The sequence below is a fragment of the Cyprinodon tularosa genome, unplaced genomic scaffold (genome assembly GCF_016077235.1).
Source record: "Cyprinodon tularosa strain WSP-4 unplaced genomic scaffold, ASM1607723v1 ctg319, whole genome shotgun sequence".
Classification (NCBI taxonomy): domain Eukaryota; kingdom Metazoa; phylum Chordata; class Actinopteri; order Cyprinodontiformes; family Cyprinodontidae; genus Cyprinodon; species Cyprinodon tularosa.
The window spans coordinates 60312-182207 of record NW_024039029.1 but is presented as its reverse complement, the minus strand read 5'-3'; the positions used below and the strand labels follow the sequence as shown (position 1 = coordinate 182207).

Genomic DNA, 121896 nt, shown 5'->3' with positions numbered 1-121896 from the left:
AGCTTTGACTATCACTTACACAAGGCGCCACTGAGACACATTTATATCACGTCAACTCCCCACGTCTTAAAAAAATCATACCACGGCCCCTTCCTTTCTGAGTTAAGGAAGGAGGAATATCTCTTTGATTTTTTTACTTATTGGTTATGTGAGGATGGATGAGCAGTCGCCATTCTTATTCAAATTTTCACTCAAGGACACTTTGGCACACGGCCAGTCCACCTCTTCTGCTTATGGAAAAAAGGAACATCGGGCCCTGCAGGCGGCCATTAACCAAATGTGACATGGGCTGTGAAAACTATTCGGCGTACTGTTTAGATGTAATCTCAAATGTGGACACTCTCTTTCTATGCGGTAATTGCAAAACACTGGAGGCCCTTGTTCATGTTTCCATGACAACAAGCATCTGCACCGGTGAAGTGTCCTTGAGCCCCTAGAAGAAATTAAAATGAAAAAAACCAGCAGAACTTCAATTTCTCTTATGGCAGCTACCGGTGACCTCTGACCCTCTTCGTGGAGGATCGCTTGCAGAGATCAGAAAAAAAGACAAGACCACCGTGCAGAAGGACCGTCAGCTGTCAGTGCAGCCTGTTGCTATTTAAACCTTCAGGACTGTACCACTAGGCTGCAGAGATACGGGGAAGTTAGTCCGGGGGAGTTTCCAGGGAGGGGGGGTGAGCCCTGCGTGGGAGGGATGGTGTGTTTGCTGTGTGTGAGTGAGTGGGGGGGGGGGTGGGGGGGTTGAGAGCTGGCATACTAATCCCTCAGGTTTGGCTGCAGCCCGGCCTCGGGATAAACTGTCATGAATGCTCTGGACGTTGAAAAATGCTACGTGGACGTGTACATTTTTTGAAACATTAATGTGTTCCTCATTCAGAAATTGTTTTTCAAGGGAAACTGCAAACTATGGTAAGATTATATTTGTAATTTTGCTCTTTTATATAGTTTTTTTTTTGTATTGTCCCATAAGTTAGTGAAGAAGGGATAAAGCTGATGCAGAAACAGAAAGTACAGCTACATGATTTATGTTCCGATCCTCATCAACTAAAGGTCTTTTATTGGAAGCTTGCATCTCAAAGAATAAGTGGAGGACAAATTTAGTTAATTGAGGACTCTCCTTGTTGCAACGTCTTTGATAAAAAGGTCTCCAAGGCCTCCTGAGTGTTTTACAAACAATAATCTGGTTACTACCAGAACATCTCCTTTAACTATCCTCAGAAGGTGAAAAGAATGAACTATGTTCCTTTACTGTTGTCATTTTATCTTCAGATCCATCTGATGTATATAAATTAAGAGATCAGTGAATGGATCTGCAGCGGAAAGGATTTCTTTTCTTTTTCATTTGCCTCTGGTTGCCAACTTTGGGTTTTATCTCAACTTCCTTCTCAGAGGGACCCTGAAGCTTTCACAGAGAAAAAACAAAAACAATATAGTTCCAAAAGACAAACAGAGTTCAACCTGCAAGAGGGAAATATTAAAGCTAAAACAACTAAAAGACAGAACACACAAAAAAAGAAATATCTTCCAGAGTTTATGCCCTAAAACTCCACATTTGGTCACATTTCATCCAGAAACCTCTTTGTATTTTATCAAGGTGTTATATCTACTACAGAACCTTGCTAAATAGTGAAGCAAAAATAAGATATAATATGTTGATTTTTATTATTTGTTTAACAAATAACAATCTGTTGTGTGTAATCCAGCCCTCTGAACAACCCCTCTTTTTAAGCATGTCTGAGTTAGCTTTTTTATGCAAAACAGCCCACAGCCAGTCAGACTGGATCTGTGAACATTTGTACATTTGGTCTCCGCTTCTGAATTGAGTTCAGTCTGTTCCAATTCGTTTTTAATTAGTGCTGAAACAATTAATCAGATTAATCATGATTAATCGATTATTAAAATAATTATCAACTAATTTAGTAATAGATGAATCATTAACTGGAGCATAGAGACTCTAAAACGTGACTTTAGCTGAAAGAGCGACACACATAGAGCAGGAATCATACCAAAATTGTAAAATAAATATGTAAACATTTAGAATTTAAAATAAAAACAATTTCTGTCTGTCAATCGGCTCTATCCAGAACTCCTCAAGTAGAAAAGTTTTAGTTTCACCTGCTTTCATTTTGTAAAAGGTCTTCTATAAGGAACCTTTGGTTATTCGATTATAATCCATTAATCAAAAATAATAATTGTCAGATCAAATGATTTGCAAAATAATTGTTAATGCAGCCCTAGTTTTAATCTAAACTACTCTATTGTAGGTCTGGCCATGTGCTAGAGGTCATTTTCCTGCTGAAGGTGAAATCCAAGTCTTCTAGAAGCTCTGATACCTTTTCTTTCAGGAAGTGATTGCATCTGGTTCTGCATAAGCAAGGCACCATCAGAGCACGATGGTTCCACCACCAGATCTCACTGCGGCTGTTTCACATGGATTTTTTTTTTTTAGTCTTATTGAAACAAAAAAACCTTTTCCCAGATGTTATTTATTTGTAAATAAAACTTGTTATTGTCTTGTTGACATATTCTTCCACCTAAGCTGTGGATATTTGCAGCTCCTTTAGAGTTATCACACGTCTCTTGGCTGCTTCTCTGATCAATGCTGTCTTTGACCTACCTGTTAGGATCCAAATCTAAACATAAGGCTGCTGTTTCACTACGTTTAGATTGAATATGAGAATTTCAGCTGGATGAAGCGTGTGCGTACATGTCTGAGTATGTAATGTTTCCAAAGAGCAGCATAGCATGCCGTAAAACGAGAGTTCCTCCCATTCTTCGCTTGCACAGACTCGAGCCGCTGATGAAGTGGAGACAGTAAAGTTCACCGCATTCAAACTAACAGAAGATCAAAACACAAAAAGGTCACTTGTGAAATTGAAATTGCTTTCAGCAAATGAAGTTGCGACCTCTCTGCTTCCTGTTAAAGCTTGTACGCCATTGATTTTCATGATTTCAAAGGGACTTGCTGACTTTTCAGCACTCTCATCGGAAAAAAGGTCACGACCCATCCAAAATCTGAGCACGTATTAAAAACTATTTGACATCTGAATAAATGTATCTGTTTTGGGTGTGAATGCAAATACAGATCGATAGGACAGCGATGGAGGGGGGGGGGGGGGTGGATTATGGGTGGGACTGAGGGTTATGTAAGTAACAGCTGCAGCATGATGATGAAAGCAACATCATTTCCCAGCTCCAGACCGAGCATCGATCCTCCTGTAATTCTCCGCTGAGTTGTTCATGTTTTATTCAGGGAAAAAAATGGATGTTGGTGATCATATCCTGCTGCTGCAGACATTTGTGCCCACAAAACTGGTCTATTCACATCAAAACACAGACTTCACATCCCCAAGGCCTCAGTCGACACTCTGTAATCCACTGTGGCTCTCAACGACGGATGATTTCAACAAAAATGTTCGGAAGGGAGGGGAATATGAAAATAAAAGTAGAGTTTTAATCTGGATTAGATAAAACAACATTCTTCATCAAATAGCATCAAACAAAGCCAAGGTTTCTGTGTTTAATGTCACATGATGCAGGTGACACTTTTAGCGAGATAAAGCCTTAAAATGATCATAGTTTGAAGGAAAGTCTAATTCTATTGATCTATTCAAGCTTGTGAGGGGGCTGGAATGAGAAAGTTTGTAAAAAAAAAAATATGAGTAGCAATAAGTCTACCAAGTATAGGTCCTGTAAATAATTGATATTGGATGAAGCAGCCATACCAGTGCTTTAAAACTGTTAGAAAAATTTTAAAAACAAGAAAGTTTATATCTTAGTCTTGGTTGTTATGCTTTATATCTTCAGAGTTTAGTGTGTTTAAAAGGTTTACTGAATACTGTCAAGGTGATAGAGTTGAGTAGAGTTGGGAATACACACAGCCAGGCTAGTAGTTTGCAGGTAGAGAGGAAAATGTCTGATAGCAGGCGGGAGAAGGCAGATGAAGAGTGAACAAGTTACACAGGGAGGTGGCAGGTTTTGAAACCCAGCGAAAGCAGAGCCAGCAAAGGAACGCAGGATAGGTAGTAGTTGCACACAGTCACAGGATTAGGCTCATACTGAAAGCGAGACAATCTGGCAGAGAATGACAGAGAGAGGCAGGTATTAATAGACATAGTTTCAGTTGAAACAAGTTATTGTTATTTGGGCAGCAGATGGTGAAACTGGTAAACCAATCAGCAGTGTGGAGCAGAGCAGGACGAGAATAAACAGCGAACTCTGCAGCTATATCTCAGTTATCATTTATCTAAAAGTCTTAGAAGTTGCTACCTTCAGTAGAGACATGATCAAACACTTAAAGATTTGCACTGTGAAAGTCGGATATCACATTCTGGAATATATATATATATCTATATATATATATATATATATATATATATATATATATATATATATATATATATATATATATATATATATATATATATATATATATATATAACATGTATATATGTAACAGTTTTCTTCAACAGACGAAAGTAACAGATTCCAGAATGTGATTTCCGACTTTCACAGTGCAAATGTTTATTTGCTCATAGTCAGATCATCATCGGATCATTTTTGTTTTACCTTTTGACATAATCTAATTATATAACTGACCTTGCTTTAGTAATTAAAGAATATTTTTCAACATTAAAGCAATTTAGAAAAAAATGTAACGACACCTAACAATCCAACTCCTTTTATGTGAAATACATTCAGTACAATGGAAAAAAATTGATATATAAAGAAGTCATTTTTTCTTAAAATAAGTGTCTTTTTTCTTGAATTGAGGAGGTAAGTAAGATATTTTGCCAATGGAACAAGACAATTTACTTTTAAAATAAGAAAAAAACGATTTCATCGTCTTATTTCAAGTGTATATTATCTAATTACCTTCTTTTAAGAGAAACAATCTTCATTCCATTGGCAAATCATCTTATTTACCTACTCAAATTGAGGGCAAACACAGTTAATTTAAGAGCTTTTGACTCATTTCTTGATCGTTTTTTTCTTATTCCATTTTGAAAGTCTTGGTTCTGCTGCAGTTTTTATTTTTTTCAGTTGGTTTCACATTTTCTTTTAACACCCTTTGAAACCTGCTGGATTTTAAGGTTTGTTCTGGGACGGTGTGCTACCAGGTCCTGTTTCCGAAATGTATTTCCAAACTATAACACTTCCAACTCCATGCCTTACTGTGCTTTGTCACCAAACATCAGTAAAGCTTTTACTGTGCCAGAGTCTGGTTTCTTGATTGAATCATGGCGGTGTGAACCTGATCCTAGTATGATTACAGCCTGACTTTTTTTAACCAGACCCTGGAGTGGGTTGGTAGCACTGTGATACTGTGATGCATAAAGATCCAGCACACCAAAGACAGGAAGAGATGATGTGATTTAAGAGAAAGGCGTTTGAGTAGAGGAAAAACAAAGTAAGGAATCCTGAGACAGCATACTTTGAAAATGTCTCATGGGGCTACTTAGAGTATTGAATTTTTGCAGGAGCATAACTACAGTTGAAAACCAAAGGAGCAACAGAAAGACAAGAGGGATTTTCTTTTTAGTGCCTTTTTTTCTGCTGAATTATTGATAAACTGGAGAAATACTGACCTGGAATCAATCCATTTGCCATTGTTTGGTCCTGTTTCATTGACACCATATTTGGTATAATGTCCAAAAAATGTTTTTTTGACTCACCTGAGCAAATTTTTTATCTTTTCTTGTCTTTGTTTAGTTTCTGTTTAGAAAACTTTAGTCTGACATTAATGTTTTAATCTTTGAGACCAATAAGTTTCCTTTTCAGACGTGTCCTATAAAATCACACTAATGCAGTCTGTATCTTCTCACATCATTCTCACATCAAGAGCAGCAACAGCATCCTACAGATCCCATTAGAAGATTTCTAGACTTCTTTTAACATCTTTCATCCTAGTTTCAGGAGGAACAAGGTTAGACAACCAGACCTAGTTTTGAATGTCAATTACTTGTTGACTATTTTTCATTTATTTGAGTTGCTGATTTCTCATTATTTCAAGACCTCTTACCAGTTCTAACCAGACTCCACAGCTGCTACAGTCTACTTTATCCAGCACTGAGATTTTTGTTCACTAGCTGGGTTTCCATACAATTAAGAACAAACATTTAAGATGTTGAAAAAGAAAAAGAACGGAACTTTCATTGACCAGGCTATGCAAAGTGGATTGTCATCTTACATTTAGTCAGGCATGGTTATAATAAACAGGAAATAGAGGTAGCAAGCTATTGCAAACTACAGATCAGTAATGCAGTAATGTGTTGTAATCTGGCAAATTGTTGTTACTGCGTTGGCCTAGTGGTTAGAGCTGTGCGCTTTTCCTTTGAGAAGGTTCCACGTACCCGGTTTGATCCCCACAGCTGCACTCTGGGTTCCTGAGCAAGACCCTCAACCCCACACTGCTCCCCGGGCGCCGAACAATGGCAGCCCACTGCTACCTAAGGGGATTTGTTAGTGAATGAGTGGCAGGTTGGTTAATTTCCCCATTGTGGGACAATAAAGGGATTTACATTAAATTTAAGATTTAAATTTATCATCTCAGGTTTTATCAGCGATGGTACATCTGGTAGACAGGTGTAATTCTAATGTTTGCATTCAAGATGCCAGCAGCGAAAACAGCTGAACAGTCATGTGAGGTAAATGTTTGCTATGTCGATAAATTTGTTTCCATTTTCTTCATAGCACAGTTAGGCATACTCTCTTTTGAAAAAGTAAAAAAAAAACATGATATCCAAGTTGTGATGTAGATGCAAATGGTTGCATTAGATGGCCATCTAGAATTACATCTTATCTATTACACTTATACATTGAATTGAATCAAAATCTTGTCAGGGCAGACTTTTAAATATTGGTTCTCCATATAAATACTTTATCAGGATAATGCTGGTTATGTACACACCTAGTAACAAAGCTCTATCTACCTGCTCCTGATGTAATATGACTGGTTCATCCTTCCAGCTGCTCTTTTGTTCAGCGTTCACCACAGCAGCTCAGTAGAACCTGGACATGGCCATTCTTTTAATGCCTGTAGGGGTATCCTAGGTTTTTCATTAAGACAGTTCTTGGAGAAATGTTTCAAAAGTTTGTTTTCTGTAGTTTTTTAGCATTCATTAATATTTATTGAGTTTTAAAATGTGTTTAAAATCACATAGTCTTCCTTTGGGTCTTCTAATCTGTTAATAAATCAATATATCAAAAAAATACTTTTAGTTATTTTATATAAACTTATTAGTGCTTTCTTCCAGGATACATTCCCAACAGACCAGTCTACTGCCAGGATATATGGTTTCAAAAGTTTAATTCCAAGTAAGAAAGCTATCAGCAGACAATTAGGTATTATTAAGCTTTTAGTGGCACAGAGCACTATTCCTCCATCCATCCATCCATCCATCCATCCATCCATCCATCCGTCCATCCATTTGCCCATCCATCTCTCCATCCATCCTTCCATCCTTCCATCCATTCATCAATCCAGCCATCCACCCATCTGTCCATCTAGTTGTCCATCCATCAATCCATCCATCTGTCCATCCGTTCGTCCCTTCATCCATCATCCATCATCCATCATCCATCCATCTATCCATCTGTGCATCGATCCATCCAGCCATCCACCCATCTGTCCATCCAGTTGTCCATCCATCAATCCATCCATCCGTCCATCCGTTCGTCCATTCATCCATCCATCCGTTCTTCCCTTCATCCATCCATCCATCCATCCATCCATTTGTCCCTCCATCCATCCATCCATCCTTCCATCCATCCATCCAGCCATTCACCCATCCATCCATCCAGTTTTTCATCCATCAATCCATCCATCCGTCCATCCATTCATCCATTCGTCCATCATCCATCCATCCATCCGTTCATCTCTTCATCCATCCATCCATCCGTTCATCTCTTCATCCATCCATCCATCCATCCATCCATCCGTTCATCTATTCATCCATCCATCCATCCATCCATCCATCCATCAGTTCGTCCCTTCATCCATCCATCCATCCATCCATCCATCCATCCATCCGTCCATCCATCCATCCATCCATCCATCCATCCTTTCATCTCTTCATCCATCCATCCATCCATCCATCCGTTTATCTCTTCATCCATCCATCCATCCATCCATCCATCCATCCGTCCATCCGTTCGTCCCTTCATCCATCATTCATCCATCCATCCGTGCATCGATCCATCCCTCCATCCATCCATCCATCCATCCATTCGTGCATCGATCCATCCCTCCATCCATCCTTCCATCCATCCTTCCAGCCATCCACCCATCCGTCCATCTATCCGTGCATCGATCCATCCATTTGTCCCTCCATCCATCCATCCATCCTTCCATCCATCCATCCAGCCATTCACCCATCCGTCCATCCAGTTTTTCATCCATCAATCCATCCATCCGTCCATCCATTCATCCATTCGTCCATCATCCATCCATCCATCCATCCATCCGTTCATCTCTTCATCCATCCATCCATCCGTTCATCTCTTCATCCATCCATCCATCCATCCATCCGTTCATCTATTCATCCATCCATCCATCCATCCATCAGTTCGTCCCTTCATCCATCCGTCCATCCATCCATCCATCCATCCTTTCATCTCTTCATCCATCCATCCATCCATCCATCCATCCATCCGTTTATCTCTTCATCCATCCATCCATCCATCCATCCATCCATCCGTCCATCCGTTCGTCCCTTCATCCATCATTCATCCATCCATCCGTGCATCGATCCATCCCTCCATCCATCCATCCATCCATCCATTCGTGCATCGATCCATCCCTCCATCCATCCTTCCATCCATCCTTCCAGCCATCCACCCATCCGTCCATCTATCCGTGCATCGATCCATCCATTTGTCCCTCCATCCATCCATCCATCCTTCCATCCATCCATCCAGCCATTCACCCATCCGTCCATCCAGTTTTTCATCCATCAATCCATCCATCCGTCAATCCATTCATCCATTCGTCCACCATCCATCCATCCATCCATCCATCCGTTCATCCATCCGTTCATCTCTTCATCCATCCATCCATCCATCCATCCGTTCATCTCTTCATCCATCCATCCATCCATCCGTTCATTTCTTCATCCATCCATCCATCCATCCATCCATCGGTTCGTCCCTTCATCCATCCATCCATCCATCCATCCGTCCATCCATCCATCCATCCATCCATCCGTTCATCTCTTCATCCATCCATCCATCCATCCATCCATCCGTTCATCTCTTCATCCATCCATCCATCCATCCATCCACCCATCCATCAGTTCGTCCCTTCATCCATCCATCCATCCATCCATCCATCCGTCCATCCATCCATCCATCCATCCATCCTTTCATCTCTTCATCCATCCATCCATCCATCCATCCGTTTATCTCTTCATCCATCCATCCATCCATCCATCCATCCATCCATCCGTCCATCCGTTCGTCCCTTCATCCATCATTCATCCATCCATCCGTGCATCGATCCATCCCTCCATCCATCCATCCATCCATCCATCCATTCGTGCATCGATCCATCCCTCCATCCATCCTTCCATCCATCCTTCCAGCCATCCACCCATCCGTCCATCTATCCGTGCATCGATCCATCCATTTGTCCCTCCATCCATCCATCCATCCTTCCATCCATCCATCCAGCCATTCACCCATCCGTCCATCCAGTTTTTCATCCATCAATCCATCCATCCGTCCATCCATTCATCCATTCGTCCATCATCCATCCATCCATCCATCCATCCGTTCATCTCTTCATCCATCCATCCATCCGTTCATCTCTTCATCCATCCATCCATCCATCCATCCGTTCATCTATTCATCCATCCATCCATCCATCCATCAGTTCGTCCCTTCATCCATCCGTCCATCCATCCATCCATCCATCCTTTCATCTCTTCATCCATCCATCCATCCATCCGTTTATCTCTTCATCCATCCATCCATCCATCCATCCGTCCATCCGTTCGTCCCTTCATCCATCATTCATCCATCCATCCGTGCATCGATCCATCCCTCCATCCATCCATCCATCCATCCATCCATTCGTGCATCGATCCATCCCTCCATCCATCCTTCCATCCATCCTTCCAGCCATCCACCCATCCGTCCATCTATCCGTGCATCGATCCATCCATTTGTCCCTCCATCCATCCATCCATCCTTCCATCCATCCATCCAGCCATTCACCCATCCGTCCATCCAGTTTTTCATCCATCAATCCATCCATCCGTCAATCCATTCATCCATTCGTCCACCATCCATCCATCCATCCATCCATCCGTTCATCCATCCGTTCATCTCTTCATCCATCCATCCATCCATCCATCCGTTCATCTCTTCATCCATCCATCCATCCATCCGTTCATTTCTTCATCCATCCATCCATCCATCCATCCATCCATCGGTTCGTCCCTTCATCCATCCATCCATCCATCCATCCATCCGTCCATCCATCCATCCATCCATCCATCCATCCGTTCATCTCTTCATCCATCCATCCATCCATCCATCCATCCGTTCATCTCTTCATCCATCCATCCATCCATCCATCCATCCATCCGTCCATCCGTTCGTCCCTTCATCCATCATTCATCCATCCATCCGTGCATCGATCCATCCCTCCATCCATCCATCCATCCATCCATCCATCCATCCATCCATTCGTGCATCGATCCATCCCTCCATCCATCCTTCCATCCATCCTTCCAGCCATCCACCCATCCGTCCATCTATCCGTGCATCGATCCATCCAATTGTCCATCCATCCATCCATCCATCCATCCTTAACAACACATTTTAACTAGTAGAAGTATCAATGTACCCTGGATGCTAACAGGACATGTTGAAAATGGAGAGTTTTGTTATAATGAGATGAACCAATTAAATCATGAATATTAATCATTTTTTTTATTTCAGACGTGATTCAAGCAGACTTGCTCAGAGAGGACACTTCCATCAAGTACTGACAAAATGTACTGATTGTTTTGCCTTCACAGTCAACCAAGATGTTCTGTCAAAAGAAACTTTTGGGTTTCTTTCTGAGTCATTAAAAAGCATTAATATAAAGTATTGGAATTTTGAAAATTAGGATTTGAGAGGCTAAATGGAGAGTTGGAACAGATGGAGGCCAGTGTCTGTAATGATGTGGCCTTTCAATAACCATGTGATGAACTACATTCATTTATGCACACTGCCCCATCCAGAGGGCCAATGACTAGTGCAAGGAAGTTAATGGCCACTGATGTATTCTATTAATGTGTGCCTATCCTCACTGTATAAGTCATCACATTGCAGGTATAAGCAAAACTGGGCATATTCAGCATACTTTGTATTTAAAGACAACTTCTTCTGGGTTCTGGACCGATCTGAAAGCATCATTGTCACAGCCTGGTTGAATGATGGATCAAAATGGAGTTAGAACATTTAAGCGCAGAAGAAGAGATTATCTGCTTGTCCAGAAGGACAAACTGCCCACTGGGGAAACTGGCTTTCCTCAGCCTGTCTCCATTCTGCCAAAAACAAACTTTCTATTCACCTAGACTGATAACAGGAGCTTGTGCTGGGGTGGGGAAATAATTTTTACATTACAAAGAAAGGATGTAAATTAGACTAAAGAACCAGTTTTGAAGAATAAATAAATAGTCAAAGATAACAGAAAAGTAAGATTTTTCCTCTATTACTTTGGAGAACATTTCTTGAAATATGCCCTCTAACACTGCGGCTGTGACAGATATAATATAAATATCTTTGAATTGCTGCATTTCTGCTTTATGAGATGACTTGACAGACATTTTACCATATTTTCCAGGTTCAGCATGCAGCACTGTGCACATCAAGGAAGGTAGCAGTCTATCAGCAAAGCCTGTGAGACCTTATAACAACAGAAGATCTGCTGTTTCTTCCGACACCTGAGATCCAGAAGACCAAAAAGCACTCACTGCTCCTCAGGAGGATTATGTCATTATAGCTGACAACTTGAGCTCCTTCGGCAAACAACAGCTACGAGACAGAGTCCCTCCTGCTCCGCTTGTATAGGCAGGAATCATGGATGACCCCTATCACAACAATGTGAACCAGCAGATGACTGAGGGTGGACAATACACCTACACCCAAGATGGAGGAGGTCAGGACGGCTATCCTTACCAAACTGACTACCCCCCACAGGATGAGGACGCTGCCAGTGATGCCACAGAGGGGGCTGATGAGGATGATCAGATGTATGAGGGGGAATACCAGGGGATCCCTCATCCCGATGAGATCAAGGAGGCACGGCGAGCCGCCCGACTGGAGGCCAAGAGGAAAGCTCGTCAGGCTGCACAGCAGGAGGAGGAGGTGGAGGAAAGCCTGCCGGAGCAGTATGAGACCATCATGGAGGACTGCGGCCACGGGCGCTTCCAGTGGACGCTGTTTTTTGTGCTCGGCCTTGCCCTAATGGCTGACGGTGTGGACGGCTTCGTGGTGGGCTTTGTCATGCCCAGTGCTGAGAAAGATATGTGCATTTCTAATGCAGACAAAGGACTCTTGGGTAAGTTGCAGCAAAGTGGTGGAAAATCAAAAGCCATCAAAGGAGTCTCTGTGCTGTTTGAACAACCATCTTTATGCTCGCTGCTCCTTAACAACAAAGTGAAGACATTTAGTCATTTTAGAGAGAAAATAACTTGTTGAACTGCTTTCTCTACTGTATTGGGATTTAGAAATTATTCATTTATGTAAATTTACCACCACAGCAGACCATCAGTATTCATTTCAGAGGATGGGATTGTTAAATAACTTATTGAAATCCCCTTAACATCACAGCTGAAGATAAAATGTAATACAAGTTTCTTCTTCAGCACTGTTTAAGTAAAATAGTCTGAGCCAATATGTCACCACCCCTGCAGGGAAAACTGTTTTACGGTTCTAGCAGAGGATTTCTCAACACTTCCTCATAAAATTGGTTGCAAGCTGGGCGGCTCCATCTTGTAAAAAAATAAAGAAATTGAGAATGCCCCACTTTGTACTATGATAAGAAGTCTTCATCAAGCAAGAGGCACATGTTAAGAAGCAGAGAATGGAGGCATAAAATGCACCACTAGTCTTCTCTTGCTCCTTTTGGGTCATCCATTGCTCCCATTCATCAATGCAGAGTTTGACTATTTACTCAAGAAGAAGGAAACTTAATGTGGAAATGATGTGGTGAGGGAGTAAAATCCTGTAGAGTTTTAGCTTTTAGATGCCTGCATATTATCAGATTCAAATATCCCAAAACGGCTCTTCTAAGGAGAGGAGGATTGGATTAAAGACTAATTACTATGGTGGGCTGCTGTTGTCAAATGGTTCAATGTGTTAAACCAGGTTAACCTCTCTGAGTTAACTAGAAGTGTCTGTAAATGAACCTTAAAGGTATAGTGAAGGATGTTATTTTTCCAGGTGGATAATCAAAATAAGTGGTCCTCCTAATTGTCAATTATTTTGGTGATTTGTTTACGTAAGGCCATCTTAATTGCAAATCTTCTTTTGGAAAGTAAGCTGGTATGAGCGATGCAAACAGCAACTTTTAAACAGAGCGTGCACAAGGAGAAATGGGCTGATGCACGCTCTTGTACAAGGTTAATAGGCGTTCCCTCTCGGGAGCGGGTACAGGGTTGTGCATTTCTTTTTTTAAAGTGGAGAGGGTGGGTCTTTTCTTTTAAATTCACGATAATCCTCCACTATACCTTAAATGAGGTTGGATTATTTAGGTTGAATTATTTTAAACTCAAGTGTAAATCTCAGATGGATGTATTTGGTTGAATGATAAGCTTGGTATTTATTTGCAACATGTTTTACCATTAAAACATCTGCCTCTTCATATAGCTTAGCAGCAAATTAAAGGCTGTTACCTTATCTAGCAAAACCTGCATAATGTGACAGATTGCACATCACTCATTTTATCTTAACAACGGACTCCCAGGTTGAGGCGTAGTGAGAGACTGATGAGGAACTAGGCGCTGATTGTATTCAGCATGTGTTCCCGGTCAAATATAGAGCATGTTGCAGCAGTCAGAGATGCTGGCGCCCTGCAGCGTCCCCGTCGCAGAGCTGTCAGATACGCTTCAGGCCTCTGACAGGCTGGGGGAGCAGGAGGAAAGCCCGGCGAAAATGAAATCACAGCATCTGTTTGTACAGAGCGAGAGGAGAGCTATGATCACTGGCTGAGAATATGAAGTAGATCTACGGAATGATACTGCTGGATGCAAGCTCATGCTCTGCACACCAGACAGATGGGAGCAGAAATATGTTTAATCTCCCCCCTAGTCTGAGATGGAAGATGGTTTACAGGGTATTTTATTACATTCTTGAGGCTTTGTGTATTTACCTTCAGTATTTTCTCAACTGTCTAAAGACTGCAGATAAAATAGTGGACTAGTAGGAGGAAAAGAGCTTTGAAAATGAAAGAAGCAAAAATCTATTTGAAAGTGATTTATTTTGGGGTATTTAACTAACATGCATGGTGGGCAAAGTTTGATGGCCTCTGATGCCTTTTATAATATCCATTACATCCCACTGCCTTTAGGAGTTAAACCGACACTAAGTAACTTTTCAACGTACATAAAATATTTTGATAACTTTTATGATTATATGTCGACTTACAACTAGTCGAATGACACCTCCATCATGGCCAGAGGGAGTCTGTATCGCTTTTACTGACACTTAGCAACTTTGAGGATGGTGGCAGTAATCCTGCCACACAAAACAACTACAAATGTGCAGATTGCTTTATGGCATAGATCACTTCCCCCTTTCCCCACTTCGTTATAAAGATAGCAGCTTAGTTACCCTGAGAGACTGTATATATTCCTGTGAATTGTGCAGGTTATATATTCAGGCGATGCGGCTCCTTCCTGCTGGGATCTCTATGTGTGTTTAGAGTGAAATTATCAAACATAACATTATATTGATCTGTTTAAAGGCTCTAAACTCGTCAGCACATCAGTCGCTGAGGAGTCGGGTTAGGTGGGAGAGGGAAAAACAAAACCTAAGACTAACATTTCTTATTTTCACTATTATCACACGACAGTGTTTCAGCACAGTTATATTCATATGCTCAACACTATTATTCTTTCACACTGCCCCTGGAAACAGAGATGTAGTTCAATCCAAATGCACCAGGTGATGAGGATTTTATCGCCGGTCTTTAAAACGCTGGTCCTCATTTTCAGGTTCAGAACTGAAGAATTCAGTATTCAAGGTGGACAAACAGATTTCTCAGAACAGTTATTTATTTATTTATTTATTTATTTATTTTTCAGCTTTCATTGTGATTACACTGTCACAAGTATAGAGCAAAGAAATGAACTCTGTGCATTTAACCCATCCCCTTGGGGAGCAGTGGGCTGCCATTGTGTGGCACCCGGGGATTAGTGTGGGGTTAAGGGTCTTGCTCAGAGACCCGTAGTGGCAGTCTGTGGGAGTGGGGCTTGACATCAGGATGCCCTAACCACTAGGCCACAACACCCTCTGATTATTGACAACAGAATCAATGAAAGTTCGTTAGCGTCTAAGACAGGAACCTCTGTGGGTGGAGACAGCAGGTTAGTGACCACCTCTATCTGAAGGTGAATGATCACAAACGTGCGAGTCACTAACCTGGTCTTAAATTTCAGTCTGAATCCAAAGATAGAGGGTGGTACCTGCCGGCTGGCTGCCAACAAGGCACGGAGGCCACACAGAATCCTAGACGCTGATGTATCGGTGGTCGAAGGGTAGGCAGGGGAGCAGAACCAAGTAGGATGATCCAGAGGGGGAAGCCAAAGCCGATGCAGGTGATGTGGTCTGTTGTTAGAACCAGGAGGTCAGAGATACAGAAAGGTGCAGAAGGAGAATCCAGGATGTAGTCGGATCACAGTTCCAGGTGCAGTACCAAATGCAGCTGACAGGCTGGACCAGGGCAGGCAGACTCATTGGTCAGGAAAATGTTCCAGGTGCGGTACACAGACAGTCAGAGACCAGGAGGGAGTCAGAAGACAGGTCAGGCAAAAAGATCAGATGGGAACAAGCAGGCTCAGAGGTCAAGAGGCAGAAAAGGTCAGGATCAGGTAGTCAGAACACAGAATAAGTCTCACAAAAGGCTTGAAATAATCTGGCACTGATGACTGGTCTGAAGACTGGTTATAGAGTGACTAATGCAGGTGGATCAGATGAGAGGGTAATGAGAACTGGGCGGAGATAGGCAGGTTTGTGAAAGGAGTAATGAGACCAGGCATCAGTGCAGAGATCATGACCCTCATGGGAAATATTGTCTATGTTTTCCACTGGGGGAGCCAAAATTGACCAAAACTGAAGGTCCTTTAGTACTATTTTAACTAATATTTATGTTTTGTCGGAAAAATTATAAGACTAGAAATGGGATAGGAAGAGGGGAAAGATATGCAGATTGGTAACAACAGACCCAGAGCAGATATATCGAGGACTGAGACCTCGAACAATGGAGCAACAAGAAGGTTCTGAATTTGTGCTCCTAGCATCAGAGTTGATTGTTTTCCTTCTGCATTTACAGGTTCTTCCAGGTACTCCAGCCGACCCCCCCCCCACCACCCCCACCGCCCCAAAGTCCAGAAGCAAAGGTTAACCAGTTTTTTCTAAATAAAAACAAAAAGGACAAACAGGTCAAATTTAAAGTCCTCTGTTGGTTAGAAAATACTAGTGAACAAACAGCTTCATGAGGACCAAAGGACATGGCAGTCAGGTCGGTGAGAGGGTTGTAGAGACATTCACCAGTTTTAGGTCACAAAAAGCTGTGAACATCTCACTGACCACTGTTCAATCCATCAGCCAGAAATAGAAACAAAAACACAATAGAGCTCCAAACATGCTGGTGACGTGGTCGTCTATCAGACCTGACAGGTCGGTTAAGGAAAGCATCAATCAGGCAGGAGGCCCTCAGCTGGGAAAGGTTGTTGATGGGTTAGTTATAAGTTTTCCAATCTACAATTCTGGCAAATAGAAAAGAATTGTCACAAGGCAGTCTTCAAGCATCCTTTTTAGATAAGTTGCCACAACCCACATACAGATACAACAAAAAAGGAGATAAAGTTGCTCTGGTGAGATTGCAGAAAAAAACCTTCAACTTGTTTTATCTAAAATGATGTGCAAGTTGGAGAAAAAAAAAAAACTTCACATAACCCTCAACACACAACCCCAAAAACATGTCAGTGGCAGCATCATGCTGTGGGGATGTTTCATTCTAACCTGACTCCGTCAGATGGATTTGCTCCGCATATCCATCTGGAAACCTTCCGTAGAAGTAATTTTGGGAAGGGGCGAAAATACTGGTTAGCTGATTAGCCTATGTTGGTGATAGACGGGCCAAATAAACCAATCAGATCAACGAATCATATGACGTACTAACAGAGCGACGACGAAGAGGAGCCAATTGATAGATCAAACTCTTGCCGAAACCAGTTGGGAGAAGAGCAAAAACATCTTTTCCTCTGAGAAAAGCCTCCAGAGCAGTGTTTTGCTCTTCTTTCAGTGAAGAAATACTCTGTAATTCCAATAAAACTTGCTCGATAGCCCCGCTAACGCTAGTTTCATTGGCTGAAGCCGCCATGTTCTTTAGACTGAACTGTCGCGCTTCTCGTTGCGTCACACCTCAACCCGCCTCAAAGCCAACGCTGATTGGACGTTCGTTTGGTGAACGGCTCCAAATTTTCTTCAACAGAGAGTCTCCAGACTGATAAGCGAGTGAAATGTTGAAAGCTCGCGAGATCAGGATGGTCTCACGAGCTAGTTTCATTCTGCAAGGACAAGGAATTTGATCAGAGCTTGAAAACACAATCAATCCTGCAGGGAAACCAGGCAGCAAAAGACAAAGATTCACCTCTCAGCTAACAAAGCTAAATATTTAGGTTAGAAGGTTTAAAATAGGGCTCTTAATAGCTATGGCTGAAAGCTTTTAAGAATCACTTTATATCTTAACTATAGACAAAATAAGTTCTATTTTTAGCTGTTTTTCTGATTTGTGTGAAATCATTGGCCTTTTCACACCAGAATGTTACATAAATAATCCATAATTTTTTATTTCTATTTTTTTATTTTATTTGGAAGCATTTACATGTTTTTGCTTAATTTTCCACTGATATAATTTTCCCATCAAATATTTCTTATAATTGTTTCTTTATTTAAAAATATAAACAATGTTGTTTGAAAATGCCAACAAATATTCTGTAGCACAGGGGTCACCAACCATTTCAAGGCTGAGGGCTACTTCATGGCTATTGAATCATAGGAAGGGCTACCAATACTGACCTATGAACAAGAGGGGTCAGCGTTCACCTAAACTTCATCCAAATTAAACACATTTTTATTGTTAACTTTTAATTTCTAAATTTCCTTTAAACATTATAATTTTAAAATCCCTATAAATGCTAAAATGCCCTATATGATTACTATGATGAAATGCTCTACAAATGATTAAAAAGAAGAGTCACAGAATAAAATAAAATTTCAAACTTAGCCCACTGCTAAGTTGCTGTTTTCAGAAGGCATTGAGGGCACCCCATGTGGTCCTTGAGGGCCCCTTGGTGCCCGCGGGCACCGCGTTGGTGACTCCTGCTGTAGCAGATCTTTTAAAAGATTTGAGTATTAATTAGTGTTGCACCAATACCAGTATCGGGCGGGGCCCTGATCCAGCACTAAAATGGTGGTATCGGTATCTGCGACTACCAACAAATAGGGCACTGATACCATTTTGAGAGCCAAAAGTTTATTCAACTATTGTCCCCATTCCAGGTAGGCAATAAAAAGTTCTACTGGATTCACTTTGTATTAGTCTTTTTCCTGCTTCACAAAGGTAGGCAGCAGCTTGACAAAGCCATGATGGCAATTATTTTACATCCAAGTGGTATGCAGTTCTTCATATATACACACACATTAATTTCAAACAGACTGTATAGGTATTGGCCGATACTGAATTGGGTATCGGGGCCAAAAATGGCATCAGTGGTATTAATATGCGGTTCCAAATGGGGCGTTCGGGTGGGCTGTGTGTAAGTGAGTGTACTGAGAAGGTTGCAGACCCCAGGTTTAGATTTAGGCATATGCACATATAACAAAGGCCTTATCAAAGTCTAGATCAAGATACATTTGGTGTACTTTAGAAAGAGCAGACAATTGATGTTTAGCAGATCTGAGTTAGAGGAAATCAAAATTCATATAGTCTCACAAAGTTACCACGTTGTCCTTTTTTTTTTTTTTTTTGCAATCAGTACTTTAACAACCTTCACATTCATTGAAAAGAAGAAAAAAATGGACATTATTGCTGTTCCAGATCCTCAGTGATTCCTTGATTTGAGCCAATTTTGACTCTGAAAAGTTCTTTAAGCCACTTAGTCAGACAATGAGACAAAAACTGGGCTCATCAGTGGAAACACATCAGTGAAGTAGATTATTTCATAAGGTTCTGTAAACTGTAAAGTTTATTTGGTTGGATTTACATCCTTTCATGGTTACAAGATCTTCTTCAAGTTTGAGATTGAGAAACAATGCTTCACTTGTAATGGTGCAAAGAAAAGACTAATTCTCCTTCAATCTGAAGGTATTCAGTAGTTTCAATACGCTGAAGGACACTTTATTTAAGGTTATGCAGCACTTTGTAGTCCATCCTTTCAACCTGTCAGTGCACTGACTTTGCACAGCTTCACTCACTCTCTAAAGCATCAAATTGTCAAAGTTAATAGGTGTTCTGATTACTTTGACTCTTCCTCTCCTGGTGTCCTGTGCAGTGTCTTGTTGAATGGGGTGTGTGGCGTGCTGTGTGGAGCATTTGGATGCTTTTGTAATCTGTTGGGAAGGTGCACGATGCACACTATGGCTCCACGTGCCGGTAAGCTGCTTATGCCCACAGTAATTAGGACTGTGTAGTAAAAACCAAGGGCAGACAGGAAGTAAGTATTGGTCTAAAGCTTTAAGGAGGAGTGGTTGACCCAAGCTGGTATTGAGAATTGATAGAAATGTAACAGAAAAAAATAAAACATTTAACTCTCCTTCAGAGGAGAAGAAATTGCAAGCAGGACCAGCTGCTCTTTGAAGGTTGGTCCTGTTTGCCATTAAAGAACACTATGACGCAAGAAGCCTTGTATTCCAGCAAACAATAAAATGTTGCACATAGGAAATATGACAACTAAAACAACACTTGTCAAAGGAGAACAACGCTGAGGGCGAGTTCTCTGCAGACGTCTCCAACAGCTCACCAGTCTGTGTTTTCACTCCTTAATGAATATACAGAAACATCCGGTGTTGGATTGACCTCGCATAAAAAGAGGATGCATCACACTGAAAAAATAAAAAATGCATGAAGGTTGCTGATTCCTCTGTACTTGTGTTCATATGAGGGTGAAGAGAGACCCCTGGTGGAGCTCCTGAACCTGCTGCTGGTGCTCCTGGTGCTCTGAGGGGAAGGTGTGAGATATCTGTATGTTTCTTATTGACATGCCTGTGTGTATTTGGCAGGTCTGCTGGTCTACGTTTCCATGATGGTTGGTGCTTTGGTGTGGGGTGGTCTGTGTGATAAGATGGGGAGGAGGAAGTGTCTCATCTACGTCCTGACCATCGACCTGGTCTTCTCCTTCCTGTCGTGCTTTGCTCAGGGATACGGCTTCTTCGTCTTCCTACGCTTCTGCTCCGGCTTTGGGTGAGATGTTTGTCTTTAATACATGTTTGCTTATGCAGCGCAGCTCCACTGGCCTTCTATAATAACTAGGAATAATCTGCTAATACACACAGGTTTTAAATAGGAAAATATTATGTAAGGGTAAAAAGGACTGTTATTTTTATTTGAATTTCTTTCAGCAACATATAGCTCATTTTGGCGTCTTGTATAATGTCATTTGCCAAAAGATATAAAAAGTAGCTTGAGCTAAGACTGAAAAAAAAAAAATGAACTCCTAATTTAAGTGCATTTGTTTGGTTGGAGAAAAAAGTCCCATTTTAAAAGATGACCGTTTTAACAAAAGCTTGCTCAGTTATTGGTAACGCTACTGTTAATTTTAGACTAAGACATGACTTAGACAACTTTTATTGTCATTTTCTACACACCCTGTGTGTACAAAAGAAGGTGAATGAGCAGCAGCTTAGCAGTGAAATGAATATTTCCATTCCATAAAGTGCAGCAGTGATCAAATGTGGGAGAAAAAACATGGTGCAAAAAATGCATTGATGTGGAAGTTCAGAGCCTTAATATGCATGGCGCAAATGTGTATTATTTTGGTTTTGGTGTTATAAGTATGATGACATGATTTAGAGTTTTTCAACATTCATGGTGGTGGGGAAGAAGCTTTTTCTAAACCTGCTGGACCTGCATCAGATGCTTCAAAGTCTCTTCCCAGAGGGCGACAGGGAGAAGAGACCATAGTGGGGGTGTGAAGGGTCATTGGTGATGTTACGGGCTCGGGACACGCAGAGCTGGGATGAAATGTCTTTAATGGAGGGAAGAGGAGTCCCGATGATCTTCTCTGCTGTTCTCACCCCTCTTCTCACCTCCTTCCAGTCTGAGCCAGCTGGTCAGAGACAAGAGCAGATCTTACTAGTTGAAATCAAATGTTTTAATACTCCAAAGACTTTATGACACCATGCAATTAAGCAAGATTCTACCTAGCCCACAGCATGATAGGTCCTTGATAAGTGTTTTATACCAAACCAATGTGGAATGCTTTAAAGCTAACTTTTAGTCTTAATTCACCAAAGAACAGATACATGCTCATTGTGGCAAACACAGCATGTTCAGGTTTATGATGGAACAGGTTAATTCCCACATGACCCTTCCACATGTAGACAGTGATGGTGTTTGTTATGGGGACTTGAATAACCTGCTTTTTTATAAACTAATTTGTGTGCTACAATTAAATGCTGGACGTTTGTGCAGATCAGCATTATTCAATAATAATTTTCTTACATCTTAACCGTGTGAAGGAGGAGTCAATTTCTCTGCCTCTTTTAACTGTGATTAATATTTTCCATGCACAGTTACAGTTCGTTTTATTCCCCATTTAGCCTCTACAAGTGGATATTTGCACTAATTACAGTCATCTTTAAAGTAGTCAGACTTTACCCAGACAGATGATCACAGTAAGCAACCCTTTAACTTATTATGTTGCTGAGAGTGTCATTTCCAGAAGCTCCTTTCACTGTAGCACACTGGCTCACACCATGTTCGCCTACTGTTGATACAGCCTCAAAGAGATTTTAGCTGCAAGCTACTCCCATGGAGATCTCTGTTTATTTATCCCAACAGAGAATTTCTTTGCTGTGCAAATTAAGATAAGGGATGGCAGTTCTTCAGTGTTTTTTTGAATTTCAGTTTTAGTGCTTATTCCCTGCTGTTTCTGTCATCTCTCTGTAAATACGCAATCTTATGCAATAGATGTGGCTATTGCATGAGATTGTGTTGAAAAAGATTGTGTTAACAAAAAATAAATAAATAAGTATTTCTCTAAAATTGGGTCTGCCTTTCTGGTGGAGTCTGGTTTAAATCCTATTTGAAGGACAAGGACCTTTCATGTGTTAGGAGGCAACTTTACATCAGAGACCACAAAAGCTCACATGAGGCGTTTCTCAAGTGTCCAACTTAGGGCTCCTCCTATTCAACAACTACCTGCTCTGTCTAACTCAGGTTTTAATAAACAACAACATAAGTTGCACTGCAAAAAATTCAAATCTAAATAAGAATATTTTTCTTAAAATAAGAAAAAAATAGAAAAATTTAATTAAGAGTCCTGAGGTTCTGAGTTCAAAACCCACTCCCATGGATTGCCACTCTCCTTAAGCAAAAAAAAACCCTTCACCCGACACTGCTCCCCGGGTGCCGCATAATGATTATCCAGAGTGACAGTGAATTTCGTTGCTCTGTACTTGGAGCAGCGTAATGACAATCAAAAACACTGGAAAAAAATTCTTTGATCCTCACTGAAACTAAGAAAGTAGAGCACATCCCCCCAGTTCTACGATCATTATTCTGGCTTCCTGAATTTAAAGGATATACTTTGAAATTCTTCTGCTAGTCTTGACGCAAAACTACATTACAGGTTTACTGTCAGTGGATCAAACACCCAGAGCTACACACCTACAGTTTATAAAGTTGAACTTTTTTTACTGTCCTCAAGCTGCATTTATTTATTGTCATTTCTATAACCTAATTCTGCCGTATCGTCTGGAGGTAAAGTGAACATACAGTAAACGCTATACTATATATTGTTAATAGATGTACCAAACCTATTCTAAATTATATAGGTGGAATTATATAAGTGTTTGTTTCATTTGTTTTATGATAGAAACAGATTTTAAAAAGTGTTTCTTCCACTTAAAATCATTGTTTGTATATTTTGTGTATATATAGATATTTTTAAACAAAAAACCCAAACATTAAATCAGATGTTATGATCAGTTACTCAGTACATTAAATGCCTTTTTAATATTTATATTGTTAGTCTAACTTGATTAGTTTCCTATAGATACTGTAGTGGCACGAAACTCTTTTAGTTTCTCCTGGACCACTTTGGAAATCAGTCTAGCAACAAGTATTAAAACTCGAGCAAAACCAGATAATGTTCTTCAGTTTATGATGTTTAATCAAATAAAATAAAAATGAAAGAACATCAACAGGGTAAACAGTGTTGCTTCCAGCATATCCGTTTCCCCTCTGTTCTTACGTACGTACAAAATAAAAAAAAAATAAAAACATATGGAAGCTCAAAACTATGCATTACAAATTTGCATTTCTATCTTCTATGCTTTTAATGTTACCGTGTTTGTAAACTTAAATTTTAACAAAAAGTTATACATTTTGGAGTTTAACCTTTTACAAATATCAATGAATTTGCCTCCAATTGGCTCTCACAGCTACTTTTTACTTTCTTTTTTTTTTAATAAAAATATCATGAAGTGAGGTTTAGTGGCTTAGTGGAGCAGTCGGGTTGCTGCCTTGAGGTAAGAAGGTTCCATGTTCAATTCCTGGCCTGGGGTCTTTCTGCATGTTCTCCCTGAGCATGCGTGGGTTCTCTCCAGGTACTCTGGCTTCCTCCCACAGTGACATGACTGTTAGGTTAATTGGCTTGTCTAAATCCTCCTTAGGTGTGAGTGTGTGTGTGAATGGTTGTTTATCCGGTTTGTCTCTGTGTTGCGCTGAGGTGGACTGGTGACCTGTTCAGGGTGAACCCCACCTCTTGCCCGTAGACAGCTGGAGATAAGCGTGAAGGAAAATGGATGGATGGATGGATGTTATGAAGAGGTGCTTCTCTTATCTGAGTATAATTTGTTTAGTACTCTGCAGAAGAGGAGTGATATACATCGCAAAAACAAAAAAAAACTAAATAAGTCATTTTTTTTTTAATGAGTGCATTTTTGTTGAATTAAGGAGGAAAGTGAGAGTGCTTTGTCAATGGAAAAAGACAATTTACATTTGAAATAAGAAAAAAACAATTGCATTGTCAGATTTCAACTGCATAATGTGTAATTATCTTATTCTATCTCAAACTATCTCATTTAACTACTCACATTAAGGGTAAACGCACTTAATTTAAGACATTTATACCTATTTCTACATCCTTTTCCAGTGTATGTGCTTTATATCCAATTTGCAACAGTTCCAATCCATGTACCTGGTTTAAGTAGTTATCAAAATATACAGAACTTGAAGTTTATTATTGATCTAAATCGCTTCCTGTTTAGCTGTTATACCTTAATTTCTCCTTCTTTAGTCGATGCACTCTGTCTTGTTCTTCAGTGGTTAACCCTCTCTCTCCCCTGGACATGCCTGTTGGCTGAGCTTGTAACTAAATGTGCAGCTCTGCTGTTAAGCTCTGTTTCTGTCTTGGATGAAGCCCTGAGCTATACTACCATCCACCCCCACCCCCCCAAATCCTGAATAAGTGTATCTTTATTTTTGTTTGTTCTGTTTTCTCAAAGCATCTTATTAGTTGGTGCTGAAAAGGCTAAAATTATAATGTATTATTTCATTCCTCTTTTCACCTATTTAAATTTCCAAACCAATGTTTATGAGCCAACAGTGGATTAAAGTATAGCATTACAGACACGTCTCACACATAAACTGTCAATATGTAAGCTGATGTCATTGTTTGATGAATAACATGTCTTTCCTGCTCAGAATTGGTGGATCCATCCCCATCGTTTACACGTACTTCACTGAGTTCCTGCAGATGGATAAACGTGGAGAACATCTGAGCTGGCTCTGCATGTTCTGGATGCTGGGCGGCCTCTACGCCTCCTTCACTGCCTGGGGAATCATTCCTCACTATGGTAACACTGTCAAGGCTCCCAGAAATAAACATTGGCGTTATGTTGACACACAAATTAAGCTGTTGAGTAACTAAAAACACAGCAGAACATTTGACTAAAAAGGAACTCATAGCACATGTTGCTCTCAGTCTGCATGGTGGAAATACAGGAGCTTATTTTTGAACCAGGAAGATAGGACTCATATAGAGAGTTTTCTGAGAAAATATTTTTATGAATAATGTCTGATAAGAATAGGTGGAAAGAAGAGAAGCTAGGCAAGAGATGGATAATATGTGTTCCTTGCTCTATTTTCTTGTCCTTTTACATCCAAGCCTGACTGTAAAGGAACTGTACAGGAGATAACTGACTTTATAGCTTCCTTTTAATATTTAATTTTTACTCTCTATATTATAACAATTATGAAGAACAAATAACAGAACATTAAATAAAAGTATATACTTAACTATTGGTGGGATTAAATAAGTTAAACTTCCTCCCTCCCCTTTTATACATGTAGCTTCCTATCCTTGGCTTATTGTAAAGATATCTTGATTTTTGTCTTGGTTTGACTGATTGTTAATACTCTCTTTTAAATGTTTGTAAAGATGCTTTGCCTATGTGTTTGAATTAATATAATTATCAACATTATAACTTAAATGTAATAACTTAACGCAGCTAAACCGAATAATAATAATATCAAAACAAAACAGCAAGAAAACCAGAATAATTATATGACTTCTGTTAATATTTCACTTTGTACCAAAGGTTTAGGCAGAGATTCAGTGCTGAACATAGCTAGCATTAGCTTGGGCTAACAATTTTACAGCTAAAAGGTTGGCGCCATCTTAAATTTCTCTACTGTGAACTCAAGTCAGTAATGTACCACTGAGTATTAGGGCCAGGCTAAAGATGTTTTTTCTTCTATTTCGAGAATAATGTCCTTAAATTACGAGAATAAAGTCACAACAAGAATAGTCATAAAATTACTTGAATAAAGTCGTAACAATACGAGAATAATGTACAATTATGAGATTAAAGTCCTAAAATTAGGAGCAACAAGTTGTATTTTATGACAACTCTTACAAGAAGCACTTTTTTCCCTAAAATGAGTAATGCTAAGCATCGTGTGAAATTATACTTTGGCTCTGGGTAGACGAATAAGGAAATCTTTTAGTGCAACAGCATCAAAGGGGGCAGAATGTCAAAGTGGACTCAGGATGCTGATTGGTGGAGCAGGTCGGCCGTCATCTGCTGGTCGGAGCTCGAAGCTTCCTTTCTGAAACGGGTTGTTGTATAATGAATTAATTCTGGTAATATTACAACTTTATTCTCGTAATGTTACAACTTTATTCTCGTAATGTTACGACTTTATTGTCGTAAAGTTATGACTTTATTGTCATTTTGTTACGACTTTATTCTCATAATGTTACGCCTTTATTCTGGTCATGTTATGACTTTATTCTTATAATGTTACGACTTTATTGTCGTAATGTTACGACTTTATTCTGGTCATGTTACGACTTTATTCTTTTAATGTTACGACTTTATTCCTGTAATGTTACGACTTTATTGTCATAATGTTACAACTTTATTGTCACTATGTTATGACTTTACTTTTGTAATGTTACAACTTTATTCTCGTAATGTTACGACTTTATTGTCGTAATGTTATGACTATTTTTGTAATGTTATGGCTTTATTCTCATAATGTTACGATTTTATTCTCATAATGTTACGACTTATTGTCATAAGGTTACGATTTTATTCTCGTAATGTTGCGATTTTATTCTTTTAATGTTACGACTTTATTCTTGTAATGTTATGACTTTATTGTCATAATGTTACAACTTTATTGTCATTATGTTATGACTTTACTTTTGTAATGTTACAACTTTATTCCCGTAATGTTACGACTTTATTGTCGTAATGTTATGACTTTATTCTTGTAATGTTATGAATTTATTCTCGTAATGTTACGACTTTATTATTGTAATGTTACGACTTTATTCTTCTAATTTTACGACTTTATTCTCGAAATAGAATTTAAAAAACTCAAACATGGCCCTAATTCTCCGTCGTAGTAATGTGGAAAATTGTAGGGCTATTATTTGGTAAACTTTTACAATCTTCATATTTTCCCTTTCATCCTGCAGCAGAAGTTTAGTAAATTCTGCTCAGATCTCCTGCAGTTTAAAATGGCCGACTGGAAATATTGAGGCTTCTTCTAGGGAGTTAGCTACATGTTTGACCACCTGGTGTTTTACTGTCATTGCACAACCTTCAGTCCTATGGCAAAACCAGCATTTACTTTCTGCTAACATGAATCAAGAAAATACTAGAGTTTGTTGTGAAAAGTTAAGCGACTATATATATATATTTTTTTTTTCAGGCTGGGGCTTCGCCATTGGCAGCCAGTTTCAGATGCACAGCTGGAGACTGTTCATGTTTGTGTGTCTCTTCCCTGCATTGGCTGCACTCATCGGAGTCGTCTTCATGCCGGAGAGTCCACGTTTTCTGCTGGAGGTCAGATCCATATCTTAACACCATACCAACAAAAGCTGCAATGACCTTTGAAACAATCATTACAGCTTCTGTTGGTATGGTGTTAATTGTTTTACACTGGAAAAATTAAAATATAAAGATGTCTTTTTTAAATAAGTGTATTTTTTCTTGAATTAAGGAGGTAATTGAGACACTTTACCAATGGAACAAGACAATTTACTTTTAAAATAAGTTAAAAAAACTATTTCATTGTCTTATTTCAAGTGTATATGATCTAATTACCTTCTTTTAAGGGTAAAAATCCTCATTCCATTGGCAAATCATCTTATATACATACTCAAATTGAGGGTAAACAAACTTACTTTAATACATTTTGACTTATTTCAAGTTAGTTTTTGCAGTTTATTCTTGTTTTCTATACAGACATCAGACGAGAAAAACATTGATTCCAAAGATAATGAATGTTTATGTGCCATTTACTACAATAACCCCCTTTGAATTTTTTTGGCTCTGGCTCAGATGACCTGTGAGCTTCATAAACAGTCTAAAGAGAACGTCTTAACATGGACCGATAGTATTGTGGTGTCATTCTGGCTGATTTCATAGAGCAGAGTGATTACTTTAGAAGGATTTGTGATTCAAATCATTCCTCACCCATGGCTACTCCACAGAAACGTGTGCTGTCACTATAATCACTAAGCAACCAAAAGGCTTAAGGCATAAAAATAGTCCTGGTGGTTAGATTACACTTGAATCTACCGTTATTGAGAACAATTCAGAGAGTTTCAACTATTGTGAAAAGAACTATACAGCTTACAAGGAAGTACAAGAAGTTCTGGGTTGTCTCCTGAAGAGTGTTTAGCTAAATAACCAGTTGCCACCAGTGCAGAGCATACTGGCGGATGGCAACAGGCATGGTGACCTGCCGCATAGACTTGCAGCAAACAAGACGCGTTTCTCCCAAAAACAATGGACTTACCTTAGAATTAAAGGTCATTGCTATCATGACTCCTCCATCACCCTGGCAATGAAGCCTCCTGGACGATTTATCCAAAATATTGCCTGTCTTCCATGAAGGAAAACATCATAGGAGTAATTCAACGATAAATAATGCTTTTGCCGGTGTGATGGAGCAGCAGAATTGATGTCTAAGTGGCTCATTGGTCAAATCATTTATGTCAGGGGTCTTCAACAATTTCCAGCCCAAGGACCCCCAAACTTATGAGACACTAATGAGAGACTAATGAGATGGAGCAGGGAACCCCCTAATTATATATATTGTATGAACTTGTGTTATATCAAACTTGTCCTATAGTCACTCTATTTATAACATATGAAATACTGTAACGAAAGTAATTTCTCCCTGGGATTATTAAAGTATTTCTGACTCGTATTCCTAGTTGATGGGACAGGTGTTGTGGATGAAAGGGTGCCCAGCTTGAAAGAGCTCCTGTATGTCGCTGAATGTATGCATTGATGACTGAAAGACATCTTCTGCCTCCATGTATCTGTTTAAATCCACATTAAAATGAATTCAACACACTGAAGTAAAGTGGAAAAAATTGCAGAGGGGAATATAAAAAAACAAAACGTCAAAACTTTCGCAACCACATGCAGTACTTCTGTGGACCCCCTAGGGGTCGGGGACCCCCTGTTGAAGACATTAATCAACTATTATTTGTTGGTATTACAGCCGACAAACTGATCTTATAATTGCTGGATAAGTTATTTATTTTTATTTTTTTTTTAGCATTTTTAAGATTGGTCTTTGGTGTTTACAGGACTTGAGATTAGAAGGTCTCCTTGCCCTCACTTTTATCTTTAACTTCTCCCACGGATTCACATGGATACTTTATCTAAGCCAGTGGTTCCCAAACTTTTTTGGCTCAAGGTACCCCTACACATTTTTCCACCCAGCGGTGGTACCCCTAAACTGATAATGATTATTTGACATTATTTGATAATAATTATTTTTCTGTCATTTTTTCAAAGTACGGTAGTAAAGAAAACATAAAATGAAGCCCCTCGTCTTAAAATATTTGCTTACATCGAAATAAATTTACAAAATTGTTAAAATGTTAAAATGTACATTCATTAAAAAACTCTCATCAATCTATGAAAAAATCCTGCGGCACCCCTGTAGTGACCTCGCGGTACCCCTAGGTGCCGCGGCACCCACTTTGAAAACCCCTGATCTAAGCCAATGCACATATTTTTTCTCTGAGACAACAGAAATTTGTTGGTAAAGCTAAACGGCTACTTTAAACCTGCTGGGATTTAAAGCATGTATGTCTTAGGGGTTAAAAGTAAAGATAATGAGTCAAACATCTAGTTTAATTCCTAAACTAAACAAAGAAATCTCTGGTTCATTGTGCAGAATTTGATTTGCAATAAACGGTTGTTAGCTGCTTCCTTAGAAAATCCCATGTTAACAATTCAGATAAGGAAACATGATGACACTGGAATGTCTACACAGGGGTAGATTTGGCAGGAGAGTCAGATCTCTTTTTTAATACTTAGAGGCAGTGTTGCTTCTGACAACATCTTAGATTTAGTCTTAGTCTTCAGGACAAAAACTATTATTATCTCATTTTAATCATTATATGTGATAGTTCTAGTTGGTTTTAGTCAACTAAAAGAGGTTTTAGTCTAGTTTTATGTTGTAAAAAGAGTTAACCTTTACAATTTGGAATAACAACCAGATTCTTTATCAGACTGACAACTTCTTTATGAATTAATGCCCTACTTCATACAAAAGTGACTCATAAAAGTTGTGAAAATAGCAGATCTAGTTCAACACATCATATTGGTTAATATAGCAGACAGACGAGCTAACAAAATGTACAATAAAGGAATGGTTTTAGACATACAAGGTTTCCATTCCAAAGCAAGCACTTCCTGATCTACTATGAGTTATGCATTACTCACAGATCAATAAAATCTTCATCGCTCCAAAAAAGCAAAGAACAAAAAAATTCTTCTTTCTTCCTTAGCAATTTTGGCTTTGTTTCTTAAATTTACCCCTCGGTTACTGCTGCTCAGTGGTCAAAGTAGATTTAAATCCACAGGGTTTGATATAAAAAAAATACATAGAGGATCTACATAATTGCTTTATAATAGCAACGGCAATCCAGACCTAAAAGGAATATATATGCTAATTAAAATGGTAACATATTTAAAGGAAACAGAAAATGTTTTAATGACAATACAAGGAAGCATTTAAATCATATTTAAATAGATATAAATGGGAACAATGAGAAAGAAATATTCAAAGATCTATGTACCTTTTCCTCTGGATCTTTATCCAAAAAATGAAATAGTTTCTTTGGATATAATTTAGGGATTCTTTTTGGCTGAAATTAAAGAATGTTTAGGATCACCTCTTGTGAGCTTGAAGAAATAAAATCTTGATAGTAAAGGGATTTTTTTATGCTTGGCAGAAGATGATCAGCCACATAGTTTATTAAGTAGCGTGAGCAGGAAGAGCCATACTGCTGAGAGCGAACTATCAGAGTGGATAGTAAAGCACAGACTAAGCTAAGCCACTCAAAGATGCATTTTGGCACAAGCCCAGCTGGAAGAGCAGAGTTCAGCGTGCAGTACCGGAATATTCCGGGTTATTTTCTCCCCTGCCGCTGCTGCCATTATTCATCTGTGGTCATGCAGAATCTGCACCGCTGCATGCTAGGTGGGCGACAGGATCAAACAGGATGCAGCAGCACTGCTGATTCTACATAAATTGTCTAAAAGATTACACCACAGTGATGCATTTTAAACGTCTGATCAAACACCCGCTAATTTTTATTTAGTCTCCTCTCATTGACGAAAACCCAAACCTATGACTAGCCATGTTTTACTCATCAAAGATCCATGTTTAACTTGTCAGTTCTCATTATTGCCATGAAAAAAAGGAGCATCAATGAAATAATTTCGCCATCGTTGACGAAAACAGTACTGCCCAGAGGGATGTGTTTGCAATAAAAACTGCTCATAGGCCACACAATATCTGTTTTTTAAATTCTGACCATGAAACCTAAAGATAGACTTAAATATTTTGAGTCTATATGTTTATGGATTCCAGAATGCAAGACATGACGAGGCATGGATGATCCTGAGGCAGGTTCATGACACCAACTGGAAAGCCAAGGGGGAGCCAGAGAGGGTCTTCACGGTAAGCCTTCATTCAAACCAACACTGACGGCTGGCCGAAGCATGTCACTGCTAAATAAAACCATAATAAAACCAAGGAGATTGTTTTATCTTTATGATTGGTCTTTTAAGTCTTCACTATTATTGGTTCCCATTCAGAGTAGCAGCTGGGCTACTCTGTGAGCTTTTTTACCAATGTGAATATCACATTAAGCTGGGCTTACACTAAGCGACTTTTTTGCCCTTTTCGGGCCAATTATCCAGTGGTGCAAGAATTTTTCGATCGGCCCGACTTTCAGCCTGATTGTGCGATGTGTAGTGTACAGAGGGTACAGAGGGGGAATCAGCTTCTCGTGACCATGAATTGGGAGGACGACCGTCGTGGGCAAATCGCTCAGAGAGCAAACAAGGAATCTTCTTCTTCTTCTTCTTCCTCTAAGACGAAGACACAGAAGTATGGCAGGGATGTAAGTTCTTTCTGTAAAATTGACAGAGTGTAGTAGCCACGTTTGCTCAGCCATGTCTTTGTCCAAATATGTCGTCTCATTTTCTTTTTAGGGCTTTCAGCACAAAAATTGCCCAAATAGCCAAGGCAGCGCGTTTCACTCTAGTGAGCTTCATGTTCCTCTTCTGCTCCTTTGGCTTCGGATAGACGAGTCAGAGTAGCGCCATCTCACTGTAGAGCTGAGGCCGACGTGGTTTTCAGATGTACAGTGTGAGCAGGTAGATCGTATCAGAGCGTCAGGCCAAACGTGCATTGTGAGCTTTTAACTCACCCTGCGGTTTCGTCGTACAGATTGAACTGTAGCTGCGTGCAACGATTGAAAAACATTGCACAGTGTATGCCCAGCTTAAAACGTCAAAGAAATACATAGAGGTTTATGTTTTTGTTCTGAGAAGATGGGAGACAGTAAAACAATTAATTTTTCATGAATGAAGTTGGAGAACAACAAGAAAAAGATGATTTTATGATACTGTCCAGGAAAAAAGATGCCCTGTTTTTTTCTTTGGTGTGGGCACAGTAGGGTTTCAGACACCATGGGCCACACTGGTACATGGAAATTTTTAATTTTATTACTATTTTTTAAATGTTTTGGATTCTTTTCAGTAACAAAATTAAAACAGCTGCTTTCTCTCTCTATCCTTCTGTGCAGATTACAAACATTAAGACTCCACAAACCCAGGAGGACGAGTTCATAGAGATCCAGAGTGACACTGGAACTGCCTTCCAGCGCTGGACAGTCCGAAAAACGACCATGCTGCAGCAGGTTTCAAAATCCTTTTTTTCCCCCTATAGAATAATACATCTAAATAAACTGAAACCTTTGCTTTGTGATTTATTTTATCCCGACATGTTGCTTTACAGGTGAAAATGATGTCTAATACTCTAATACTGTGTGTCTTTCCTGAAGGTGATGGCCAATGTGATGTCTTTATCTGCTCCGGAGCTCAGGCTGCAAGGCCTTTTCCTGGTCATTGTGTGGTTCTGCATGGCTTTCAGGTAGAATGAAATCTGTGTTGAATATAGAAATGGACCGTCTGAGGATCTCATGATATGATCATCTGTGATATAGATTTCATGGATTCAACGCAAGAATTAATCATTTCCAGACTGATGGGATTTATTTAACAGGTTAAAGCCTGATGGAAGAAAGTTTTATAACCAAAAATTTCTTTCTATCTTAATATTAATATTGTTTCATTACTAAATTCAACATGTTATTGTGTTAATAAATTCTTATCCTGATCAAAACTCGCTTTTTTTCAAACAAACAAAAAAAAGACGGCAAAAAAGCCTCCTTTAAACTACCATTTTGAAACCCCAACGAGAACGGTCGGACCGCGGTAACTGAGATAGCTGCTGAGTGTAAACGGAACACAACTGAACTAGATCGTGCCAGACACAACTGAACCGTGCTAAAATCTAGTACTAGTTCAACAGTATGGCTGAGCACGGTTCATCTGTGCCTCGAATCTCTGATAACAAAGAGAGCATGAGCAGACCGCGTCATCTCCTATTTACAGTCAGCTGACTCATTTTGCAGGTTTACCAGCGTGTTCTGCTTTGAAATTCACAGATCTCGTCATCTGTTCACAAAACCAACTTCTTCTCAGCCTATTAACAATAAATGGCATTAAATGAGCGTGAAGGGACCAGGGATGATGACCGAGGCTCTCATTGAAATTTGGGCGGAGGACGCTATCTAGGCACATGAGTTCCTGAATGTTATGGGTGACGCCAATTTTGTGTGCGTAATTGAGAGCTGTAGTATCGTGGACCGCCAATAGGGTGCAAGGAACTGTCACTGCATGAAAAGTGAGATTTTCGTCCCCGTAAACCCCTGTAAACTCCCGCAGATCTCCCTGATTTTCGTCAGTTTCCGACAATTTGCAACCCGTGCTTGTCCGCGTTTGTCGTGCCACAAATTGTCGGAAACGTACCATGACGTATGTGGAGAGCGATCAGCTGTACTAATGGCCCTAATTAGCATATGAATGCAGCAAACCCGCGCGGCTGGCCAGGTCTGGCTTGAATAACCTACTCAGTATTGGCTGAAACCACTGTTCTCAAACAAGTGAAATCGCTCGTGATTGGCAGCAAAACCACACGTGGCCACGCCAGGCTTTAATTTTCTTACTGAGTATTGGATGGAACCACTTCTTTTTAAACAAGTAAAGTCGCTCGTGATTGGTTGGCATATATATATATTTACATATAAATTTACACATATATATTTATTCATATATATATATATATATTTATTTATTTATTCATTCATATATTTATTCATTCATATGGTGTGTATTTATGTTATCCTACACTACTACACAATTATTATGCTACCATCAAGGACATGAATGAATTTATACAGGAAATGAAGATTTGCCAGGAAGCTGTTTATGCAAAGAAAGAGCTTTATTAAAACACACACAACTATATACAACGCATATCCAAACACATGCGTTTCTAAAAATTAAAACTCCGTGAACGGTCCGTTTGCTTCCTCGGGGTTGGAGGTAACTGGCAGCATTCCCTCCGAGGCAGGTCCGATGTGCAGACGCCTACTGTGCGTGGCCCTGTACTTCGGCATCGCTTCTAACCGGGACTGCAGCTTAACACAGAGTTCAGAGGGATCCGGCCTACGAAATGGCGGCGACCGTACAATCCATCCAGAGACACCGCCGAGGAAGGCGGACTTCCAGAGTTCCACTTCCTCATCTGCTAGCACACTCTGCCTCGCTTTCAGCAGCTGAAAAAAAACAACAATGAATCAGCGCACTGCGTATGGACACAACACATCTATCAATGCACCTGAAAAATAGTCACCAAATAAAGTCTTACCCTCTTTCTTCTGGCCCGACTCCGAGCAGATAGCCTCCGCACGCAGCGTGCTGGCTGGCTGCGTATATCTGAAGCTCCTGCGTACCGTCTGAAAATACGTCTTACAGGCAGCTGGAAAACAATTAGATGAGAGTGATATAAATAAAAAATCAAACGCAAGTCACAGTAACAAGGAAGGAGAAAACATTAAAACAAGTCACTTACACACAATGTCGTCTTCATCAACATCGTGAAAATCTGGACTTGCTGATATGACTCCGAGCAAATAGGAGGCCTGTGAAAACAAAATGTACAGCTATGATCGGTATCCATCCGTATCCATTGCCTTTTACCGCAGAATGAAAGCATATTCTTTAAATCTTACCCTTGCTCCGGTTCATAGCGCCTGCAATTAGTCTCCGAGTTGTTAAGACGGCGTACTGCTTTCTGTGAATCACAAAAAATACACTTTAATAAAGCTTGTTCTTGCAAGGCTACTATTAGCCGCTATTAGCCGTAGCTCAGGCTAGGCCGCTTTTAGCTTAGCAGGCAGTAATCGAACATATATTTACCGCTAGCATCTCTTCTTTGAGTTCGTCTTGTTCGATGCAGAGTCGCCATCGCGTCCAAGAGGAGTTTTACTCCGAAATCCCACATACTTCGCTCCAGACCGCCTGCACAAAGCAAAGCATCCATCCTCCACTGTGGATCCAGCCGCTCCGCTCTGAGTTTCTTGGAGATCGTACAGAGCATGCGCGAGATGAACCAGGGTGTCCGCGGATCAATAAAAATAATTAAAAAATCATTCTTTTTTTTTTTTTATCAAGGCCTTAATTGGCACTAAAATTATTTAAATATGTTTATCGAAGTATTTATAATTCTTTAATAAAAAATGCTTATAAAAACAATTTCGTCAGATATATTATATCGCTCCAGGCGGAGAAAAAGCTAGAGGATATATATATACGTATATATGTGTGTGTGTGTGTGTATGTGTGTGTGTTTACATACATACAGGAGTCATGGAACTCTGCTTGCAGCTCCTTCATATTTCATGTACACTAATAACTTGTGTACATGGTTCTTGTTGATGGCATTAAAATCATTTCTAATAGCATTAAAATAGCATTAAATTAGAGTCACTCATTCCTGTATGAACCCTGTGAGCGCTTAATTTAATATGACATATTAAAAAAATTGAGTTCTGTCCCAGTGTTCAAGGGGATGGACGTCTGTATCTTCAGCAGGCGTAGAGCTAACAGAACTGGCAGCGTTACAAGGCAAGGGCTCAAACATGTACAGCTGTAAGCCTTCTACACCAAACCAAACTTCTGCCGCCCTGGCGTCCTCTTCCACAACATCTTTGTCCCCACTTTGCTCCTCTAAATAAAAAATGTATGATGGAGGAGACTCATCCACAACCTACGACACTAAACTCTCCTCCTCTTGCATGTTTCCACTGGCCATCAAGCGTTCCTTGACAGTGTTGCTGCTAAGTCACCAATTTAGTGCTACTTGGTCCCAATGGAATTTCCCATTGGGAACCTACTAGCACTAAGTTGCTAACTGGTTAGCAGCGATGGTTCAGACAAACCGGCCACAATCAAACGTGCTTGGGAACCATCTACCACAACAATTCCGCCCTCTTAATAAACGACCAATCACATTCACTTCATTCACTCGTGTAAAGTCATGCACCACTCGGGAGAATTCAGAAATGCAGCAGTTGGAACAGCCACTTCCCAAGACTTTAAGGGAGCTTCTAACTGTTGGAAGGATTTGACAAGAATATGCAAAATAAATGTAGCTTTTAAAAACCATTGTATTACTTCATTTCATTGGCATGAATTGAATAAGTCAGGTGGAGGAGTCACTGATGTTTTTTAATTCAGTTGCTTTTGTTTTGTTTCTTTCTTGTGTGCGTTAGCTACCATGGACTGGGGGTGTGGTTCCCTGATATGATAAAGTACATGCAGTATGAGGAGTACCAGTCCAAGGTCAGAGTGTTTCACCGAGAACGCGTGGAGCGCTTCCACTTTAATTTCTCCCTGGTCAACCAAGTCCACCGCGAGGGAGAGTACATCCATGACAAGTGAGTTAATCTCTATTCTAGCCAACAAAAAGTTAGGATTTAAAGTTTTTTATTCAGTTTTAGTATTTTTCCCACTTTTTTTTAAGATTTGCAAACATCGAGATTAAATCGGTGAAGTTTGAGAATTCACTCTTTGAGAACTGCTACTTTGAGGACATCAAATCAACCAACACATTCTTCGAGAACTGCACCATCAAAAACACCGTCTTCTACAACACAGGTGCCGCCACTGCCTGACGCTGCGTTCTGTTGGCCAAAAGAAACTATTTTTTATCTTTTTGTGTTTTCTCTCCAGACTTGTGGCAGGAAAAATTCAAAAACTGTCAAATGGAAAACACCACATTCCTCCATCCAAAGAAAGGCTGTCATTTAAACTTCCAGGAGGAAAACGACATAGTGATCTATCTGGTCAGCTTCCTGGGAAGTCTGGCTGTGCTTCCTGGAAACATCATCTCAGCACTTTTCATGGACAAGATAGGAAGGATTCGAATAATAGGTGAGATATTTGGTCACAAACACTCGGGTTTTTTTGACAGATTAGCGTGTTTATGGCATTCAATGCAGAAAATTAGTTAGATTAGCTCAGTTATCATTCACCTCTTTCTTTTCAGGTGGTTCTATGCTGGCGTCGTCGGCCTGTACCTTCCTGCTGCTCTTAAGCTTTAGTCAAGGAGCTGTAATCTGTTGGCAGTGTCTTTTCTATGCTGTCAGTGTGGCAGCCTGGAACGGGCTGGAAGTCATCTCTGTGGAGCTTTACCCCTCCTCTAAAAGGTACCGTCCAACTGTGGCTCTTTAACAAATGCAAAGGTATCGTCACTATTACCTAAAAAGGTTTTACACTCATGTTAAAAGTGGATTTATTCATATATTAAAGCACCCTACATGGCACTGAGGGATTAAAAAATATCTAGCGACCATCTTTCGTAACTTATCAAGCAGTAGCAGAAAATCAATCAAAGATTTGGTTTAACTTTGTGAAGTATTTTCACATTTTGTGAGGTTATAACAACAAGCATACTCTAAATATAAATCTGAAAAAGTAGTGAGCAGTTGTATTCAGACCTCTTACTGCAAATTTTCATGTAACTGCCTTTACTTAAAAATTAAACATTTTATTTAATGTTTTTTCTTAGAAATAATTCTTAAATCTATATCCACCAAAAGACATGTCGATTTAATTAATCTTACCAAATACTATTAACATAAAATTTGAATAAGTTCCCAACTTAACAGATGGAAGTAATATGTACTTTGATATTAGGAGTAAACTTGGTGCGTTTTCATTGCCTAACCATGTTTAGGTCTAATAGAAAATATTGTTGCATGCAGCAAGAAGGTTCTTGGTTCGATTCCTGGCCCAGGGTCTTTCTGAGTTTGAATTTTATCCCACTCATATATGCATTTATCCCAATGCATATATGAGTTGTCTCTGGGTACTTTGGCTTCCTCCCAAAGTCCAAAACAGGACTGTTAGGTTAAATGGCTATCCTAGGTTCTCCTTGTGTGTGCGGGATGTAATGTCTCCATACCTCTGTGTATAACTAGCGAAATAACATCTTTTGTTCATAACATAAATTTCGAAGTTAAAGTTATTTGAGTTTGTTAAATCAACTCTTCTTAGTAAGTAAAATCAAATTATACTTTATTGATTGAAATGTACAAAACATTTCTTTGTGGAAAAAGTTTCTTTGCTTTTTCTAAATAAAGCCGGGCATACACTGTACGATGTTTCCAATCGTAGTACGCAGTTACAGCTTAAACTGTACGATGAAAGGGTTTAATAGTTCACAGCTCGCGATGCATGTTAACACACTGTACTGCCCAATGATGCCAACTTACTGCTCACACTGTACTTCAACAAAACCACACGTCGGCGCCGAGAGATGCCAATGGTTGGACTCGTCAATCTGCAAGAAGAACTCCCTCGTTTGCACATGCGCAGTTTGCGAGGTTCTGGTAAATTGGCTCCTAGAGGCTCATATTGCAATCCATATTTTTTCTGTGTAGTTTTGCACATTTAGAAACTTAAATCGTAATATATATACACACTGCCTGGCCCAAAAAAAAGTGGCCACCTGGATTCAACTAAGCAAATAGGTACGAGCCTCCTATTAGATAATTACTGCATCGGCGATTATCTTTCAGCTGGCAAAAAGTTATTTAACCCCAACTGGTGCAATGACTTGCTTCTCATTTCCTAAACAACCATGTCGAAAGACACATCCCATGGTCGTGGAAAAGATGTTAATCTGTTTGAGAAGGGTCAAATCATTGGCATGCTTCAAGTAGAAAAAACATCTAAAGAGATTGCAGAAACTACTAACATTGGGTTAAGAACTGTCCAACGCATTATTAAAAACTGGAAGGATAGTGGGGACCCATCATCTTCAAGGAAGAAATGTGGCCGGAAAAAAATCCTGAAAGATCGTGATCGACAATCACTTAAACGTCTGGTGAGATCAAATCGAAGAAAAACAACAGTAGAACTAAGGGCTATGTTTAATACTGAAAGTAAGAGCATTTCCACACGCACCATGCGAAGGGAACTCAAGGGATTGGGACTGAACAGCTGTGTAGCCGTAAGAAAACCACTAATCAGTGAGGCTAACCGGAAAAAAAGGCTTCAATTTGCTAGGGAGCATAAAGATTGGACTGTGGAGCAATGGAAGAAGGTCATGTGGTCTGATGAGTCCAGATTTACCCTGTTCCAGAGTGATGGGCCAATCAGGGTAAGAAGAGAGGCAGGTGAAGTGATGCACCCACCATGCCTAGTGCCTACTGTACAAGCCTGTGGGGCGGTGTTATGATCTGGGGTTGCTGCAGTTGGTCAGGTCTAGTTTCAGCAACAGTATGTGCTCAAAGAATGAGGTCAACTGACTACCTGAATATACTGAATGACCAGGTTATTCCATCAATGGACTTTTTCTTCCCTGATGGCACAGGCATATTCCAAGATGACAATGCCAGGATTCATCGGGTTCAGATTGTGAAAGACTGGTTCAGGGAGCATGACACATCATTTTCACACATGGATTGGCCACCGCAGAGTCCAGACCTCAACCCCATTGAGAATATTTGGGATGTGCTAGAGAGGGCTTTGCGCAGCGGTCAGACTCTACCATCATCAATGCAAGATCTTGGTGAAAAATTAATGCAACACTGGATGGAAATAAATCTTTTGACATTGCAGAGGCTTATCGAAACAATGCCACAGCAAATGTGTGCCGTAATCAAAGCTAAAGGCGGTCCAACAAAGTATTAGAGTGAGTGACCTTTTTTTTTGGTGGCGACTTTTTTTTTGGCCAGGCAGTGTATATATATTTTAAAAAATCTTGATATATATAAAAAAGGGTCTTATGATAAATAAAAGCAAACCAAGCAAATATTTTCTTCTCTTTTACACTCTAGTCTCTTGCTTTGTGTTAGTATATCCCAGAAACAAAAAAAAACAGAGGTGTGACTTTTCCACAGTCAGTGATGGTTTGGCGACCACATCATCTGCTGGTGTTTGTGCACCCCTTCTCTGTAGTCCTCCACTGTCACAGAATTCTAGCGGACCTGTCGCCCTGTCGCCTTTAAAATAAAAATGCACATGCTCGACCCTGACCCTGTAAAGATGCCTACACCCCCTGAAGCTGAATATAAGGCCATCCTGGAAGAAAAACCTGCTTGAGGCTGGAACATTTTGCCAATTTGGTTGGAAGTTTACCTGTTAGCAGGACAACAATGTTAATCTTTGTAGCCAGAGTTGCTTTGGAACAGTTCTAATGAAAACATATTCATCTTTTATAATGGCCAAATCAAAGTCTGGGTTGGAAAAAAAAATATCTTAAAAGACTTGCAGGTAAAAATATTGCAGAAGGAGGTTGTGCAAAAGTATTGATTTATTGTGGACACCGAAGCATTTCTTACCCTTCAGATTCTTATTGTTCAAAAAATGTATATATGTTTATCAATAGCTAAAGACCCAACCCCCAACCTCAGAGTTTGAGGAACAGAGCAGCTCTCGAGTTTTGAATCTACATCTTTTATGTTTATTTGTTTGTTTTTTTACAGAGGGACAGCGTTTGGTATCCTGAATGGGATCTGTAAGTTTGCAGCCATCATTGCCAGCTTCATCTTTGCCGCCTTCATCGGCATCACCAAAATTATTCCCATCTTCCTGGCCTTCGCCGCCCTGGTCTGTGGAGGCCTGGTAGCTCTAAAGCTGCCTGAAACCAGGGAGAAAATCCTCTCCTGAACAGCCAAAGTTTGCGATGTTTCCGGCCTCCAGGCACAAACAGCAAAATGGGAGGGGGGGCACTTTTTGGGGAAAGATTAAGGCGCTATTTTGTGTGATTTGTATCAATGAGGTTAGATTGTTTAAAGGAGTTAAAACCTGTATGGTGGCCTACATCGACCTTTGTTTTCTCTTATATGAGGACACTCCTCAGGCTGCCCAACGTCTCTGTCACATCACATCAGTCTAGTCTGTGTCATCCTCCATCATCCCAATCTCCATTCACACACATCTGGTCTAAAAATATTAAAAATTATTATTTAGTTCACGTTATGCTTTGGTTTTTTTCCCCCTTAATGTAAGAGAGAGGACTTTTATTACTAACTTGAAATGGATGAGACTCACTTCTAAGCTGCAGCAGCAATATAACATATTACAGTCATCATTCCCCCATGTTTAAACAGATCAGTTCTGTGGTGTCTATAGTTGGTTCTTCCTGTTTGTTCTCTTTTAGGTAAAAACATCTAATTTAATTTTCTAGCAGTGACTGATTTTAACCCTCTTAAGTTTTCCCAGCTGATGCATATCCAACCAGCACCCAGTAATGTGACTCTGATGAGATGTTCTGTTTGTCGCCCGTTTGTAGAGCTGTGTATCTGTGTCGTTTTTGTAGTTGCAGGGTCTTTATCCGTCACATCTTGCCATGAAAAAATGTAAGGAATTGTCTTTTTTTGTTGTTGTCTTTTTCTAAAGAAAGTGTGATAGAACAATGCAAAACTGTAAGATTGGATGTTTTCATTTTGACGCTCTCATTTCACACTCTGATGAAAAACTGATTTGCAAAAGTTTGTGCATTTCTGACAACGTGTCAAGATGTTTTTGGGGAGCATTATCTTTATTTGGTATAACTGACCTATGTGTGTGAGCTTGTGTTTGTGTGTGGGAGAGAGACTGTGTATGTCTGGCTAGTATCAACATGTCTCTGAGTCTACCATTATTGTATTTGCTGTTGTACATATAGACCTGTGTAAATTAGATGTACTATAGTAGTTGTATCATGACTTGAATAAAGATGAAGGATGTAATCCAGTTCCTTTCAGTCACTGTGCCCCACTAAAACCTTTGGATCCTATGATTATAAACAGTTTTAGAGAAACAGAAGAACATTTTATACAGGGTGATAAAAGGACATAAAGGGAATTACTAATTGCTTTCTCAATTAACTACTGATCATAAATGTCTTTCACATTCTGTCAAACACAAGCACTTAAAGTTAGTGATGTTATGAGATGGCGTGATTCATTTAGGAGAGGAGCCAAAATTGATGACGTCCGGAACTCAGGGGTAGAGCTAGATGGGGTGCCAGGGGTGGCCATGGCCACCCGTAGCAAATCATTGGCCACCCCTGTGGCCACCCCTACCATTTTCTTCCTTCTGATACAGATGAAGGCAGTAGTAATACTCTCAAAGGGAATGTTCAAAACATTTAAATTTTTCATTTATTAACAGTTACTTGACAACAAAAACACTGTGGTTCATTATGCACATCAATATGCTAACATTAAAGATGATAGGTACAGTATTCAGGCTCTTCTCAGAACTAGACTTTGTGTTTTTTATATATATATATATATATATATATATATATATATATATATATATATATATATATATATATATATATATATATATATATATATATACAAGAGAAAATGCAAGTCAGCTAGGAGTCTTTGGTTAAATTATAAATAAATAAATATTTTAATGAAAACTTATTAAACAATCAATGTATGACTTTATTGATCTTACAGTGGAGACATTTGCTTTATTGATAAAAGTAGGTAAGTAATAACAATGGAAAAGATATTCACCCCAGAACTTACACCTGAAAGAATTCTATGCTCCATACCATTTATCTAGGAAGCATGGATTTTTAAATATATGCATCTATATGTTAGCAAAAGCTTTTGGAAAGTATAGGTAGTCTTTATTTAGAAAATATGGATGTTTTGCTCCTTAATTTTCCCGTTGAACAGTATAGATTGACCCTTGGGTTTTGGCGTCTATCCACTTTCGGCCACCTCTCAGCGCACAATGGCCACCCTTATAAAGATTCTTTGGCTAAGCCTCTGCCGAAGCCTTGCTACAGTGACCCGCGTGACCGCTTCAGGAAGTGGTTCAGAAAGCGCAAGAACTTTGACAGGCATTTAAACAGCCTCACTACTCAGTCAGGATGTGGGAGTTTGCATGAGAGTTGCTATCAGTTGGATAATGTTTGGATGTATACAAACAACAGATTGGTTGTTTTTCCAACCGATCTAGTTGGTTAAAAATATTTGAGTTAGTTTAAACAATGTAATGATCAAAATCTTAGCAAGCCGCTGGGCACAGTTGTAACCTTAGTCTTAAGTACTGTTGCTGTGAGTTTTTAATGTTGGTGGCGTCAGCTGTAAGACATTGTCCTTTATCCCTGAGGTTAATGGTTCAAGACCCACCTTTGACTTTTGAAAGTTGCGATTATACTTCAATTTTTTGGCTAATGTGACTAATTTGTATTGGTTTGCCCTAGTGAAAAAATAGAGTGGGTAAAAACACTGCCAAATTAGATTGGCTGTTTAGCCAAAAGATTGGTTGAACATATAACTTCCAACTCAATTAAAACCGACAACTGAGGAAAAACTATTATGTTTGAATACAAATGACTAACACCTCTCATTATGCTCATCATTGCCCAATTTGCACAAGCATCTTCCCTGTCTGCTTAAGCTTATTTCACCAAAATGGCAGAAAAACAGTGTACCTAAAATCATTGTTCTCTTCTAAGACATTTTACACACAGAAAAAAAATTATAATATACACCAATAATTAACAATTTCAAATGAACTTAAATGGTAAGAAAAACAAGAAAAAAATGCAAAAAAAAATCACAGATTTTATTACTAACTGTAGTTCTGGATTCCACCAGTAGGTGGTGACATTTTCAAATGAAGCTACATGAACTGTGGGGATCGTTGAAGCAATTTGGCCAAATGGTTCAATGCCTCACGAGGCTTCATCTCACCATCACTACTTAAAGCTCATTTTGCAGGGAAACTGCAGGGAAAATGTGGACATATTTGCTAGAAGCAGTAAAAGCTTTACAGAAAAATAAAACAAGTAATCTGAGTAAATCTGAGTGTCACAATGAAAAGGACATTTTTTTACAAACAAGAAGCACAACGATTCAACAAGTCTAGATTACCCCGGAATTAAATAAAGCCAGCAAGATACTGCAGTAATATACAGTAGTCTGGTCAAATTACAGCAAAGCTATGCTCCTGAATTAATGCTGATTTTCTCAATGCCATAATTAATGTAAACGGGGCCTATTAAGAACCCATGCCGAATAGTACATGGCTGTCAGTTTTCCTATTTAAAACTGTATGTCACAATCATGGGAATTTAAAGAAATATATTATCTAATTTTGCATTCATTGGCACTTTGTTAAAATTATTTGAAAGAAATGAGCTCTGGTATGATGTCATAATTTATAGATAATTTATAGATATATCCCTAGCTCAGCTAGGGAAAAGAAGACCAACACAAGAGGGCAACAGAGGGCAACCAACAAAACCTAAGAACTCCCCAATAGGCCAAAAAGGCCAAAAAAACTCAGCCAGAAATCTCCCAGAGCTGAGAATTTACCTTTACCAACCAGACCAGGCAACAGGAAAACACCATAGTTATCAGAGGTTAAACATCAGCTTAATGCTAGTAGATGTTTAACATGATATTTACATTAAATAAAATCAGTGTCAATATTAAAACAGTATAGTTCGATTTTTATATTCAGACTAAATTACAACAATTAAAAGACATCTATAAATCTTGATCATTCTCATGAGCCGCCTGAAGCTGCCACATAAAAAATACATGTTCCGTCATTACACACACAGATTAATGAAAAATAAACTCTCAGGGCCAGCATAAAAGTTGAGGGCCCAACATCAATGTCTTTCATTGGGCCCCAAATTCCTGACGGCTAGAAAACAAACTAGAAAACAAAGAAAAACATGGATCAAAGTGAAACTGAAAACTCAAATAAATAAATAAATAACATAAAAAATTAAACAGAACCAAGACTGTGACAGCGAGAATAAAGAATAAAGATTTCCTTCTTTGCCAAACCAGAGCAAAAGTATAACTTCACATAAAGACTTTTCTCATTTTAGGGAAGAAAGTGCTTCTTGTAAGAGTTGTCATAAAATATAACATTTTTTATTTTTTATTTTATGACTTTATTCTCTTAATTTTATGACTTTATTCTCGTAATGTTACGACTTTATTCTCGAAATAGTCCGTCGTAAAAGAAACATTAAACTGATATCAGATTATTGTTTTATTCAATTGATCAGCGTCCGCTAACCGGAAGGGCCATACCATTGAACAAATGCTTCAACGCGGGGGTGGCTTCCGTTTGAACAAAACAAACAAAAAGCAAGCACAAACGTAAAGGCGCACATGACAACACTATTCGTTTTAATAGTTTTAAAAAGATAAACAAGCCATTTAAATCTCAGCTGGAAAACTAATTCGGACAGAAAGATGTTTTTACTACCCCCACCCCTTTGCTTCAACTGAATGGTCTCGTCCTTCACTGTCACTCTCATCAATGTCACGCTTTTTCAGCCTCACTGAAAAAAGTGTTTATAGAAATGAAACATGTTTAATTTAAGGTGTGCGGTGTTGAATTCTGTAAGTGCGTTACGCAGACAGCTGGTCACCCCACTAAATGCCAGCGTGACAGTTCCACGGTAAGTGTTTGTGGAGGTTGTGACATAAGCTCCTGTTAGCTAACGGCTAATGCTGCTAGGCTTTGCTAGTTTACCTGGACAAATCAGCATCTGCTAACAGAAGCAGGACAGGGGACCTATAATCAATGGTGTTCTAATGACACGCTGTGTGTTTAGGTGTGGAAGCAGGTGGCTGCCGATCCAAAGGACATTGTCCAGCAGCGCTGTGAGGGACCAGCAGGCAGAAGCTAACACCGGGAAAGACTTCAGGTCTGCTCACTGTACACAGCTTCCCTTTGCAGGCAATACATGGAGATCCTCTGAGATGTTTAGATGAGGGGTCCTTAACGTTTTCCAGGCCAAGGACCCTAAACTGATGGCGAGATGGAGTAGGGACCCCCTAATTATACATATTGTTAGAAATAGTGTTATATCAAACTGGTCCTATAGTCACACTATTACAGATGGAGTAATGTAATGAAAGTAATTTCTCCCTGGGATTATTAAAGTATTTCTGATTCTGATTCCTCTTGATGGGACAGGTGTTGAACGAAACGGTGCCCAGAAAGACATCCTCTGCCTCCACTTATCTGTTTACTACAGTGTGTTGAATTCATGTTAATGTGGATTTAAAGATATTTCAATTAGTGGAAAAAAACTGCAGGGGGGAATATAGAAAAAGTCTAATCAACCAAAACTTTTGTGACCCCCATGCAGTTCCTCTGTGAACCCCCTAGGGGCTGAGGACACCCTGTTGAAGACCTCCGGTTTAGGCAGTTGATTAACCTTATTGCAAAGAAACCAATCCAAAAAAAAAAAAAAAAAACAACAAACAGCCAGAACACCTTTTGTATGCAACATCGACTTGGAAAAACAATCCAGGTAGCTGTATTTACTAACACCTTTAATAATATTACAATCACTCGAAATTTAGCAGAGGGTGATGCTTAAACCACAGTTAAATTTGGTCATATTTTTCAGAAAATCAAATAAATAAAATATATATATATATATATATATATATATATATATATATATATATATATATATATATATATATATATATATATATATATGATGGCTAACCAACCAGACATCGTGTTGATCGACAAACAGCAGAAGAAGGCAGTAGTGATAGATGTGGCAATCCCAAGCGACAGCAACTTCAAGAAGAAAGAACACGAGAAGCTTGAGAAATACCAAGGACTGAAGGAGGAGCTAGAAAACATGTGGAAAGTAAGAGCAGCAGTGGTGCCAGTGGTAATTTGAGCACTGGGGGCTGTGACCCCCAAACTGGGAGAGTGGCTACAGCAGATTCCAGGTAAAACATCAGAGGTCTCTGTCCAGAAGAGTGCAGTCCTAGGAACAGCTAAGATACTGCGCAGAACCCTCAAACTCCCAGGCCTCTGGTAGAGGACCCGAGCTTGAGGATGACACATACTACCCCACGAGGGGTGAGAAAACAGTTTATATATATATATATATATATATATATATATATATATATATATATATATATATATATATATGAAAGCTTTTTGAATTGAAAAAACTTCCTGGATGGGAAGTGAAACATCTTCAAACTTGGAAACAAAGTCCAGTGGATTGTTTTTCATTTTTTGGAATCACTATCACCTCAATGACTGAGAATCTTCACCAGCGACGTATGGCATAAATACTCCATATAAGAAAAAAAATATTATAAATAGTCATTTATTCATCATAGATGTTTTTGTAAGTTCTTCTTTGTGTCTTTTAAGTGCAACATGAATAAAACATGACATATTTTTCTGTTTTTCCTATTTCTGCCCAGGACACACATTATTTGATGGTTAGAGTTTCACTGTTATTTGTTGCCAGGGGAACCTGCCTTATGTTAAGCTAAATTTCCACTGGCTAATTAGGTTTTTAGGATGATAGAGCATCTTCTAGCTAACCAACTGGTATAGTATAGTAAAATTGTTGTTTCCAACTGTAAAGTTGGAAAATAATTCTCCTTAATATATCTCTCACTTTATCAGATTTCTTTTCTCTACTTAAGCAGAAAATGGCGGGTAGAATAATGATATTATTACTGCAAAGCCAGCAGGTCCAGCTGGTATAACTTTATTTTTTTTTTTTGAAGCAGTTCTCTTCTGAAGTGAAGCAACAGATTAAACATCTATTCATCGGCACTTCTCTATCATCCTGCAAACTAATACCAAACTTGACTGAATATGGTTTCTTCCAAACAGGCTTTGTAATTTTGCTCATTTTCCCATAAGGTCACTGCTTTATTTCAGGTCATAATGCTTTGCTCATTCCAGTTTCAATCTTGCAGTTATTTTCCTCCGTTGCCTGGTCAAGAAAGCACACTGAGATGGGCTGGGAAGAAGTTTGAGGAGTTACCGATTGTTCACATAAAAGCAACTTACAACAAGTAAGTTATATGAAAATATTGAACGTTTCTGACAGCAAAGTTAGGGTTTGTTTCTCTTCTGTGGTTCATATAGTCCCAGTGAGGAAGATTACTCTGTAACTGTTTTATTTTTTTAATACCCTAGGCATGTCTCTACAATTTATTTGTATTCAGCTGTTTTTTTCCTGACATTTTACCACTGTTTTAGTGCTTTTTTTTGGATGTCCGACATCTTAAATAGCAGGCTAATGTAGAGGCGGCAGCTTCTCACTAATCTAAGGTTCAGCCTCTTGTTATATGTTCTTATATCTACACACAAGATGAAAATATGTCGTAAGCAAGGCGCCTAGTAAACCTCTCCATCCTCCACCAGCACACACATCCAGCTGTCAGACAGCGCAGGACAGTCTTTGGTTCGGACGTCGTGTGGCACAGAGGGCTTTAAGAACATCAAGAAGTCGACCCCCATCGCCGCTCAGACTGCAGGCATCTCTGCCGCTGCGGTGAGTTTTTTTTTAGTGAAGCTGCTGCTCAGGATCAGCAGGATCTTCTCTCTGATCTGTGCTCTAACCAGTAAAACTAATTAATGGCTGTTTCTCGATATGTGAACTTGTGCGTTCTAATGTTGCTCATGGAACGCCATCAGCCTCAGCCCTAATACTGTTCCAATTCACAAGAACCGCAGACCGAGAAGAAAGTCCCCGGATGTTGTTCTCGTCCCTCCCTATTTACCTAGCATGCATCAGAGGAGACTTGTCCATTCTTAAGATTGACAGCTTTCCCAGCATGCACTGCGGCAGCAGCAGCTTTCAGTGGAACGCTCCCAGAGCCCAGAGTATTACATTAAAAGTTCTCTTTTCTGTTGCTGTTGTTCAATAAAAGTACATTTTAAGATAATTTGATGCGAGAATATTATACTTTTAAGTGTCACTAAATGGCCAATTTACTGATTTAATGCAGAATTTAAAAGAAAATATCTGAAGTTGAGCGGACCGCGGCAACCAGCGGATCTCCGAGGCTAACAGCAGCCAGGGCTAGCGTTAGCCGTCTGCAGTAGCCCTCTCTCTGCATAGCCCTGTGTGAATTACTGCTGGCTATCGTAGCGATATTTCCGTTTTATTTGGAAAACTGGTCATTTAATTTGTGTTTATCAGACTGTGTTCATTATTATTCACCCACTAAATGAAATTTAATGAATTTATTATTTAGAAACTATTAAGGAAGTGAAATGCAGCTCCAGATGAGCAGAGTGTGTTGTGATGTCATCAGTACGCTTCTGTTCCAATTGACCCAGATTTATGCTGCATGCTCCCGTTCTCACAAAGTCCACACTTTACCGTGTTCTTCTCAAGAACATACTTGGCGAGAACACGAGTCTGTACTCACGTTCTAGTGAACTGAGAAACGGCTATTGTCTCTTGAGAATGTTATTAGAGAATGCTTCACTGCTCTGCAGCAGAAGTTATTTTATGAGCTTTAAATGAATAAACCACACTGCCAGAGTGGGACATTTGTAACTGGGAGCTTGTTACATAAAAGCTGCCAGAGCTGTTGATGGTTTATGGGTCCTGTGTTTGGACGGTATTATTTTCTGTCTTTATTTCTGATCCAAACAGAAAGCAACAGCGAAGGGAGTTACGTTCGTTCGGGTTGTGGTCAAAGGTCTTGGCCCTGGACGTCTGGTGAGCAGTTCCTCCATTGTTTTATTTATTATTGCAAGTTTTGATGCTGGTACTAATAATATAACTGACGCTTACACACAAAATAATGTCTAACTGAAGGGGAAGAAGGGAAAAGGACAGTCAATGCATTTTTCTTGAATATTAGTACCAAGTATGCTGGGAGTTAAGCTTGGTCTATGTTTAAGGTTTCCACAAGGTCTACGAGGCGAAAGGATCATATTTCCATGCCCCTCCTTACCTTCTACCTAGAAAAAATAGTAACTACGCAGACCGATCCCAAAGGTAAAGTAGCTCCTACTAGTAAGGGTCCGCAAACGTAAACATCTGGAGACCTCCTGTGATTTAGCTCATAAACATCACCGCTATCAATAGATGGCGGAAAAATGACTGCCGTTGTTGAATGGCACTTGTGTAGTGAGAAGTGAAAAAGTGAAATGTTGCACCAACTATTAAAGCTGCAGACATTGTGGCTCATTTACTGAGCCGCATTTGAAAAAAACAGGCTTCTTTTGGCTTTCTTTCAACGAAGATGATCATTTTCCTTCCACCTCACAATTATGCACTGATCATTAGGTCTGATTCCAAGGTCTCATCTAAACGGGTCTTAAGATTATACTTGGTACTTTTTATTAGAAAAGTGTGTTGATTTCTTTAATAACTGCAAACTTGCACCCTATGGTCAAAATCAGCAAGAAAATAAAGTAGGTTTACAGATAACAATTATTAGTTAAAGGGGTCACAGAATGCAAAACCGGGTTTACATTGTTATAGATCAATAACAATAGTTCAGTGGGTGAAATGGACGTACAGAGAAGTTCAAATCGTCACCTCCTTTCTCTACAAATCTCACAATTCCGAACTTCCACCATAAAACAGACAAATCAAAACGAAGCAGCGAGTTGATGTCAATTCAGGGATGTTGCCTTATTAGGTGCTGGCCTGTACTTTTGTGACACCCCGACTGCTGGGCAGCTGACTGGACGGGACCTCAGCAGAGAACCATGAGCTGCCTGTCCTCAGCCGGAGGAGTGGGGCTGGAGGCCGGTAATGCGAGCCGAGGGAAGCAAGGGGCCGCCGGTGTCCAGGCTACTGTCACCGGGTCGGGTTCGGTCACTCCGTCCCCTGCTGGCTCCCTGTTTCAAATACATGCCGAACTGTAGTCGACCAAAATCTCGGACGATTTTGAAATTCCCCCCCGGACATTGTTTTAAGTATGAAAAGTAGGACATGTCCAGGAAAAAGAGGACGTCTGGTCACCCTACCATATCACCAATTTGATGTTTCAGTGAGTGAGTGCTTGTTGCTATGATGCGTTTTTTCTCAGCAGCTTTGCTCGCTGTAAACCGACCAATCAGCACACACCTCATCTAAATATTTATGATCATACCATAAAAGGAAGAAAACCTGTCGTTTCATTCTAGGGCTTTTAACCAGGCTTGCATTAGTGCTCATAGAACAGCAAATAGTATGCCAATTTCAGCCTAACCAATGTTACACACCCTATTAAGAGACCTTAAGGACCAAATACCCTGTAGAATCATTCTATCACCCTTTAATGGAAAACTGAGTAGGGCTGAAATAAATGTAGGGTCTTCTTTCACGATGGGAGTAATTAAAGCAAGCAGAGCCTGATGGGTTCCCTCCAGCTTCCTTAATGACTGACTGTGTTCCTGTCTGTTGTGCAGTCTGCAATCAAAGGCCTGACGATGGGCGGCCTGCAGGTGGTATCGATCACCGACAACACCCCCGTGCCGCACAACGGATGCCGCCCACGTAAAGCCAGGAGGATGTGATGCCTGCTAATTTGTATTATGCTAATAAATTGCTTTTGTTATGTAACTCTGCCTGCTCTGTGTTGCCCTTCACGTATTGTCTCTGGGAAATTATGATGCAGAGGTTATTAATAAGCAATCGCCTCTGTTATTTGGCTGTTTATGTTGCGACTCATGCATAAATATGAGGAGTCTCTGCAGAGAGTTTTTGCTTTAGTTTCCACACAGCAAAGCAGCGGAGAGTCCAGGGATTTAAACACACTGATCCATGCAGTGTTTAGTGCTAACAGACATATTCGTATTTTAGTCAGATTACAAGGAAAACTGCTTTTATTCTGACTTAAATGTTGCTTGTAAGTTACTAGGTCTACTTTCCTTTTAACTGAACCACTGCAGCTCTACTTTTATGAGTGGGAAGATCCACAACAGGAAATTCATTATACAGCATTGCAGACTCAAACACACTAGCTTATATAAAAATACATTTATTTGAAACAGCAATGAAATCTTTGCTTTTACACGAATATATCTCCAAACTCTTACATATGCAGGACTGAAAACAGCACGAATACAAGGGCCGGTTTGCTCTCCTATCAGCCGCATATTCAACAAAACTCAACCAAAACCTCCAAAGTGCATCAAAGTTTCAAGAGAACCAAACAAAATGGAGAACAAATGTTTTTCACCATCGGAGCACACATTTAAAAACACTACAGCAGCTCTCGGCGGATAACGACAGCGAAGGAAGAAGCTGTCCTGATTTGGAGTTTCAGGAAGTGTTTGCAGCAGGATGAGGCGAGGCGCAGCGGGCGGACCGGTCTGCAGACCCTCAGCATCCCTTTTACAGAAAATATGTTAGACATAAAAGCGTTTTAAGGCTGAGAATATAAAGGATCTGAATCGGCGCTTATCAGCAGCAGCAGATTTACAGCTAGTAAAACTTTGAAATTGCACTGAGCTTCCTTCAGAATGTGCAGCAGTGAAGCTGTCGGTATATAAACTCCTTCAGGACAGGTTAAAGGTCAGTGAATATAGTCTGCAACAGCTAGTGTTGATCTTGCCTTGAGAAAGGCAAATGACTGCAGCAGCACTGCAGTCAGGATCTGCACAGGGTGGGAAAAACAAACTGGGTTTTATTATTATGAGAATTCAAGCAATAGGTTCTTAAATATTGCACTTTAAAAGCAGAGGATGAAACATGAAATTTAAATATTAGAGGATTAACGGGGAGTGCTTGTACAGCCAGGCCATCGTATGGTGGCGGAAATGGAGCAGACATTGGCACTGGGTGGGATCTGGAGTGGATGTGATCTAAGGAGTGTCAGAGGAAAGCTGATCCCACCGCTGCCTCACTTTCCCTGGAAGTTGCTGAGCTCCATGTCCTCCTTGCGCCGTTTCTGTTGGGCGAAGAGGGAGCTGAAGGGGTAGAGCTTTGCTTTGGCTGGGTAGCGCTGTCCCGCTATGTCTACCTCGTAATCGCCACGGTTGATGAAGTCGGGGGTGATGGGCGTGGGGAGGCCCTCTGGGCCTGGGGGCGGAGACACAAAGCCCAGGCAGACGTGGCGCTCCAGAGTGTAGCTGTAGGCGCTGCTGGTGGTTGTTCCGGCCAGCTGACCGCTGCGGTAAACAGGCTCGCCCCACCACGGCCACAGGTCCAGCTCTGTGTCGTGGTCTTCCAGGACGAGCATTACGAACCGGCGGAACACTCCCTCCTGACGCTGCTGGAGCAACGCCTCGCGGCCAAGGAAGTTAGTGTCCTACAGATGAGAAACGCAAACAGGAGCAAAGATCAGACGGGAAAACAATCAGGAAGTTTGGGGGTTTTCTCTAAACCTGTTGGTCGGAGAGCAGATAAAGGCTGCGACCAAACTGACCTTGTCGAACTTGACCCTGAACTCTCGTCCGCACTCTAGCGGTGTGGTGAAGGTGTCGAGGTCCTGACCCCAGAAGGCGAAGAATTTCTCGATGCGAAGGCTCCTCAGTGCGTAGTACCCTGCATTACGGATGCCATACTTCTGCCCCACTGACATCACCTCATTGTACACGTGCAGCGCGTACTGAAGGAAAGATGAATACACCAACATCAGCCGCTAGGCCTCTAAACATTTTTAAACTCTAAATCTTTACTATAAAGCATCATACGAAGTTGATATGTCAAACAGAAGCTGACATAAAGCTATCCTACTGCTTTTATGAGGATATCAAACCAATCTAACAAGGTAGGTGGTCCTACATCTCCTTTATTTCCGGCCTCAGAACCAGATTTATGGACAATGCATAAGTGTAGGTCAGTCTGTAGAAGCTTCCATAACTAGTTTAATGCGAGTTTAAGATCCTTGGTTGGAACACTCAGCTTGATCGCAGTTTTCAGCTCATTGACAGGAAATTTAGAAAACAAGCCAAAGAAGCAGCAAACAATGAAGTGGAAGAGGATGGACACCAGTAACACTGTCTATACACTTTACATCAAAAGGGCCCCGCAAAATAAAAGATACTTTAAAGGTACACAGTCATTATTTTACTTTTTGTGTATTCATTTATAAGCCTGCAAGTCCCTCTAGTCATACAACCTTCTAATGACAAATAACAGCGTTCTGTTGGTATAAAGTTTTGTCCTTTAAACTTTGTTTTGGCTCTGTTTGTTGGTAAATAAAGCCTTTCGGTGAATATAAACCATAAAAACATAATATGATCACTGCACTGGCATGCAATTGGTCAACAAGCCGAAACAAAGGAGGTGAGGAAGTATGAAACTTCCAGCATAGTTGGGGGCGAAAAAAAAAAAAAAAAAAGTCCAAGATCAAGCAGTCTGATCATTGGAGAACACTAAAAGCTCAGGAAGTGGCAATGTTGATAAACACGTTAGCCTTCACTATTTTTGGGCAATCAATTAGACTTCTAGAGGACATGTGGGCCCCTTTTCATCATTCTGCTTCATTCTATTTCTATTCTCCCACTCTGCAGAATCTGTTAGTTAGATCTTTGCTGTCTCTGCTTTTTCTCATAGTAGCTTCGTCTCATCTGTTCCTGTTTGGCTTTGTTTATAGATGTTGGAGATCGGCCTGTTTTTCAGTGTAGTCCTGTTTCTCTGACTGTGACTGGCTGGATGTGCTCTCTTCATCCTCCGACATGGGAGCTGGCTCGGAGCTCGTCTGCCTGGCTGTGTGTTTCCTGGACGGGGCCGCCTTTTACAATTGCTTTTTCCATCTCTTCTTCTGTCTCCTTGAACCCCAGTCGGCCTCAGCAGATGGCCGCTCACACTGAGTCTGGTTCTGCTGGAGGTTTCTTCCTGTTAAAAGGGAGTTTTTCCTCTCCACTGTCACTACAAGCATGCTTAGTGTGAGGGATTGCCTTCGAATCAATGAGTCGATGCAATCAACTGGTTTTTCTTAGATAGAAACTTTAAATCAATCTGACTGTATGATCTGGTGAACTGTGAAGTGCCTTGAGATGATATGTGTTGTGAATTGGCGAAACATAAATTGAATGAATTGAAATCAATCAGCAATCCAGTGACTCACTCACTAGCTGCATCAAAGGCTACCCTGTGACTTTCTAGTAGTTCAGTGCAGCTGCCAGTAGATGGCGCCATGTCTGTTTATGTCAACTCATTACACCGGGTCCTGGGATTCTGTTTAGGCTCAAAATAGACTAAACCGTATCAGAACGGTCACTTGGAGACTATAGCCTTATTCTATCATAATCCAATGGACTTGGACCCTTTAATAAGGGAAATACTGAGTCAAATGACACCAACTTTGAGCTATTTTAGCAATAATGACAAGTAGCTGAGGTGGTATTTTCAAACCTAAAAACAACATAAAAAAAACTGGTGAATGTGCATAAAATGCAGGTTAAAGGAAGGAATTTATAAAATGAGCCTGATTGTGATGTGGATTATAGAAAATCCAGATATTAATTCAGATTGTGAATTTTTCGGTTGTTAAAACTCTTTTCCAGTTACTTATAGTGAAAATCATTGTACAGAGAAAAGGTAAATGATTCAACTTCGTCACTAAAAGTGGAACATTTCTCCTGTTAAACATCCTGTCATGTTTGCACCTCTATAGGGATGTAGAGCATGAAACCTGGTTCTCCGGTATGAGTCATGCTCATCACTCTGATCCCGTTGGCATAGCCCACACTCATTTCCTGCAAACACAAACAGAGCAAACATGAGGGCGAGAACGAAGCCCAAAACAAATCCAGTCAGCTCCTCTTCCTCACCTTACAGAACATGGAGGGGAAGTGCTCTGGTGTCATGGAGACGTAGGAGAGCTCAGCCAGGACATCCATCGCTCGTGGACCAATCAGATTCAAAGCTAGGTGTAAAAGAGAAGCAAGTCAATCATTAGATAAGGTCTTTAATGCTATGTTCTAAAGCAGCAAGAGCGGCAAAAACCAGCCTGCTGCTTCATTTTTGATGCTTGTACAAGTCTAGTTTTGACACGCGGCGTGATAGAGAAGTGGGTCTGATGCACGTTGGGCGGAGCTACTCTATCCTCTCTTTGCTTGTAACAATGGCAGCTATATTTGCTGTGATCAGTGGGTAAAAAGTAGTTTTAACATAATTTTAAGTGAAAAAGTCCACCTGAAAACTACATCAGTGCAGTCAGTTCCTCCAGATTATGTTTATGGTTCCAAAGATTGTTTCGTACACGGGAGGGAGTTTGAGCAACAGCAGCCTCTGGCCCGGTCGCCTCTTCGCCTGGAAGGCATTTTTTACGTACATACTCCAAACTGCAGGCACCAGAATTATAAAATTTAACATATTTTACCAGCAGGTGCTTTAATAAACATTAAACTCTAGGCATTAATAAACTGTTTCAGAGGAGTGATTACAGTGATCTGCAGGAGCAGAACTGTGTCCGTCTCCCTGCTGGCTCCAGATCAGCTCCTCTGATTGGTTGATGTGGCGCGTCGAGCATCAAAAGTTTAACTTTTCCAACTGCAGCAGCTGCTGCTTTTGAAGTACATTGCGTGCGTTAGATGCTCAGACGCGCTGCGGGACCTTTTGCTGTGCCAAGATGGGCACCAACCATTCACTTTGCATGTTAACTAGCTGCTTCTGCTGCTTTAAGTGTGAACGTAGCATTAGAGGCTAAGGGGAAAGCTGTCCATCCAGCCTCTGCTCACCAGTGTACTTCCAGCTCACATCCTCTAGGTGGAGGTGTGGGTCATTGGGCATGTGCTTCTTTATCCAAGACCAGCAGTGGACCTGCTGGTCAGTCGGAGAGATGATGAAGAAACTGAAGAAAAAAAACACTTATTTTAAAATCTACTTGACCACATGTCTGCAGCGTCCCTCCTTCCTTAACCAGCTCCAACCTGTTCTTGCTGATGCGCACCACGCTGCAGTCGTTCTCATAGCCTCCTCTCTCATTCAGCATGCCGGTGTGGACAATGTGTCCGACGGGGACGTCCAGGTCGTTGGCACACAGATACTGCAGCAGCTCCAAAGCCTGCTCCCCTGTAGACTGAGACGGCAGGACGGAAGGAGAGGTTATAGCATCAGTTCTCCCAGGAAAACCTAAATCCTTCCACCAAAGGATTTAGGTATTAAACCGACCAGTTAGCAAACACTAGTGGTGCTTTTAGACAGATCTGATGCTGAAGCATTTGAGCTGTAACATGAGATGGATGCTGCTGTGGATGGTCAGACTGAACCAAACGATGATGATCAGACTTTAAAAGCTCCAAATCTGTTTCTGGTTTTGTTACATGGGCTTATTTTAACATCATTAATCCTACTGGCTTATCTTTAATTAATAATATGATTTGACATCACCAACAGCATGCCATCTCATCTTTTATCAGCCCAGGGGTCTGCAACCTGCAGCTCCGGAGCCGGAAGGGGTTCTTTGGACCCCCTACAAGGGCCCTTAACAGTAACTAAAAGTAATATTAAAAATAAACAAATGTATAATAATATATTAGTCTTAGAAACGTTAGTGGGTTTTTAAAGAATATTTACATTTTTAGAACAGAATTAAACTAAATGATCCAAACATGTGTTTAAATCTTTTTTTTTTTCTTGACATTAATATGCTAATTCTGTTTTAGTTTTTTAAAGTTTTTACATCAAATAATATCCTACAGAAGAAAATTCCTGCTTTACCTTTATACAGATTTTCATATTTTCATTATTCTAAAAGGTGAAAAAAAAAAAATGGAAACAGATTTCCTATTGCAGGTATAAAAAATGTTGTGTTTTGTTAACAGGTTACATAATTTATGCGGCTCTAAATGACTTCTACTTTGCTGGACTCTTTGGATTGTAAATGTTGCAGACCCCTGCTTTACACGAACGGACCATCATCTCGTGTTTCTGCCAGGATGGTGCAGGCTTCCCTACAGGTGCATTCTGGGAACAGCTGCCGGCCTAAAATGATTTTCTGTCTTGTATTATGTTATTAAAACAGTAGCTCTGTAGAAAACAATGTCCTGGGACTCTTTATAACTTCACATAAACACACTGACCTGATTGGTCAAAGGGATTGAAAATTAAATCTGGTGATATCAGTTGCTCTCGGTTCTGTTCACAGATCAACTTTATGAGTTTGATTGGGGCCAAATTTCCCTGGAAATCATGCAGTGTTCTATTAAATATTTAACTTTAGCCGTAGAGAATAGAAGCAGCTTTGAAGGAGGAGGTTAATTAAAAACAAGCAATAAGATGAGAAAACATTCTAATAAATTGCTTTATGTGGCATCAGAAGAGGCAGGTGTGTGGGTGTTTTGTTATGATTAAGTAAAGATTAACAGTAACATAGCTGAACAAATCAGAAACCTGACCTTGTTAGGTTGTTATATTAGAGACCAGCTGCCCCTTGTAGTGTTTTACTGGGATGCAGATCAGTGCAATGACAATAAAGATGATGTTTAAAAACTGTTAAACAATCAGGAGCTGCGAATAGAAAAGAGACTCTTCTTTTTCCTCTAACTGATCTGTGGGCAACTATAAAAGCTGCTGAGACTCACAGTGAGCTCGAACTTGGTGAAGGAGGACATGTCGATGACACAGACGGCCTCTTTGCAGCATTTCACTTCTGCTCCAACAATATCGAACCAGTCTGGCTTATAAAAGGTCTTACTCTGATCCAGGGAAAGCAGATCTACCAGAAAAACAAACAAAAAGCAAAGATAAACTGTACTTTATAAACTCAAACTCTTGTTGTTTAAAGCTGTGATGTTAAATAAACGAAAGGTTTCCATAAAATCCTTTTCTTGGTAGAGCTTATAAGAGTCAATTAATGCAGAAAAATTCTCAGAAGTCAAACTATTGACTTCCTGTTGCTTCCCTCAGGAGCGTCCTTGGACCTGAACCTTACAGTGACTCCTGAAGGTTTAATGTTGATGCTGAGTAGTGTTTGCACCTTTTCCTGGTGGAACAAAGTATTTGGGTCTTTCAAAGCCATGTTTTTCCATCCAGCGCGCCCCTTGGGTGTCCAAGCGGTCATAGAGGGGACTCGTCCTCAGCTGCCGGCCGGTCTGGAAGTCCCAGCGAGGAACCTTCAGCTCATACAGCAGCGCTAAATGGAGACAAACAAACCGCAGTAAAGCACAAGTTAACAAAAAGATAAAGCACCGGGGCATAGAGAGAAAGTTCTGTATGAATATTTAAGGTTTTTCCAGAGTTCTAAACTTATTATTCGACCAGTTTTGTAGAATATTCACAAACTAAACTATTAACATATCGTTAGTACCCATAGTGGCAGGCTGTGGGAGTGGGGCTTGAACGCATAACCTGTGGATTCCAAGCTCTATGCCCTAAGCACTGGGCCGCCACTCCCCCTCTAACCAACCTTGACTTAAAACAACACATTCAATTAGATTTAAGGTTTCCAAACTCAGGTTTTCTAATCGCTCATACTGTTCTCTCTCAGTGCTTCAATTAGGATCACCCTTTAGCATCTTAAAATGGCAGTGAGCATACTATAGCAGCCCCTTTATGCATTCCCTCTAATGCTACGTTCACACCTAAAGCATCAGAGCAGCTAGTTTACATGCAAAGTCAATGGTTAACGTGCATCACGGCGCAGCAAAGGTCCCGCATCGCGTCTAGAGCAGCAGGAGCAGCAGGGCATGAGTTTCGGAGCATCTGACGCACGCGATGCTCTAAGTGCTAAATTAACTTAAAACACCGAAATCTGACGGAAAAACATGTTCACTTAAATTATTCTGGTGGCTGCATTTTGGATTGCATACAAAAACACCTTCCAGCCGCTGCGGCAAACCGCGAGGAGGTGACCGGGTCAGAGGCTGCTGTTGAATGGGATTCCTACTGACAGCGCACCGCCGGTGTACGGGGGTCTGAGCGGCTCCCACAGAGAAATAATATTTAAAGGCAGGACGGTAATCTGGATGAACTGACTGCACTGAAGATGTTTTCAGGTGGACTTTCTCACTTCAAAAAAGAATCTAACTACTTTTTACCCACTGATCACAGCAAATATAGCTGCCATTGTTACAGGCAAAGAAAGGATAGGGTAGCTCCGCCCAACGCTAGGGTTGTCACGATACTCAACTTTTAAACTCGATACCGATACTAAGGAAAATATTCGATACTCGGTACCATTTTCGATACCACAAGAATAAAAACTCCAAATTTCAACAGAAATATTTTGAAAAATAATTAAAATACAATAAATAAATACAATAAACAATAAGAACAATATTTTGAGGTTGTTTGCTGTGCACAGTATTAAGCAAGCTTGATAAAAAAAACGTACAAAATTAAAATTAAGTTTTCCTTACTTGGCTATGCTTTGCACACATAGCAATGACACTAGCCAAACCGGTTAAGAAACAAAAAATAATTCTCAGCAGCTGCACCTGTTACAAAAAATTAGTCTGAAACTGAAAAGTGCACAGAATTATTCAATCATACAGTGTTCAGAAAGTGCATTTTCCTCTATTCTGCACTTTAGATGAATGACTGTTTAGGTGCCACTGGTGCTAGCACTGTATCGATACTTTTGAAAATGAGTATTGTATCAGGATACAACGTTTCAGTATCGATACTTTTTTGAGTATCGATACTTTTGACAACCCTACCCAACGCACATCAGACCTACTTTTTGACCGTGCGGCTAGAGCGCGTCAGAACCAAACTTGTACAACCATCAAAAATGAAGCAGCACGCATGTTTTTGCTGCTCCTGCTGCTTTAGGTGTGAACGTAGCATCAAATGCAAGCCTTACAGTAACCTGGTGGCTTCAAAAAGGCTATCGGCATTTCAAAATCCAGTATTTTCAACAAAAGAGGCTGAAATCAAAAGCAGAGAACAGCTAATTCACTGTAAAACATTCAGCTTCCATGTCGATTCTCTCCTAAATCTGATCAAATTATCAGATTTAGAGCATCCAGCCGTCAGACTATTAATAAAGAATGAGCAATGAACAAAAACTGCAAGGGAGAGAATTGAAGGTGAAATGATGGCAGGATTAAAACCCAGAACTAGAAAATACTAGAATATATCAATACATCAGTTCCATCTCATTGTCTATAAACTCACAAACTGAAGCAGAAAGTGGGGTTAAATGAATGACCTGTTGAGGCTCTGACCTTTATTAGAAAGAAATCCTTAGTGTCATTACTCACGCATGACTTCCATCACTCTGTGTCGCAGGAAGGTTCTGCTGCTCTGCAGGTTTCCAAAGCGCTTGATGTCCAGAGGCCAGACGTTGGCGGTGGGGTAGCCGTAGGTCATCCACTCTGCCAGGTACCTGCATGGAGAGCACACGGCAGGAGGAGGCTGTTTAAGCTTCACTCAACCATCGATCAGAGCGTCAACCTCACAGCGCATTCTAAACTCTTCTTTCACATTCAGTGCAAGGCTTTCTCTGGTGAACCGAGTTATTGTAGATTTTCTGCTTACTTCCCAGCTCCTCCGGCGAAGGCCAGACCCGAGGAGTTCATCCCTGCCAGCACGTAGTAACCAGAAACACCAGGCGTTTCCCCCATCAGACAGCGCATGTCGGGTGTGAAGGACTCCGGACAGTTGACCAACTGATGGATCTCTGCTGACTCCAGGTTCGGCATCCTCCTCAGCAGAGCGCTGAGCATCGGCTCTGAAAAAAAAAAAACACATACGGAAACACATTACAGCCAGCAGAGAGGACTCCTTTAAAGCCACCTTTCCTGCACGTCTGGATCCAGATAATTCCCTCTCCAAATGTTCCAGATTGTCACCTTTTTTTGAACATAAATAACCTCAACCTGTAAAAAGCCTTTCCAGCGGACAGACCCACCTCCAGTTTTGAACTTTTCTATTAAGAGTGCAGCATGATATAAAAGACTACAAGATTTTCATCACAACTATACAGATAAAAAAAAAACAATAAATCCGCAGAACTTCTAAAATGGTGCAGATTGAAGGTGTTTTGCTAAAAACACATTACATTAAAAGTAAATACAGACATCTTTTATTAATGTTGATGAGTCTAGAGCAGGGGTAACCAATTAAAAATCAGCGGGGTCCGAATAAAATAGATCACCAACCAGTAAAGGTCCGGTGACAATTTTAATAATAATCTGTTACTTTAAACAGAATTTAACACTGAAATAAAATTAGGTTTTTTATGCCTCCATGTCGTCTGTTCCTGTTTGGAGAGAAATATCAACTGTGCTGCTTCCATCAACAACTTTGTTTATAGATGTTGGAGCTTGGCCTGTTTTTCAGTGTAGTCCTGTTTCTCTGACTGTGACTGGCAGGATGTGCTCTCTTCATCCTCTGACATGGGAGCTGGCTCGGAGCTCGTCTGCCTGGCTGAGTGTTTCCTGGACGGGGCCGCCTGTGGAGCTGGTTCACAGTTACCTTTTGTATCTCTGCTTCTGTCTCCTTAAACCCCAGTCAACCTCGGCAGATGACAGGGAGTTTTTCCTCTCCACTGTCGCTACAAGCATGCTTAGTGTGAGGGATTGTCTTTCAGTCAATGAGTCGATGCAATCAGCTGGTTTTGCTTAAATTTAAAACTTTAAATCAATCTGACTGGATGATCTGCTGAACTGTAAAGTGCCTTAAGATGACAGCTGTTGTGAATCGGCGCTATAGAAATAAACTGAATTGAATAAAATGTTATATATTGACCTTTTAAATAAAAATAAAAAAAAATAGAAATTTTTTTTGCATTTTAAAATCTAAAGTGTTTTTTTAAGTAGAGAACAACAATCAGTCAGGTTGGTTGATAGACATTTTCCTGATTCCCATATTTCATCAAACACCTGAACTGACCTTTTTTTTTTTTTTTTTTTGTCTTTGTTCTGTCTTAATTTGAGCAGTGGGCTTTAGGCTTTAAACCTGGGTTTGAATGAAGACAAAGCCATTCTAAAGCACATATCAAGGAGCTCATTTTGAGCCTGGATCCATATTTGTTTTTGATTCTGTTCATGGTGGAGAATCCTGCTTCACAGCAGCAGGTTGAGCCTGATGCCGGACGCACAGGAGGGCTTTACCGTATTAACAGGAGAAGCAGCACGAATGAAGTTAGACACTGCTATCGGACAACATGCGGTAATTTATAAATGTTTTAAATCAGGTTGGAACTGGAGGGTCCGCTGCCAGGCTGCTGACTGTTACCTGCATTACCCCCCACCCCCACACACCTACCTCCACTCCTAGACACATTATATAAATAAGGCATGTGATAAAGTAGCAGAGAAAGGCAGTCTCTCCTTACCAAAGTGATCCCAGTCCTCCTGCATGTTCTGGATCTCCAGCTGGTTGCGGCCCTCGGTGAAGATGGGTTTAGGGTTCTTCTCGAAGCCTCCAGACAAAAGGCCTCCTTGCCATGGCCGTGCGTACATCCTCCCATCCATATCGATTATAACTAGAAAAATTCAACCCACGAGTCATACTTAACGAATAGAGTTCAACTTTATCGTCATTCCACTGTCACAAGTACAAAGCAATGAAATGAACTCTTTGCATTTAACCCATTCCCTTGGGGAGCACTGGGCTGCCATTGTGCGGCGCCCGGGGAGCAGAGTGGGGTTAAGTGTCTTGCTCAGGAAACCAAAAGAACACACAATCAAGTAGATTTAAGGTTTCCAACCTCAGGTTTTCTAATCGCCCAAACTGTTCTCTCTCAGTGCTGAATTAGGATCAGTCTTTAGTATCTTAAACTGGCAATGAGCATACTACAGCAGCATCTTTATGTACTTCCTTGAAGATATAACCTTATTAGTAACCTGGTGGCCTCTAAAAGGCTATCGGCATTTCCAAATACAGTATTTTCAATAAAAAAGGCTAAAATAGAAAGCAGGTACTTCCCTGTAAAGCAATCAGCCTTCCTGGTGAAGCCTGCTTTATGTCGACTCACGCCTTCACCAATTCAACAAAGGGCTTGAACTTTAGGTCTACACGTCTTAAAACAGTTGCAAACATGTCTTTTATACGCAGAGTGGATCTTCGAAGAACGTGCTAAATGATTTGCATTTGTAATTTAGCAGACACTGTCAGCACTCTTTTTTTTTTTTTATTTGCGTGTGTGCGTTTATCCATATACAAAAAAACATTCTAATGAAGTAAAAAGTGCAAATTCATGGGTGGAGGATATGAAAATGTAATAATTTGCCACATGCAAAGCGATTTTCCAGATCTAAAGTCTTTGCATCTTTTTAGTACATCTGAAAGTGAGGTGCAAATTGATAATCTGTGGACAAAGGAGGCATTGGTATAATAGTGGAGGATGGCGACAGATTCTGTGCCCATGTAAACCTATTTAGGCCATCAGAAATTACTAATAGAATGGAATGATATTATTGGCACTTTAAAGCTACAGTGTGTACTTTTCAGCGACATCTAATGGTCAGAATGCAGAGACATGACCTCTCTCGCACCACTTCTCCCCCTCCACCAACACGGAGGCCATCATGGTACAAAATGGCTTTCACAAAATCACCTTTCCTATATAAAGTGAAGATTAGGCTTGTTATTGAAAACAGGTTAAATGTGTTAACTGAACAAATTCCATCTTGTAAACAAATATGCGACTGTGTGGAAATAAACCAGCTATATTTATTGAATCAAAGATGGAGGGTCAAAAAAGGGGGAAACCTTTCTGCTTTCCAAGAGATTTTTAAATGTAATTTTAGTTTATTATAGAAATAGATTAAATAGATCTGTCCTTATGAATGGGGCCCGTTTCTATCAGTCCTCAATTTAAGATTTTATTCTATATTGAAAGCGATACCATATTATTATCATATCTATGCTTCGTGTTGCTTTGGCATCATAGTGTTTTGGCATCAAAGTGTTGCTATGTGAACGATGCAAACTTTGATGTTCCCATGAGAATGTATAAAAACAGAATAGCTTTAATTTTTAAAAAACATCACTTATACTTTAAGTGGTGACATTTGAGTCTACTTCCTGCTGTAACAGACGCCACACCTTTAAGAGCGACCTGACAGCACATTTCTGTGTTTCCACCTGGAAGGTCCCTGGTTAGAAACCGTGAAAATGAAAATCACCTGCTTCCCGTCGCCAGCCCATTTCTCAGGGCGTTTTAACTCTATTCAGGGTTCCTACAGCATAAGGCAAGTTAAATTCAAAACTTTTTAATGCCACTTGAAATAAAAATTTAAGACCAAATTCACAAGAAACACAAGAAAAACCTGCTTGTGACAACTTAACCCAAAGGTTTAATATAATATAAACCACTGCACTAATGTTTAAAATTTTGAAAAGCTTCCCATACAGGAAGAAAGCTAAAAAGAAACAAATGACAGATATATTTGAACAATTATTTAACTGAATTCACAAACTTTGTTTTAGCAGGGAACAAAACAAATCAGTTTTAAAGCCACAACATAACCAGTGCTAAGTGTTTTTTGCAGCTATTTTTCTTTGTATTGTTTTCTTAGTATGTTTGATTTGGTGATAAGGTGAGGCAAGGGTGGACCAAAACCGAGAAATACCGGCTGTTTCTCGGTAACTCCATTTTGACGCTTTGTGTTTCGCGCTTCGCATGCGCGACTCCACTGCCTTAATTCCCATCGTTCCGAGCTTGAATGACTTCTTGCACAAAATCCACTGTGCCTCATGTATGTTCCCTGGTTTTAGCCATGGAGAAAACTCTTGGCTGGAGCCAATTTTCGTTACCGTATTTTCACGACCATAAGGCGCACCGTACTAAAAGGCGCAGTCTCAGTTATGTGTCCCATTTCTGTATTTAACACACACATAAGGCGCACCGGACTATAGGGCGCGTTTTTTATATACAGGTACATGTCCTCTACTACCTTTAAATAGCTCTACTGCGTATTTAAAAATACAGCGGGGGCAAAACTGAGTATGACTGTGCTTTATTCATGTATTTATTACAAACTATTAATCAAACCTGGGTGCTGGCCGTGAGGCAGACACATCGCAGATGACACAGCGCTGTGATCACTCCTAAATTAACTTAAAATCCTGAAACCTGCCGACGGAATTTGTTCGCTTTTATTACCGGTATCCTGGTGCCTGCAGCTAAAATTATTTAGATGAAAAACACCTGCCAGCCACCGCGGTGAACCTGGAGGCTACCCGGCCTAGAGGCTGCTGATGAAGGGATTTCTGCTGTCAGCGCACCGCTGGTATGTGGGGGTCTGAGTGCCTCCGACAGAAATAGATAATCTGGATGAACTGACTGCAATTATGAAGTTTTCAGGTGGACTTTCTCACTTAAAAACATATTAAAACTACTTTATTCCCACTGATCACAGCAAATATAGCTGCAAGATTTAGATTATTTAGATGAAAAAACACCTGCCAGCCACCGCGGTGAAGAGGAGGAGACCCGCCCAGAGGCTGCTGTTGAATTAAGCTTTCAGGTAGAAAAATAGAGCGGGAGCAAAACTGAGTATGATTGTGCTTTATTCATGTATTTATTACAAAGTATTAATCAAACCCATCAAAGTCATCCTCCCCTGTTTCTGAATTAAACAGCTGCGCTAAATCAGACATGCCAGTTTCCCCTTCTTCGCTGTCAGAGTCACTTTCCGTGCCGGGCGGCTCCTCAGAAATAATGCCTGCTTTTGCAAAAGCTTGAACAACAGAGCCAGCAGACACGTTAGTCCAAGCATCTACAATCCATCTGCTAACGGTGGCGTAACTTGCCCGGCGCTGCCTTCCACTTATCCTGAAACTGTGGTCTCCGTCTGTCATCCATCGCTCCCACGCCGCTCGCAGCCTTACTTTGAACGGCCGCTTCACACCGATGTCGAGCGGTTGAAGTTCCTTTGTCAGACCCCCGAGATAACGGTGAGCACAGCATCCATTTGATTCACCATGTTTTTCTCATCAGCTATGAGATGGGCACGCATGGAGTCACAGATTAACAGCGATGGTGATGCGTGGAAAAAAACACCTGTTCTCCTCACTTACACCTGCCTCAGCCACGATTTCATCATCTCCTCATCCATCCAGCCCGTTTCATTTGCGTTAATATCATATGTCATCAGAGCGCTGTCTGTCTCGCTGTCAGCTCCCAGATCAGCTTCTCTGATTGGTTGATGCGGCGCGTCCAGCAGCAAAACTTCAATTTTTCCATCTCGAGCAGCACGTTGGCAGATGCTTAAACGCTCCTGCTGCTCAAAACGCCCTGCAGGACCTTTTGCTGCACCTATACGCGCGTCAACCATTGACTTTGCATGTAAACTCGCTGCTTCTGCTGCACCTGCTGGGTCCGGTTCACACCGATGTCGAGCGGTTGAACAGTGAGCACAGCGTTAATTTGTTTCCCCATGTTTTTCACATCAGCTGTGAGATGGGCACGTATGGAGTCACATATTAACAGCGATGGTGATGAGTGGAAAAAACCCACCTGGTCTCCTTACATTCACCTCCCTCAGCCACTCTTTCATCATCTCCTCAATGAGGTGGGCGCACCGCACATTTTGAGGGAAAAAAAAGACGTTTAAGTGCGCCTTATAGTCGTGAAAATACGGTACATTTACACTTTCTCATATTTTCCAGACAAAAAGTTAATGGGGCATCTCCCACATTTCCCGGCCGCAACAACGCTTTTATTGGTTCCACTATCGGGACGGAACCAATAATGGTGAGCCGTTATTATTTTTTTAATAAAAAAATTTTCAATTTTAACGTTTTATTTAGATGACAAAAATAAATCGTTATAAAAATGATCCTATTTATGATGTTTTAAAAATGAAGACCTATGAAAGACTGATTTAAGACATTTTAATACCAATTACGGCCTTAGTTTTATTTTGAAGAATTCAATGCCTTTTAAGATTTTTAAGGACCCGCAGGAATCCTCCAATTCTGTATCAGATCAGCGTCTCATATTTGTGCATTATATTAATTAAAAGTAGAGGCAGGGATTTATTTTGGAAAAGCATCAGAAACTGCTGCAAAAAGGAGTGAAATGGCGTCTTTGGCTAGTGAGACCTGGATTGTGGAGGGAAAGTGGCTCCTGTGGAGGTTTGGTGAGGAGGTAGAAGTGCTCGCAGCCGTGGAGGGGGACTGACACCTTCACCTCGCTGGCCTGACCCAGCTCATAGGCCCACTAGGGAGGAGACACATGCAGAGAGGACACATGTGAAACACACGACTGACCCAGTTAAGTTCAGAACCAGGGACACTGATGAGTCAGCATTCGGATAACAGATCCGAGCATTACCTGGCCGGCACAGTTGACAAAATAATCACATTCAATGGAGCCGCGATCAGTTTCCACCGCCATGACGTGGCCCTTCTCCACCACCACCTGCTGAACCGTGGTGCGCTCCAGAATCTGAACCCCTGGATGGGAGGGAAATAAACGGTGTGAAGAAAGGAGAGAGATGCTATCGGTGTCTTAGCTATCGGCGACCTGAGGTTACCTTGTCGCGCAGCAGCTACAGCCAGCGCGTGGTTGACATCAGGAGAGGACACCACAGCATCATCGGGGAGATGGAGCGCCCCCACCAGGTCATGAATATTAACTAGAGGGTGGAGTTTAGCTATCTCTTTAGGTTTAATGATATTACAGCTGATCCCCAACACTCTGTGAATAGATCATACATTATTATTTTATTTTTTAATAATGACACCCCTAAAATCCCCGCAGCTGTCGACACCAAGGAGTTCAATCAACTGTCTTACCTGAGTCTAGTTGCCAAACGTTTCAGTGAAATGAAGCGATCTTGATTCTGTGCCAAACACAAAGAACCTGTCTTCACGTAACCTGAGAAAAAAAATAATAATAAAGCCAAACGACAAGCATTAAGTCACAAGAGCTCAAAATCAGGCACCCCAACCAATAATGTGGACATGCAGAACCTGGTAAGTCTTCACACCCCTTAAGCCGTTTTTATTTTAACATTTTGATACTTTAAATTTGTTCTCATCAGAGCACTAAAACGTCTGCCTATTCTATTCTGTTCCAGCTTAGACAGTTTGGGTGGAGAGCAGCGGTACAGAAATCTGAGTCCTGCCAAAGATTCCCAACTGGATCGAACAAATGAATAAGAAAAACCTTGTCTGTTCAGTTACACTTGTAGCTAAAGCAGCCTCTTTGTGCTTGTAAACAAAAGCATCCCCGCAGCATGACTCCATCACTTCCCTGTTTTTCTTGGGGTTTTACACCTGTAGGCCAAATATTACCTATCTGGCCTCTTCTGTTCACAGCTCCTTCTCTATATTTGTGCCGTTTTTCTCCAATGTCGTAAACTTGAAGCAGAATCTCTCATGACTTTCTCTTACTTCCCAACTGACCTGTGATCTAAAGGTGAACTCTTTTTACTGACAAAGTGACACTGTTGTAGATTGGTTTTGCATTCCTTAATGAGTGTCCTTGATCCATTAAATTACCAGTACCTGATTAAAATTCTAGTTCAGACACAGAAAAGGAAGATAGGTGTAAAAAAATGTCTTAAATGTCTCAGTTAGTTGATAAAAACTAAAGGGATAGTGGAGGATGTTCTTTTCCGGGTGGATTATGTATAAATGGCAAATAAATAGCATCAATCTGCCGACTTGAGGCAAGAAACGAGAGGAGGAGGTACACGCTTTACTTAGACCCGCTCCCTTCTTCTTCTGATTGGCTAATACTGTTAGTTTCAGAGCCCCCCTTTGCCCCCATTGGCTGACAAATGCAGGAGGGATTTCGATTTTCTTTTTTAATTTAGCGTCCATTTATTTTTGAGTTTTTTTTTTTTTTACCCACAGGCAATCGCTAAGAGACGGAAATCTGGCCTTGGGCCGAAGTACTTTAATGCCTGTAAACCTTTTCTATAAATGAACCTAGTATTTAATAGTTCAAAGAGACACAAAATCTCGTTTTTATTTATTCCACTTGTAGTCTGTTTTAATCAAATAGAAATAGAGGTCTGCCTCTAATTCTGTCCTATTCCAAAAATGGCCTGGACCAAGATGCTCCTGAGTGAAATAAAGGCCCCGTCCTATATTAGAGGATTTACGGTATGAAAGAATCTAACCTGTTTTGACACCAGTCTCCCCCTCTAGCTGCTGATAAAGGCTGCTGGAGTAGTTGGCCATCTGAGACTCAATGGAAATAGGTTTAGCCATGCTCAGAATGCCTGCACACAGTCTAGTTGTTCCGGCACCAAGCCTGGGTGGGACGCAAAAAAGACAACAAAATTAAAACAAATAATTAGTATAACAATCTGTATTTATAGAGGGGAATTAGTTTGGAGACAGCAAGTCTAATGGAATAACAGAAGTTAAAAGCATCCAAGTGTAATCTTAACAATAATAATCCAGAATATTAAAAGTTTATTTTCTTACCTGCCCTGCTCAAGCAGAACTACATCCTTCCAGCCCAGTTTAGCCAGGTGGTAGGCCACTGACGTCCCAACAATTCCTCCTCCACAGATCACAACCCGGGCCTGGCTCGGCAGAGGAGGGAGCTGGTTGTCCCCGCTGACAGCCAGGCATTGGGGAGAGGTCCAGAGCCCCCTGCCAGCCAGCCTGATCCCCGTCTGAGGGAGCAGCAGCCTGGGAAGCAGTGCAGGAGCCATTGCCCTGGAGCTCCGCACACAGCTGCACATGGCTGTGTTTTCTGCTGCACACAAACAAAGAACCTCATTAACCTGAGCTATCTCTATAGTTATGCTGCTATAGGCTTAGACTGCTGGAGGACATAGGGACCCCTTCTTCATTATTCTATCTCTATTCTCCCACTCTACAGAATCTGTTAGTTCAATCTCTAACGTTCTGCTCTCTCTGCTTTTTCTCATAGTAGCTTCATCTGGTCTGTTTCTGGTTGGCTGTGACTCCATCCTGGAGAGAAATATCAGCTATGCTGCTGCCATCAACACCTTTGTTTATAGATTTTGGAGATCAGCCTGTTTTTCCAGTGTAGTCCTGTTTCTCTGACTGTGATTAACTGGATGTGCTCTCTTCATCCGCTGACATGGGAGCTGGCTCAGAGCTTGTCTGTTTGGCTGTGTGTTTCCTGGAGGGGGCTGTCTTTTACAGTTGCTTTTTGTATCTCTGCTTCTGTCTCCTTGAACCCCAGTCGGCCTCAGCAGATGGCCGCTCACACTGAGCCTGGTTCTGCTGGAGGTTTCTTCCTGTTAACCGGGAGTTTTTCCTCTCCACTGTCGCTACAAGCATGCTTAGTGTGAGGGATTGCTGAAGAGTCAATGAGTCCACGCAATCAACTGGTTTTCCTTAGATAGAAAACTTTGAATTAATCTGACTGGATGATCTGGTGAACTGTAAAGTGCCTTAAGATTACAGGTGTTGTGAATTGGTGCAATAGAAATAAACTGATTTGAATTGAATTAGGAAGGTTTGGTCAAATGCGATGAGGATAACTGGACTTTATTTTCCTCTTAAAGCTTAGATGCTAATTAAACAACAGTACCAGGTATTACACAGTTATAATCTTTCCAACTAACAGGTTTTCATACTAAAAGCTTGATGGTCCACCTTTAAAGAGCAGCAGGAGTCTTAGAGGAGCTGCAAGGTGAAAAGTCCCTGAGTTACATGATTCAAAACAACTCTGAAGCTCACCTTTAGCCGGAGCGCTAGCTTTAGCTGACCATACTTTTAAAACCTTGCATTTATTCGGAGAGATTAGCTTAGAGGCAAACAACCTGAATTAAGCTTCGGCTTTTTAAGCTAAAGGAAAACCGCTCTGACATTGTGACAATTTATAGACGCTGGGCAAAGTTAGCATCAGGGTTATAGAGCTACACTGCGTAGCTGTTAGCAGAGGTTAGCTAACGTTCACTACTTTCTTTATACACTAGCTCAACTGAAGGAGTGAAAACCCGTGTGTGAGATAATAACCTGTTCAATACTACCTTAAACTCACTCGATCAACCAAATCCGGGTGTTGTGGTAGTGGAACAACTCAGAAGACAAAGAATGAGCACTGATATGAGTTAAAGTCTCCTCAGAAATCAAGTTCACTTTGATTGGAAGCGTTACTTCCGGTGTGATACTTCAAAATAAAAGCCGTTTCTCAATTCACGAGAACGCGAGGTAGGACTCTGTGGAGGATAAATAAATGCTCAAAAAATAAATAAGCGTACAATTAATTGCTCCCAAAAATACAATACACTAATAAATGTAGGTAGAAAATAAATTATACAGTGAGACATAAATGTATGAATCTCTTTTAATTAGCCTCTTTATTATTCGCCTTTGTAATAATTACCTTAGTTATTTATTGTCCCTTATAATCTTCAACTTAATCTATAAGTAATAAATAAATAAAGTTAAAGATTAAAATGGACAATAAATAAATAAGGTAATTATTACAAAGACGAATAAATAAAGAACCTAATTAAAAGAGATATATACACTACCGTTCAAAAGTTTGGGGTCACCCAAACAATTTTGTGTTTTCCTGAAAAGTCACACTTATTCATCACCATACGTTGTGAATTGAATAGAAAATAGAGTCAAGACATTGACAAGGTTAGAAATAATGACTTGTATTTGAAATAAGATTTTTTTACATCAAACTTTGCTTTTGTCAAAGAATCCTCCATTTGCAGCAATTACATTTGCAGCCTTCCTTATTCAGAATCCCTTTTACCCTGTACAAATCTCCCACCTTACCAGCACCAAAGCAACCCCTGACCACCACATTACCTCCACCATGCTTAACAGATGGCGTCAGGCATTATTCCAGCATTTCATTTTTTCTGAGTCTCACAAACGTTCTTCTTTGTGATCCAAACACCTCAAACTTGGATTCATCCATTCACAACACTTTTTTCCAGTCTTCCTCTGTCCAATGTCTGTGTTCTTTTGCCCATCTTAATCTTTTTCTTTTATTGGCCAGTCTCAGATATGGCTTTTTCTTTGCCACTCTGCCCTGAAGCCCAGAATCCCGCAGCTGCCTCTTCACCGTAGATGTTGACACTGGTGTTTTGCGGTTACTATTTAATGAAGATGCCAGTTGGGGACCTGTGAGGCATCTGTTTCTCAAACTAGAGACTCTAATGTACTTATCTTCTTGCTCAGTTGTGCAACATGGCCTCCCACTTCTTTTTCTATTCTGGTTAGAGCCTGTTTGTGCTGTCCTCTGAAGGGAGTAGTACACACCGTTGTAGGAAATCTTCAATTTCTTAGCAATTTCTTGCATGTAATAGCCTTCCTTTCTAAGAACAAGAATAGACTGTCGAGTTTCAGATGAAAGTTCTCCTTTTCTGGCCATTTTGAGTGTTTAATTGACCCCACAAATGTGATGCTCCAGAAACTCAATCTGTTCAAAGGAAGGTCAGTTTTGTAGCTTCTGTAACGAGCTAAACTGTTTTCAGATGTGTGAACATGATTGCACAAGGATTTTCTAATCATCAATTAGCCTTCTGAGCCAATGAGCAAACACATTGTACCATTAGAACACTGGAGTGATAGTTGCTGGAAATGGGCCTCTATACACCTATGTAGATATTACACCAAAAACCAGACATTTGCAGCTAGAATAGTCATTTACCACATTAGCAATGTATAGAGTGTATTTTTTTAAAGTTAAGACTAGTTTAAAGTTATCTTCATTGAAAGGTACAGTGCTTTTCCTTCAAAAATAAGGATATTTCAATGTGACCCCAAACTTCTGAACAGTAGTGTACATTTATGTCTCGCTGTATAATTTAATTTCTACCTACATTTATATGTTTATTATATTTTTGGAGGCAATTAATTGTATGCTTATTTATTTATTAAGCATTTATTAATTTTTAACTATGGCAGAGTTGGTCCTCCATACATGTCCTCCCCAAGTAAGTTCTTGAGAAGAACACAGGAAAGGAAAGACTTGGGGAGAAGTATGGCAGGCCGTTTTGACATTTATTAGAAGCGCTGTCCTCTCTATTGTTCTGTTTGTTGATCTCCAAAATAAAATTCTTCCCAGTCAAAACTACATTCCTACTAGACAGAAATGTACTTATAGATATCCTAAATTACATTTTTCCTAGCAAAAATGTCATTTCAGGGTGCCAAGAATATAACTGTACTAGTAAGAATAAACTTTCAAATACCTAGAAATCTTTACAAATTTTAAATGTCTCTTTTGACATTTATTAGCTTAACTGAATATATATTTTGGAGGTCTCAAATGCTCCTAGTTAAAATGAACATTTCAGATATCTAAAATAACATTCTTCCTATTTAAAATGAACATTTCAGATATCTGAAATGTAATTTTTACTAGGACAAATGACCTCACTTTTCCCTATTCATGTGTATCGGGCCGTTACTTTCAGATATCTGAAAAGACATTACTCCTATCTAAAATAAACATTCTGGATGTCTAAAAATTTATTTCTGTACTTCCGATTGTTACTGGTCATAATTTTTATTTATACTTATATCTTGTTATACATCTCATACCCTATCTATAAAAGAATTAAAAAACAAATAACGACTAAAATGCTATTTTATAAAGTTTTAATACTGATGAGACAATCCAAGCTTTGTCAAGCAAAAATCTTGATTATCTGCACACACCTTTCGTATTTACATTTTAGAAGTTAGTAAGAACTCAGTTACTGCTCATAAACTTTTAACTATGGTTAACCATGTTAGTAAGTACCAGCTAAGGATAGTGTTATACATGTTAGAAAATCAAAGTAACCCAGCCTAATGTGACTTGTAAAAGCAAAAACACACTCTTAGATAGCTATATAAAGTGCAGTATAGATGTAAGGAACAAAATGCTTCAAGACACCAAATCAGTTGCTGCATGAAAAGCCACAAAAGAAATAGTAAACTATATTTATTATCATGTTTCATTTAGCTATTTACACCAACTCCCCCAGGTCAACAGAAACATTTTACATCAGTACAGCTTAGAGACAATCTTTACACACAAGTTATTAAACACAAGAGGCCATTAAATATATGCTCAGCAATGCACAACATAAGTGATGAATGGTGGGTGCTGTCTAGAGTCGTTAAAGTCAAATTACTTTGATTTATCTGTATCATAACTATTATCAAGGAGATTTCAACTAACAAAATATGAGTGTCGATTCAAACATGTGAATTTATTCAGCATAAATCACATAAAGATACACATCTGACAAAGCTCTTATCACAAAACACCAGAACATGGGTGAAAAAATAGGTAAGAAAACAAAAAAAACAACAAAAAAAGCAGACATTACAGAGACCTGCTATAAGTATTTGTCCACTAGATGGCGACATTCGAAAAAGAAAGGGTTCAAATTTTCAACCATAAAAATGTACAAAACAAATGTAAACAAACATAAATTTTTATCTGTATTAGAGCTTCAGTAAATATCAAAGCTTAAGGCTTTTTAATATTTCTTTTTTTGGCAAATCTCAAGAAATACATTTATTGTGCAAGAGGGGAGTAAATGGTGGAGAAGAGGGTTGAAAACAGGATTTCCACAAATTTCCATCTCAAAGTTCCACACTTCCTCAGACACAAATGTGTATATTTCCCTGCCATTGGTTTAAGTACTAATTTATCCAGACACTGAAAAAAAAGAGAGGGAGGAGATGGATGGACTGACAAATGGTGGAATGATTCCTCCATCTGTCTGAATGTCTACAGAAGGTTAGATGGAAAAAGTTTTTGGAAAACAAAAACTTTTCTATTCTTTATTTTCTTTTGTGTTCCTCTAAAATACTTAAATGATACACTTTTCAGTATCCAGGGGTTTTGAGACTTCTTATCAGTAGAGACAACGGATGAGAAACGGAAAAGGCTATTCATATGTCTCGGTAAAACTAGGTCTAAAATTGGAGTCTTAAATAATGGCTTTGCCTTTTTTATGTACTTTATTTAAATATGTGACTTTAAGGTTTCCAGATGAACTCTGAAATGTTCAAACATTACAAAAGTAGATCACTGAAACACATCAGGTGATTGGTGCGCTCCCTCAAACTTCATTCTGCTGGGCCAGGTCTCCTGAAACACTGTTGAACTCAGTGGCCCGGGTGGTCATGCCCAGGTACTGCTTCAGGAACTCGCTGAACCTTTTTTGGTTGTTCCACTTGCGGGCAGACTTTCTAATGCCAATGAAGCCCCCATACCTCTTCTGGTAAGACCTTCCTGGATACATCAACCTTCTGTAGCCGTGCCTTCCTTTGACGAAGCCACCAAACCTCTTGGAGAGGCTAAGCTCTGGATCACTCGGTCCTTTTGCAGCCACGCCAACATCCTCTCCTTGCTCGGCCTCCTCTTCTTCATACTCATTGGCAAGTGACAGATCATTCTGGGAATCCAAGATGCTGCTCAGCTGGCTGCTCTTGCTAACCAGGCCTCTGTCGTTAACGTCGAGTGCGCGGGTGAAATGGTTGAATCGTTGTAACTCGATGGGCAGTAACAGGCCCCCATCTACTTGCTCTTCTTCTTTAGGAAGTAGAACATCAGCTTCCTCTTGGGACCTTTTTGTCATGGTACCGTCAAGGGAAGAAGAAGTGAGTGCTTTACGGCAGATGTCCCAGGAGTGAGAAGGAGAAACGTTGCTTTTGCACTCGATGATACACACCTGCCAAACAGAGACACAATAAGTCATTGTCTTTATATGAACTTAGTTAAATGGGTCATAGAATGCAAAACAGAATTTACATTGTCATAGATGAATAATGATAGTTCAGTGGGTAAAATGGACGTACAGAGAAGTTCAAACCCCATCAACACCTCCTTTCTCTGCAAATCTCACAATTCTAAACTTCCACCATAAAACGGACGAATTGAAACGAAGCTCAGAGTTGACGTCAATTCGAAGTGAAGTGTCGACTGGGCCACTGACTGGACCGGATCTCAGCAGAGAGCCATGAGCTGCCCCTCCTCATCCGGAGGAGGGGGGGCTGGGGGCCGGTAACGCCCGTGTCCAGGCTACCGTCACCAGGTCGGGTTTGGTCGCTCCGTCGCCCTCTTACTCCCTGCCTCCGTCCGCCGGGGTTTCTGGACCAGCCCCGGAGCAGACGGCTCAGTTCTGCTGCACTGTAGTCGACCAAAATCCCTGACAATTTTGAAATTCCCCTCTTAACCTTTGCTTGGGTATACGAAAAGTAGGACATGTCTGGGAAAAAGAGGACATCTGGTCACCCTACCATATCAACAATTTGATGTTTCAGTGAGTGAGTGCTTGTTGCTATGAGGCCTCTTTGCTCAGCAGCTTCGCTCGTTGTAAACTAACCAATCAGTGCACAGCTCATCTAAATATTCCTGAGCTTACCATAAAAGGAAGAAAACCTGTCGTTTCATTCTAGGGCTTTTAACCAGGCTTGCATTAGGGCTCATAAAACAGCGAATATGCAATTTTCAGCCCAACCAATGTTACACACCCTATTCAAAGACCTTAAGGACTAGCACCAAATACCCTATAGAATCATTCTATGACCCCTTTAAGAGGAGCCTCAAAGGACACATCTTACTCTTTTTGCCTATCTTGTTGACTAGCTGACCACAGAAATTATAAACAGAAAGAGCAGAAAAAAAGAAACAAAAATAGGTTATCTGCTGATTATACCTGCTAAAGAAAATCTAATTAAAATGTGTTTTTTGGCCTTGACTTGACCTTAGCGTTCCTAAAGAAATATCTAGAGATAAAGTGAAGCTCTAATGCAGTTGCTACTGGGCGATGTCATGAAATGGGCATCACCAACACATGGAGAGGTGGCATCAAGTCACAATGAAGTTAAGTGTGTTTTTCTTTAAGGTTGGAAATAAGGCACCAGAAACAGCATAAACTTGAAAACAAATGAATACTCTGCAATGCAAAAGGACATACTTCTTCATAATTATACCTGTAATTAATTGTGGAAGGCTAAAAAAGCAATGATACAGACTTTTTTAAAGTTCTGCCACTGCCAGCTTGGGGTTTAAACAGACCATGGCTCTGTTCGGATTCATGGGCTGCGTCCTCAGAAGGCCAGATTCAAAGGCTGATTACGGCGCCGAGTTCTGGTCGGATTCCAAAACTCCTCGTTATGCGGCCTTAAAATGCCTCCTTCTTTTTGCCTGATTTGAAGGAAGGGTCGGATGTGTCCTCTCTATCCTTGTTTATCCCTGGATTCATTGCGAGACAAAGCAAGCAAGCTGCTCTGTGATCAGAGGAAAAAGGTACTTGGCGCTAAACAGTGATGAATATTAGAAGTTCAGGATAAGTTATCTGCAGTGTGGGGACTATGAATCTGGTAGGATTTTTATTTTTTAGTTGCTATTTTGCACAATTTGCTTAACTACGTATTTTTTGTTGTTGAATATAAGAGATTTTGCAGATGTACTTTTTTATTAATACATTGTTTAGATTTCGTTTCCACCTTTATTTCACTCTGTATTCTTATTAGTGTAGTCTTTGTTCACTTTACAATTAGATAATAGGGAAAAAAATGAAAAAGAAACAGTTTTGAAAAGTTTGATAGTCATCATTTTCTCCTTTGTGTGTCTACTCTCATGGCTGCTAAACGACAGAGCGTACAGCGGTGAAAGCTGCCAAAGGCTAGAGCTGTTTAAATTCACAGCCAAAACTCTTCTGGTCTCCTTATGTTTGGGGACTTTGAAGGATCCAGTCCAGGTAGAACGCGTCCTTGGAGGATGGAGCCCATAAATTCGAACAGAGCCAATGTTAACAGACATGTATTGTCTACTTGTTCTGCCTTTTGTGGACTTTTTGGTTCTTTTTAAGTTTCTTTTTTGAGTTTTCAGTTACACTTCGATTTATGGCATCCTGTGTTTTCTTGGTCGTTGTTTTCTTTTCCATTTGTGTCATTGTTGTTTTCTAGTTATATTGAAGCAGTGTTTTTGAGTTACTCTCTATCGCCCCCTTGTGCCAGTCTCCTTTCCCCAAGCTCCCATGTAGTTGCTTCTATCCACACCTGCTCCCTATCAGCTGATTAGCCCACTCTTTGTTCCGTCTCCCATATACACAACTCCTGTGCTGTTCCTCAAAGCTGGATCCTCTTCATTGCTTCGCTCAACATGTGTGTTTCTCCGTGGAGTCATTTTTTCCACTTTAAAAAAAAAAAGAACACTTCAATTTTAAAAAAGGTTCAAGATTTAAAATGTTCAATAAGTCTAAGTAGGGTTTCTAATTTGTATTAAGTGTGCTTTGCTTCTTTTAGGATTGTCCTTTATGTTTCCACCTGCAACTTTCATGTTTGAAAGTGAGGATGTTGTGTTCTTTCTCTTAATGCATATTGAATGTAGGCAAAAAGACCTAAATCTTTCCAAAAAGTGCCTTTCTTCCACATGTTAACTGAGTTCCCTTTGTGCCATGTGGAAAACTACACATCAAAAATCGTATGCCTCTATTTCCCCTTAAATAGAGCTGATTACATTAACAAATAATAATTATGTATGTTCAGTCACAATAATTTCATAAAACAGTTTAATTAAGCTTTACAAAAATAATTTTACCTATTTATTTCAAGATCAGACAAAATGGTACTAGTGAAATGGAAAAACAACAAATGACAATCCAAATTCAAAAAGTCAAAATTATCATATTAATTCTGGTAATGGTGAGTATTTGTGAAGTTTTCAGTCACAGTACGGCCAATTTCCCTCTTCACTGAGTTCCCTGTAAATACCAACATGACCCAAGTGTCAAACACCAACAGATCAGAGCTTAATGTTTTAAGCTGTCGGATTATAAATCTCCTTTGGTGTGCCGGCTACAAAGACGCCTGAGATGTAGACATGTCTTTAGTTAGACAGAAACAACCAGCGGGAATGGAGAGAAGAAACACACATCTGTCCCCAGGAATCAATTAGCCTCAACAAATTAAAACTAAAATGCCAAAAGGGTAACTCGTTGAGTCAGGCTGGAAGCTTGAGAGAGTACAGAATAAATATGAGTTGCGGGGGTGAGGAGTTTCCAGCTATTTCATCAGAAGCTGCAAAATAGCAGAGTGTTCAAATACTTATTTTCCTCATTGCATTAGATTATGCTTGAGTTGATTCATGGAAATGGTAGAAAAGTAAACATGATGATGAAAGATTTTGATCTTCTAGTTTGACAGCAGTGATTGACTGAGACCAACAGAGCTGCTGTGTATGTGTGTGTGTCTCACCATAGTACTGAGCTGTTTGGGCAGGATAGTGCTGCAGGACAGGCAGTCCGTCTGGCAGTCACAACGTCCTGGGTCGCACAGACAGAGAAGCAGTAGAGCCACTATGGTCCTCATGGTCCCACCGTCTGCTTTACAACATAGAAGAGAGCAAATACACAAGCTCAGGTAAAAACCAAGTGAACAGCAGGGGCTTCAAAGAGGATATTTAACTCTGCAATAATGTAAAACGCACATTTCATCTCAGTGTTTTTAGGGAAGAATGTAGTGGGTTTAAAAGCATATAAATGCATTTAATATGTGACCCTCTCTTAAGATGTACAGACAAATACATCCTGAAAAGCAAATAGTTTCATTTTTGAACACCTAAGTTCCTAGCACGTTAGAAAAGCATCTGATATTCTTTACTGTTACAAACCAAAAGACCATAGCGTATGGGTGGAACGAAAATAATTAATTGGTGTTAAGTTACACTTATACCCCATATAAAAATGCACTGCAAACAGCAGCCTGAAGAATAATGTAATTCACATTTTTTTGGGTGATAACTCTGGAGCTGTTACTTCAAATCTATCAAATACCAGCAGACAGAAAGTCAATCTCTATCAAGGAGTAATGAGGAGAACTGATAGATTGAAAGCATGCCATAAAAGGTCACATTTTTAGTTTTCCACAAGGCTGGTTCTTAACCCGTTGGATATTTCAGGTATTATCCTGCTGATTCAATTCAATTCAGTTTATTCATATAGCTCAAATTCACAGCACATCTCATCTCAAGGCACTTTACAGTTCATCAGATCATCCAGTCAAATTGGTTTAAAGTTTTTTTATCTAAAGGAAAACCAGTTGATTGCATCGACTCATTGACTCGAATGCAATCCATCACACTAAGCATGCTTGTAATGACAGTGGAGAGGAAAAACTCCCTTTTAACAGCAAAAAAAATTCCAGCAAAACCAGGCTCCGTGTGAGCGGCCATCTACTGAGGCCGACTGGGGTTCAAGGAGACAGAAGCAGAAATATAAAAGACAACTGTAAAAAGCGGACCCATCCAGGAAACACACAGCCAGGCAGACAAGCTCCGAGCCAACTCCCATGTAGAGGATGAAAGGAGCACATCCATCCAGTCACAGTACACCTGATGTAAATGACTAGGTTATGACAAGCATGCTTAATTAGCACTTGTAGGCATGTTGACAAAAAAAACCAGTTAATTCACTCATGTGAGCTGAAATGTTGATGACACGATTCTAACATTATTAATGATGATCAAAGTAATCATTTTAAGGGCGCCAGGATAAAATAATTTCTATCAAAAAAGGACCCTAGGAGGACACTAGAGCCGCTCAATGAGAAGTGGGAGTCAACTATAGAAGAATGTCTGAAAGTTAGAACAGTGATTTATTACAGATAGCTGCTGAAGTTTTCATAGATTAAGTTACAGCCATGCCTTTATGTAGGGTTGCAGCTTTTTGCTTCAACCCCGGGTCCACCTTTTAAAGGGAAGATTATTCTTCTGCAACCACACACATCAAATGTCTCTTGGGTCTGGTCGCGAACCAGTTTTGCTGGTATGCTTCTGCACCGTCGGTCTGGAATTTCTAGGGACGCACAGCAGTTTCCCGCCAAAGCGCAAGGGGGAGCCTATTTGAGAACTCGCAAGAACTTCGGCAGATGGTCCCAAGACCTTCGGTGGCGCTGGAGTGTTTATTTTCCAAAACAATAATGGTGCGTTTGCAAGATATCACGCTCACAGATCTAGAGTTGCTAGACATCGAAGAGGAACAGGTTCTGTTAATGGAGCCAACCTCCTTGATTAACCTTTCGTCGTAGTTGTCCATTGTAGTTGTTCCTTGGTTTTTACAAGTGGCGCGCCCCGGCACTGAATCGAGAAGGACGACCACACAGACAGCCAGAAAAGCATACCAAGGACCAATCACAACTGCTTTTTGTCTGCGCACTTCCGCTTGAGGTATGCACGGTATTGCGACCGTCCAACGCGTTTTGGAGGTGTGCGATGACGGTTGCAGAACCTCTGCATGGGGGGCGTGGTCACACACAGGGACAGATTTGACGGTTGCAGAGGCTATGCGTCAGAAGCATAAGTTGACCTTAAAAATGGGCAGTCGTTTGGATCTTACACTGCATGAAAAGTGGGATTTTCGTCAATATACGGCACTGTAGATTGTCGTGGAACTTCAGGTTAGCGGCAGTTTACGGCAATTTGCAGGCTTCGTCGAAAACTCCCGTAAATTGTCAGAAATTGACGTGGAATTTCTTAGGCAGTGTTCCCCCCATGCCTCCCCCCCATGGAATTCTAGGGGAGGCTTTAACATGTAAATGAACATGCTGTGAGCTATACAAATGCAAACCAGGGTTGCAGGGGGGGTTTTACCCCAAGTGACATCTTTCAGAGGAAGAAAATCTCTGATACAAAGAGATCAGGCTTAGTATAGCCTCTCACATTTTAGCTTGAATTGATTTATTTAATTAAAGTATAGAGACCAAAACAGATCTTTAGCTGACAGAGCAATACATTTAGAGCAGTAATTATTTAAAAAAAAATTTGCATTTAAGATAAAAAATAAAATATTGTCTGTCAATATGCTCAATTCACAATTACTTAAGTGGAAAAGTTTCAAGAAATGAGTCTGAGATGATTCACTTTATAACATGGCGCATTATCCTGTTGGAAGTAGCCATCAGAAGATTGGTACACTGTGGTCATACGGTCTGGCCAGGTCAAGATCCGCAATTGCAATTGCACCAAACAGGAAAAAGAACATCGACAAATTCCGGTTCGTCAAATTAAAATATAGCAGCAACAGATTGGTGACTAGAAATTATAGCACAATTCTTATAAATATCTAAAAAAAAAAAAAAAAAAAACTAACACCGTTTATTTAAATGATTGGATCCAAACTATTGGTTATTCACCAACCAGGAAGCAGATTTCTCATCTCCATTAAAATATTTATTTTATACCGAGGGACTTAAAGTTTAATCAAATCCAGTTAAAAGAAACTTCTTATTACAGGAATGAAAAGAGATGCTAAGTTGTAGAGAACAAGTTCATAAAAAAAAAGCAGTTTTGAATTATCCTTATCTCTGTTACAAAAATCTACAAAAATATATATATATATATTTGGGCAGAAACTGAACATATGCTGGATGATGGTGGGATTTTTTTAATATGTCATATTAAATTAAGCGCTCACAGGGTTCATACAGGAATGAGTGACTCTAATTTAATGCTATTTTAATGCTATTAGAAATTATTTTAATGCCATCAACAAGAACCATGTACACAAGTTATTAGTGTACATGAAATATGAAGGAGCTGCAAGCAGAGTTCCATGACTCCTGTATGTATGTAAACACACACACACACACACACACATATATACGTATATATATTCTCTAGCTTTTTCTCCGCCTCGAGCTTCCTTTCCGAACATACGGCTTTATAAACAGTTCCACGCAAATTAATAGCGATATAATATCTGACGAAATTGTTTTTAGAAGCATTTTTATTAAAGAATCATAAATGCAACGATAAACATATTTAATTAATTTTAGTGCCAATTAAGGCCTTGATTAAAAAAAGAATTATGAATTGTAATTATTTTTAATGATCCGCGGAAACCCTGGTTCTTCTGGCGCATGCCCTCTACGATCTCCAAGGAACTCAGAGAGGAGGGGACGGAGCCACAGCGGCGGCTGTAGGCTTTGCTTTGTGCAGGCGGTCTGGAGCGCAGCGGGGCGGAGCGGAGCGGAGCGCAGACGGAGTATGTGGGATTTCGGGGTAAAACTCTTCTTGGACGCGATGGCGACTCTGCATCGAACAAGACGAACTCAAAGAAGAGATGCTAGCGGTAAATATATGTTCGATTACTGCCTGCTAAGCTAAAAGCGGCCTAGCCTGAGCTATGGCTAATAGCAGCCTAGCTATTAGCCTATCTAGCCTAGCCTTGCAAGAACAAGCTTTATTAAAGTGCATTTTTTGTGATTTACAGGAAGCAGTACGCCGTCTTAACAACTCGGAGACTAATTGCAGGCGCTATGAACCGGAGCAAGGGTAAGATTTAAAGAATATGCTTTCATTCTGCGGTAAAAGGTAATGGATACCGATCATAGCTTTACATTTTGTTTTCACAGACCTCCTTTTTGCTCGGAGCCATAATCAGCAAGTCCAGATTTGCACGATGATGATAAAGACGACATTGTGTGTAAGTGACTTGTTTTAATGTTTTCTCCTTCCTTGTTACTGTGACTTGCGTTTGATTTTTTATTTATACCGCTCTCATTTAATTGTTTTCCAGCTGCCTGTAAGACGTATTTTCAGACGGTACGCAGGAGCTTCAGATATACGCAGCCAGCCAACACGCTGCGTGCGGAGGCTATCTGCTCGGAGTCGGGCCAGAAGAAAGAGGGTAAGACTTTATTTGGTGACTATTTTTCAGGTGCATTAATAGATGTGTTGTGTCCATACGCAGTGCGCTGATTCATTGTTTTTTTTTTTTCAGCTGCTGAAAGCGAGGCAGAGTGTGCTAGCAGATGAGGAAGTGGAACTCTGGAAGTCCGCCGTCGTCAGCGGTGTCTCTGGATGGATTGTACGGTCGCCACCATTTCGTAGGCCGGATCCCTCTGAACTCTGTGTTAAGCTGCAGTCCCGGTTAGAAGCGATGCCGAAGTACAGAGCCACGCACAGTAGGCGTCTGCACATCGGACCTGCCTCGGAGGGAATGCTGCCAGTTACCTCCAACCCCGAGGAAGCAAACGGACCGTTCACGGAGTTTTAATTTTTAGAAACGCATGTGTTTGGATACGCGTTGTATATAGTTGTGTGTGTTTTAATAAAGCTCTTTCTTTGCATAAACAGCTTCCTGGCAAATGTTCATTTCCTGTATAAATTCATTCATGTCCTTGATGGTAGCATAATAATTGTGTAGTAGTGTAGGATAACATAAATACACACCATATGAATGAATAAATATATGAATGAATAAATATATGAATGAATAAATAAATATATATATATATACATATATGAATAAATATATATATGTAAATATATATATATGCCAACCAATCACGAGCGACTTTACTTGTTTAAAAAGAAGCGGTTCCGTCCAATACTCAGTAAGAAAATTAAAGCCTGGCGTGGCCACGTGTGGTTTTGCTGCCAATCACGAGCGATTTCATTTGTTTGAGAATAGTGGTTTCAGCCAATACTGAGTAGGTTATTCAAGCCAGACCTGGCCAGCCGCGCGGGTTTGCTGCATTCATATGCTAATTAGGGCCATTAGTACAGCTGATCGCTCTCCACATACGTCACGGTACGTTTCCGACAATTTGTGGCACGACAAACGCGGACAAGCACGGGTTGCAAATTGTCGGAAACTGACGAAAATCAGGCAGATCTGCGGGAGTTTACGGTGGTTTACGGGGACGAAAATCTCACTTTTCATGCAGTGTTAACAAAGAACCCAATGGACTCCACATTCCTAAGGGTTTTTCTGGTTCAATTTGCATGTTTTATAAACCAAAATAAGGCTTTGCTTTGGTCCACTCTATATACCCTGGAACTCAACGCTATTTCCGACATTTTGAATTGAAAAAGCTTCATGGATGGGAAGCAAAACGTCTTCAAACTTGGTAACAAAGTCTAGTGGATTGTTTTTTAACTTTTTTAGAATGAGAGGTCACACTATCCGTACCAGCAAGCCGGGTTTCGCCAACCTGTAAATTTCTACCGGGGCTGCTGCGGTTACATTAGCATCACTCTCCAGTTCAGAGTCTGACTCTGTAGGCTAGAGGTGCGCTCTGGGTGGTTCTGACCTGAAAGGTGTGATGCCTCCATGTCCCTCAGCATCACTATTGTCTCCTGAGTCTAAACTGGTTGATGGTTCAACCACACAGCTAATTCCTGACGAGATGATCTGGAACAATCATCTGTGTTTCCATCCAACTCCATTATAGAACGCTGAGCTAGCTCCTAGAGGATTTTCTCCCTCTAATGTAAGCACACACATGGGTTTTTACTACGGTAGCTATAATTCAAAGTGCTGCTGTGGAGCTACTGAATGTAGGATTTTTGTGTTAAAAATAAGCCTGTAGGATTCATAATAACTCAGAACCACCTGGTATGTCCTGCTGTATGATTTTAATGCAAAATTACATGAGATCAATATAACATCATCAACACTTTACATAAGGTCTAGGGCTTTTAAACACTGTAGGGGACAAAAGGCAAGTGGGAGTGGGTGCATGAACCAACCACACAATATAACATCATGATGTGGTTAGGAAAAACCATGAGTCTTTAGACGAGCAAACAGCAAAAGACTGTTATTCCTGTTACTGCTGATGCTGTGACCAATACTGCTGTAACTGATCAAAGCAAATATGCCTGATACCACTACCAAATATGGACAAGTATTGATCAGATAAAAAATGCACCGACTGTTTACTCAGGTTTCTACATCATCATCCAGTCTGCTTTTAGCCTCACCAAGGGACCTTTTCATTACTTTTGCGTAAATGCCATGAAGGTAATAGATGATGATGAGGACAGAATTTCTCTGAAGGGAAAATAAGGTAGAAAACAGAATGTAATGTATTAAAATGTGGAGAAACACTGGCTTATTTTAACATTTTGGAAGAAAAGCATCATGCTTAGAAGTAAAAGAGCAATGAAGACATATTTCTCTTGTATTACTCACAAAAAAATTCAATAATAAAGCCCATTATTTGCACATGTGAAGAGGCGAGCTAAGGCTAAAGCTTTTACCCCTCTTAACCTCTTACAAGCAAAGTCTTGCTGTAACTTTGCAGTTTTTTTAAGGAACATATAAATGGGCATATAACTGTTGGGCATATAAATGCATTTTTAGTCAAATAATTATGACATTTTAAAGTGTGGGATACCTCAAGGCCTTGTTCTTGTGCCTCCTTTATTCTACAGCCATATTAGCTAACTAGATGAGATTACATTGCACTATGGCATTAATATAATGTTTATGTTCAGATATTTTTTTGGGTCATTGCTTAACATTTAACTGTTTTAAAGTCATAGGGAAGCGACTGTTCCAACCGTTGCATTTCTGAAGTCTTCCAAGTGGTGCACGACTTTACACGAGTGAATAAAATGAATGTGATTGGTCGATTATCAAGGGGGCGGGATTGTTGTGATAGAAGGCTCGCAAGCAAGTTTGGTTGTGATCCTGCTAACCAGTAAGCAACTTAGTGCTAGTAGGTTCCCAATGGGAAATTCCATTGGGACCAAGTAGCACTAAATTGGTGACTTAGAAACGACACCGTCAAGGAATACCATGGACAGCGGAAACATGCAAGAGGAGGAGAGTTTAGTGTTGGAGATGAGTCTCCTCCATGATGATGTTGGGCTACTTAGTAGCGCAGTGGGTAGCACTGATGCCTTGCTTGGGTTTTCTCCAGGTACTCTGACTTCCTCCCGCAGTCCCAAAACCTGACTGTTAGGTTAATTGGCTTCTCTAAATTCTCCTTAGGTGTGAGTGTGTGCGTGAATGGTTGTTGGTCCTGTTTGTCTCTGTGTTGCCCTGCGATGTACTAGGGACCTGTCCAGGGTGGACCCCGCCTCTTGCCTGTAGATAGCTGGAGATAGGCACCAGCACCCCTCATCACCCCATTTGGGATTAAGCGTGTCAGAAAATGGATGAATGGATTAAGTTGTTGTGAAAGAGGACGCCAGGGCAGCAGATGCTTGGTTTGGTGTAGAAGGCTTCCAGCCGTACATGTTTGAACCCTTGTCTCGCAACGCTGCCAGTTCTGTTAGCTCTACGCCTGCTGAAGACACAGACGTCCATCCCAGTGAACACTGGGACGGAACTCAATGGGAAAGGAAATGATTCTTATTTCTTATTTCAACCGTTGCGTATATTAGCTGCGACATATGAATCAAGATGACCAAAAAAGTTTGATTGACAGATGACCGTTGATATATGATTGGCCTAATTTAAGTGTACAATCTGACCTCTAACTAACTGGCCTGCATAAGATAACGAAAAAAAACCCACAGATTTTAAGTAGGGATTTTTTTTAAAATAGACATTTCTACATTTTGTCTGTTAAAGAGTACATTTATATACATGTGTAAGCCAGAATGATTTGACATTCAAATATGACTTTAAGTGAATTGTGTAAAAAAAAGATTAATTGAAGTCGTAGAGTTCTGTTCAACTCAATCCAACACAGAGAGAAGGAACCCAGAGAGAGGGGTTGGAAATAAAAAAAATTTAACCTAACTCCATGAAGACCAAAGAGCAAGCAAACAACTCAATCATTGTCATAGACTCAGACCTAAACTTAAGAAACAAATTAACTCTTCAATAAATCACCAGAGTATTAAACTTTTCTAGATATATGCTTTTTGTCAAAGCAGAGCATGGAAACACAGCACTTTTCATTAGGTTAGAATACTGTAATAGCATCAATAAAAATAAAAATAAATCAATCATGCAGCTGCAGCTCATTCAGAGTGCTGACCAATACCAGGAACACCGGCCAGGTTTAACTAAACCTTAAATCACTGCACTCACTCTTTGTACTAATGGTAACATTTTAAAGCTTGTTGTTGCTGTTTGTCATAAAGTTTGAACCAAGAGAAACAATAAAAACCACAGCTCAGGTCATTAGAAACTTCTTCCCTCTGCATCCCCATGAACAGAAGCAAAAGGGAGAAAACTTTTCATTTCTGGGCTCCTACAAACATTTATCACAGCGTCCCCATAAATGCCAGAGATGAAATTACTTCTATCATATGCAGGTTTTCATTGCTGCTAGTCGATAATTTTGACAGCATCATTTTTATGATTCTTATTTTATATTTTTATGTGATATTTACTTTATTTTATTTGACAGCAGAAAAATATGTTTAATTCTATCTGAATGAGAAAGAGGAACAAAAGATGGACGTGCGCAGAAGACGAACACAAACTGAGGGACAGAGGATGAAGCAGGGAGGCGCAGCTTTCAGAAATACTGACAAGGAGAAGCAAGAAAAAAAGGTTGACCTTATTCTTGTAGGAGCAGCCCCGTCTGGAGAGTCTGACGTCAGAAACACAAGCAGAGTTTTCGTCTCATTAAACAAACTCGTTAACTCCCTTAATTGATGCCTCAATTAATGCCTCGGGCGCCCAACTGAGTCAATGTGTCTTGCTGACAAACACACTCAACTCACACCCACAGGACCCCCACACTCAGCATACATATATTTAGCGCTGCAGATAGAAATGTTAACATGGGAACATCTGCTCCTACATACAGGACACAGAAACAGCTCCTGCAAGTGTGCTTTTAACTGAAGTTACACAATCTGTAAAAGTAAATTAATCTTCAGTCAAATATGTCTACAATGTCTAAGCAATTTAGAATTAACAAAGACTAATTTTAAAAAGTGATAAAAATGTAATTAAAAAAGTTCCTCCCTAATCCTGACTTGCCTCTATTAAAGCAACTTTGTTAAATTAATTAGCGTTCATGTGAAAGGAGTAAAACTCTAGCCTGCAATATGATAACAACAAGATGTCTGACAGGAAAGGACAAAAGAAAGGTTGAGCTGGTATGAGGAGAAATGAAAGGGTTGGAGATAATTGACACACAGCATCAGATACAGGGAAACAGCTGGGGAGGGGTGGGGTGTTTTTTGGGGGACAACATGTGTCCTCCTGCATCCCAAGGAATAAATAACCTGTTAAAAGTGACTCTTTGTTGCTGTTATACTCACATAAAGGATCACATATGATCTACAAAAGATGGATTATATCTGATAGATTGAGACGTTGAGAAGTGGAGGAGTTCAAGTATCTTGGGGTCCTGTTCACGAGTGAGGGAAGAATGGAGCGGGAGATCGATAGACGGATCAGTGCAGCAGCTGCTGCAATAATGCGGACGCTGCACCGGTCTGTTGTGGTGAAGAGATAGTTGAGCGAAAAGGCAAGGCTCTCACTTTACCGGTCGGTCTACGTTCCTCCCCTCACCTATGGTCATGAAATCTGGATCATGACCGAAAGAACGAGATCCCGGATACAAGCGGCTGAAATGAGCTTCCTCCGCAGGGTGGCTGGGCTCCCCTTAGAGATAGGGTGAGGAGCTCGGTCATTCGGGAGAGGCTCAGTGTAGAGCCGGTTCTCCTCCACATGGAGAGGAGTCAGTTGAGGTGGCTCGGACATCTTTTCTGGATGCCCCCTGGACGCCTCCCTCGGGAGGTGTTCCAGGCACGTCCCACCAGGAGGAGGCCCAGGGGACGACCCAGAACACGCTGGAGAGACTATGTCTCTCGGCTGGCCTGGGAGCGCCTAGGGCTTCCCCCAACAGAGCTGGAGGAGGTGTCTGCAGAGAGGGAAGTCTGGGAGTCTCTGCTTAGTCTGCTGCCCCCGCCACCCAGTCAAGGATAAAGCGGGAGACGAGGAGTATGAGTATGAGTACGAGATTGAGACAAAATATAAAATACTATATATGTAAAATGAAAGGCCCCCAGCAATTTTCAATTCAATTCGTTTAGGTTTATTTATATAGCACCAGTTCACAACACATGTCATCTCAAGGCTCTTTACAGTTCACCAGATCATGCAGTCAAATTGTTTTCTAAGGAAAACCAGTTGATTGCATCGACTCCTTGACTCGAAGGAAATCCCTCACACTAAGCATGCTTGTAGCGACAGTAGAGAGGAAAAACTCCCTTTTAACAGGAAGGAACCTCCAGCAGAACCAGGCTGAGTGTGAGCGGCCATCTGCCGAGGCTGACTGGGGTTCAAGGAGACAGAAGCAAAGATACAAAAGGCAACTGTGATAGGTTGCCCTGCTCAGGAAAAAAACAGACAGGGAAACTTCTAGAGGACAGAGGGACCTCTATTTCATCATTCTGCTTCATTCTATCTCTATTCCCCTACTCTGCAGAATCTGTTAGTTCAATCTCTAACGTTCTGCTCTCTCTGCTTTTTCTCATAGTAGCTTCATCTGGTCTGTTCCTGTTTGGCTGTGACTCCATCCTGGAGAGAAATATCAGCTGTGCTGCTGCCATCAACACCTTTGTTTATGGATGTTGGAGATCGGCCTGTTTTTCAGTGTAGTCCTGTTTCTCTGACTGTGACTGGCTGGATGTGCTCTCTTCATCCTCTGACATGGGAGCTGGCTCGGAGCTCGTCTGCCTTGCTGTGTTTCCTGGACGGGGCCGCCTATTACAGTTGCTTTTTGTATCTCTGCTTCTGTCTCCTTGAACCCCAGTCGGCCTCAGCAGATGGCCGCTCACACTTAGCCTGGTTCTCCTGGATGTTTCTTCCTGTTAAAAAGGAGTTTTTCCTCTCCACTGTCGCTACAAGCATGCTTAGTGTGAGGGATTGCATTCAAGTCAATGAGTTGATGCAATGAACTGGTTTTCCTTAGATAGAAAACTTTAAATCAATGTGACTGGATGATCTGATGAACTGTAAAGTGCCTTGATATGACATGTGTTGTGAATTGGAGCTATAGAAATAAACTGAATTGAATTCAACCTCCTATTACAACCTGCCCTCAAAAAATTTAGGCGTACCGTGGCGCAAATGGCAAATAAAACCCTTTACATCTTAAAAAATGCTGCATAAAGCAAATAAAACCCTTTAAGATCTGAATACAGCATGCCTGCTGTACTTAAAGGAATAGTACACCCAAAACATGATTAGCCTTCATTTTCTACTCACCTCCATGCTGAACAACACTCTGGAGTACTTTTTTGATATCTCAAATGCATCTGGAGATCTGGGAGGCTTCTTGCTGTCTGCTGACATTCAAATAATGGAGGTCCATGGCGCCCGAGACAGAAAGGTCCATAAAAGTCCACAAAAACGTGTCAATATTCCTCCATACTGCTCGTCCAATGTAATCCAAGTGTCCTGAGTGGGTAGCATCCAGAATTTACTCGAAACGAAGTAATTTAGAATGTTTTTAGAGCATAAACAGTAGTGTATAGGATTTCCTAATAGCGCCCCCATGCGCGCTCACGATTCTACGGAAGCCGGCAGACCAAACCGGAAGGAAGTGCGCATTCAGCGTCTGGTCTGCCGATAATGCAAGCGTAGAAGAAGAAATGTGCTGTTTACCTGTGCAAAGAAAGAAACAACGAAAGAAAAATGTCTGAGGACTTCAGTGTTGAGGAAGAGCATGAGTTCTTTGCCGAGCTGAATGCGCTGGTTTGGTCTGCCGGCTTCCGTAGAATCGTGAGCGCGCATGGGGGCGCTATTAGGAAATCCTATACACTACTGTTTAGGCTCTAAAACGTTCTAAATGACTTCGTTTCGAGTAAATTCTGGATGCTACCCACTCAGGACACTTGGATTACATTGGACGAGCAGTATGGAGGAATATTGACAAGTTTTTGTGGACTTTTGTGGACCTTTCTGTCTCGGGCGCCATAGACCTCCATTATTTGAATGTCAGCAGACAGCAAGAAGTCTCCCAGATCTCCAGATGCATTTGAGATATCAAAAAAGTACTCCAGAGTGTTGTTCAGCATGGAGGTGAGTAGAAAATGAAGGCTAATCATGTTTTGGGTGTACTATTCCTTTAAGGGACCTCCATTCCCCTAGTCTGTTTTTAAGGACCGACCTTTCAACAAGTCAACAGAATGGATCAACAACTGAGGTCTATCAGGTTCTCTTGAGAGCCCTTGAAACTCAATTATTCTGCTCTCAAGTTGCAAATTAACCACTCAATAAACAGGGTAATTAAGACCTTGCTGTGAGGCCTGCACCGACTCTCTGCAGATGCAGATTCCTTACAGAATAATAAATTATATTTCAGGTGAAAAAGAGCTTGGCAGAACTATTTAACTGTCCCACATTGTGCTGGTTACACTTAAACTTTCTACCTATATCTGCATGCTTGACAGACATGAAGTAGCACAAAATTATGAAGACGAAGGAACATTATTGTAAAATGAATCTCATTTTTCTTTCCACAGTGGAAGGACAAATGTGTGTTGAATTTGTATTTAGTCCCCTCTTCGCTGATATGGTTCCTTAAAACCACGCAACTCAAATGCATAAAATTAAAAAGTGGTATCAGCCTGTGCTCCCATAGTACAAAAACCTGACTGTTAGGTTAACTAACTTCTCTATATTCTTCTTACATGTGAGTGTGTGAATGGTTTTTTGTCCTGTTTGTCTCTGTGTTGCCCTGCAAGTGACTGGCAACCTGTCCTGGGTGGACCCTGCCTCTCGCCTGTAGACAGCTGGAGATAGGAACCAGCACCCCTCGCGACCCCACTTGGAATTAAGCGTGTCAGAAAATGGATGGATGGATGGATGGATGGATGGTGTCAGCCTGTGTGTTGTTTAACCCTTCTTCTGTGCAGGTATCAGTGGGTTGCTAAAACATCTACCAAGCTAAGGTTTGCAGGGAACAAATACTAGCATCACATTGATCCTACCACCTGCTTTGCAAAACATAGTGGTAGCAGCATGATGCTGTGGGAAACCTTATCCTTATTGGGTACAGGAGATATATACAAACCGGTAGGTGGGTGATTGTGGTGCAGGATGCAGGAGTTCGAACTGGAAAATAAGAGTGACCAGTTTAAACTACAGGTACCAATCCTACAGAGCCAACCTAGCGCAAACACAGAGAAATGCTGCTTTTGTCAGGTAATAATTTACTCACTTGTGTAATGAACCAATCAGTATGTAACAGTAGAATTGACTGATGTAATTTGGTACAGATTTTACTTCAGAATGATAGATTTAGATCAAAAACTGTTTTTAAGATCTTTTCAGTCTGAGCTAACTGACAGCTGGTTGCCAGAAAAAAGTTAAGGAGATAACCTGAAAAGTTTTCTGATTTTAAATAGTGATGCGCCGATGCCATTTTTTGGCCCTGATACAGAGACCTGATACCTGGCTGTGTAATATTGGCTGATACCGATACCATCTGTTTGAAATTGATATGTGTGTGTATATATGAAGAACTGCATACTACTTGGATGTAAAATAATTGCCATCATGGCTTTGCTACCTTTGTGAAGCAGGAAAAAGACGAATACAAAGTGAATCCAGTAGAACGTTTTATTGCCTACCTGGAATGGGTGACAATAGTTGAATAAACGTCTGGCTCTCAAAATGGTATTGGTGCCCTATTTGTTGGTACTCGACGATACAGATACCACCATTTTAGTGGTGGATCAGGACCCCGCCAGATACTGGTATCGGTGCAACACTAATTTTAAATGTACATAACACAGTCATTAAGAGCAAAGTCATACTTATCACCCTTTTAACTATTATAAAAATTGCAGCTGCATGAGCTGAATGATGGAAATGTGACAAAATCTGAAAAGTAACAAGGTGTATAATTATTTTTCCAAATGACTCTCCCTATGCTTTTTAATGCATTGCCAAGGCACTTTACTGTAGAAAACAGAGAAACCATCTTGTCCTTGTTGAAGCTGCTGAAGCAGCTAAAAAAGCAGCTCCTATCGACCCTAACTAAGAACAGGAATGCTTAACCATCCCGCTTCCTTCCACATTTATTTTAACCAACAAAGCACCACACACACAAAGCTAAGGCCTCAGAGTTGCCTCATGCTGATTTAAAATTTTCCACCAACCCCCATCCCCACCCCTCCTCTCTCCATTATTGCCAGTTTCTAATAAAAAATGGGAAACATAAAATAAATGACTCCCAGCACTGAGTGCAACTTAAAGCGGATTATTCACGCCTGGCAGAGCAGTAAAACAGTCTGAATCTGTTCTGAGGAGTTTTTTTTTTCATTTACAGCAGGACAGCAGCTTATTGCATTTCTTCTATAATAACTACGTCATTTATCGTCATTGCACCTGAACGGTCTCCCTGCTCGGACGATGCCTAACACACATTTGTCCACGCAGTCAAACTGAAGTTTCTAACTGATTTGCTTCGGTTGGTTATAGTCAGTCAGTGCAGATGGTGGTGACCAAAGACAGAAACTCTGGTAGATTTAAAAACCTTTAAAGGTCTGGAGAAAAAAGTTAAAAGTCTACAATTCTAATCTGCCACTGAATGTAGTTCAATCTGAAAAACTCACATGGAGAGAAAAGACAATTAGAAGAAATGTATTGATACAATTACTTTGTCTTTGGTGCTCAGACCTCGACAGGAAACATAGCACTTAATTTTGATAGATATGCATGAACAAGAGTAAAGAGCAGGGCTGTTTCCCCCCAGGCCTGACACTGGTGGTGGAGTGGAGATAGATGAAGTTGGTCAGTCTGTAGACTGCAGGTTAGTGAGATGGTCTGCTGAGCTTTATGGGGAGATCCAGTGGACTGTATGAGCTGATACTAGAGCTTCAATCAGGGACCTGGAAGATGGAAGTCCAGTTGGATAACACAGGTTGAAAGAACCTGCCCATAGTGAGCAAGCATGAAGCGACAGTGGAGAAGAAAAACTCGACAATTGGTAGAAACCTCTGGCAGAACCAGGCTCAACATGGCGGGCTTCTGTTGAAATGAGTAGGAGTCCGGGAGGAATGAAACTCTGATGAAGGAGGGGCTGGAGGTGGAAACAGGGTCATCTTGAATGAAGTCACACAGCGCAACCACCGCCTGCGCACTGGGTAGCAGACGGGTTTTGGATCTGAGGCCTTTTAAGATGAACTGTGGATGCTGATTGCTTTCGAGGAGGCGTGGTTCAAAGCTGATTGGTCCTCCTGGGGAGCTGCACAATGGCAGCCCCCTGTTCCCAAAGGGATGTTTTAAATGCAGAGCACATATATTTCATTGGTATGTACAAAAGTTGCACTAACAAATAAACATTATTAGGTTTATTAAAAAGCATGCCAATTCTAAAAAAAGGTTAACATTTTTTGATGGTTGCTGCTTTACTGTCTTGCACGAGACGATTAAACATGTCTGCAGAGTAGAGTCGGTTTTAAGCAATCAAAATAAAAACCTTCAGTGTTTTTCCAAAGATGTTTCCTTCCTAACCTATCAATAAGACTGTGTGTGACTTGACAGCTGAAGCCATTATCAGCAGACAAGCCAAAGTAAATCGATTCACCTTCTCAATCCATCTAATCCGCTGTGGTCGATTGATTTTTAAGTTGAGGCAAACACATACTTACAGCAGGCCCACACAAACATTTGACTCGGTTAAATGATTGTGTTGGCTTACTCTTTTTAAACAATTACTTTTAGAATAAGGCTTCTTTTTAAAGAGGGACACATTTCTTTACTGAATAAATGGAATTAAGCAAGAAGTTAGATATTATTTTCCCCTGAAATTTTTCTTTAAGAAAACTTTGTACACGTATTGTATGATACACAACGTTTGTGTATCATACAATACATTTGTTTGGACAGAAGATTATAGTTTTGTCCTGATGCACATTTTGTTACTGCAATAACTTGCAGGTCAGATCAATATTTTCAAACTGTGATATTATACAGAGTTTTTGGTTATTCTGGAGATTTCTGGCTTTTACTCCTGCCTCCATTTGATGCCAAAAAATAGTAAAATTTTGATCAGAAGATTACATAAAATGTAGAAAAAGGATAGTTGGAGAAGCGGGACTAGCAGGTAGAACAATGAACTACATGATGGATGAGCAACAATAGGATCTGGAATGAAACAGCCTGAACCAAGGAGTATTTATATGGCAGGGAGGTGCTAACTGAGGCCAAAATAAGACGAGATTGGTTACAAATAATCGGTTCCAGCAACCCAGGTAGCCAAAGAATCCAGAAGAGAAAAAAACAAACAAACAAAGAAACATAATTAAATCTTCTCAACTAAAGCCTCAAAATTATGGCAAGGCAAAAAAAAAACAAAACAAAAAAAAAAAAACGTTTGAATTTTGTTTATTTCTATAAAGCGTATTAACAACCCTAGTCATCTCAAGGCACTTTACCGAGAAAATTTATTCAGATCATACAGTCAGATTGGTTCAACATTTTTTATCTAAAGAAACCCGACTGATTGCACAGAATCATTTACTTTGAAGGACATGCTTCCTCTGGATAAGTGTGTGGTGACAGTCTTTGAATACTAGGGAGGCTAAACCTCCCACATAAATTTCGTAAATTATTGTTAAAATATGCATTTTTATACTCCATAAATGTAGTCATTAAACTGCATTAAATATGTGCTAAAATGCACCTGATTTCATGAGCATGTTGAGCATTAATCAGTTGTTTATTCTGCTCTCTGACACAATCTCCCCTCCGCTCTGGAACAGCAGGATGCCGTTGAGTTTTGATCCTTATGCTACATTCACACCTAATGCTATGTTCAGACCGCATGTGATAGCAGCAGCAAAAAAAGCGCTGCTGCTTCATCTTTTGATGCTTGTACACATGAAGATCTGACGTGCCACAAGAGCAGCTTTGATGCTCCAGAAGCACATCCACTAAAGTTTGTCCAGATGTGTCTGAGGCTTCTGCTGTTCCTGTGTTCAATGGCAGAGAGAGGCTTTACTAATTTTTCTGTGATCAGTGGGTAGTTTTAATACGTTTTTAAGTGAGAAAGTCCACCTTGAAACTTCGTCTGTGCAGTCAGTTCATCCAGATAATCATCCTGCCTTCAAATATTATTTTGCTGTCGTAACATCCCCACATACCGGTGGTGCACAGTCACTGAGATTCCTCTTCAACGGCTGTGTCAGGCCCGGTCACCGGGATTTCCCGCTAATGTTCACGGCGGCTAGAAGACTCGAAACACGCTGCAGGGCCTTTTGATGTGCCTTGATGTGCATGAACCACAGACTATGCACGTAAACCAGCTTTTTCTACTGCTTCTATGCATTCTAAACATAGCAACTTCATCTATGCAATCGGTTTATCAAGATTACAATCCTGCCCTAAAATATTATTTCGCTGTCGGACCAGCATTAAATCCCCATACAGCGGGGGTGCTCTGTCACTGGAAATCCTCTTCAACAGCTGCCTCTGGCCCGGTCAGCTCTAGGGGTTATCGGCTACTGTTTGTTGTGGCTGGAAGTAGATGTTGGCATTTTTTGTGTACGTAATCCAAACTGCAGGCACCAGGATAATAAAAGTTAATTTATTTTACCAGCAGGTTAAATTAAGGTTAGGTTAAGTTTTAAGTTTAAGTTAAGTTTCAGAGGAGTGATCATGGCGCTTTGCATCAGCAGCTTTGTGTCCGTCTCCCTGCCAGCTCCAGATCAGCTTTTCTGCTTGGTTGATGTGGTGCATCGAGCAACAAAAGTTTAATTTTTCCGACTCCAACAGCTGCTGCTTGTGAAGAGCGTCACGTGCCACATATGCTCAGAAGCTCATAAGGCTCTGCTCCTGCTGTTCTAGACGCTCCGCAGGACCTTTTGCTGTGCCTTGATGTGCGTCAACCATTGACTTTGCATGTAAACTAGCTGCTTCAATCACATGAGTCTGAATGTAGCAGTAGTCTATTGAGGAAAGCAGTTAGAAAGCAGAGCACTGATTGGATAACATGCAAAAATGCATTACTTCCTCTGAGGCTAAACCTCTTAGGGCATCTATGGAGCAGGGGCGAGTTGTGAAGCTGGCTGCCCAGTGCTGATTGGCAAAAATACTTCTGGATTTCTGACTGATAGTGACCAGACAGCGAGGAGGTTTTCCTCATGAATCCAGAGGGAAAAGTCATCATTCAGTCAGAGCAGTCATCTTGCGGTCAACTGTTACTGTGTTTTCTGAAGTTTAATATTTGAGAGCTCTTTACAACATTTATTTTCCCCCATAGCAGTGGTGTGTTTTATATGTTTCAACATTTGTTAATGCAATACGTTACTATTGAGCCTCCCCTGTTACAGAGAGCAGCAGCCACCACTGGTGACATTGGATATTTGCTTGCATTTTGTCCTGGACTCTAAAAAAAAATCTCTCATACAGAGGATGCATGCATCGACATTGGAGAGGAAAAACTCCCTTTTATCAGGAACAAACCTCCAGCAGAACCAGGCTCCATATCAGCAGCCTTCTGCCGGGTCCGACTGGGTTCAGTAGAGAAAGGCAGATAACAAAGGGAATAATAGACGCACTGATTTAAAACATCTTATGTTAGATCAGATAAACTAGCTCCATAGGTGGCTCTGACTAGTAAAGATAGGGTTAGGGTTTGCAAGCTAGCTCTTAACCAGTTTCATGCCAAAAAGGAATGAAAGTATGCACACACAAAACAAAAACAAAAAACACACACACAAAAAATTTTTTAGGTGCCAAGGGTACTAGGGTTTTGACCCAGAGTTCACCATGGCCAACATTAAGTATCATTGGGATGACCATGAGGACAGGACTTCAGATCAGAGGCGGGTTTTTCTGTTTTCTGAGGCCAAGTATCCTGCAACTGTTAGATCCAACGCACCTGAATCAAGTAATTGGCTGATTAAAAAAGAATCTGGAGAAATTAATTAAAAAATGAGGAGGTAATTCAGATATTTCATCCAGGTGTGTTGGACCAAGGATGAATCTAGATCTATCCTGCTTGAGATAGATTGCCAGTGGGAAATGTGATCCTGGATCATTTGAGATGTATCTGTCACTGGGAAGAGTTGGCTGGTCTTAATCCCCCATCTCCATAGAGAACAGGATTAAGGAGAGACTGACTGACATAAGCCCTTTTTTCTACTGGACTTTCTGACATCGACTTTGCCCAATTCGGCCATTTTTTCAATAATTTCCATAACTTCTCTTTAATGTTGGGTGACCAGACTGCTGTTCATCATTGTTCATGGCTGGGATCAGCTGTATGTTGAACAAAGCTAAATAGGAAGAGGACAACAATTTACTGGAAACATCTTAATGTAAAAAAAAAAGGGAATACCGAGGATAAAAGTAATCTCTTGTTTCTAAGCTTAAACCAGGCTATAAAACGATGCTGCCTCAACAGACATCATCACATAATAAAGGGTCAACATCAGATATATCCAGTACTCCAGTTGAGGGGGGATGGCATCCCCCTTCTTAAAAATTAAAAAAAAAAAATCATCCCCCTTCTTAATGTCCATGCCCCCATACCATCCCTGTAATATTTTATCACTAAATGTGTAAATTTATATTATATATTAACAGTAATGCCAATAATATTGCTCATTTGGCAGACTGTGCGCTTACAAGTAGCCTGACCAAATTATGGCCCAGAGGGCACATGCAATTTTATTTTCGGCCTCAATGGTGCAACCTGCAGAGCAGGTGATGGTGTGTGAACAGCATCATGCTCCAAGCGGCAAAGACAACGCAATTTAAAGATTTTTTTTTTCAGGCAAATCAAGTTTACCTAGTGATAGCCACTAGGTAAACTAGTTTGAAACGCAAATATTTTTCTGTCTTTAAAGTTGTCATGACACACAAGAATTAGTCTAAATCAGGGGTTTTCAACGTTTTCCAGGCCAAGGACCCCCAAACTTATGGCGAGATGGAGCGGGGACCCCCTAAATATATATTGTATGAAATTGTGTTATATCAAACTGGTCCTATAGTCACACTATTACAGATGGAGTAATGTAATGAAAGTAATTTCTCCCTGGGTGTCATGATGGGTCAGAGAGGCCCAAGGATGCAGAACACCAAGGAGGCAGAAACAGGGGTAAAAGTTATAACAGAGTTTATTGAAGATTGTCACAAATATAACGACTGGTACTGGATCACTTCTGGGGGTCTGGTACTCGGGTAACTGGAAGGGAGACAGTTCAGTTAGCCACGTAGCTGAAGAGTGTTGGGATGTAATTGTTCAGAGATCTACCTTGTAGAATCCGGGTTTGGTCTTTGAGAGAGGCACTGTTGGGTCCAGAGACTGTTTGGATCGACAGAGTTCGGTTTACAGCTTCAGCGTCTTGCATCTAGTTTAGGACAGACCTTGGTTCTCCAGCTCTTAGCCAGAGCTGCGTTGATATCCAGGAGGAGTCTTCAGGTTTGGCTCAGAGGGCAGTTAGACAGGTTAAGCTCATCCAGAGCTTACAGGACAAAAACAGGTTTCCTGTAGGCAGAGACAAAAAGGGGAATTAGAATCCACTAGGAGACAAGAAGCAATCAAAGTAATCACAGAGATAGAGAGGCTCAGGTGCTAACCAAACTGGATAAACACTGCGGCGTTGATGCAAGGTCTGAGGACAGCTTATATAGTGGAGGATCCTCCTGATGACGAGATGGGCTTCAGGTGTGTCGAAGGCTCAGCTCAGGAGGATCCACAGCGAACTCTGCTGGAGACAGGTGGTACAGCTCCAGATCCCAACAGTACCCCCCCCTCAACGACCGCCTCTTGGCGGTCCAGAAGATGTCGAAGGAAGGGATCGCTCGTACTCCTCGATGAGGGACGGGTCGAGAATGTAGGAACCAGGGACCCACTGGCGATCCTCCGGACCGTAGCCCTCCCAGTCGACGAGGTACTGCCATCCACGACCTCGCCGACGGGAGTCCACGATCCGGCGGACGGTGAAAGCTGGATGTCCATCGACTTCCAGGGCGGGTGGAGGGGAGTCGGACGGAGGGCACAGAGGGCTGGAGATCACAGGCTTGATCTGAGAGACGTGGAATGTTGGATGAATACGGAGAGTCGGAGGGAGTTGTAGTCGGACGGCTGATGGGTTAATGACTTGGGAAATCGTGTAGGGTCCAATGAATCTGGGAGAGAGCTTGCGGGACATCCCCTTGAGGGGAATGTCCCGAGTAGAGAGCCATACCTCCTGACCGACGGAGTAAGCTGGAGCAGGGCGTCTTCTAGAGTCGGCAAAACGTCTTGTGGTCTCCATGGAACGGTTGAGGGTGGCTATGGCGTCTCTCCAGATGCGATGACAGCGGCGGATGTGGTGGTTGACTGACTTGACCGAAATCTCTCTCTCGTCTGCGGGAAAAAGTGGAGGTTGATAACCGAGACTGACCTGGAATGGAGATTGGCCGGTGGAAGCTGATTTCAGGGAGTTGTGAGCGTATTCTATCCAAGGGAGGTGTTGGCTCCAGTCGGTGGGATGACTGGAGGTTAGACAGCGAAGGGAGGATTCGAGCTGTTGATTCATACGCTCTGTCTGACCATTGGACTGGGGGTGGTAACCTGAGGTGACAGATGGCTTGCAGTTGAGAGCAGAACAGAAGGCTTTCCATACCTGCGAGATGAATTGTGGACCACGATCGGAAAGGATCTCTTGGGGGATACCATGTAAGCGGAAGACATGTTTGATTAGAAGCTGGGCGGTCTGAAAAGCTGTGGGAAGCTTCCTAAGGGGAACAAGATGGCAGGACTTGGAAAAACGGTCAACGATCGTGAGAATAGTGGACATACCTCGAGACACAGGGAGACCAGTGACAAAGTCAATTGCGATATGGGACCAGGGACGAGATGGTATAGGAAGTGGATGCAACAGGCCAGAAGGAGGTTGGTGTGTGGATTTGTTTCTAGCGCAGGTAGGACAGGCCAACACATATTCCTTAACGTCCCTGTGAAGGGTGGGCCACCAGAAACGCCTAGAGATGAGGTTGATGGTTCTGCTCACCCCTGGATGAGCGGCAAACTTGGCATTGTGCATCCACTGAATGAGACGAGACCTGACGGATGAAGGAATATAAGACTTGTTAGGTGGACCGTTACCTGGGTCAGGTTCAGAGGCCAGAGCAGAATTTATTAGATCGGTAATCTCCCAGGTAACCACCCCAATGGTGCAGGAAGCGGGTAGAACAGGTTCAGGCGTCTCGGATTGATCGGAGGAGTATAGACGAGAGAGAGAATCGGGTTTGATGTTCTTTGATCCTGGTCTGTAAGAGATGATGAGGTTAAATCTGGAGAAGAATAGTGACCACCTTGACTGCCGAGGGTTGACCTGTTTGGCGGATTGGATATAAGCGAGGTTCTTATGATCAGTCCAAACGAGAACCGGGTGTTCCGCCCCCTCCAGCCAGTGTCTCCACTCCTCCAAAGCCAATTTTATGGCTAGTAGTTCACGGTCACCAACGTCGTAATTCTGTTCGGCAGAAGAGAGTCTTCGGGAGAAAAAGGCACATGGGTGAACTTTTTGATCAGAATCCAGTCTTTGGGATAGAACGGCACCAACTCCTGAGTTGGAAGAGTCGACTTCAAGGATGAACTGCTTTGTAGGATCAGGCTGGATTAATACTGGAGCTCTGGAAAACAACATCTTCAATTTTTCAAAAGCGGATTGTGCCTCAGGGGACCATTGAAAAGTTCTCTTGACTGAAGTGAGTGAGGTTAGTGGCAGGGCTGTCTGGCTATAGTTCCTGATAAATCGCCGATAAAAATTTGCAAAACCCAGGAATCTCTGCAGCTGTTTGCGGTTTTCCTGGGACTGGCCATTCCAGGACTGCCTTTATCTTATCCTGGGATGGCTTAACCTGTCCACCCTCGAGCTCAAACCCCAAAAAGGTGACTGAAGGTTGGTGAAACTCGCATTTCTCTGCCTTGACGAAAAGCTTATTTTCTAGGAGTCTCTGTAAAACCAGGCGAACATGTTTCTTGTGTTCAGAAAGATCCTTGGAATAAATGAGAATATCATCGATGTAGACAAAAACGAACATGTTCAAAAAATCTCTGAGGACATCGTTGACTAAAGCTTGAAAACATGCAGGGGCGTTCGTTAAACCAAAAGGCATGACTAAGTACTCGAATTGACCTAGAGGGGTCTTAAAGGCTGTCTTCCATTCATCGCCCTCTCTGATTCTGAGAAGGTGATAGGCGTTCCTTAAGTCGAGCTTAGTAAAAACGGTTGCACCCTGAACTGGTTCGAAAGCTGAAGCGAGTAGGGGAAGTGGGTACTTATTTTTAACTGTGATCTGGTTTAAACCTCTGTAGTCGATACATGGTCTAAGAGATCCGTCCTTTTTACCCACAAAAAAGAAGCCTGCCCCCAAAGGAGAAGATGAAGGACGAATTATTCCAGCAGCTAGAGATTCATTAATGTACTTTTCCATCGTCTCTCGTTCAGGCTTGGAGATATTGTATAGCCTACTGCCGGGTAGAGGGGCCCCTGGTAATAATTCAATGGCACAGTCGTATGGTCTGTGAGGTGGAAGGGACGTAGCACTGACCTTACTGAAGACAGGGGCTAGATCATGGTACTCTGGAGGAACAGAAGAAAGGTCAGGAGCGTCCATCTCCCTCCCACCCCTAGGAGATCTTACAGCGGGGGCCGCTGAACGAAGACAAGTTTCATGGCATGAGGTTGACCATGACTCGATGTGGTGATCGGTCCAATTTATGTGGGGGTTATGTCGTTCCAGCCATTCAAAACCCAGAACCAAAGGAGAACATGCGGAGGGAAACACAAAAAAAGATAAGGTTTCACGATGGTTACCTGAGACCAACAGCTCGAGGGGTTGAGTTTGGTGGGTAACTTGATGAAGTTCTTTTCCATCGATCGCGGAGACACAGAGAGGCTGGGTTAGGGGAACAGTTTCAATCTTTAATTGTTCCACCAGATTGGAATCAATTAGGTTTCTCTCACAACCTGAGTCGATGAAAGCAGATAAGGTGAGGTTTTGGTCGGCAAAAAACAACGTAGCAGGAAGTAATAGGCGAGGAGATTTTTTTGAAATGACATGGCCCGTCAGACTCCTCAGATCCTCTGACGGGCCCCGGCTTTTGATTTAGCTGGGCATGAGGCAATGAAATGTCCACTCTCACCACAGTAGATGCACAGCTTGCTCCTGACATGCCTTAGCCTCTCCTCTGGGGTTAGCCTTGTATGCCCAACCTGCATGGGCTCGGTCTCCATTTCTACCGTATGGGAGGCCTGAACAGGCAACGGGAGAGATTGGGTTTTAGATCTCGGCTTAGAAAAATTCTCTGTGGAGGAGGAGAAGGCAGGCACATCATTAGTAACAGAATTAACAGAACCATGATTCTTTGGCTTGGAGCTAATTCTAGCTCGAATCCTATTATCCAACCTAATAGTCAGGCGGATTAATTCCTCTAAAGTGGCGGGTTCGTCGAGGGTATCAAGCTCATCCTTAATGTTTTCGTTGAGAGCCTCAAAAAATGCAGTCTTTAGAGCACATTGGTTCCAACCGGAAGCTGCGGCTTTAACCCGGAAGTGAATTGAAAATTCGGCAACATAAGAATTTCCTTGTTTTAGCTTCAGAAGAGTACGAGAGTCAACTGTTTGATCTGTTTCCTGGTTAAATACTTGTGAAAACTCAGAGATAAAATCAGAGTACAGGCAATTAAGGCTTTCGTCAGAAGATAACCTGGCCTGCGCCCATTCTAGAGCTCTGCCAGTCAATTGGGACAAAATGAACAATATTTTCTTGTAGTCTGTAGGAAAACTACCAGGAGAGTTTTTGAATATCAGCCGGCATTGAAATAGGAATCCTTTACATTCACTCATGTTACCTGAAAACTTTTCAGGGAGACTGGGTCGAAACTCAGACGATGACGTCACCGCCGGTGACCTCGGAAAAGGAACTGGACCCGGAAATGGTTGTTCAGGCGGCGTGGCGTTAGCATAGCTCAATCTGTTAGAGAGGTTTTGAATCTCTTGATTTTGATACAGAACCATTCTGTGTAACTCACGTAAGGTTTGGGTTTGTCCCATAATCTGGGCATCTTGTTCCTCCAACCGACGATGAAGTTGGTCTGCTGGGCCTTGTGTTAGGCCGCAGTGTTCTGTCATGATGGGTCAGAGAGGCCCAAGGATGCAGAACACCACGGAGGCAGAAACAGGGGTAAAAGTTATAACAGAGTTTATTGAAGATTGTCACAAATATAACGACTGGTACTGGATCACTTCTGGGGGTCTGGTACTCGGGTAACTGGAAGGGAGACAGTTCAGTTAGCCACGTAGCTGAAGAGTGTTGGGATGTAATTGTTCAGAGATCTACCTTGTAGAATCCGGGTTTGGTCTTTGAGAGAGGCACTGTTGGGTCCAGAGACTGTTTGGATCGACAGAGTTCAGTTTACAGCTTCAGCGTCTTGCATCTAGTTTAGGACAGACCTTGGTTCTCCAGCTCTTAGCCAGAGCTGCGTTGATATCCAGGAGGAGTCTTCAGGTTTGGCTCAGAGGGCAGTTAGACAGGTTAAGCTCATCCAGAGCTTACAGGACAAAAACAGGTTTCCTGTAGGCAGAGACAAAAAGGGGAATTAGAATCCACTAGGAGACAAGAAGCAATCAAAGTAATCACAGAGATAGAGAGGCTCAGGTGCTAACCAAACTGGATAAACACTGCGGCGTTGATGCAAGGTCTGAGGACAGCTTATATAGTGGAGGATCCTCCTGATGACGAGATGGGCTTCAGGTGTGTCGAAGGCTCAGCTCAGGAGGATCCACAGCGAACTCTGCTGGAGACAGGTGGTACAGCTCCAGATCCCAACACTGGGATTATTAAAGTATTTCTGATTGTGATTCCTGGTTGAATGGACAGGTGTTGTGAATGAAACGGTTCCTAACTTGAAAGAGCTCCTGTGTGTCGTATTGAGATTGGGTCCCAGTTTTCTTTTTTTCAAAAGAAATTGCTCTAATGTTTAAAGCTGAATGCATCGTGTGTTTTTTGTTCTAATTCAGATTTTATAGAAAAATGTAATTTTAAGTTAAATTAAGTGAAAAATATATAAAATTCCTAAATTATGAATGTATATTGACCTAATAAGAAATATAATTTTAATTAAACCTAATATATTATTATATATTATAATATATTAAACCTTAATATATTTGAATCCCTTGCCCTGTTTTTTTTATTTCATGCTTATCTGTGGCCCCAGGAAAACCAAGCTGGCCCCCTGGTACATTTGGTCTAAAACCGCCACTGGCATTAATGACTGAAAGACATCTTCTGCCTCCATTTATCTGTTTACTGCAGTGTGTTGAATTTATGTTAATGTGGATTTAAAGACATTTTAATTAGTGGGAAAAATTGCATTAATCAATTAATTAATCAACCAAAACTTTCGCGACCCCCATGCAGTACCTCTGGGAACCCCCTAGGGGTCACAGACCCCTGTTGAAGACCTCTGGTCTAGAGTGTAGAGGCTTTTCTGAACATTCAAAATCAGCATTTTGGTTGTGAATCAAACATAAAATTAATCTGTAGATGTTGGTGAGAGAAGTGGAGCTGTGGCCGAGAGCAGTGGAGGAAACCCGGAGGAGAGAATCGAAGGTTTGAAAAATGCATTTTAATTCAGCAATTTACTTTAAATTAGCCAATAGAAACAATACCGATTTTTTGATGAGCAGTCTATTTTATAAAATAAATACTGAACATTTGAAAGGTGAGTAAAATGATTAGATTTTATATAGGCTTATTTCATTTTTAGGCTAATTTGAATGTATTTGAATTTGTAAGCAGTTTTTTTTTTATTTTGAAAATAGTTTCAGGTGTTTCAATTGAATTAATTTAATTTGAATAAAAAAAAAAAAAACTTGACTTTAAGGGTTCAAATATTCATTTGCAATGTTTTGTAAGGTTTTGTTCCAAATCTTAAAAGATTCCTTGCCAAAAGATTTTCCAAAGTAAAATACAAAGACTATGAAGCTGATCCCAGTGGGAAATGAGTCCCTAACTATTTAGGGGCAGTGAAAGCCATGCCAGTCCAGGGACTGACTGCAGTTCTACTGTAAGGTGCCTTGGTCAGGGTCAATGATCGGCGTACCTGACATGTAACAACCATACCATGGATATTGCTTTAGGTTAATAGAATATATTAATTAGGCTATGTATGATTAAAAAAAAAAAAAATTCCACCATCCCCCTTCGTTTTTTTATAACTCAACTACTGGATATAGCTGAATAAAGAATCTAACAATCAGAAGATAATCATCAAAACTAATTCTTTATATATTTGGCCTAAATTAGTTATTTATAGGAGCAAGTATTACAAACACAATGTCCTGCAAAAGCATCCATGCAAATATTTTCACACTTGTTCTAAGTTACCTGCAAACTGCAGTGAGTTTGTTGAGATTTTTATGTACCAGACAAATCCAAAGTATTCCCTGGAAACTTTTTAATCATCCAGTGAGTATGATTTTATTATGCACTTTTTCCCTCTAACAACAACTGTCACAGTCAACATTAGTATGCTCTAGTTATACAATTATGTTCAAATTGTAACCACAAAATCTTGATTTATGGCGTCCTAATCAGTCGACATGACAATTAACCCACCTCCACAGCTGTGCACCTTCAGATTCAAAGACTTTGGTAAAGGATCTGCAAGACATTTGCATTTTCTGTCTCTATGTCTGGAGTATGCCCAAGCAATACTCATTTGACTTCAAAAAAGTTAAACTTTTTCAGTCAAATTAAGAGCATTAAATGTAAATCCGAGCTCTGATTGGACCACTATAACAGCTTAATGTGCTTTGATTTGAATCATCCTGTTGTAGCCGTCTGGCTGAATGTTAGTGCTTGTTCTCCAGCTAAAAGATTAACTTTAACCCAATGTTTTATTTCAGCTGTGCTCACTAGATTCAGCTTAGATTTTTATGGTCTTCTGTGTCCATTCTAAAGCAAAGGACCAAATGGTTTTACCACATGTTGGCATGATTGAAATTTAATGACAACACTAAGATGACAATCAGAGTAAATTTAATTTCGCTTCCAGATTCTGTCCAAAGTGCTGTTGGGATTGTAGGTATGAGCAGTGAGTGGATTTCATAAATTTACTTTAAAACAACCCAATAAGCAGATAAATTTTTATCATTAGGACAGTATTATTGATTAAAGCTAGTAAACATTTTAAAAACTAGTATTACATTTTTTTTAAATAAAAATATTTTTGATGTCTACAGTTTTATTGTCTCCTTCTTTCAGTTTTTGATAGGCAGCTGTGATTGATGTGTGAGTTCAGCCAGGGCAAAAGATCGATAATGATACCCTTGTGTTTATTAAATTTTGAGCTAATAGAATTAATTTCTTCTTCTTCTAAATGAGGCTGGATAAATATATCCACATCACGCTTTTCAGAATTAAAATTCAAGAAGAAAACAATAAAACCTTTTATTTTACATTGATCCACTTCTTAGAATTCATCAATCATTCATTTTGTAGATATGTTTATAAAAGATGGTGGCTGAAATGTGATAAAAAAAAATAATGATTTACAGAAATAAATAAAAAATTCAGTATATTTCTTAGAAAATAAATAAATGTAAACCATAATTTTTCCCCAAACGTCTTTAGTTTGGTCTATTGAATGCAAACATTAGCAGTGAACAATCAAAGATCTGGGACTTTCAGCTAAAACAGCTACACCTTCCAAGGCTTGGCTGCTTATTAGTGTTGAAACACTGGGGAAAAGAAGAGCACAAAGAGAGGGCAGCAAGAAGACAAAGGAAGGAGCTGTGCAGTCTGTGCCACACAAATGAATGTAGGCGGACCCCGCTGTGCCAGGAACATTGAATCCATGGATTAACTCCACATGTTTAAACCCAATTTAGCAGGACTGGCAGCACTGTGCGCTCCATCTCTATGGGGTGTGTCCCACGAGTTTCAACTCTCTCTTTTTTTCCCCCTCATGGCTTTTGTGTAAAAATGGTTAGAGGGGGTCAAGGAAATATGTTCATAAAGCTAATGGGGTGTGGCCTGGGATAAACAAAGATACAGAAAAGAGGTATAAGATACACAAGGCAGGATGTTCAAATGAAGTTGCTGTTCAGCTAAAGTGTGTGTTAATAATGTAAACTGGAAACGGCACACTTAAAATGAAAGGCATTATTCATACACCTAATCTGTCTGAATAAATACCATTTCTTAAATAACTGTTAAGTGATTGTTTGTTCTCCTAATGGGTTGAAATCATTTAACCTCCTTGTAATTTTGCAACAGATGCCAGAGTGTCTGTGTTTCTCTCAAGGTGAAGTAAAAAGTGAAGCCCTGGGGGAAACGCAGAAGCCAGAATAATTATTTCCATCTTAAGGATTGCTATTGACAGTTCTTAGATGGGAACGCTCACATCTAGTTAATGACTTCCACACATACTCGCCTAAGGGAAGATAAAACATTAAAAGTTACATCATAGGTATTGTCAGCTGCCACAGTCTACTACCTGCATCACAGCTTTGATAACGTTTGTGGAACATCATACTTTAATAGTTAGGCCATAATTGTTTTTGTTTTTTCTTTGTTTCTGCTGTTATGCAATCAAATTAGTGATTGGAGGCCACCTGTGTGGAATTCAATTGCTGAGCAAACAGCATTTTGTGGACCAAGGAATACAGCAGACAGCTTATGGATTATGTTCTTAGGAGGAGTTAACAGGGTTATGTTATAAAACTTTATCCAAAGCTGTAAACATCTAAGGCTGTTGAAGACACGACTGCACACATAAACTGACAACCTGAGCGGGGGCAGTCCTAGATTGAGTTTCTCTGAGGCAACAATTCCCTCCCCCTCCTTAACTTAACCATCACTTCGGTACTTTAGAACAGAGGTGAGCACAGAGTGTTAGCATCTTCTGCTGGCCTAAATTATTATCAGAAAAGAAGATTCCTTTTAATACACTTTTTAGTCTTTATCCTAATCTCTCCTCTGGTTTTTTGTGCTCCCCCCCCCACACCGAGTGTGCGCTGACTGGAGTTTTATGGAGGGGCAGACAAGGAGGAGAGGTAAAGAAGTATGGTGCTCATTTTCAGGGGATTGCTTGTTAATGATTTTTAATAGGCCCAAACACACAGAAATTCAGTGGCAGTTGGCTAATAAAGGCCGCTAGGGCGCCGCCCCACAACCAATAACCCTGATTAAGACATTAAAAAATATATATGTTTTTTTTAATAATTTAATTTTAAATTTAAATGTAAAGTGTTTTGAAATATATCTATATTTTTTACATATGTAAGATAAATATTTAATCTTTATTGACAAGTAAAGTGTAAATCCATTTTTTTATCGGATTGGTGACGTATTTCCGCCCTAGGGCACAAAAAATCTTTGCCCATTGTCTCTCGTTGAAAGTTGTACATGACAGTAGCTCCTCTGCAATACGCATGTATAGGAGAGCTACGACCTGAGGTGACAGGAAGTCTATTTCCTCACAGCCTTGTGCCACAGCACAGACGTTTGTGGGTGATTGACAGGTCAAGTCGCAGGATTTGGAGACACATTGGAGAGAGAGAGAGAGAAATGGTGCAAGAAACGACCTTTTCCAGGACCTGGTTTAGCTACAAGGCTCGGCTAACTGCATGCAGCGAGGCTAATGCTTTATCCTGCTTTCCCTGCCTCCTTTTTCAAACGTCAGGATCTGAGCCGGCATGGATAAAGACAGCTAGGACTGATTTAAAGCACTTTGTGGATATAAATAATCTGGGATTCACATGGAAAATAATAGAATATTGTGTGCTTTTTCCAGATGTTTGTTATTTGCATAGTTGCTTATAAATAAACACATTCTCAGAAAATAGTTTTTATATATTAAAAAAAGTATAAAGCTGACTATTAGCTTCTACATTATTAACCTGGCACATTTTTTTTAGGTTGGTGACACAATATTGGACAATGCAAAACACAGATTTGCCTCCACAAACCCTCAGAAGGGCAAGATTTATTTACAAAAATAAACCTGTACATGAAATGATTTAAAGTGTTTTTATAATGTTTATTTTTGTTGTTGTTGGCATTCATATAAATAAACTGGTGTGATTACTTAGTATATGTTTGATTTTTTGGTATAAACTCCACCAGCCGTCACTGCTGAAATGAATAATTAGAAATGAATGTCCCACAATTGCTTTAGCTCTCCCTGTAAACTGGTTCCCCTACACAACAAGCAAAGGCGCCTGCAGCTGCAAGGGCACCAGTTTGCCATTTCCCCACACAGAAACATGATAATAGTGATTTAAACCAGGGATGCCACGCTTTTTCCACAGGGATGGTTTTGGATTGACAATTTTCAGTCGGTCATTCTCAAATTTGGCAAGGAACTGGCAAGAAATCAGCTGTAAAAAGTCAATTTTTAAAGTTTGCCACGATCATGTGCTACAGGGGCACCATCCTGTAGGAGAAGCATGATGGTGGCAGCATCATTCTGTGGCGATGGTTTTCTTATGTTTAGGTAGGCAAGAAGGGACACTTTCAGAATCAGGTAGAGTTTTACATGTATTGAATTTGTTTTGGTAATGGCTTGTTTAAGTTTCAAGTTGTTTCTGGAAGCAGGCAGATCTGACAACCCTGAGCTGAGCACTGTAGGTCTTCACATGGTCCAGAAGGGCTTCATGTTGTGTAGAGTTTTGAATAACTTAGAATGTGACCCTTTGTCTCAATCAAATATAATTATGATGACTGTAAATATTCTTGGTAATTTGTCAAATCAATGCAGTTACAACATGGCTTTTAATTGACTGTAATTTGCAGTGATAATCTGTGCATATGTGTTGTAGTAATTACAACATCACATATGTTGATTAGAGCTTATGGTCACTGTGATTTTTTCCTGTACCTAACACGGATACTGGGATGTTTTCAAAATGATTCCACCCTTGATTTCAGTAAATTCTTGCATTTTCATAGAAAGTGTGCCCCAGTGTGGTGAACACTCACAGTAGAAATGCAACAAATTTTGCATTCCTTTTGATTTCTCTTTGCAGGTGATGAAGCAGACTGAAGATGTTTTATCGTTATCTCCCTTTTATCTCCTCTTTCTTTCGTCTTTTCTCCTTTTTTTCTGTTTTTCCTTTCCTATTCTACTTATATTGCAGTGTCCTAACAATCAGTAATACTCCCTGCATAATTATAATAAAGCTATTTATATGCATTAATTAAGCGGAACACTGTGGCGATAGCCGTACTGCTCCACTTGTGAAAGTGAAATCTGTTGGGCTCTTTTTGGCATGAAGACAATTATTCTTATCGCCACATTGCCAGACAGGACACTGTAAAAAAATAAAAAAATAAAATAAAATAAAATGCAACAAATAGCTTGGGGCTTTACAAAAAGAAACGTTGTAGTGAAAAATGTCTATCTGTGTTGTTCTCTGGACGGAACCGGAAGGAGGCATCTGTCCATCACAGAGCAAACACAGACATGTTCAAGTTGAAAAACTCACCAATAAAAAGGGAATTTCAGGAGACCAGTTATGGTAACATATATATTTGTGTGAGAGTAGCTAGAAGGCACATGCAATCTCTACGCATATGGACCTTGGCCAGGATTTGAACCCAAGACCTTCTTGCTGCAAGGTAAAGGTGCTTCCAACTGCTCCAATGTGCAGCCTGGGCATCTTATTTCCATCCATTTGATTTCATCCATCAGCCCAGCCCTTGAACCGTTCAGGCTCATTAAGTACACAGGGTTCTGCAAAAAACAATGAGCCAGATGGGACCAGATCACATTTGATCAATCCAATCTCCCCTTGAACCTTTATCTCTGGAAAAGGCATTGTGTCTCAGAAGGCTTTACATGTTCTTGTAAACCTCACTATAGTTATATTTTATGTCAGATTCTGCTTTTATGTTCCTTCTTTATGATTACAGGGCAGAAACTAATGCTGCGACATGTTCATTTTGGTTGCAAACCTTCTGGATTTTGTTATATTTCTAGTTTGGTAGGAAATCATCATTTAAAAATGCAGCAACCTGCAGGCATATTCAAATATAGTCGCCTGAAGTGTCTATGAGAATCATACCCTCATCAACATCCATGATCTCATCCAAACAACCTTTCATTATTCTCCTACTCGAACCACAGTGTTCAAGCAAAAAGGACTTTTTCTGAGAAAACACCCCTTTCCTTCGTGGACCCCAGTAGAGTGCAGCACTAAATTAGACCTTGACGACCATGTCCAATCATAGGCGGAAATCTCTGACCTTTACATCCTTCCTTGCAAAATACCAGTGCACTTCACGTACTTCCACCACACTTTGGGGAACAAATAACCGCCGCCTTTTTATAAAATCAGAGCTAGCCAGTCTTGAAAAGGGGTTATTAGAGCTGATGGTCTGTATTTGCTCTATAAGAGCAAACATGCTGCCTTTTTTTATGACTAAGTTTGAGATATGATGCATAATACTGACTCTCTGTCTGTCACTGTCAGAGGTGTCAATTAACACATTTTGGCTATCTATTCTTATTTCATAGACATCTTTTTACTTTTTTCTCCTTACATTTTAAAAATATGCTTGTTAATTTTGTTTAATTTAAACTAATTTTAATTATTGCCTGTTTGTATTAAAAAAAAAAATGAAAAAACATCAAAATAACTAGTTTCATCCAGACAACAAATTTCTTTGGGGTTTGGACTCGGTGCTGCCCCAACGTGTTGTTCACCACATACCAAAATAAATCGTTTTTAAGATGATGTAAAGTTAAATCTAACACTGTTAGCATTAGTTATAAAACTAAAAACTAAAAAAGTCTAAAGAAGTTATAATCCTGAATTGTAGAAAAATGTTCCTTCAAAAGGGTAATGCTGTAACCTGTAGGAGGTTTAAAGCATCTGTACGTATTTTTCCTGCATTCATTTTACTTTATTACATTAAGTAGTTATCAAAATTATAGTTTTACACTTTTACTGCATTAAAAAGCTTTGGTCGGTACTCTAACTTCTAGAAAAGTGTTTTGAAACAGTAGAATTTCTACTTCAGTAATAAAAATAATACTTTTCACCTGTGGTTACTGTGTTTTACAGTAGAAAAGGATGATTTACTACAATTTTGAGCTGTTTTTCTAAATAAAAAGCAACACACAGCATCTAATTTTGGCATTTCTATGTTCAACTATAGGGAATAAACACAGCCTATGCTGTTTTAAAACACTGTACATCTCTTTTCCTGTACCACTAAACCAGTGAAATATTACATAGAAATCTGAATTTTATACAATACTTCAGTTGGTCTGAGCTCAATCAAATTTGTTGCAGGAAAAAGAACAAGAAGCACATGTTGAAAACAGTCAAAGAGTTGCAAACTTTTGCAACAGCACAACTCCCCTGTATTTTACAAAAGCTACGAAAACCCACATCAGGTCTGTCAAATAACATTTATAAAGAGGCCAAGATGATAAAGGAGTGAGAACCCAGAGAGGAACCAGTGATTCCACTGACACAGTCAATCTTTCCACTGTCACCACATGTCTGCTCAGGAGGAGAGATGGTTGAAAAGGGAATGATCCAAAGCAATCACCTTTGCTTTCTTAGATGCATAACTCTACACCAACTGGCTTGATAATGCACTGCTGTTAAAACTGATCAAACCGGACATTCATGTTATAAGATTGAAACCTCTTTATACAATTATATTGGACTTGGCTGAGCACATTATACAGCTTCATATAATTAGATATTAATCAAAACTCTTACTTTATTTAGTGTCTTACACTGAGCTTGTTACTAGTGCTCTAATTTAGATACTGGTACGCATTATTAAAGTATGACAAAGAAAATACATTAAAAAAAAAGGATTTATTTTATTGTACACAAAAATGTGCCATGATTTAGACAAAAAACTGAGTTAAAGGGAAATTAATATCATAGCAAAAGAGAGGGAGAAGTAATTGCTTCTATTGCACGCACATTAACCTGCAGTACATATCTGTTAATTGGCCCCTTCACTCATTTCATAACCACACAAATGCAATTTCCTCTCTTTGTACTTGGAAAAAAAAACTGCACATACATGCTCAACCATTGTTTATTATTTATTTATTTTTTCATTATGAAGTATTTTTTATCATAACATGCACTTACAGCCTTTTTTTGCTTCTGTTCCTTTAGGGGTCAAGGTGACTCTCTTGGTTATGAACCCCAATCAAGCCCTAATAACTTCTACTGGCAGATACTAGGATCCACATTTTACCGCAGTAAACGACAAGTAGATAATGAAAATGTACTTATCGGTTGTCAGGGCTGGTAAAAAAAACCTTCACATGGTTAGAATAAAGTAGAGCATGCCTAAAAGACGACATCGTATCAGGACTCTGAAAACTACAGCAGCATCTGCTCTATTCATCATGTTAAAGACAACATGCCTGAAAAAACATTTTTTTTAAAGTACTGAAAAATATGTTGCTTTTAATGACAGTGAGCTCCAGTCCTGCATCAAATTTAGGGTAAATTCAAACTCTAGACTGTGAATCCAAGCTGAAAACTACAAGATAAGTTTTCTAGTGGTATATTTTGTATCAAAGGTCAAAGGTCACACTACTTCTCCTTCTACTCCTGAAGAACAACCCTCCTCCTCCTGCAGGATGAGCTTACCTGTGTGAGATTGTGGCCGCCTGTCTGGGGGGGTCCTTGCAGATTCCTCAGCTTATGTTTCCTTGCCTCAGTGTCAGGGTGGTTTCTGTGGCTACGTGGAGGATGGAGGCAGCTGCTCTTATATAGACCCACCCCTTCAACCTCCTCCTCTCCTTCTCCCTCGTTCCCTCCATTCTGAACTCTCTATTTCATTAGGGAGAGAGGACCAAGATAGAGAGAGGAAGGGTGGAGTTAAGGGGGGGGGGCAATGAGTGATGGTGGAGGTGGGAGGGAGAGAGGGAGCGTGCAAGGAGGAGTGAAAGTCAGGATGATGACAAAATATCGAAGAAATAAAGGTGTAGGGAAAGAAAAGGTTTGATAAAAGTGAAAAAGCATGAGGGGGCGAAGAATGTGCATGAAGGATAGAATCTAATAATACTTTTATTATACCCAAAAGGAACTTTATAACCTACATATCAACCAACAGTATGTGTCAACATGGCAAAAACTATATAAGATCGAGTAAAAATTTCTTAAATTAGTGTATTTACCCTTAATTTGAGTAGGATAATCTACCAATGGAATTAGTGTTTCTACTCTTAAAATGAGATTAGATAATATAAGAAATTAGATAAGTTAGATAATAATAGAAATTAGACAATAGTAATAAGATAATAAATAGTGTTGCACCAATACCAATACCAGTATCGGCCGGGGCCCCTATCCAGCACTAAAATGGTGATATCGGTATCAGCGAGTACCAAAAAATAGGTCACTGATACCAAAAAGTTATTCAACCATTGTCACCCATTCCACTTAGACAATAAAAAGTGCCAGTGGATGAACTTTGTATTAGTCTTTTTCCTGCTTCACAAAGGTAGGCAGCACCTTGACAAAGCCATGACGGCAATTATTTGACATCCAAGTAATACGAAGTTCTTCATATAAACACACACATCAATTTCAGATTGTATCAGTATCGGCCAATACTGCACAGCCAGGTATCAGGTATCAGTATCAGGGCCAAAACATGGCATCAGCGCAACACTAATAATAAGCTATTGTTTTTTTCTTACTTTAAATGTACATGTTTTTCCATTATCAAAGGGTCTCGCTTACCTGCTTACTTCAAGAAGAAATTCACATATTTAAAGAAACCGACTTAATTAGATTTACATTTTTTGCAGTGAAGATGAATCCTGTCACGTCTTGGTTGAGGTTTGGAGGACCCAAATGCAGAGGCAGAGAGGCTGAGGTGAATACTTGTAGTTTTAATGAAAATGGTTAACAAAGGCAGTCCAAAAATCCAACTAAAAAAAGTAACAGACCAGAACCATGGAGACATCAAGGGAAAACAAGTACAAGGAGCCAGGGAGAGACGAGGGGAGACGACAACAGCGAAGACAGGACCAGGAACAACAAGGAACCAATAAAGAGTGAGAGCAGAGTGAGAGCATATATAGCAGACAAAGGGAGGGCTAACGAGCTGACAAGGAGCAGGTGTGAGAGGAGACAACGAGGGAGCCAAGGGGAAAGGAAAACACACACACACACACACACACACACAAGAGGGCAACAGAGGACAACAGAAAAACATGAGAACTAACATAAATCTAGAAATTACAACAAAATAGGAATTAAACCAGTAAAACTAGGGAACATAGAGCAAAGTAAAGCACAATATAACCAAAACCATGACAAAATCCATCTCAGTAATATAGTCAAGATATAATGCTGTGAAAACTGTTTACACTGTTCCAGGTCAGAATCTTCTGATTGAACATTTGGTCACACTTAGATGTTTAAAGGTCATCAAAATGTGACTAATTTAAAGATACAGTTTTCAAGTGATGAGTTTATCTATTGCAGGTAAAACCATTTAAAACCTTGATGGAGGCTTTCTGGTTGAAAATGCTGCCAGTAAGTATTTGGCAGTCTTTTTACTCTTCTCTGCAGAATTGTTTTCATTTAGCTACAATTAAAGGTCTTTAAGCAGAAATGCTGGGTTTAATGTAACCAAGCAGATTCAGACTTTGCAGCTGATCTAAAACCTTCAAGTTTTATTTTTTTTAAAGCCTTATAGAGGTGGACTTTTTGGTTTTCTTTGAATCCCTGTCTGGCTGGATAGCCAAAGCGCTCCTTGCCTGATATTCCTCTTTGTAATACTGTGAAGGACCGGAACTCATGGTTGCATTAATTAAAGCAACTCTACTTCAGAAAAGCAACACCCCACCATCACATTACCACCATTGTGTCAGAATGATGATCTTTTCATAAAAATCAGACTTTTCCATATTTGAAAAGCTTTACGGGATTAATGTTATATGTCTGTTATTTATACAGGACACAGGTTTTTTTAAGCATGTGTGATTAAGTCAAACCTCCATGTGTGTTATCTAGGGTGATTAGATGTCCAATGAGTGCTAGATTTTCCACTTCTGTCCTACTGTCCCACAAAGTGAAACAATGTCTTGCATTTGACTGGGTCAAATTAGGAAAAGAGTCGAACATTATAGTCTCAGGCGATACAGTGAATGCAAAGAAAAAGCAGAGCATCATTGTCCCACATCATGACCAACCAGAACATGAGGGTCTTAAATAAAACAGAAAAATTTTGATCCCAAATATGATGGAAACTATTTTTAAAGAAAAGAAAACACAGCCACCAGAAAGACTGTGGAACACTTTATAACTGGATGAGACAGGTGATCCATAGAGAGCTTATTGTGAAGTTTCCCACAGTTATTTTTCAATATGATGTGAGGGGAGCATGATGTAAAGCCACACTGGAAAAGTGAGCAAAGGATGCACAGCTGGAAAAGCCACGTCTGTCCTGCATTGTCCCTCATAAGCTTTTTAGTAATCCCACATTTATTTTTTCAACCTCTTAATATCCACCTCATTTCTGGGAAATTCGCCTATTTTGCATACCCAAATGGAAAAGCAAATAACTTAGGAACTGTAAGCCCAAATTACATGTGTGATACCTTATTTAAAAGATAACACCTTCTAGTTTCTGAATATATACATTAAAACTGGGTGAGTAAAACACGCAAGCTGCATCACTTCAAACATTATTCAAAGTTGTTTTTTTATTCTCAAAAATAAGTCTTTTTTGAACTGCAGCAATAAAGAAACGCTTGTTTGTTGTGGCTGCTTTGTCATGCTACATTTCAACATGCTGCTATAATTGTGCAATGGTCCTCGCTGTTTCCATAAAATAAACAAGGTGGTTGAATTGTGGAGAATCTAAGCTTTCCAACGATGTCTAACATGTCTATATTGGTAAACATTTTACCGGTGGAATTTTCATGCCTTCTGAGTTATTATTTTAAACGCTTTAAAACGTTTTTAGAGGTAAAGATTGGGTCAACCTGTCACTTTGCTCATTCTTTGGGTTTTTAAGATCAGCTAAATTGAGCTAATGTTTACAACTGAAAGCAGATTTTCTTCAAAATGATTCCTCCATGTTCAGCAAATTGTTGCAAAAACACCTGACGTACAACACAGGGCATCTTTAGTTTTATTTGACCTCCTGCTTCTCCCAACTCTGCACTCTGTTCTGAGGATTTCCCAGATTACAAGAAGGCCATTTTGGAACCACTTTACTATCAACATGGCACCACAGCATCTGAAGAGAAATATGAATTCACATTGTGGATTAACCAATCTCACTTCAACCATCACCACAACCATCACCAAGACTTCTATAATGCGGTTTTACTGGCTTTGTTTATCAACAGGGTAGCGACAGTGACTGCTGCTGCGTAACGTCAACACTTGTATCTTAAACTGCCAGATTGGGAAACATCCCAACCTGACAACATAACACGGAAAACGTTAGCCTTTAGATGCAAAACCCCATCATGCACCGCAAAAATGTTTTGCAAAATATTCGAACATAAATTCGCCAAATATAAGAGGAGCATCGTAATTTGGTTTAAAGAAAGCATTTTAGTTTTATTATAACTTAGTTTGTTGCAAGGATTTTACAGTTTAAAGAAATAGAAAATTACACCATATGCCACCAATCACAATGATGTGCATGACAAGGAAGGGCTATATATACTGCATGCATCCTTTAGGTGGTTAACATCATTGAGCTCTTTGAGTTATTTACTGTCTCAGGTAAGTTCTGCGGCCGGTGAGCAAGTGTTGGGGCTGGTATGATTTAAGGAGGGCCGGGCCACGCACGCTGAAATTAGGACCGGCCCACTGGGCAAATGCCCGGTATCACAGATTACCAGTCTGAGCCTGATCATAACCATGATATAAACTCACCAGCTTCCTCCTACTTTGGTCCTCTTTCCTCCCTAAATAAGCATCTGCAACAGAAAATGAAAAATAATCAACTGATTGCAAGAGCGTTTTGGAAAATAACACTTCTTCCTTACTCAAGCTACAGTAGAGTCCTGTGTCCAACCTGTCAGAAAACTCCGCTGACACCCAATAATGTTCTGACACATTTAAGTGTGACAAAAAAGCACAGAAATGAAGAAATGTGTAGAAAGGGGAGGGACACTTTTTTTAATGCACTGTACTATTACTGCCTTTAATTACATGCTATTCAGTTTTAGTGATGTTTATGAGGGGAGGCTGGAGGACAACCAACTGTCACTCCTACACCAATTTGTGGGAGTGACAGTAAGATGTCCTCCAACCTCTATTCAAGAAGTGGCAGGACTGTATTACTGTCACTCTGCTCACAAGCAAAACTCTGCTGGAGACAAAAGCATCACGACAAGCATCAATTCAAGAGTTTCTTATTGTGTGTCCTTCGGGACTTCATTATCCGGAGCACGCTGCCTGCTTCTCCCTGATTAAAGTTACTGTATCCACGAGTCTGTTCGAAACAAGGGGAAATAAAGCGAAGCACACAAGTTTTTTGAGCCAAACAGAAATGTTGGAGTGAGATTATCTGGGTTCTAATGCATTTCTATATCAAAATTATAAATGTTTCTGACCTAATTTTGTAAGTTTTTCTTTTTAGAGCTCACAGTAACTATGGGACGTGTAAAAGAAATATAGAGACATATGGAGGAAGTAACAAAAGCAAATGGGTGGGAGAATGAAACACATTGTTTCAAATGTTATATACCATTACCTGACAGGAAGTAACAGGAGAAGATCTTTGCTAAACATCAGATCTTATCATTTA

General features: G+C 40.4%; 4 protein-coding genes across 8 annotated transcripts; 2 read left to right on the top strand and 2 right to left on the bottom strand.

Moving 5' to 3' along the window:
- The first annotated feature begins 754 nt into the window (after nucleotides 1–754).
- Nucleotides 755–41848, top strand: sv2ba (synaptic vesicle glycoprotein 2Ba). Of its 2 annotated transcripts, XM_038292891.1 has the most exons (13): nucleotides 755–909; nucleotides 11837–12553; nucleotides 20500–20680; nucleotides 25148–25299; nucleotides 27668–27801; nucleotides 31862–31951; nucleotides 33084–33197; nucleotides 33342–33430; nucleotides 37179–37343; nucleotides 37430–37563; nucleotides 37639–37839; nucleotides 37955–38114; nucleotides 41400–41583. In XM_038292891.1, exons 2-13 carry the CDS (start codon nucleotides 12073–12075, stop codon nucleotides 41581–41583), a joined length of 2085 nt encoding a protein of 694 aa, XP_038148819.1. In that variant the 5' UTR covers nucleotides 755–909; nucleotides 11837–12072. The 2 variants fall into 2 exon arrangements, with proteins under 2 accessions (XP_038148819.1, XP_038148820.1); XM_038292892.1 differs by lacking the exon at nucleotides 755–909 and having other exon boundaries at nucleotides 12073–12553; nucleotides 41400–41848.
- A 4321-nt stretch (nucleotides 41849–46169) lies between these two features.
- Nucleotides 46170–52255, top strand: mrps11 (mitochondrial ribosomal protein S11). Its single transcript, XM_038292887.1, has 6 exons — nucleotides 46170–46357; nucleotides 46514–46606; nucleotides 48657–48755; nucleotides 49108–49237; nucleotides 50351–50416; nucleotides 52102–52255. The coding sequence occupies exons 1-6, from the start codon at nucleotides 46266–46268 to the stop codon at nucleotides 52207–52209; spliced, it is 588 nt and encodes a 195-aa protein (XP_038148815.1). The 5' UTR covers nucleotides 46170–46265; the 3' UTR covers nucleotides 52210–52255.
- An 848-nt stretch (nucleotides 52256–53103) lies between these two features.
- pdpr (pyruvate dehydrogenase phosphatase regulatory subunit) lies at nucleotides 53104–72590 on the bottom strand. Of its 4 annotated transcripts, none has more exons than XM_038292883.1 (18): nucleotides 72454–72590; nucleotides 70928–71201; nucleotides 70618–70751; nucleotides 69284–69365; nucleotides 69022–69185; nucleotides 68820–68941; nucleotides 68588–68705; nucleotides 63870–64019; nucleotides 62069–62261; nucleotides 61792–61916; nucleotides 59565–59720; nucleotides 59170–59303; nucleotides 57517–57665; nucleotides 57325–57437; nucleotides 56416–56510; nucleotides 56251–56340; nucleotides 54063–54245; nucleotides 53104–53945 (listed from the first exon to the last, which is right to left on the bottom strand). In XM_038292883.1, exons 2-18 carry the CDS (start codon nucleotides 71188–71190, stop codon nucleotides 53538–53540), a joined length of 2679 nt encoding a protein of 892 aa, XP_038148811.1. In that variant the 5' UTR covers nucleotides 71191–71201; nucleotides 72454–72590; the 3' UTR covers nucleotides 53104–53537. The 4 variants fall into 4 exon arrangements, with proteins under 4 accessions (XP_038148811.1, XP_038148813.1, XP_038148812.1 ...); XM_038292885.1 differs by having other exon boundaries at nucleotides 72465–72583; XM_038292884.1 differs by having other exon boundaries at nucleotides 70928–71204; nucleotides 72454–72578.
- Nucleotides 72591–76223: 3633 nt separating this feature from the next.
- Nucleotides 76224–116906, bottom strand: LOC119788507 (prepronociceptin-like). Its single transcript, XM_038292872.1, has 4 exons — nucleotides 116764–116906; nucleotides 104586–104593; nucleotides 80654–80781; nucleotides 76224–77121 (listed from the first exon to the last, which is right to left on the bottom strand). The coding sequence occupies exons 3-4, from the start codon at nucleotides 80765–80767 to the stop codon at nucleotides 76510–76512; spliced, it is 726 nt and encodes a 241-aa protein (XP_038148800.1). The 5' UTR covers nucleotides 80768–80781; nucleotides 104586–104593; nucleotides 116764–116906; the 3' UTR covers nucleotides 76224–76509.
- Between the last annotated feature and the right edge of the window lie 4990 nt (nucleotides 116907–121896).

Bases quoted from the DNA above. Each gene is read 5' to 3' on its own strand.
- sv2ba (XM_038292892.1), top strand. From the start codon at position 12,073: ATGGATGACCCCTATCACAACAATGTGAACCAGCAGATGACTGAGGGT. The intron at 31,952-33,083 runs GTAAGCCTTCAT...CCTTCTGTGCAG, and splicing joins AGCCAGAGAGGGTCTTCACG to ATTACAAACATTAAGACTCC. The intron at 33,431-37,178 runs GTAGAATGAAAT...TGTGTGCGTTAG, and splicing joins TGGTTCTGCATGGCTTTCAG to CTACCATGGACTGGGGGTGT.
- mrps11 (XM_038292887.1), top strand. From the start codon at position 46,266: ATGTTTAATTTAAGGTGTGCGGTGTTGAATTCTGTAAGTGCGTTACGC. The intron at 48,756-49,107 runs GTAAGTTATATG...ATCCTCCACCAG, and splicing joins ATAAAAGCAACTTACAACAA to CACACACATCCAGCTGTCAG. The intron at 49,238-50,350 runs GTGAGTTTTTTT...TGATCCAAACAG, and splicing joins CAGGCATCTCTGCCGCTGCG to AAAGCAACAGCGAAGGGAGT.
- pdpr (XM_038292883.1), bottom strand. From the start codon at position 71,190: ATGTGCAGCTGTGTGCGGAGCTCCAGGGCAATGGCTCCTGCACTGCTT. The intron at 70,752-70,927 runs GTAAGAAAATAA...CGTCCCACCCAG, and splicing joins GTTCTGCTTGAGCAGGGCAG to GCTTGGTGCCGGAACAACTA. The intron at 69,186-69,283 runs GTAAGACAGTTG...ATCTATTCACAG, and splicing joins CGTTTGGCAACTAGACTCAG to AGTGTTGGGGATCAGCTGTA.
- LOC119788507 (XM_038292872.1), bottom strand. From the start codon at position 80,767: ATGAGGACCATAGTGGCTCTACTGCTTCTCTGTCTGTGCGACCCAGGA. The intron at 77,122-80,653 runs GTGAGACACACA...TCTGTTTGGCAG, and splicing joins CCAAACAGCTCAGTACTATG to GTGTGTATCATCGAGTGCAA.